This window comes from Talpa occidentalis, unplaced genomic scaffold, assembly GCF_014898055.3.
Source record: "Talpa occidentalis isolate TD23 unplaced genomic scaffold, MPIMG_talOcc4v2.1 talOcc4.13, whole genome shotgun sequence".
Taxonomy (NCBI): Eukaryota; Metazoa; Chordata; class Mammalia; order Eulipotyphla; family Talpidae; genus Talpa; species Talpa occidentalis.
The window spans coordinates 4,277,469-4,403,808 of NW_023601322.1; the positions used below are offsets into that span (position 1 = coordinate 4,277,469).

General features: G+C 45.8%; 1 protein-coding gene across 3 annotated transcripts; it reads left to right on the forward strand.

Annotated features, from left to right (window-relative positions):
* Positions 1 to 17,834: 17,834 nt before the first annotated feature.
* RTTN (rotatin) lies at positions 17,835 to 110,850 on the forward strand. Of its 3 annotated transcripts, none has more exons than XM_037508415.2 (49): positions 17,835 to 17,865; positions 18,067 to 18,254; positions 19,457 to 19,634; positions 21,624 to 21,713; positions 23,707 to 23,797; positions 25,111 to 25,225; positions 26,065 to 26,215; positions 28,013 to 28,178; positions 29,947 to 30,128; positions 32,334 to 32,449; positions 35,712 to 35,882; positions 40,858 to 41,070; positions 42,302 to 42,414; positions 43,688 to 43,814; positions 45,251 to 45,376; positions 45,969 to 46,085; positions 46,860 to 46,999; positions 48,730 to 48,901; positions 49,973 to 50,072; positions 50,651 to 50,739; positions 51,096 to 51,213; positions 52,731 to 52,827; positions 53,713 to 53,781; positions 54,683 to 54,871; positions 55,943 to 56,182; positions 57,093 to 57,237; positions 57,969 to 58,123; positions 60,162 to 60,381; positions 62,776 to 62,904; positions 63,342 to 63,452; positions 65,381 to 65,539; positions 66,723 to 66,794; positions 73,621 to 73,810; positions 75,269 to 75,360; positions 80,986 to 81,079; positions 85,149 to 85,344; positions 86,850 to 86,940; positions 90,170 to 90,323; positions 93,275 to 93,412; positions 94,451 to 94,668; positions 97,459 to 97,564; positions 98,361 to 98,458; positions 99,732 to 99,809; positions 102,014 to 102,140; positions 103,799 to 104,001; positions 106,569 to 106,836; positions 109,037 to 109,140; positions 109,533 to 109,602; positions 110,462 to 110,850. In XM_037508415.2, the coding sequence occupies exons 1-49, from the start codon at positions 17,835 to 17,837 to the stop codon at positions 110,545 to 110,547; spliced, it is 6,693 nt and encodes a 2,230-aa protein (XP_037364312.1). In that variant the 3' UTR covers positions 110,548 to 110,850. The 3 variants fall into 3 exon arrangements, with proteins under 3 accessions (XP_037364312.1, XP_037364313.1, XP_054549969.1); XM_037508416.2 differs by having other exon boundaries at positions 85,152 to 85,344; XM_054693994.1 differs by lacking the exons at positions 98,361 to 98,458; positions 99,732 to 99,809; positions 102,014 to 102,140; ... (3 more) ...; positions 109,533 to 109,602; positions 110,462 to 110,850 and adding an exon at positions 98,262 to 98,354.
* The last annotated feature ends 15,490 nt before the right edge of the window (positions 110,851 to 126,340 follow it).

Below are 126,340 nucleotides of genomic sequence, written 5' to 3' on the forward strand. Positions count from 1 at the left end.
CATAATCCTTTGGAAACTGCAGTGAGTAGATAATATTATTAATGACTAAGTTTTATAAAGTTGAAGTGATGTGGGTTAGCTCCTATGAGACTGAGCCAGGATGCAAACCCAGACCTGCCATGCTCAGAGGACAATATTCTCAATTACTCTGCTCTGCTGTGTAAGGGACTTTCTGTGTTTGCATGGCTAACTAGTAGAAGGGAGGGTGCCTCCCTGGTGGCCTAAGGATTAAGTCTCAGCATTATCACTGCTAGGGCCTGAGTTTGATCCCTACCCAGGGAGCTACCCACATGTGCAGCAGACATCTCCTGTCTTGCCCGCTTCTCCCCTCAGCAGTGGATTTCAGTAGATCCACGTGTTCAGCTCCCTACTCTGTCTGGTGAATCCTCTCACTCCCTGCACCTCTGGCCTGCACCCCAGTTCTTCTATACATGTGCGCGTGCGCACACACACACACACATACACACACACATACACACACACACATAAATAGAAGAACTAAACTTGCAATAAATAATGACTCTCACCTAAGTCATTGCTTCTTTTAATCACACAGTTCTGGGGGAGGGGGGTGGTTAATATGTTATTCTTGTGAAACTATTTTTGGTCATTACTTTAAAGATGCTGATATCTAGGCCCTTGCCTTCAGAGATTCCCATTTTTTTTTTTTTTTTTTTTTTTGCCTAAAACCAGGAGCAAACATTGGTATATTTCAAAAGCTGGCTGGGTGATTCTAACACACAGCCAGGCTCGGAAGCCACTGGTAGCATCAACCCCTGTTCCCTGTTCCAGGGAACAGCAGCCTGCACCCCATGGAGAAAACACAAGAGAGGTGCTCTGGAGGTCAGTCTTGTATTCAGTTACTGATCATCAGGAGGTTTGCCTTACCTGAAGATTGTGTGCAGGGAGTGACTGAGACCCGGCAGAGATTCAGGTGCCACTTCTTTGCTAGTCAGTGTTCTCCAGAGAAATAGAGCCAATAGGATCTCTTTCTCCTTCCTTCCTTTCTTCCATCCATCCATCCATCCATCCATCCATCCATCCATCCACCAATCTACCTACTTAAGTGTTCCTTCACCCCTCCCTCTAGCCACCCATCCATCTACCTATCCAGAGACTTATTACAGAAATTGGCACATGTGATTACAAAGCTTGAGAAGTCCCACCATCTGTCATCAGCAACTGAAGAACGGGAAAGCAGATAGTGTAAGTCGTAGTTCATCTAACCTGACAAAACTACCCTGCGTACAACCCAAATGCACCAGCCCTTTCCCTGGAAGAGGAAGTGAGGTCCTAGAGTGATGTTTAACTCCTGCCTATTTCCTATAAATGAAATATTATAGTGTAATTAATGTTACTTACATATTGAGATAAAGTCACTATAGCTTCTGCTCCATGTTAAGAGAATAAGAAAGGGAATAAAACAAAGGTATTTCTTAATATGCATAAATACGCAAACAAGTTAAGGAAATACGCAGAACAATTACAGCCCTCATTTCTGTACCAGGTCAGGTGGTCAATAGCTGGTGTTTATAACCTTCTTCAGTCAGTCTGTATTCCTTTTTGTGCTTGGTGGAGCAATGTAAACCTTCATTCCTGAAAGCTCCGGGTCATTACTAATCCTGCCTGGATTGGCTGTTGTGGTTTCCGTTGACCTTAGTCACCAGGCACATAATAGCAACCGCTGCCCCAAGGCATCTCCTGTCTTGCAGACGCTCTTCCTCCCTGCCTCCAATTTCCGTTTGGAAGGAGCATCCTCATTAGCGCCAGGTCCATCGCCCTGGCCAACACCTCAAGCCCCCTCTTTGCCTGCTGATTCAGAGCCATGAGGAAGCCAAAGGGATGGGCCACTGTCTCAGCTTCCAGTCAATGGGACCATTGTGTCCCCTGCTGGGGGTTCCCTCCCTCCAGAACTACCACCTCCAGGCCAGAGAGCTGAACATCTTAGGAACAGGAAGCAAAGGTTGCTCTTGAGTCACCTGAGCATTGCTGCTTCAAGTTCAAGAAACAATTCTGTTTAAATGCACCCCCTTACTTAAAATACACTTACTTAAAATATCAATGGAAAACCATTAATATGAATTGGTTCTTTATCTATCTATCTATCTATCAGAATTTTGTAAAAACAACAAAAAATGCTAATTATCTGGCCACCTTAACACAATAACTTAAAAAATATTTATGTTATAGTTTTTAATACTTACGTGGTTCATACAGTTTCTTACATTTTTGATTTTGATGATTCTGAAAACAAGCAATACATTTCACTTTCGTCCACTGGATTTTTCTATAGATAAACTATAATATGTTTGAAAAGTATTTTTCCATTCAATGAAAAAAGTATGTATTATGTTTCCAAGTGTCTGATTTTACTGTTTCCACCCACTAAAAAAAACATTCCATTGCTACTCACAAAATGTCACATTTCCCCCCAAAACACGGTTAGAGTGCCTGCGATAATCTTTTTCTTTTTTTAAAGTTCTTTGCTAAGGGTTAGAGAGTGAATATTATTATGCTGTAGACACGTGTCTTATCCTGCCTTGTAATGAAATTTTGACACAAGTAAACTTATTTTCAGTAACAAGGAAAGAAAGCAGCAAGTATTTTATTTGTTAAGCACAGTTCAGTCATAGGTGGATCTTTTGATACTGGGCAAGGAAAGGTAAGCAGGGCTGTTTCTTTTGCAATTAGAAGCCGGTTCCATTAAGCTTTCCTGGTGCCCAAGTGAGCAAACAATGTATTTGTTGAGACTCTCTGGTAATGACAGGTCCTCGCACCAAGCCATGCAATTGGAGTATTTGGAATCTATATTCTTTCAAGCTTGGTCAATATTTTGCTTTGTAATATAAGACTCTGCAAATTGTTCTAAAGAAATGTTACTGTGAAGCAGGGGCCTTTTAAAAAAGAATTACGTTAAAACTCTCTGCAAGGTTATTTTTTTGCATTTGTTTCTGGCTCCAATCGGAACCTCAGAGCCAGCCCAGCACCAACGTGTGAGTTTTCCATTGTCTGTGATTGAGGAATCCTCCATGCTTTTGTTTTAATAAGCTTTTAATTCCACATGGACTGTGGGCTCCACCACACCCCGGCAAGACACACCTTTTAAAAGTATGCAGGCAGCCCTGTCATTTTTTCCTTTTGTCAAACCTCACTACTGAAATAATGCTCTTGTGGTTTAAGCAATTAAATAAAGCCATAATGAATAAAGAATAATTTCTTGTTTATTTTAATGAAAGACCGGTTGTTGAAAATGACTGAGTGTTCCGATAGGAATTGAAACTTACCAAAGGGCTTCATTCATTTGCTGAACACACCCTTTGAAGACATTGTTATCTCAGATTCAATTTTGTTTCCTAACCAGTCTGAGTGATTTCAGGAGGCCAAATGGAAAGATTTACAAACTGAACTTTCAGAGTTTCACTCTCTCTTATCAGGATTTGCTAAATATCCTGCCCAATTGTTTCCCTAAGCAGAGCCAACAGGCAGCTGTTCTCTGCACACGGGAGGGTGCCCCAGGATTCACACCACCCCCCAATCTGCAGCAGCTTGTCCTCCTCCATTTAAGAATTCTTACCAACAGTCTTCAAACAAAGGCACGGACAAGAAACAACCCACATGCCCCCAGATGACTGGATCAAGAAGATGTGGTCCATACACACAATGGAATACTATCCAGCCACCAAAAAAGATAAACTCATGCCATTCACAGCAACATGGATGGAGCTGGAAGGAATGATGCTCAGTGAAATAAGCCAGAAGGAAAAAGAAAAATACCGGATGGTTTCACTCATAGCAGGAATATCGGGGAACCCAATAAGACATCAGTGTAAAAAAATAATAACAGTACTAAACAAAAACAGACAGGGGGACTGTGGTGATGGTGCACTGGTGCCTTGGTGGGGGAAATTCTATGGGGACTACACCTGAGGGGGGGAAGGCAAACATTGTTTAAAAATGAACAATGATATAAAATATAAATAAATAAATAAAGTCATGTCGGGATGCATTCCTGGTATGTACTGACATTGGGATGACCCTGATGGTTGGGTGGGGGCAAAAGAGAGCAATTAGTGATCAATTAAAAAACAATTATTTGCTTATGAAAACAATAATAGAGGAAAGACAAATACAGCTAACCGGTTGTGCAGAGCTCCTGCAGCAATCAAACTCCTGGGTGGCCTGAGAAGCAGCCTGCGAAGACACGCATGAGGTCAGCACCCACCTCAAGCCAATGTCAGACACCCATGGACGCCAAGCCGAGGTCCTGCAGCCCCCCGGGTTTGTGCAAAACCCTCCCAGGACTCTCACTCTGCAAAGTGGTAACTTCTACCCTCCTGGCCCCATGGGAGGAAGGTAGCCAGGACGCTCCAGACCAGTCCCACCTGCCCCCTCCAGACCAGTCTCCCAAGCCTTGCTCAAAGGTTCATATCCCTGCCTCCCCTTTCACTGCCAATCGAGTTGATTTCTGTATTTTCATAATGTGGATTCCCCTAATAAATTCTTATTGTGGTTAGATGCATTTACTTTGAGTCCTAAGTGAATCCTTTCTGCTCCAGTAGAAGGTAACCCTCTAGAGATCCCCAAACTGATAAAAAAACTATATTTTTCTGTAAGTGAGATATATTCACGAGGTTTCCTCTGACTCTGGATGACTGAGTTTTGCCAGGGTTTGCTCGTTAACCATACTCCTACTTTTCCCCATGATGCTAAGCTCTTTTGGGTTATTACTGCTACGTGTTACCTTTTTATTTTAACTAATTTTTCATGTACTTTTTTTATTTTTTAGGGATGGGAGATTTTGCAATTTGGTTTCCTTCCTCTGACTACACTTCCTTCTCAAACCCACCTGATTTAAATGGGATTAAGTGTTTCTTTTCCAAATCTGTGGATGATTGGCAGGGAAGATAACTTGAGAACTTTGGGGACCCTCATACCATACTTCCAAATTGTGGTGTCTGGCCCTTATGTTCTCTGGTGAGGGCATAAAAATTGCTTTAGAATCTTGTAACACACCACGTCTGGGCCCATCTGTAGGTTAGTCAAAGTCAAGGACAGGTAGTTAACAGCCATGACATGGTCTCATTCCTCTTCCATCATGGACATTGATCTTTGCCTCTGTTCCTACATGGACTTTCATGACAAGGATAGCGATAGGCATGGTACACGATGGGGTGGGAATCGAGGAGGAGAGAGTGGCCCCCCTTCATGTCATTCATGGGGGAAAACCAGCACCAATACAGGAGGAGGGAAGTGCTAAATGAGTGAAAACAAGTGAGCACACACCTGCTCTTCTGACACGCTGTGCAAAGGTGCACTAACATTAGTGGTTCTTCATCCACATGCCTAAAACCAGGCACCTGGTTTTAGTTCCAGCTCTGCCACTACCTGGGACTTGAGGAGTTACTTCTTGCTGGATCTTAGGTTTTCTTGCAAAACAGAGAAGACATTGGATTAGGTAATTTCCAAAGGTCTTTCACTCTAAACTTGCAAACTCTTCAAATCTCTTAGGGTCTCTGGCAGTCTGTACCAACCTTGCTAGCCCCCAATCCATTTTTGCCATTTCTCAACCCACCATGGGTGGGAAGTAACTTTGGTACCAACTCCCAAAGTGGTAGAAGAAACAATGTCTGCTGGGGTTGGGGCGGGGCAGAAGGTGCCTCTGTCTCAGAGGTGCAGTGGAATAAAAATGAACCCATGACCAAAAGATGGATAGTTGGGTTTCCCTGGTGGCGCAAGGGGTTACGCACAGCACTATGAAGTTGTCTGCAGCCTCTGCAGCACGAGTTCGATCCCCGGCCCATCAGGGAGCACCCACACGGTGCAGCAGACCTCTCTTGTCTAGCCTGCTACTCCCCTCTGCAGTGTATTTCAGTCAGTCTGCCTGTTCTGTTCCCCACTCTGTCTCTGGTGGATCCTCTCACCCCCCTCATCTCTGGCCTGTGCCCCAGCTCTTGTATGCATAAATAAATAAATCTTTTTTTTTTAAAGACGGACAGTAACCTAACAGGATTACATTTAATTGATGCCACTGGCAATAGCAAGTTCTTAAAAATTCCTAGATGTGGCAACCCCAACAACCAGAGTAATTAGTGTGACTAGATCCAAGCAGAAGAAAGCTTGTTTTCCCTCCTGCAGCACAGGCGTGTCACCAAGTAGAGCATGTCCTGGAACAGAGGACATGGCCCCTGATGGGCCTGGGCAACTGGAGGCTCCTTTCCTGGCTCCTGCTGTTACCACGTATCTCCCAAGCACCATTCACATGCGAGAGGCGCCACTCCAAGGACGAAGCCTTGAGATAGCAAAGTGCTGAGGCCATATGGGTGCATCCTTGATGGCACCTTAAGGTTCTGCTGGGGGTGGAGATGGACTCATCTTGGGTTGCCTGAGACAAGCCCAGCAAGCCGGTTCCCTTCTCCCTAACGCCCCCGCTCAGCTGCAGTCTGGGGGAGTCTGCCTGTCTGGGCCTCCTCAACCTCTGTCTACAGGGATCAGTTTGAAATGTCACCCAGGGACTCCTGAGGTTGTGAACCAGCAGCCTGGTGAACGCCATCTGCTGCACTCAATCAATGCTACAAACTGACTGAGACATTTTTGTTTGGTTTCATTTATCTGGAAGAGCACTTTACCTCCTCTAGAACCCAGAGTGTATTCTACTGACAGTGGCTGTGCATGTTGTGTAAACAGATAAGTTATCATAGTATGTTATGGGCACCTGCTCACAGGATGCAGAGACTAAATCAAACGAGTTATGGCAAGATTTGCAAATATTACATCTCATTTTGAAATCAGCGCCTTTCTCAAACCAATAATAAAGCAAAAGCAGGAATGCATTAAAAAAAGAATGCTCCTGAGCAATTGAGCTAAACATCCTAAATTTTATTGAATTCTAATTCCCATCAGGGCAGAGGCAATAACTTGTTTTTGTATCTTCTCCTAAGGATAGTTTGAATGGATACATGGGATAAAATGACTATTACTTTAGGGCCTCCCCAGTGGTGCAGCGGTTGAGCGCTGGGTTGCAAAGCTTCCCCCAGCCTCTGCAGCACCAGTTCGATCCCTGGCCACCGGGTGAGGGTCCCACATGGTGCGCAGACCTCTCCTGCTGCGCCTGCTGCTCCTCTCAGTAGTGTCCTCTGTCTGGCTGCCTGCTCTGGCTCTGGTGAATTCTCTCACCCTCCCGCGCTTCTGACTGTACCCAGTGCTTGTATAAATAAATAAATCTTTAAATATATGTATTTAGCATACAACGTTAATATCTAAGTTATGAATTTAAATAAAGATATAAAATATTTAACATTAGCATGTATCTTTCAAAAAATATTTTCACAAATAAACTATCTTTATTGTCATTAAAACTATATTCTTATAAAAACAGTACCTTTTGCTATTTAAGCAATATTTGCACATCCTGTTACCCCAGAGGTTTTTAATCACTATTATTTTAGTGAACAGATATGTTTAAGTATAGGGAGAATATGGTTTCTGATATCACTAGTATTAGTTTGACAACATTTTATAATAAGTAGACTATGCAGTTAATGGCTCACTGTGCCTGGTTCTATGTTTAGTTTTATTTTACCTTCAATAATATGATGCAAGCCTGTTTAAAGCTAAAACAGAGAAGATGCTAGCTCAACAAGTAGTGAGTTTTCTCCTAATTCTGTGCTCTCATTTAAATAGTACGATGTGTGATTTTCTATACCCAGACTGTGTTATGACAAGTTAGGCAGAGTGTACCAGGCCTCATTAACATTGCATATATCATATTAATTATTAAAACTTCAATATAGTCTTGAATTTCTAGTGATTTTCAAAAACAATTCAAGCTGTATATCTGTGATTAATGATATTGACGTAATTCCCTTGGTAGTTAAACAGAGCTTTGCTCTTCAGAAATAACTAAACATAATCAGTCTAATAATATACCTTGACTGGAGTGCATTTTGAATCATAGTTGAAGTATTTTAGTAGGAGGATGGGATTGAGGAAAGAATTTAAAGCCCAATTTATACCCCATGGGATCAAGATAAAAATTCACAGGGCAATTGAGAATGACCCTTTATAGATTTGCAGAAAATGGGGGGCAGAGTTACTAGAGTTTTAATGCTTAGAAATATCTTATTATATCCTAGCAGGAAGCATTGAATAAACCTTTCTGAAAGCCTGAAAGAAATATGGGTTTTAAATTAAACATTGGGGGAATAAAATATTGACCATTAGCTGATAATGCAGGATAATTTCTCCATTCAAGAGAAGAAAGACATGTTCCTCCTTTTGTGATCAGCTATTAGTCTTCTCCTAGACTATAATACCAGCTTATCACACCTAGAAATAAAGACTGACCCTCTTGGCTTCAGTCCACAATTAGCTCTGATGTCAGGGAGGAAGTGGCACCTGTGTTTTAGCAACAGCATATTCAGATTATCTCAAGACATTGGACATGTTTTTGCTAGTTCCTAAGTCCCGCGATGCCAAGCCATCTTCTCTGGTGGCCTCGCAGACATGGGTGCTGGGGCTTCATAAACCACATTTCCACCCCTAACTGACTTACCCTTTCTTGCTCCCAACCCCCTTTGTCTTGGCTAAACTATGTAAGGTGGTATCTGAAGCCACGTGTGTACAGGAGGTATACATGTTATTGCTAAACTTTTTCTTGGCTGGTGCCTATTTGATTGTTTGCCAGCCGAGAAGAACTGGAGGGGTAAGATGACTTCCTGTGCACTGGCGGAAGCTGGAGCGTATGCTGGGCTCCCTCCTGGCCCAGGAATGCCTTAGCTTCCTAGCTAATTAGCACAGACTCCTTGCTGCTAACTACTGACTCATGCTGGAAAGAATAAGCCCCTCGATTTAATTAGTTGACAATTCTAATCTACTGTAACTAACACTTGTTTTGAGCATTGTGTCACTTGGCCCAGCATTTTTGAGACTTACTGGAAGAGTGCACAGTTTTGAGTCAGAGTTCCTTCCTATGCTGAGCCTCTACAGCCCCTCACTGCTGGATCGAACTCTTCTGTTCTTTGGGATTGTGAGGTTTTCAGCTCAACCCACTGATGTGTGCTCATTAAACCCAGTTGTCTGCAGAGCACCTGTTTTCTGAGAAAGGCTCTTATTACTGAAACAGAGCTAGTTCTTGCCAAGGAGAGGGTTTACATTGCTTCGGCTGGCTGGATGCTTTATCAGACTGCCTGTTTGGTCTTTGTGCTAAGCCCAAATTTCTTCCTTCTTTTTTGTTCTGGGAATGACCTGCTGTGGCTTGCTCTCCATCCTCCCTCTTGGAAGCTGGGTCAAGCTGTGCCCAGCCCAGCGTCTAGATTCGCTGTGATCTGAGGACAATGGTTCTGGTTCCTGCTGCCCTCTCAGGGGAGTCATTTGGGTTCAAGGACATCCAAAAAGTTACAGTGGGCCCCTCCTCCTCCCCATCGCTGTCAGCAAATACTGTCCCCTTCCTCTGCTTCTATTCTGGTCGTCCCTCCCTCCCTCACTAAAGCACTCCCTTTGGAATCAGCAAAGACAGGCCAGCAGAGTCAGGTTCCTTTGTTCTCAGGACAGCTAGTTCCAGCAAAGCTCTCTTAAAAAAGGAAATACTCCCCCTGGGGAAGTCACCTGAAACCTACATGCCTCAGTGAAGAGGAGAAGCAGAATCTACTATAACTAACGCTGTGATCTGGGGCTTGAAGACACGTTTCTTCAAATCTCAGTTTCCACATCAGAAAAAGATAAGAGTGAACTAGATCTGTTTATTTTCTGCAGGAGGTAGAATGCTCTGGAAATCTGATGAAAGCAGAGAATTTCTCCTTCAAATAGTGCACACATGCAAATGGAACAAAAGGCAATACACAAGCAGGGTGTTGAGTGACTTTCTGAAGGTCCATGGCCTTGAGGTTAAAATAACAACCCTTGGTGGTGCAGGGTCAAAGACAGCGCGATCAAGCTACCACCAGCCACTACAGCATGAGTTAGGGTTACACAGGCCAGGAGCAACTCAAATTGCACAGCAGACCTCTCCTGTCTCCCCCTGTTCCCCTCAGCAGTGTGTTTCAGTGGATCTGCCTGTCCTGTTTCCTGCTCTGTCTCTGGTGAATCCTCTCACCCCCGCACCTCTGGTCTACACCCCAGCTCTTGTATGCATAAATAAATACATCTTTTAAAAAAGAAAAAAACAAACAAAAATAACAAGCAAGCAAGCAAAACCATAATCACAGTCTCTGATTTCATTTGATGTCACACATTCTGTGACTCCTCTTTCCCCATGCAGGTTCTTGGGCTGAGCTGAATGACCTTGGCACGAGTGTATCCCTCGTGCTTCACTTCTGTGTGACTTTGTCACATGTTTGCTTTCCCAATAGGTGACTGCACAGTGTAACTGTCAGGAGACGTTACAGGACCCCATCTCCAGCTGTTTCTTTTCTCTTGTGACATTTCTCTCTCCCTCTTAAATTATTTTTTTAACTGTGGTAAAATATACATAACACAAAGTTTACTACCTTACCCACGTTTAAGTGCACAGCTTAGTAGCAGAAGTATCTTCACATCCTTGTGCAACCATCCTCATTATCCATTTCCAGAGCCTTTTCATTTTCCCTCTAAACAGTAACTCCCCACCTCCCTATCCCCGGCGCCCGGCAACCAACCCCTACTTTCTGTCCTGTAAATTTGGCCACCTTGTAGAAGTGCAATCATAAAGTGATGTTACGTGTCAGACTTATTTTATTTATCACAATGTCCTCATCCACGTTGGATCATCCACATTGCAGCGGGGATCAGAATTTTATTCCTTTTTAAAGACTGAATAGTACTTCAGTGGATATATCATGGTATATATGAACCACATTATGTCTATCCATTCCTCTGACGAGAGGTATCTCATCTTGTTTCTGCAAGTTGGTTATTGTGAATTCTGCTCCTCTGAACAGTTAGGTACAAATATCTGTTTGAGCCACTACTTTCAACTCCTTTGGGTGTACCCCAAAGTGGAATTGCTGCATCCTATGTTAATTCAAAGTTTAATTTTTTTTTAAAGATTTATTTATTTATTTATTTATTTATACAAGCACTGGGTACAGTCAGAAGCGCGGGAGGGTGAGAGGATTCACCAGAGCCAGAGCGGGGAACAGAACAGGCAGAAGGACCGAAGTACACTGCTGAGGGGAGCAGCGGGCTGCAGGAGAGGTCTGCGCGCCTGCGGGACCCTCGCCGGCGGGGGGGATCGAACAGGCGCTGCAGAGGCTGCGGGCAGCTTTGCAACCCAGCGCTCAACCGCTGCGCCAACGGGGAGGCCCTCAAAGTTTGTTTTTTTGTGAAACTGCCACACTGTTTTCCGCAGCAGCTATTCCATTTTACAGTCCCCACAAAAGAGCACAAACATTCTAGTTTCTTCACAGCTTTTTCAACATTTGTTATTTTCTGTTTTTTTCAGTAGTAGCCATCCTAACAGGTATGAGATTGTATCTCATTGTGATTTTATTCTGAATTTCCCTCATGATTAGCAATATGGAACATCTTTTCATGAGCTTATTTGTCAGTTGTATTTCTTTTTTTTTTTAAAGATTTATTTATCTACTTATACAAGCACTGGGGTACAGTCAGAAGTGCAGGAGGGTGAGAGGATTCACCAGAGCCAGAGTGGGGAACAGAACAGGCAGACTGACGAAATACACTGCTGAGGGAGCAGCGGGTGAGACAGGAGAGGTCTGCACGCCATGTGGGACCCTCGCAGGCCGGCCGGGATCAAACCGGCGCTGCAGAGGCTGCAGACAGATTCACAGCACTGCCCTCAACCACCTGCGCCACCAGGGGAGGCCCAGTTGTATTTCTTCTTTGGAGAAATGTCTGTTCAAGTCCTTTCTCATGTGAAAAAAATGGAACTGTTACTATTATTGTATTTATGCTGCTGAAATTAAAATGAATCTTAAAAACAAGCATCAAAAGAGACTTGTCTACTGTTACTTAGAAATGATTGTCACCACCTAGCCTCCTACTGACTGACACAGCCACACTTAGAAGATTCTATGCATTTATCAGTTTTCCTAAACTATTTTCATTGACACCATTTCACAGGGTTATATTTGAATTAATATTTGGATTTCTATTATTAAAGAAATGTACCCCAAAAAATTATACCATGACACAGTGTTGAAACCAAAAGATAAAAATTTCACAGAATCTTGCTACATGTCAGGCAATGTAATAAAAAAATAGGAGAAACTGCCAAATCTTTCCATTGTTAGTAGGAATCCCCTAGAAAGTTATAAAATACTCAAAATAAATGGCAAAACACATGACAGGCCAAAACTTTTGGGACAAATCCTAAGTAGCATATAATGTTGGTTTATATCTTTGGCCACGTTTATGTGAAAGCAAGTGAGGATGACAACAGTCCTTGTCCTTTGAGGTAAACATGCGCTAGAACAACCCCTCGGACACAGAGGTGGAAAGGATAGGTCGAGGCTGTGTGCCTCTTTGCTGCCTGTGATGTCTGGAACTTCAGTGACAGAAACGAAAACTTCTGTCTCTATAAGCCACAAATCATCTGGTTTCCAGTAAAGCTTTTGAGCCCATGTCCTAACCACTAGTGGTTCACACCACACAAAAGATAAACCCCGTCTTGGTGAATTAGAAGCCTGCATAGAAAAGATCAAGACAGCACAGATAGAAGGTAAGGGAAATGTCTTCGAAACTCAGGGTGAAGAAGGTGTTTTCAATAAGACCCCCTACAAAGAGTCCTTAAAGAGAAAAACCAAGACTTCTAGATGAATGAAAGACACAATGGAATGTTAGGAGATAAGGTATTTTCCATATGCAAAACAGAAGATGGGTCAATATCTAGATCCACAAGAACTTTAGTCAGCTAACAGAAGGTCCACTGTATCTGTTATCAGTGTGCTGTTGTAACAGATGATCACAAACAGATAAATGATTTGCAAATATTTTCTCCCATTCTCAGGTTGTCTTCTTACTGTCTCTGTAGGATCCTGAGGAGCACAGAGGTTTTTACTTTTGTTTTTGACAAATTTTTGTTTTTGCTTCTGTTTTTAAAGTCAAGTCTATGAAACCATCGCCTAATTCACACTCATGAAGATTTCTCTCTTCTGAGAATTTTATAGTTTTAGCTCTTAGATTAAAAACATAAGTTTTTGATCCATTATGAGTTAAAGTTATATATGTTGTGAGGTGGGGGTCTACATTCATGCTAGTGCATGTATACATCTATCTGTCCCATTTGTTGAAAAGACTATTCTTTCCTCACTGAATTGTCTTGGCACATTGGCTGGTAGTCATTTATTTTATTTTTTACTATGCATTAATATCTGACACTCAATGTCACAATGAATATACTTGAAGGTAAATCTTTTTGCACATCTATGTTTATTTCCAGATGAGAGAAAGATTCCAGAAATCAAACTGAGAAGCTGTTTCTAAATATCATTAGACTTTGAACACAATTGCCAGCTTACAATTTAATATTTTAATGATTTAAATATTTTATTAAAAACACACATCAATCAGTTGGTCATCAATTAACCATAAATGTGAGTGATTATTTCTGGACTTTCAAGTCTAGAGCTCTTTTCTATATATCTGTCTTATGTCAGTAACCCACATTCTTAAATACTGTAACTTTGTAGTAAGTTTTGAAACTGGGAAGTGTAAGTTCTTCAATTTTGTCCCTTTTAAAGATTATTTTCACTGGTTTGATTCCCTTGGTTTCCATATTAATATAAGCCAGTAATACCCATTTTAAATATTTTCATATGGATGTTTGTTAATTTCTACCAGGAAAGCAGCTGAGTATTCATTAGTGATTGCTTTGAGTAGGTCGTACAATTTGGGAAGTATTGCCAATTCAACAATAAAAATCTTCTAATTCAAGATTTTCTAGGTCTTATTTAGTTTCTTTTTTTTTTTTTTAAGATTTATTTATTTATGCACACAAGAACTGGGGTACAGGGTAGAGGTGTGGGGGGTGAGAGGATTGAACAGAGACAGAATGGGGGAGCAGAACAGGTGGATCTACTGAAATACACTGCCAAGGGGAGCAGCGGGGAGACAGGAGAGGTCTGCTGCGCCATGTGGGTAGCTCCCTGGCCTGCTGGGGACCAAACTCATGCTGCAGAGGCGGATAGCTTCATAGTGCTGTGCTTAATCCCTTAAGCCACCAGGAGGCCCTTATTTAGTTTCTTTCAATTCTGTTTTGTAGATTACAGCGTAGAAGTTTTGCATTCGTTGTGTTAAGCTTATTCCTAAGTATTTAATTTTTTAATGCTATTGTAAATGAAAGTTTAAAAACCTAATATCATTTAATTTTTGGATTGTTTATTGCTATGTATAGAAATAGAATTGATTTTGTAACCTTGCTAACAGTTTTTTTGTGGATTCTTAGGATTTTCTGAATGTAAGGTCATGTGAACTGCAATCAGAAACAGAGTTACTTTTCCGTTCCTATATGGATGACTCTTCCCTCTTTTTCTTGCCTAATTACTCTGAATAAAATTTCTGTTACAATGTTGAACATAAATGGTGATAGCAGACATTTTTGTCTACTTTTCCACATCTACAACTAAGATGACTATTTATTGAAGTGTGCAAAGAAAGCAGGGTTCAAATGCAGGTCCTTCTGCCACTGGCAATGAACATGAATATTCCTCCTTTCAATCCTTCTACTTTAAAGTGGCATAAAATATTTATTAACTTTCTATTTTGGTTTTGGGAGGATAAATGAGAATTTGACAATCCCCTTACAGATTAAATATTATGTAAATTTGTAGGATAAAAACTGTGAGGCGTGATTAGGACAAATTCATAATTGGGAATGAAACCTCTGGCTGCAACAATTTTTCCTCCTTAAAGATCAGCATTATTAATAAATCATGATCTTTATTCTTAAGTAAGTCACGCTGGGGTCCAGGTGACATTCCTGGAAGACACAGAAAAGTCCTGCCTGCCTCAGGGGACCGTGAATAACCCTCCCATCTACTGGTTTGAACCCCTTTTGATTAGGAGTTCTGCTTGATTGTTCTTTTTATACCTTGTCTTCATAAATAAATTAGTATCCCAATTAATGTCAAAGTAGGTTGTAAAAGGATTTCCCCCTTGGGCCAATAATTTCCTTGCTTTGAAAAATGAGAAAAAAAAAAAGGGGTCAGAGCACTTTTTTTTTTCTGGAAATTTTGCCTGAATATGGCTACAGGATGGTTATAAGCTGTGAGCACATTCATGGGAAGCCTGGGTCACCAAGCAGCAGGGCCATTTCTGGGGTTCAGGGTCCCTCTGAGGAAGTGGGAGCCAACCTGGTGTTTATACTTGCAGGGGGTACTTGGATGTGGTGTAACATTGCATCTAATTCTTAGAAAGAGGAGCGTCTTGGTCTGCTTGGATTGCTAAAGCAAAATACCACGCACTGGGTGGTCTACAGACAAATTTATTTCTCACAGTCTGGAGCTGGAAAGACAAGAGCAACGTGCTGGCAGGCTCAGTGTTTGGGGAGAAGCTGTCCTTTCTCCTCAGTGATGGTCTGGTCCCTGTGTTCTCACAGGGCAGAAGAGGTAGGAGAACTCTCTTGATTCTTTATAGGAGGGTCCTCATCCCCTTTGTGAAGCCTCCACCCTCATGACCAAGGTGCCTCCTGCAGGCCCCACCTCTAAATACCCTTGCCCTGGGGACCGGGTTTCAACATATGAATTGGGGGTACAAACATTCAGTCTATAGCAAGGGGGTATCCCCAAATTTGGTAGCTGCTAGGGCAGTTATTATTTGCAGTAGTCACCTGTTAATGCTCAGTCCTGGGATATGTGTTTTCCTGAAATTATCTCTTTGTTTCCCAAATGGTAGAACCATTAGTATTAATTTCTACTTGGGAAAACTGAGGCTTAGAGGGTCTGGAGACATCCGGTTTTTTCCTCTCTACCTAAGGTTTTCCCCCTACCTAGTTTTTTGTTCATAGCACCCCTTTCCTTTGTATAAGTCTTCTGCCCAGTCCTTGTAACTCTGCTATAACATCCGGCCCTGCTGAGCTGATCGGGAATGTGAACTAATACCCTCAGATCAATGACAGTGCGAATGGGAATCTTAACAGGGACTTTACATCCAGGTGTTGAAAGGGAAGTTTTCTTTTTTTTCTTCTAGGGTCTTGACTTGGAAAAATGGAAGTTTGGGCCATAATCTTCTCTTCCACTGCAGTTTGGAGGAATCCTACCTGTAACATAAGTGGGTAAGACCAACACACCGAGACTGTCAAAGCCAAGAGATAGAGAATAAGAATATTGATATTTTGAATGTCTGATTCATTATTCTGCCTGTTATAAATCTATGCCTGTTTTACACCACTGCCATAGTTTGTTTAGCTTATATGGCTTGGAGCCAGATACTTTAAGTTAGTCAAGTAACAGAAATAAAAGGTATGGAATGCATATGCTCACAAAGGACAGACCTTCTGATCATAACCCTGAGCATTAAAATTCATGTCCTGAACTATGAAGAACAAACGTGCACATATTTTCCAAGGGGAAATACTTTATTTCATTTTCATTTCTTTAAGAATAAGTCACCATAGAGATTAACATAAAGTCTCAGGAGTGAAACTGAATATTTTCTGTGATTTGGGGTATGAATATCTTCACAGAATGTGGATGATCTGATAAAGTCTGAGACTGACTGCCAGTGGTTTCTGTGCAGACCAAGCAGTTGAAGAATGAGAATGAAGTGCAGCTCAGTGATTAGTCTGACCCGTGCCTTGTTTTTCAGAACAACTTGGCTCGGTTTCCCTGGCTGGGACAGGCTCACTTTGAATCCTCACCTCTGCAGACACTCTTATGTAGGAAGGGAATTCCTTACTCCATTTCTTTGCCTGGCAAACAAACTCCTACTTATCCTTCAAGACCCAGCCCAGAAGTCCCTCCTGTCTTTCCCTGCACACCCGGGACACACAGAGGCAGCAAGTCCCTGCAAATGGGGCAAAGAAACAAAGTCAGGTCCTCAACCAGCCACCTGTAGTCGATGGAATCTTGGGCCTCCAGGCACGAGAAGACTTGTCCTGACAGCCTTTCCCCAGGGAAACTGCAGTCTGGTGAGAGAAGATGTTCTCTAATATGCACACATTTTACTAATTTAATTTGCTGTGGCTATTCTTACCATTGCTTAGAATTTATTTTCGCTCTATTTGGCTTCATCGCAGTACAAAAAACCACCCTGGCAACATTCAAACACCAAGGACCCCTCCTCCTGGCCTCTCTCTGCAGCCCCTGCAGCTCAGCTGCCCCTCTCCTGCCTCTGCCCTCTGGGGGCTGCACTGGACCTGGGTGCAGGAGAGCGAGCCCTTTAGTAACAGGGGTGGGAAATCCTAACAAAACAAAAGAAAGTAAAACAGAACTCTGCATTCTAAGCGCCGACACTCCAGCAGCCCAGCATTGCGCGGCGCCAGAACCCAGCCACGCCGTCCAGGGGCGGCCTCTGCAGCCCGCGCTGCCGCCCGCGCTCCCCGCCGGAACTCCTGGCGCGCGGGCCTGGTGGCGCGCCCGGACTTCGCGAGGGAGCACCGCCGCGCCAAGACTACAACTCCCAAGGTGCACTGCGGCCAGAGCATTTTCTACCCTTGCCTCTTCGTTCCTTCCAGTCCTCACGACCAGGACTGATACCTAGGGACGGTGGGTCGCAATGACAGAGCGACTGTAAGCTTCTCTGGCGGCCCAGAGCCCGAATGCCGCTCCCTCTTGGCGTGGGGCGCTCCTTCGCTGCGGAACGCGCCGTCATGGGTCGGGTTTCCCGGGGGACAATGATGGCGAGCGGACGCTGTGGCGCGGCGGTTTAATTTTCCGCCGGCCGCGGCGCGGGCGGGCGCGATGGTCCCGCCGGGGCTCGTGAGGAAACTCGGTAACGCCCGGGCCGGCCCGCCGCGCCCCGAGGCCAGCCCAGCCCGCGAGCGCTCGCGCTGGCCCGGGCTGCCGGGGGCGGCGCCGGGACCCCCCGGCTTGGCGGCGGCCCGGGGCCCGGGGGGCGGGGGGTGGGGACCCCGAGGGTGGGGGCGGGGCGGGCGGGCTCTCGGGTCGGGGCCGACGCGCTGTCCCCCCACAGGCCACCCGCTGGCGGAGATCCGCGAGCGCGCGCTCCGGAGCATCCTCTGCAAGGAGGACCACGGCCTGGTGTGCGGCGCGGCGCTCGGCCGGGAGAGGCCGCTGCTGCTGCGCCTGCTGCGCTGGTTCACCTTCCCCGCCGCGCCCCTGCAGCGGGAGGCGCTGGGGCTGCTGCGCCGGCTGGTCCAGGTGGGCCCCCCGAACCCCGAGTCCCGCGTCCTGTGCTTGGGCAGGTGTTGAGAAACCCTCTGGGAACAGCCCTAGACCTCCACTTTCCGTCGATCGGGGTGCCCAGTGCGCACCCCCCTTGTGTCTTGCGGGGCACGTTGGGGTTCACAGAGTCCCCCCGCGCCCCGAGGGGAGGGAAGGGTCTGACTTTTGGTGCTGCTGAGTTCTGTGTGTTTGGACTTTGGGTTTTCTCTCTGCGGCTGATCCTGTTTTAACTTATGTTGTCATTTGCATCTTCATGTAAAATGTGGGTGCTGTTCTGTTTACAATAGCTCAGCTTTGGAAACAACCCAAATGCCCAAAAGTAGATGACTGGATCAAGAAGATGGGGTACATAGAGACAATGGAATATTACTCAGCAATCAAAAAAGATAAACACATGCAATTTGCAGCAACATGGATGGCGCTGGAAGGGATCATGCTCAGCGAAATAAGCCAGAAAGAAAAAGAAAAATACCGGAGGGTCTCACTCATAGCAGGAATCTAGAAAACCTAAATAAGGGACCAGGAAAAAGACTAATTATAATAAAGTAGAAATCAAAATCAACAAGCAACTAGGAACCAGACACACTATGCGGGGGCGGGGAAAGGAGGGATCAGGGTCAACATAAGGGGGTTGCAATTGTATGGGGAATATAAAAATAAAATTAAAAAGCATAAAAAAATAAAATGTGGGTGATATTGATTAAGCATAGTCTGAAACATGGCCTTAAAGTGTGTTTTCTTTCCTAAACACATCTGATTTTTCTTTTTCTCATTTTTTTTCTCATTTATGTTCCCCTGCCTAGCGCACGAGTTGTTAGTTGTCAAACTACAGATTTAACCTTTCAAAACTGTAAATCACTATTCATGTGTAGGGATGCATAATGCTTCGGCATCCTGTGCCTGATTGGAGGTAGGAGAGGTTAGGGTGAGTGTACACTTCTGAGGTTCAGTATCTGGTTTCCTCTCTCACAAGGATAATCAAATGTTTTATGCCTGTGTCTAAAAATCTATGTCAAATTAGTGGAAGTTCTTTACTTTGGGCTATAGCAACGCAAGCTTTAGTTTTTATGAAAGGAACATCTGGTATACCCAAACATAATTTTATGTTTTGATTGTTGTAAGATACAGCAGAGAGGTTTTGATATTTATAATTAAGCTCAAGGTTCTCCTCTCGTCAGTATCCTGCAGCAGTCCAGCATTTGCTTGATCTTGGCGCAGTTGAGTTCTTATCGAAACTTCGTTCTAATGTGGAGCCAAATCTGCAGGCTGAGATTGATGGCATTCTGGATGGGCTTTTTATTCTTCCTTCAGAAGTTCCTACACTGCCTTCTGCACCTCACCAAACCAATCAAACAGGTAACTGTTGGGAATCCATTTGATGCCTTTTGTTAAAACGGAAACATCTTGGTTCCAGTGGCTAATTTTAAGGAAAGAGACCTGAAACTAAACGCAAACTAACAAAATCCCCATCACCCACCTTTTCTGGTGTTAACTTACATGAGTTTGACCTTTTTCGTTCCTCTACTCTTATAAAGAGGGGGATGCATTTGTATTTATTCTATTTTGGCTCAAGAGGCCAGTCTTTTTGAGACTGGATGGACAGATTATTTCTTTAAACTGACATCTTTTCATTGAGCACTCATGATCACGTGTCAGACATTCTTCTAAAAGCTTTGCACTTGCATTTTTTTTTTCTTTAAAGATTTATTTATTTATGCATACAAGAGCTGGGGTACAGGCCAGAGATGCGGGAGGGGCGAGAGGATTCACCAGAGACAGAGCAGGGAACAGAACAGGCAGAGACTGAAGTACACTGCTGAGGGGAGCAGCGGGGAGACAGGAGAGGTCTGCTGCGCCATGTGTGTTGCTTTCTGGTCAGCCAGGGATGGAACTCGTGCTGAGAGGCTGCGATTGCTTCATAGTGCTTAACCCTTTGCACCACCAGGGAGACTCCTGAACTTGCATGTTTGGATTGTGTTCTTCTATAGGAGTATGATGGTATCTTCTCCAGCTATGATTTTGTAATGGCGTACAATTAAAGTGAGATAGAGCGAGTATTTTATAAGTTGCCTCACCCAGTTGTGTGGTGGTTAAAATGAGAACCCAAGACACTCTGAAGTCCTTAGTTGTGTGACTTTGGCGGAGGTAATTCGAAGGCTTTGGTTTCTCATCCCCAATTTGGGACAGTAAAAAAAAGCATCTTTCTTGCAGAATTGTTGTGAGGATTAAATGAGACAGTGCCTATGATGAGTTTGGCAGAGGGCCTGGCATATGTTCAACCAGAATTGTTAGCTGCTCTGTTGTGTTCTTATTGTTATTTGGTGCTCAGCGTGGTGTCTTGCTCGTGGAAGGCAACAACAGCAGCTGCCATTTATTGAGTTCTTGTGTGGTGATTTTTGTTTTTAAAGATTTATTTATTTATGCATACAAGAATGGGGGTGTAGGCCAGAGGGGCTGGAGGGAGGTGAGAGGATTCACCAGAGACAGAATGGGGAGTGGAACAGGCGGTCTACTGAAATCCACTGCTGAGGGGAGCAGTGGGGAGACAGGAGAGGTCTGCTGTGCCATGTGGGTAGCTCCCTGGCCAGGGGATCGAATTCATGCTGCAGTGTCTGTGGATAGCTTGATAGCGCTGAGACTTTATCTCCTGCACCCTCGTGTGATGAATTTTAATGATATGATTTGTAATTTCTAAGCCATAACAAACAAAGTAGGACCTTAAGTCATGAATGTTCAGTCTGTTTCTTGCTGAGAAATTTAGAAGTGTGGTCTAGGGTGAATTCTTAATTATCTAATGTATTAATGGGAGAACTTTTGGCATGAAAATTTCCAACAGAAAAATCATAAAACTTACTCTCAACTTTTTCTTCGAGCCCATTCTCATTGCTCCTGAGCTGCTAAATGTGTAGGTACGTGACACGGGATTGTCAAAGGTGTTGAAAGGTGGTGCTTTTGTTTTGCTTTTGATCACTTAAAAAAAGTTATTAATGAGGATTGGGTTGGTCCGGAGCTCTATAACTGGAGACAGTGGAGGGAGCAGAGATGAGGGTCCTTGAATAAGTGCTTTGTAACAGGCTCTTTATATCCACTGTGGATGTTTTTATTCGAACAGAAAGTGGTATTTACTTAACAGTAACAGAGAGGGAAAAAGAACCTCAGTTTGAAATAGATGCAGCAGTTATATCTTTCATCTCTTTAGCCAGACCAGACAGTTCAGAGAACAAAACAAACAACTGTTTTTCTAGTTGTAAAAGACACTCAAGAATGTAAGTGAAATTATAGAGAGTTAAGTTTTACTTTTCGTCAGTGAGGAACCAGTAATACAGTAATGCATTTTCTTTTCAGAATTACCACAACAGCCCGAAATGTTGACAGGGTACTTTCCTCAGGAGAAAAGTCATCTCCAGCAGCCGGAAGCACCTCCGCCCCCTCCAGGTGTGTATCTGTGGGAGTCGGTCCTGTTGGCCCTGTGAGCGGGGACCCCGGGCGCTTCTCGTCCCTGTGAGGACACGTCGTGGCTCAGCTGACGGTTTCAGCACCGGGCAGATTGTTTTGAGGGCCTGAATGCTTTGTTTTGGGGATGTAGAGTCTGCGGTAAACTGGTGTGTGTCTGAGGGACTGTCCTGCAGCCGGCGGTGCTGGGGGCAGTGGCGCTTGGTGCTGGCAAATGCCTGGCCTTTGTCAGGAGCTTGCCAGTGCCCTGTGCCCCAGACCATCCTTGCTCAGGACCACCTTAGTCTCTGGGCCCAGGGCCCCTGTATCCCTGTCTCCACACTTCTGACTCAGACCTTCTCCATGAAATCTCTCCAGGTCTTTTTGAACCTGGCCACGCAGGCCTGGCTCCGAGCTCTGCCGCCAGCGAGCCCTGCCGCCAGCGCGCTCTGCTGGCTTTAGCTTTTTTCCCGACACGCACCATGTTCTGAGCTTGTGCACGCAATTCTCTGTGTTTCCCTCCTTGTGAGCGTAGTGTAGCTGTGATCTCTGTGTTATACCCCGCGAGAGGAAGAAGGCCAGGCATGGGTAGACACGTGATGAATGAATGAACAAATCTGCAGTGCCACCTGGAGACGTCGTTTATTAGTATCCCTGTTCCACTGATCAGAACACCGAGGCTTTGAAAGGGTGACACCTCAGACCTAGGTGTTGTGACTGGGGTGAGCTGAGTAAGTCTGCACTTTGGTTTTATTGCATAGGTAGTTAAGGTGAAGAGGATGTGTCCTAGCGTGTATCTGCTGGTTTCAGCTCTTCAAATTCACTCTATTCAGCAGCCTTCTGTGTTTAAAAACTTCCTTAGAAACTCTTGGATCGAATAACAGCTGAAGAAAAACCAGAAAACTCCCTCCACTGTACAATACTTGACCTTCCCTTTCTGGAAAAGTTTTGTCAGATCTGTAGGGTGCTTAGGGTCGGAGACAGTAAATATCAATAGTTCTGTGGCTGAGCCAGCGGGGGTCGGGAAAGGGAGTGAGCACGCCAGGGTGGGGAGCGACGGGTGTTCGAGTGCAGCCCATGAGTGAGGGTCTGTGGGGTCTTCAGTGCAATGTGGCGATCTGTGGACCATGGCCTGCATCGATGGTCTGCAGATCAATGGTGTGGCTTATTTTGGATACTTCCCAGGTGTGCAGTGTAAGCATGTCCATCCCTCCACTCCCTGTCAGTTTTCCTTTAGAAAGTAAACCCTGCTTTATTTGGCACTTTTGAAGGAAGAAACTGCACTGTGCTAATAAATTTAATAATTCTGTTACCGGCCTTTAACTGTCCCCGGCTCTTTTTAGAGCATCTGGCGGAAAGACTCTTTGCCATTTGGAAGGGCTTAGGTAGCTACGACTTCTCAGTGTTGTCACCTTTACTGGTATGATATCAAATCTGTTGAAAAGAGAATTTGAATGGCAGTAGCTTAAAGTTGTGTTGGTTTCTCGGATTTCCTGTAATCTTGTTTGAGTGCTGATATTTGATCTCAACCTTCTGGTCTTCAAGTCAGCTTCAAAGAGGTGTCAACATCTAACACCACATAGGATATCTGAACAGGGCTATGTAAATATAGCATATGATTGTTTGTGTCACCTTTATTTTTTAAATTTAAACATTTCTTCCAAACACCAGTATCTTTTGTGTTCAATGTAATCTCTGTTCTGATCTGCACAGGGTAAAAAAGAAAGTTGAATTGAAACTCTAAATGCCATTCGGTATTGCTTTGTGTACAGTGTTCTTCAAATAATAATATATGAGTTATGTTTAACTTGTGAGGAGAGAGCTCGGTTACTTGTGAGGGAACAAATTGGCAACTAATCTTACTTTATATATTTCAGCTTATTGTACGATAGGACCTTTATTTGGAGACTTGTTATAAATGTGATGCTTCACTCTGAATGTGAATTGGTCCACCTTGGATTCTTTGATGCCTTAACTTTTCCTCTTCCATTGACAGCAAATCAGACTGTGAAATGTTTGAAGTTTTCCATGTTTCCCTGGCTGCCCCTGACCACGACTGACAGACACGTTCTCTCTTCCAATGAAAGGTATGGGGTGTGTGTCCCGTAGTTTGGCGCATCTGTGCATTTGCAGCAGGAAGAAGGGTACTCAGTGCTTGTGAGAGAGCGATGGGAATGTATAAATACTTCTCCTTTTTCAAATAGCAAGCCAGAAAATTCCTGTCCACCTTTCATTCGGCCCCACACCCCTCTTGTGCTGGACTCCCCTACCCCCTCGGTGACCGGAGTCTTCCTTCACTGACCAGATTCTCTGGCTGTTGCTTACGCCCTTGGCTAATGCAAGGAAAATTTAGACTTCTTTTCAGAAGATAATATATTTTAAAGCATGGACTCTTAAGAAAATCTGTATATGACTTTGAGAAGGTTGGGAACCACTGATCTAATCTCTGTAATGGATGTTGGTTGTTACCTCAACAGTAGATGGCTGATTTATAGACATCTGGAGGGCGTTCTCATGTCTAGAGTCAACTTCTTGCTGAAACTTTAATTTCAGTGAAAGAGTTGGCTTTTTTGGGTGAGAATCTGGAAAATACAGACCCACTTGCTAGGGTGAGGGCAGGTACAGTGGGTGGGTGGGGTTGAGGGGCTTGGTGGAGGCACAGCAGTCACCAGCAGGGTCTCTTGGCACTACGCACCAAAGGGGCTGAACACTGGTCCCCGAGTCAGCCACCAGGAGATGGTTGCTGTGCCTGCGCCGGGTGATGGCGGTAGGGGTGGAAGCTGCACTGAGAGAAGAGGTTTGGTTTCTTGGGGGGTGGTGGAGGAGACAGCTGCTCTCCCTAGGAGGGCAGATAAGGTCTGAGAAGTTGGGTGATGTCTTCTGTGTGGAATAAGTGGGGAGTTCAGGCCTCGTTCACCCAGCTAGGGAAGAAAAGTAGGAAATTGGAATTTAACTTTGATGGATTTTTAAAATTTAAATCTGCACTCTATTCATATCACAATTCTATTATAAATTTATAGTAAATAAAAATTAAGAAAATCTATCTTACAAATTTACTTCTGCTCTACTCTTCTGTCATTTCTTAGTCATTTAGCAGCTTTCATTGAATTTTGTGCCCTTTGACCTCAGTGATGTCACTTGTAGCACTTGGGATCATGGGTGGGGACCATGTAGTCCGCAGAGCAGATACAGTCACTGCAGTTCCCCTGCAGACACCGGCACATGGGTGAAGCCCCTGGCCAGAGTGGTTTAGGGATGAGGGATGAGGTCTGGGAGGACTTTGCGGGGCCGCATGTCTCAGCTGGCACCTGGAGGATGGGTTTGAGTCATTGGACCTGGGTTAAGTAGACTCTGGAGTCAGTAAACCTTCTGTGAGAATGACCACTGCCCTATTTTGTAGCTCTCTGAGAAGCAGCAACCACACTTTGATTTGGAACACCTGTGAACTGCTGAAGGACGTCATCATGCAAGATTTTCCTGCTGAGATTTTCCTTCAGAGGCCAAAGATTGTCCAGGTTCGCGTCCTCCGTGACCTTCAGATTTTGAAATCGGGAACTTTTTGTGATGAGCCCCATTTTGCAAAGTGGGAGCACTTGTGAAGGGCCTTTGCATGACTGTGCTCACCAGGTCGAGTGTCCTTTTATCTCAGCCCCGTCCCTAGCTTGTGGGGTCGTGGGGTTCTGGCAGGAGGGCCTCATGGGCACGGGCAGCGCCCGCCATTTGACCACTGATGTGCCTCGCCTGGGCCACCTCAGGGGAGACTCGCTCTGGAGATGGGCTCGGCAGCAGGCTCCCTTCTTGCCAGCAGCAGCGGCTTTGCTCTCGAGTGTGGTGTTTGAGGTGCTGTGCTGGCTGCTCTGCATGAGGAACACATGAGTGGCAGAGACAGGGCTTTGCTGCCTGGTCTGGTTGGCACCCAGGCTGGGCCTGTGGCACAACCACAGCATCTGGTGCCACCCTGACCTCACCGGGCACAGGCTGAGTGGACCCAGTGAGAGGTGGTGTTGACACAGCCTGTCACAGTGTTGAGTGACAGCAGAGGACACGCGGCTGATGGCTGATGCATGGCAGCGACCTAGTTACTGGAGGTGTGAGAGGCTGGCTGTGACTTCCAGAAGCCCCTGTGACTCCATGTCCCAAGCGGGTGCAGGGCCCCTGACCCTGCAGGCTCAAACCAGCCAGTCCCAGCCACTCTGCACCCACCTTACCACTCCCCGCTGCCCGGCTCCCTGAGTGAGGCCCGTGAAAGTCTACGCTTGCGTCTTTCCTTGATCACGGCGCGCAGGCAGCAGGCTCTCTCCTTCTCTGGGGTGGCGCTCGGCTCCCATGGTCAGCTTCCCCCTCTTCATTTCAGAGCCTGCTGTCTCTGTTGAAACTGGCCTTCGGAGGGAGCGGGAAGCACAGGCTGGCCTTGCAGTCCATGTCCTGCCTGCAGCAGCTGTGCGTGAGTCTGAGAAACAGGCTGAACTTCCACCGAGATCCAGGCTTCTTCTCCAGCAAGCGAGGTACTTGGGTCTGTCTGTCCCTCCGTCCTTCCGTTGCCCTATGCCCGGGCCCCTGTGTGTGCGTGTTCTGAGCGCAGCTCCCCACTCCTCCGGGCGATCAGAGGAGCATCTGGATAGCAAGCTGTGTGAGTGAGGGGCTGCTCAGAGCCCTGTCGTCTCAGGCTCTGTCTTGCGGATGAGAGACACTTGCAAGGTGCTCCTTTTCTTCTGAGCATCCTGCCTGGGCGTCAGGGACCAGGATTCTGAGCCCCGCTATTCATACAGAGCTATGGGTGTTTGAGCAGGATAAGATACATGTTGTGTGGGCAAGTCATTTGTTTAAAAAATACCCACTTATATTTTATGGAAACTGTTTTTATGCAACCTGTGATGTAGTCAGAGTATTATGATGGCAGTGCCAGACTTTTCAAGGAAAAAGCACCACCTGATGGTCAAAGAGAGCACAAGGCTGGCCTTTAAAGGCGGTATTTGCAGCTCAAGATTTCTGCGCTCTTCTATGACATGCATTAAATATTAAATCACAGCGATTTATCATCATGCTTCACAGCTGGCCCATATATATATATTTATGCTTTATTGTACCTCCATCTCAGGCTCAGCTTCCTCATTACCGTTCTTGAGAGAGAACTTGCTGCAAATGACTGATAACAGGGAGCTCCGGGCACCCCATATTTTATCAGAAAAAGAATTGTATGTTGGTAAAAATAATTGATTTCCCCGAAGACTTACTTATGTATAAAATAAAGTATTTATCACTAACTATGCACCAGCTGATATTCTAGTCTCTGAATGTTGAACACTGAACAGAGCAGATAAGGTCCCAGCTTTGTGGGCTTGTATTTTAGAAGGTTGGGGGCAGGTAATAAACAAGCAGACCCGTTGGTTCAGTGCTCAAAGGAAATAAAAGGGTGATAGCCGGGGGGTGGCCGGGGAAAAGGGTGCTCAGGGGCAGGGAGTGGGGCGCTGAGGGGGTGAGGGGAGAGCGGAGGAAGCCAGGCGCCGGAGGATTTTGGACCTTGTGGATCTTGGTGAAGATTTCACATTGTCTTTGCAGGGCTGTGAGAATCTCTTGGAGAATTTTTCTTTTTGCAAATACTTTTATCTAATTCTTAAAAAAAAATTATGATAAAATATATATATAAAATATATTATTATCACCATTTTTAAGTGTTTGGTTTGTGGCATTCATTACATTCATTCTGTCATGCAACCGTCGCCATTAGATATTTCCCCTGTCACTAGAAACAGTGCAACTGTCAGGCAGTTCTCCTCATCCCCTCCCCTCCTCAGAGATATGATTTACAAATACTCTCTCCCATTTGTAGGTTGTGACTTTCTTGATAATGTCTTTCGATGAGCAAAAGTTTTTAATTGTGACACGGTTCAGTTACATCTGTCCTCATGGTCGTGTGTCGGATCCCAGGTCGAGACCATCAACCCTGTGTTTCCCGCTATGAGCTTGATGGTGTGAATTTCCATACTTAGGAGGTTGATCCTCCTGGCTGTGGTTTGCAGTGGGGTTTCCCGGAGGGCTTCACGCAGGGAGGGCACAAGCTGCTGCTCTGCGTGTCTCTGATGCTACAAGTGAATAATGTGGGCCAGAAGGTTCCTCATTATCAGGTTAGTTAGACATAAGCCCAAATGTGCCAAGCAGATCCTTGCAGAAAAGATGACACTTCGCTTCCGGAAGCATTTCTTCTGTCTTAACTTTGCTCATGTGCTCGCGAAGAGTGACACGTGGGTGCTGGTGCTTGGTCTTCTCTCTGGACTAAGGGTTCATTCTGTTTATTTTTCCAGATACAGTTTCCCAGAATTCTTCTCTGTCTTACTGTCATGAAGTCAGAGTCGCTCATCCTTCCCAGAGCCCTTCCCCGGGGAGCAGCAGTCCCCGGCCTTCGGTGGTGGGGCGCACGGGCCAGCGCCCCAGAGGAGACGGGCAGGACTGGGACGCCGTGTCTTCCAGGTGACCCGACAAGCCCGGGAGAGAGAGAGAGAGTGTGTGTGTGTGGGGGGGGTGTGTGTGTGCGCACGCGCGTGCACATGTATGAGTGTGTTCACATCTCAGAGGGAGATCATTACTATTCCCTGTCTTCTTTTTGCAAACATTGCTGCCGGTGTCAGACGGCGTTAAACTAGCGACTTTCATGCTTTTTTGGCCACGAGTCACAGTAAGAAATAAACACACATTGTAGCTCAGTGCTCAGCACATGAAAAACACTCGGTATGTGTGCGCCTGTGTGTGCTTGTGCCTGTGTGTGTGGGTGTGTTGTCTGTGCATGTGTGTGCGCGCCTGTGTGTGCCCACACCTCTCTGATTCTGTTGAACTGTGCTTTCCCTGCTTTCTGTTTCACTGAGTTAAAGAATTCGGACCCACGACACTTTTTTACCAACACCAAATGGGACATGCTTTAGCTTAAAAGCGTAACTTTAAATGAAAGGTGCATCTTGACAATATCTTAAACTCCCCTTTGTAAGTCTAATCGTGACTTAAATGTGTCATTATTTACTGTTAAAGGGAGATCCCTGTAAGTGCAAGTCATGGTATCTTATTTGTTGTGTAAATACAGGTTTCTAACATGAGGTTTTCTTCAAGGGGCTGGCGTGGTATTCATGTTACCTCTCCGTTAGGCTGCTTGTGGCTGAGAAACATACTAGTCTCCTCCTCGGTGTCACTCTCACAAATGCCCAGTGAGATGAGCCCGTGTCTGTGGCTGGATTATTCTTTGGGGGCGCTGCTGGACTGCTGCGCCAGGGGCTCTGCTTGCTGCCCTAGTTCCCTGTCCTGGCGCCTCCCCGGGTTAGGGTTCGCCTTACTGTGCTCGTTTACTGAGATGCCTGCGTCCTGGAGAGGTCCAGACCTTACCCCAGTTTATCCAGTCAGGGAGCAAGGAGGTTCAAGTCTCGCTCCTGACCTCCCGGGGCCGCTGGTCCTGAGGGAAGAGCTTCCCCACGGCGCCTCTCCCAGCCTGCGCACAGCCTGGGCCTCTTCCATAGCTGGGGCGCTTGGGACCAGGAGCTGCAGAAATGACAAAACTCGTATTAAATTTCAGGAGTTTTACTTATCCAGGACTCTTACTGTATCTTTGCGACTCAGCTTCCATTGTGGGTAACATCAAAAGTCAGAATTTGTGAGGCTCTTCACAAATGGGAGGCCCAGGCCCTTCTATAGCCTGTACTGCCCTCCTGCCTCCCGTGAGAATGTACAAAGAAAAGCAATAAAGACGTCATGTTCCATTTTGGGTGCGTTTTCAAAAGCCATTATGTGATGTTGAATGTACTGAATAAAGTAATCAATTTCTCATCAAGCTTTTCTGTCATATTCTTCAGTTGCTCATGTTGGTTTATTTGGAGCATTTGGTGAAAATCACTGAAAATCTAGGAAATGACATCAACTACTTAGTTTTGCCTTTGTAAGTCGGTAACAGAGGACTTGGCTGCGAATGCGCCCACCTCCCTGTGGACGAGGGTGGTCCTCAGCACAGACTCCTGAGGACACATTGTAGAAAGTTGACACATTGTAGAACAGCAATCTGAAAAGCAAAATATGGGCCTATTTTTCATTTCACTGACAATAGGGGGACATCTTTATGGAACCCAGTCTCATAAATTTGTCAGGGTTTCCAGAGATCTGGTCGGAACTGATGCGGGGACAGCGGGCTGGGTCCAGCGTCCGCTCACATGGGCCGGGAACGCTGCTTGCTAGCGGAGGGCTGTCCTGTGGTCACTTACAGTGGAAGCAGCAGCCGCGCTCACGGGAATTCTCGGGCCTCTGTCCACTCACCGCTGGACCTGGCGCAGGTGGACCTGCCGGAGCTGGAGGCCGAGGACGCCCTGGAGCTGCAGTTCCAGCAGCTCAGCCTCCCCCAGTTCTGCGTCTGCGTCCTGGAGGCGGCTGTGCCGCTCCTAAGAACAGGTGAGCTGCTCCTCCGCACAGGCTTGCTTTTGCGTCACTCACGCTTGTCTGTCTGTCTGCTCGGGCTCTTCCTTTTGTTTGCCACCTTCTGTCTTAGGACAGTCAGGATCTATGTCTACTTACCTCTTGGGTTACAGAGTCCTAAAAACTGACTAGCGCGTCTGTTCTCTCTTCATCCACACGGACGCCACCGAGCACCTTTGCATAGAGCGAGCGGCCCCTGCTAGTTGTGCTTGTTGTCGCTCGGGCTTCCTCCTCCGTGCGGCTGTTGCAGATGTGAGCACCGCAAAAATAATGCAAGTGGGATGATTTCGAGGCGGGGGACCACAGGAGCTGACCAGAATAGACAGAGCTTTGGCGGCGCCCTCAGCTGCTCCCGCTCCCGCTCAGATCTCCCTCTTCCTGGGGCTGTGAAACGCACTCAAGACAAAAGTAAACCCCAAGCAGATTCTTACCTTTGCGGTCATAAATTTTTTCTTAAAAAACAAAACGAAAAATACCTCACGAAACCCAAACTTTCTGGAGTGACAGTCTCCCTCAGACGTGGTAGGTAAGTCTGCGAACTTGTGGTGAATACATGCCAGGAGGGAGTTCATTCCAGTGAGGAGGCGGAGAGCAGGAATAGGAGGCCAGCGGGCCCCGGGGGTCAAGCAGTGGTTGCTGTCTCGGGGTGCCCGCCCCGCTGTCCTGCTGGGTCCTGGGGGCTACCCCGTGCACACCTCACACCCGCCCCCGCCAGCCTTCCCCTATGCTGGCTGCTGCTTTTCCCCCTCTTACAGATCAGGAAACTAAGGTTTAGAAAGTTACTCAAAGCAAACAGCCAAGAGCAGAGGTTTGAACCAAGCCCACGTCCAGTGCCCCGCGGTATCGAGCCCCTCGCTTGGTGAAGAAAGATTTGGAAGCGGTGACGATCCCTTGAAATATAAGCGTTTTCTGTGGCTGGTAAACTTGTCAGGATAGAAATACAAGATAAATGAGTTTTTCCTTTTCTATTTTATGTTATTAGAGTAAAAAATTCACCACGCTAGTGGCTCTTGAAGTCTTGTGGCTAATTTTGGCCCACTTGGAAGGGGTGGGGCAGGTATCAGGTAGCGGGTGGGTACTTGGGAAGCATGAAAAACGTTTTTATCCTGAGGAAAGCGGTGTCCCTCGTTGCCCACTGCCTGCGGAACTGCTCCTGGGAGTTGGGGGTGCACATTAATTCATGGGCTAATGCTGGGAAATGAAGGAAGAACTGAACTTTGGCATCATCAAGTATATATGTTTGTCTGCCTGGTATTCTGAAAAGAACAGTTTTATATGTAATGATTTTGCATTTAACCTTTTTGTAATTTGCTGTAAAAAGTCAGATTGATAATTATGAAGCTCTATCTTGGTACATAAAGTTTTCTAAATGTTCTCTTGCCCTTTTGCGGTAACTTATTGCATGATTTGTCATCATTCAGTATCATACGAGACTTCTGAGAGAACTTGCTCCAGCTGCTCTAATGAAACAGTTTAGGCACTTGTGACCTGGCAGTTGGCTTTATTTTTATTCATTAGAACTTGACCTTTGCTGTGTGGGCCGGGGAAGTCTCGTTAGGAAGAGTTAGGGATCTCTCTGGGGGGGTCAGGGCGTCGTGGAATTTCTTGTTACTCTGTCTCTGGAGAAGAGATTGCTCTAGTGGGCCTCACTCTCACGGTGTCGTTTCTTTTGGAATTTTTTTAGTGTTTAAGGGAATATGGGATTGAGAACCTGTTTCACCAGCCCCAGCTTAGCTTCCCAGGCAGCTCCTCTGTGGGAAAATCCTAATTTATGATGAGGTGCAAGTAAGCCTTTTACTGCCAAGCAGGAGATAGCCGAAGGCATTCTCTACCTTCCCCGGGTGCTTGAGAGCACATGTAGCCTTGAGGCCTGTGAACCTGAAAATGATTTTGTCTGCCTCCCAACTGCTCTTCAGTCTCTGCGGCTCTCTTCTCGAGCTTCCTCCCCGCCCGCCTCTCGGCACGTTGGCTTTGCTGTGGTCACGTCATGTCGTGATCGGAATGAGAGGCGTCGATGGTAGCTGTAGATTGTGACGCCTTTTTTATCAATTCTAAAACCACCAAGAAAATAATGAAAGAAGAACTAGGAATTCAGGGCCGCAATTAACTGGAGGATCAGCCGTGGATATGCAGTTCGTGTCTGGACGTCCGCGCCCCTAACCCTCTCCCGTTTGCGCCTAGGGAGCAGGCAGATGGTCATTCGAGCCCTGGAGCTGCTCACAGAGGACCTGGTACTTATCGGTGAAGCGATTTCAGCAGATGTCTGGGATGACAGCAGCCTGTTTGCTATTGACATGGTGAGAATCAGTGTTTTCCGTGGGTTATGAACAGTAGTATTTTATTTTTATTTTGCTCTTTTTAAGCTGGTTTTCACTGTCTCATTATCTTGGAAAGTGTTCTTTCTTTAAGGCACAGGCTTGTTTGGCGTATACGCCGGCGTGGATTGCTTGCTTGCAGTGATGGAATGTGTGTGGAGAACAGGGCCAGGCCGTGGGGGGCCAATAGTCAGTGTGAGAGCCATGCCTTTGAGCGGCAGAACTAGGAAGTGTATGTATTTTTAAAAAATCCATGAGTTCAGATGACTTTTTGGTTTAACGTCTGTGTTCTGTTAGAGGCACAGTTGAGGTTTGGATACATGCATGTATGTATCTATGCTCCCGTGTGCATGCACACACATGTACCCTTTGGCATTTTGTTCTGCATACATGAGCTGGTAGTAAACATGCTGGTTTGTAACCTGTTATGTCTTCCTGGACTATATGAGTGAACATATTTTCATGCATATGTATGAAACTTTCTGCTCGAACTATAGATTTGGAGGATGGGTCAAGACCCCAAATGGTGGTAACAGGAAAGCTACCCTAAAATGCAATTCCACCAGATGATTAGAAGTAAAGTGAAGGGCAGAGACACGTCCAAAAATGCTGACAAAGAAAGCTAGGGCCAGATTTCATTTATTTATTTTTGAGGATTTATTTTTATTTGTTTACACATATAAGAACTGGGGTGTAGGCCAGAGGTGTGGGGAACCGAACAGGTGGAGCTACTGAAATCCACTGTTGAGGGGCGCAGCAGTGAGACAGGAGAGGTCTGCTGCGCCACATGGGTCAGCTCCCTGGCGGGGAATCGAACTCGTGCTGCAGTGGCAGCTGATAGCTTCATAGTGCTGAGACTTAACCCCTTGCACCACCAGGGAGACCCGGATAATGGTTCTTAATCTTCATTTTTCTTTAGTCCTTAAGGTTGTCATTATTTTGTAGCGCTGCTTTTAGAAGCCCTTCACCAATTGAAGTTTTCAGCAAGTTTTTCCTTAGAACTGTGAAAAATGTTTTATCAGTTGCTTCTTAAATTAAATTTTCTTGGCCAGAACATTTATCTGTAAAAGTTAGTCATTCACTTTTAACTTTTGGCTGCTGATGTTTTATGATTCAATGAATTATTTTTACTTTAAAGGTTAAATCTGTTGCACAAGTGCCAATTGGTATGTTAGAAATGTTAAATAAAGCAATGCTGCTTGGAATTGTCTTTGACTTACTTTTACTTGTTTAAAAGAAAAAATGCCTCCTAGGAAAAATCCTACTCCTTTGCCTACAGATAAATACAAACAATTAAGTAGAATTTCTAATGTTCCTGCTTTTGCCAAGTTTAAAAAGAAAGATAAAAGCGGTGTTTTTGTCGACTCATTAACGGAACAAAACAACAAATGTGTTGTTACTAATTCAGAAATTAAATGCCTGAGGATATATAACCGAGTCTCTAGATCTTTCCAATAGTGCTAACGGCAGTCATGTCTGGGACTCCATCACTCCATTTTTGTCAGCATAGTCAAAGACCCACCCCCGCCCCATTAACTATTTTTATTTCAATTGCTGTAAATAAAAATTTTTATTGGAATTATATTTTCATTGAACTCCAGTCGACTGCATTAAATATATTCACATTGTTGTGCAATCAACACCATGGTCTGTCTCCAAAATTTTTTCATCATTTCAAACTGGCACTCGGTGTCCACTGAACACTCACTCCTTTGCCCGCGCTCCTGGTAGCTACTATTCTGCTTCATTCCTTTACGAACGTGACCATGACCATTCCTGGCGCCTCGCGTAAGTCGAGTCACACACTCTGGGACTTTCTTTATCTGCCTTACTTTACTGAGCGTGCTCTCGAGGCGCATCCACCTTGTAGCCTGTGTCGGAATTTCATTCCTTTTAAAGACTGACTGCTATTTTGTTGTCTGCACATACTGCGTACTGTGTTTTGTCCATGGGTTGACACACACCTCTCTCTCTCTCTATCTCTCTCTCTCGGCTGTTGTGATCTGTGGATGTTGATGTACAATGTATGTTTGATTCCCCCACTCTGAGTCTTTTGAGTGGATCCCCGCAAGTCCGCTTGCCGGATCACGTGGTAAGTCTGTTTCATTTGCAAGGAGCTGCCGTGCTGGTTCCCCAGTGATTCCTGGGAAATTTCCTGTCCCCGCAGCGATGCGCCAGAGTTCCAGTCTCGCTCCAGTTTCTTGCCAACACTTGTGTTTGGTCGCAGCCGCTACAGTAACTTCATGAAGGGGTGTTCCATGTGGCTTTGCTCCTTTATGGGATTTGTATGGATCTCTTGCCTTTGGCTTTGTTTCCTGCATATTCATCCTTTAAAGAACATTTCTGACATGTTAGATTTCTGTCCTTAGCTGACAGGTTATTTACCATTATTATTTTTCATATATTTTCAGTGGAAGGTGGAGAGTGAAAACTTCTCTGAGTGTTTTTGTCCCCCTGACTTACTGATATCTTTTTACCCGCTCTCTGGGGAGAGGTGGGGAGGGTGTATTTGCTCTGTCTGGTTACGATTTGCAAATTAATCAGTAGTTACAGCTCTCTGTTCATTTTTATGCCGAACTTTTTGTCTTAACGCTAGAATTTCTATCTTAATAGTATAGGGTTGTCAGAAAAGTCATGACGTGTTTTTTCTGTTTTCTACGCAAAAATGCATCATGACTTCCCCGACAACCCAGTATGTTATCTAGAAATTGATAATGGCAGAACATTTTCCACTTGAAGCAATGTTATTCCCTGAAGGGTGTTTATATAATCTTACATTTGCGTATTGTTAAAATGTTTTGACTTTTCCTGTGTTGTTTCCTTGTAACTTTGGGATCAACTTTAAGGCCCTGATCCTATCTCTGGTACTATTGTGTTTATCCCCTACTCTTCTGCCCCATGTGCTGCACGGTCACCCCAGTTACAGCGCTTGATGGGAGATTTTCATGTCGGCGTTCAGATCTGAAACAGTGAAGCACTGGAACTAGGAGGAATTTATGGTTCATTAAACTTTTGCATATGTGTATTGTATTTGTTATTAGGACTGATCCTAGTTAATGCTTAGAAAGTGTTAATTTTTTCCCTTAAATCTGTTTGCTTATGATTCCTATTCTTTAAAAAGGATCTCAAGTAGGTTTTCGGTTATCCTTACAGAGGGGAAGCAGTTTTTGTTTTTGTCATTTAGTGAGTTGTCCTCTACGACGCTTGCACACTGGCCCTGAAAACCTTGTTTCCATGTTTGCAGAAAGAGAAGCTGCTCTCAGTGTTGGGGTCCCTTGGGGACACGCTGTGTCACCACAAGAGCGCTGGCAGCGTGGAGCTCCCCCCGGCCGTGCTCTTGCACCACAGAACGGCCTTCGTCAGCATCTCACTGTTCGCCGTCCGGCTGTTGCAGACGCTCCTCCCCGTTGAGAAGGTGAGGCAGGGAGTGGGCCCGGGGTGGCCAAGTGCCACTGAGACATGCTCCCTGTACAAGCCTCCAGGTCACTGCCTGGGTGCCCAGGCTGCGGGAGCTGGGGAAACCGGCAACTAGTTTTCAACTGTTTTGACAAATCATTTGATAGAAAAAGATACATTAATTTTGTAAAGATTTTTTTTCAGGTCATTTTTTTAAATGGTGGAATGACTTGTTTAGAAAAGTTCACAGGGCAACGCACTTTTCCTACGTGACTCTGTGTTTGAAAAGTGACCCCAAAGCACGAGGTGGAGTAGCAGCCTCCCCAAGGGCCCTTCCTGCCCACCCCCTTCCTGCAGCCTCTTCTTACTCTCTGTCACGACACATCTGTCTGTTTTTGAACTTTAAATAGTTGGAATTACAAAGTATGCACTTGCTCAAGATCGGTTTTCGAGATGTGTCTCTGTTGTTTATAGCAATCATTTGTCGGCCCTGCAAGGGTGTGGTTCCACTGTGGCTGTACTAAAGGTGTTTTTAATGGTCTTGAGTATTTCTTTAAGTCATCTTGCTGACTCTATTGTTATTTTTACTTATTTATTTATTTTAAAGATTTATTTATTTATTTATTTATTTATACAAGCACTGGGTACAGGCAGAAGCGCGGGAGGGTGAGAGAATTCACCAGAGCCAGAGCGGGGAGCAGAGCAGGCAGAAGGACCGAAGTACACTGCTGAGGGGAGCAGCGGGCGGCAGGAGAGGTCTGCGCGCCATGTGGGACCCTCGCTGGGCGGCCGGGGATCAAACCAGTGCTGCAGAGGCTGCGGGCAGCTTCGCAACCTAGCACTCAACCACTGCGCCACCGGGGAGGCCCCTCACTCTATTTTTAAATGGATGTTATGTCCCTCAACTTGAATGTTAGTGAAAAATATCAATAATCCATACACAGTGCTTTGCAGTGCAGTGTACTTCTTGAGGAAGGGCGGCGTAGCGTGCTTCAGGGAGGTGTGGGGCTTACTGAGGACTGAGTGACCGAAGATTCCACTGCAGATTTGGAAGTTGCTGCCTCTGAAGGACAGGCCCTCTGCCTTTTGTTGCCCTTTGTTACTAACCATTTGCCCCCTCCCTTTTTTTTTAAAAAGATTTATTTATTTATGCATATAAGACCTGGGGTATGGGCCAGAGGTATAGGGGGCGGGTGAGAGGATTCACCAGATACAGAGTGGGGAACAGAACAGGCGGATCCACTGAAATACACTGTGAGGTCTGCTGTGCCATGTGGGTAGCTCCCTGGCCGGGGATTGAACTCGTGCTGCAGAGGCTGTGGATAGCTTCATAGGTTGCGTCTTAACCCTTTGTGCCATCAGGGAGGCCCCCATTTGCTCTTTTTGCTCCCTAGAATTCTGCTGTGTGTATCTCTCAATGCCATTGTGTACTAACTCTTCCATATACAATGTGTTAGCAAGCAGGGCGTCTGGGAAACCCAGAGTGAAACATTACAGTTTAAATGTATTTTGCTTTAGGGAAATTACCTGTTAATTTTAATTTTTCATTGGTTGTTAGGTTTCTGAAGAAATTTTGTTTTGAAGAGTATTAATTTTTCAAGGAACAAGCATTATAAATCAAGGAATTCCAGTCATATAAGACTGGAGTGCATTTAAATACAATGTATATGAGTGTCTCACTCTATAGACAAATAGTATGTAACTGGAAAACTTGTGCTGCAGTAACTTGCTATCAAATATTACACATGCTCTCTCTAGGTGGGAGTATGATGGGCGAGTTATTTATCTTATAAATCATATCATCAGTTAATTGCCTTTTTGATTGTAGTTTTTTATTTTACCTATGTGTTTTTGGGGGCAGGAATTAATTATAATCGAAACTGATAATTTACTTTGCCTTGACTTAGTAAATTATTTGTCTTGACTTATTTTTAGCATTGGAATAGTTTAAAACCAAACTCATGCTTTTTTTTTTTTTTTTTGAAGATAACCATTTTAAATTTATTTTTGTTTTGAGGGCATATCAATATCTGTAAGTTTTGGTAGCTTTTCAAAATATGTAACTTGGAACTCTATAAAGCAGTAAATAAGATTGTTCAGGAGATTGTTATGAAGGCCTGGGCTTAGAGATGGTCATAGCTACTTGGATTGTTTAACCAGGAACTGTGGAATGAGGTCTAAATACAATTGCTATTCTGTTGTTAAAGTTCTTTGATTTCTGTGGAATGCTGCCCTCTGCCTGTGGCTAGACCACCTAAAATTGAAGTGGAATTTGGACTTGGAAATTTCTTACCTTCAGAGTCAGCTTTAAATGGTTGAGTTGCCACTTACCAAATCTGTAATTTAGAAGCTGGAAAATGATAATGTGGATCTAGGTAGAGATTTCTGGAATTGCAAAGTTTTGGCCCTTTTTGACAGGTTAAAATGGTGCAATCTCCGGACCTCCCTGGTAGTGCAGCGGGTTGGGCGCAGCGCTGTGAAGCTGTCCCCAGCCTCTGCAGCACGGGTTTGATTCCCGGCCGGCCAGGGAGATGCCCACATGGCATGGCAGACCTCTCCTGTCTTACCCACTGCTCCCCTCAGCACTGTCTTTGGTCCATCTGCCCATTCTGTTCCCTGCTCTGTCTCTGGTGAATCCGCTCACCCTCCGGCGCCTCTGACCTGTACCCCAGCTCTTGTATAAATAAATAAATCTTTTTAAAAAAATGACGCAATCTTCAGAAAGTGTCCTGTTGTGTAAAACAAATTGGTAAAAGAAATGAAGGTGGTTTCACTTGGGGAAGCAGCTGCGAAATAAGGGCTTTAGGTACTGACCCTGCTCTAGAAGCAGGAGCCCAGAGATTCTGGGGACCCCGTGGCTCTCAGTTAGCCAAGCTGACTGAGGGCGAGGAAGCATCTATACTGCAGCCCTGACTGTTTCAGCCAGGCTGTAGCATCTGACACCGCGGTAAAGCCGATGCTCCGGGTGGCACTTCCCCAGGAGCGATGCGCAGAGAGATCACCCAGAGATCTGGTTAATCAGATCTTGCCTGTTCTGAGCTGCTGGGTTTGGGGTGGGGCCAAACAAGCCCTTCGGCAGTACAGTGCCTTGGCTGTTCCCGGGCAAGGTTGAGAGAGAGCAGTGTTACCCCTCATACCCCCGCCCACACGAGGTGACATTGTCTATTCCTTATTTTATCTAATAGTGGTGATGGGCTTGCAGTGAGCTAGCTTCCTCTTTTTCCTGACTGATGAGTGGCCAGTGAATGTCCATGTGGGACGAGTGCCTGGTCCGGGGTGCACACGGGACCAGTCTGCTGCATGAGAGTTAAACTCGTGGTTTTACATGGTGCTTTGAGTTACTGAGATGTCAGAGTTTCAGATATATGTGTGCAGGGTGAAAATGTCAGAATTCCTCAGTGGTGGTGTGCAAAGAGGTGAGAGAGGAGATGAATAGTTACTGTGATATGCCAGACACTCTGCTCAGTGCTTATTCTTGCTTCAGCTGTTCCCATTTTTCATGCTTAGTAGCCTCAAAAGGTGATTCCTATAGTTTCTGAGGCTCATCTGATAACTTTATTTGATTTAAAAGCATTGTTTAGCTGATTCAGCTCTTAATCTTAGACTTTCAGGCAGTTAATGATAATCCTTACTATCGGTTATCCTTGAAATAAATCTGGAACAAACCTCTTGTCCAGACAGCGTTTCAGCCGTGAGCTCCGCCAGATGACTTTCTCTGAACATTGAACTTTTAATCCTTTCCGTTTTCTTGCTTGATGCATAGAATCCAATCATGAAGATAGAATCAGTTATTTAAAAAAAAAATCAAAAAAACTCAAGCCGTTCTTTCAGTTCCAAATCAATTGATTTCAGGTTATGAAGCATTCACTATTTCATTTGGGCCTGTGGATTTATACTCATTGTAAGGGACAGGAAATGACACAGGGCAGGTTTTCTGATCCCATGCAGACCGGGTAAAGGAGGAGTCAGAGTCCTCAGTGGGTTTTTGTAGGTCTTTTATTGGGGTTCACCAGGCATACGGCAGGCAAGGGTGCTGGGGGGCCGGGAGGCTGGCAGGCCTCCCAGCCCCCAGCAAATCCACACTCTGTCTGGGCTCACTGGCGTTCTCTACTTCTGCTTCTGCTTCTCTCTTGGCTTCTCTTCGGCTTCTCCTCGGCTTCATGTTGGCGTCCCCGTGACGCCGCCCCTAAAAGCCCAGTCTCAGCCCAGGTGAATCCCTTCTACCTATGCCCACCCCCTACTCCAGGTGCCGCCATCAGGCATGCGTTCAGGACCACAGGGATCCACCATCTATCCTGATGGCAGGAGGGCAGAAAAGCCTGACATTTTTCCTTACCTACACTCATTAAAGGACAGTCTTCTGTGAATGTTTACAACCATTTACAGTGTCATGTTGTCCCTTTCCCCTCAAATAAAACCAAATTCTGTTAAAATCCACCTATACCTGTATTTGATTAAGTGTTATCCAGTGTATATGTAGTTAATAAGCCCTGAGGTTTGTGTTTGGCTATGGTGGCAAGTGTTCTTACCCTTAGCACTTCATTTTTCTGGGGATTTGTGAACATGTGCATGAAATACTTTGAGAACAAGCCCTTGGGCCTAAACTTAAGCAGCAGGTGTGATAAACAAGGGACAGTGTGCAGCTAAAGGGACTAACTAATCTGCACACCGTCCCAGGTGTGCAGATAAAGGGACTAACTTATTTTCCAGGTTTTGGGAAACAGTTGATATTTGAGCTTGAGATTTTCTGGGCAGAGAAAAGTTACATTGAACAAAGCATAGAGATAGATGATGTATTGGGGAGTAGAATTTTGGGGGGAAACCATAGATTTTGTGGAAGAGAGCTACTAAAAGGGAAAGTTGACCTTCATAGATTATACTGCTCATCTTACACTGATAATTTGGTGAAACTATATTAAAATTAGTGTTTACCATGTTTCTCTAAGTAGGCGTCTTGACATTATTTTAAACTGTATTTTTTTAAATCCATCAAGGCAAGCCATACTTTACCGGAATCTATGTCAGCAGCACTGTTTCTGCTTTCTTTGGACATGCCTATTTCTTTGGACTATCCAAATATTCATGAAGCTGCTGTGGCCTATTTGGAACAGCTAAACTCCGAAAACTACAGCATCTATAAACGAACTGCAGAGACCGTATACTCCATTGAATGCACCTGTAACTTCCTGGCTGATGTTAGGAAGGAGGTAACAAGTTTTGTTAATGTCCCTTTATAAATCCCTTTAATAGAATGCCTTTGAAGTTTAGCCTGTACTTTTAGATTGATGGACATATAGCAGTTGGGTTTGTTAGAGTTGGGATATGTGATGACCGATTCAGTCAATCAAATAAAATTAAGGATGTGCCTTCTATGAAAGTGAAACTGAGACCTGAGAGTAATGTATGGTGTATATTCATGAGAGCAGTGGATTTTTTTAAAAAGCAGTAATTAGTACAAATATCTTTGTATTTTATAATGAGTTCATCTTTAGAGTTAGTCTGTATGAACAGAGCGGCAATTGACAGACCTATAAGGGCCATTGTAGTACTTACTTCTAGACTTTTTATTTTCCAATATTTTAGACTCTTAATATATCCTCACACAAAGCACCTGATTTAATTTATTATATAAGGTCATGCACTAGATTATTTATAAGGTGGTAGGATGACTTTAGGTATAATGTAGCTGTAATTATGTGTTGTTATTTATCCCTTTTAAAGATAGCAAATATTGGGCTATTCTTTACTATGTTAGCAGTGAAAGGATTAAGGAGTCTTTAAAACTCACAGGCATTGATTACAATAGTTCTTTACTGTCTGAAAATACCAGACTGGGTCCTGAAGAAGTTGGGGACAGAATTGTTGTTCCTCTCAACCCCTGCCTGGAGTCTGTCTGAACCTTATATTTATAATTCTCATTCCTTTCCCCACAGTTGTTCTTTCCTTTGTGTTACATGTGTCTTGATGCCTCTGGCTTTTGTCCTCCGTGATAGAATTTTCAAATTTCCACATCTCTGTGACGTTTTGTATGGTCAGTTAATCACACATGTGTCAACTGTCCTGTGCTCCTGAACCAGTCAGGGTGTTGTGGGGGAGGTGGGTCAGAGCTCCCGGCTGTGGCGCGGTCTCACAGCCCTAGGGGAGCGAGGACTCTGAACAAGGGGTCGAAGAACCAGGCCGCTTGACTGTGACCTTCAGTCTGCTCTGAGGCAAATAGTAAAAGTCTCCTGTGGCATTTAGCAGAGGATTTTCCCCACATTTTCTCTCAGAGGCTGACATTTTTAGTTTGTCTGTTGAGAAAGTGGGCTTAGGCAGTTATGAACAATCTCTGGGTCTCTGAATGATCTAGTTTCTTGGAGCTGCTTTGTTAGCTGTTGAGAATCTTATTGTACATGAACCTGACATTTACTGTTCCATTCTGCATTTTTTTTTTTTTAGGGGGAGAAGAATCTCTTAGAATTAGTGGAGCTGGCAGACCAAGTCTTGCTGAGCTTTTCCTATCATCAGCATTTTTCCATAATAAAGGACATCATCTGCATTTGCTCAAAGATGTAATATATTCTTTCTTAATTTGATTACGTTGTTGTAAGACATACTCTGTGTGTGTGTGTGTGTGTGTGCATGGGTGTGTGTGTGCACAGACAGATTTAGGAGCAATGAACGTGAAACTGGTTTTAAATCTTATTTTTTAGTTTAATTTGCTTTTATATGGGTCTGACATTTAAACTGTAATTGTAGAGCAATTTTAGGACAGTTAATTGTTTCGTTCAGAAGTAAATTTAAATGCTATGTCTATTACCAAAATGAGTTATCCTTAGATTTTTATTTACTTGTTTTGATGTCTATCCAAGCCAAGTGTTCAAGCATATTTTTTTAAAATTTATCTTTAATGTTTTCACTAATAAAACAGCCTCTTCATTGCTTTTGGAGAGAAAATTCCATGGTGATATATATATAAATTAAATATATTTATCTACTTATTAATTTATTTTTTACCTAACATAATTACTATTTTTTGTAAAATCTCTCTTTACAAAAACCAAGTATACGGTACAAAATTATTAACTATGCAATTAATTGTATCTCCACAATTTAATCAGCCTGTATAACTGAAGCTTTGTATTTTTTTACCAATATCCCCACATTTCCTCAACCCCTGGGCCCTGACAACCACCTTCTATTCTCTGTTTCTATGACTTTGATGTTTTTTAGCGTGCACATATAAGTGAGATCATGTAGTATTTGTGTCTGGTTTATGCCACTTAGTGTAATGTCCTCCAGGTTCATCCATCTTATCACATATCATAGAATTTCCTTTTTGAAGGCTGAATAATATTCCACGGTGCATATCTACCACATTTTCTTTATCCATTCATCCATGCGTGGACCCTTGCATTGCTTCCTTTTCTTAATCACTCTTGTAAATAATTCTGCAATGAAAATGAGAGGACAGCTGTCTCTCTGAGATACTTACTTCATTTCTTTTGTATATTTACCCAGAAATGGGATCACTGGATCCTATGGTAGTTCTATTTTTCAATTTTTTGAGGAATCTACATACTGTTTCCCATAGCAACTGTGTCAATTTACAGTCCAAATACTGATTTTTTTTTTTAAGGATAATTTGTTTTTATTGGTATTCTTTAAGACAGAATATCCTCTATCTTGAAAAAAGTGCTTGGGTAAATACTAATATTGAGTTAGTTAAATAAGACTCCAGGTGGGGGAGTTGTAGTGGGAAAAATTGCTTCCATTATGCTTTTCAATCTCTCATTTATTAGTTTATTTGCTTTATATGTCTGGGGTGTTTTACCATTTTACCAGCTGGAAATCTGCACAGGCCAGTCCTTTACTACAAGGGGAAAGTCAGAAGGTGTTTCTCCGTATGTTGTCTCACCCATTGCCACAAGTAAAAATTGAAACTTACCGCTGCTGTGTGGATATTGTTAAGGTGGGTTTTTGTTTTTGTAGGGAAGAACTGATAGTAGATTATCTTACTGTATCCCAAAATTAAATTATTTGACTTTTGGGATATAAAGATTATTATAAAAATAGATGGTGATTTTAGTTGACTCCAGAAACTTGTATTATTAAATATTAACTATTTCGATATTGAAAAGACCCTGGTACATACATATTGGAAAAAATATATTCCTGCTTACTCTTGAAAATACCCTCTGTATTTTACACTCTTACAAGTACTAGCTACATATTATAAATGTCTGCATTTTGCAATTTTTACTTCTGATCATTTTTTATTCAGAGAAATATTAATATTATAGTTATAACTGAGGTTTCTTTCCTTTTTCTTCTCTCTTTATTCTTCCAAGATAGCTACTTTATTTATAAACTTGGTGTTTTCTTGCCTTGCATGTGTTTTCTGTGTTTTTAGTGTACATACATATCTTTATAAATCATCTATATGTGCTATTGTTTTGTCTGTTTAAAAAAAGTCTATAATTTCACGCTGTGTTTTCATACTGTTTTTGCTGCCTAGTCATTTCATTTCATAGTATCACCTAGTTCATTCATCTTAACTGCTTTTTAATTTTGAATGTGATTCTTTTTATTTATTGGTAGATATTTAAGTTTGGTCTTTTTACTGAAATAAAATTCTCAGTATTTTCGGTGAAAGAATGTGACTGATGGTACATGAGTTTGCTAATGACTTAATTTTGCCCTCCTAAATTGATTTCACCTCACTTCAGTCTAAAGACACATGTTTGCCTTCATTTCTGGGTAATTCTCAGTCATCATTTCTCTTCTCTTTGCTGTTCTCTCCACATGGAACTCATATTAGGTCTTTGTTACACCTTACTTTATCTTTTGTGCTTTTTTAACCTTTTAATCCCTCTTTCATATTTCCCATGTCTTTTTCATTTGGTTTGGATGAAATTACTCTGCTCTCATCCAGTACATGGATTCGTTCAGCTGTGGCAAAATGTACATAGCACGGAATTTACCACTCCACCAGTTTGTTGGTGTGTGGGTCTGTGCTGTTTAGTCCATCCACACTGTTGTTGCCATTATCCATTTCCAGAGCTGCTTCCTCGTCCCAATTGGAATTCTAGTCACATTCCACAATAAGTCCCTAGCCCAATACGACTAAATCTGTTCTAGTTTTTCTGCCTGTTAACTAACAGCTATTATTTTTGTTCATTCTTTTTTTTTTTTTTTTGGACAATAACAATCCTACTTTCATTTGATTGCTTTTAATTTATTCATCAAAAATAGTTAGGTAAGAGATTTTTTTATCTCTACAAAGTAAAATAAAAGTTTCTTTGCGGTGAAAAATAAAATTGAAATTGAATTATTAATACAAGAAAGAGGAATCTTTTGGAAAAATCAGTGTCACCAAGTTTTAAAGTCCTTTGTTTTACTTGGCAGGAATGTCTGGGTATCCATAATGTCACTAAGCCCGTGTCTTCACTCTGCACTGGAATTCATTTCTTGCTTCATCCAAAAGTCTTATATGAAATCTCTGCTTTTGGCGTTCAAGAGCCCAAAAGTGAGGTATGGCATGTTAAAAGTAAATGCAAAAGACTACTGTGGTGCTTTAACTTGTAAGCAAGGAAGGCCAAGGTCATAGTCATAGTCTAATATAACTGGACAGCACGGTGAGAAACTGAAAGGAACTTAGCTACCACGTGGGGTTCAGTGACGTGTCAAGTAAAATGATGCTGAAGAACATGTGAGGGTCACAACACGGGGCGTGCGCCTTGTCCCAGCACCTGAGGCACAGAGAACTACACGGTTGTTACAGTAAGCAAGTTATTGCCTTAGAAATTTTTATTCAATGGAAAAGTATACCTTAAAGGTTAAAAAAAAGAAAGGGAAATTGCCAAGGGAGGAAGACTGGCTGAGACAGAGCAGAAGGCCACGGTCGCATCCTGGACACGCCCCGCCTCACCTGAGCGCGGAAGCCGCCAGGGTCTGGCCGGTTGGTCCTTGGATGGGAGAATCGAGTAGAGGTTGATGCTGCAGGACTGTGGCATTGGAAGGAAGAGTTGCTCGGTGCAGCGCCTTGCCAGGCCCATCAAAGCCCAGGCTCAGGGTGCTGGTGAGCGGTTCACCACACTGGAGGTCGCCCTGTCTGCCCCTGCAGGTGAGCACAGCTGCCAGGGCCATTCTGCTGCACCTGCTGCAGGGACGTCTGGTGATGGCAGCGCCGACCTGGAGCAAGTTCATTGAGTCTGTTTGCCCTGTCCTCGCCGTGCTCCAGGTATGCGGCGCCATTCCCTGCCACCACACTGTCGGTCTCTGTGCTGAATGTACACGCGCAGACAGCAGAACTTCTTACGTGGTGTGAGAGGAAGAAGGGGGAGCCGCCATGGAGGGGAGTGGGCGGCTGGCATGTTTCTGACAGAGGGTTAAGCCAGGAGAGCTAATTCACGTGCACTTGATGTGGCTGGGTGGGCCGGCGTTTAGCGCTGGCGTGAGAGCTAGAACCCAGCCCGACTCAGGCCTGCAGGCAGAGGTTGCAGCACTCCACACCTCCTGTCCCTGGGGACAGCCCTGTCAGCAGTCTCTCTGGGCGCTGAGGGGAGTGGGCGGCCAGGCCCCTGCCCCCCGTGGATGAGGAGTGGAGCTGGGGACACCATCAGGGGTCAGTCCTCTCAGGAACGGGAGGCTAGGCCTCGGCCCTGGCCATCATTCGGTCCGTGCAGGTGTCTGTCCACTCCAGCTTCGTGCCATGGGGACAGGTCTATAGATCTGGGGAGGGGCTCCTCTCAGGTGGGTGGCGCTACTGCAATCTTGGAAAATAGGAAAAAAAATAGATGAAATCTTCTCCTGAAGCTTAAGAAATGTTATTACATTTTATGTAGCTTTTGTAGGCTTCGTGCCTCATGTAGGTTATTTGGAAAAGTGCCTCTTTAGCTGAGTGAAAGAAGCGTATGAGTCCCTTCACAGGCCAAGGCAATTCTTACTTTCAAGTTGCAAAGCTAAGCGCTTGGTACAGTGCAAGCAGTGACCGCTCTCTCTCTGGCCTCGGTAGGGCTGTGCCGACATGGAGGACCCCTTGGGTCACTCTATTCTCCTTCTGAGCAAAGAGAGGACCGAGGATGGCGAGTGGATCCTGCCTGGCACCACCCGGGTGAAGGCCCTGCTGCGGCTCCTGCTGGTGAAGAAGCTGTCGTAAGTGACCCCCAGCTCCCCCAGCCACCGGCCCCTTCTCTCTGAGACTCTTTTGCCCTTTGGGTAATGGCAGCGGCTTATTGATGAATAGGTGGTTAGACTGAAAACCCAGGGAAGGTGGCAATAACCGAGATTCAGAGAAGGAGGGACATGAAGAGCCTGTGAGTGCCGTGTGAGCAGTGTCAAGGCGTGGGCTGAGGGGGGTCAGGTGTCCCGGCCCCCACTTGCTCTCCTGTCGCCCCAGCAGCTTCAGTAGTGTGCCAGGGTGCTCCTCCCCCCGCCCCCAATAACACAGTAGAAGGTAATTCCTGTTCAGCTTTGCAGGCCCACAGACTCCAGGTAACAGACACTTGTGTCAGCCAGGATTTTCCAGAGCCTTCAAGCGCCTCTCCTCGGCGCCGGGGCAAGGCCAAACCCCTGTCTGGGGAAGGCAGTTCTCTGTTACATAGAATTAAACACGATTCAGATGACATTTTGGTTTTCCATTATTTGATGAATTCTAGCCCATCCCTGCAGTCCATGCTCTCCCTGTAGACAGGATCCCTGCCCACTGGCTCATCTTCTCTGCTTCAGAGTGTCATGGCGCCCCTTGGACAGGAAGGGGCGCCAGGTGTAGTTGTTGAAAGAAATAGCGTAGAGGGACGCCCGGACATGGCCCCCGACCGCAGCTGCCGGATGGCAAATCCCCTGGCTGCGCTGGGGCCCACTCCAACACCCCTGGCTCTGGAGGAGATGGTGCTGTTGGACGGACAGACGCAGGACAGCCTCGCCTAGGGTGGCTGCTCTGAGCTTTTGGGAGGGAGCAGCAAACGGGGAGGGAGAACACGCGCCCATTCTCATACCTCTTTGAGTGAATATTAGTCCTCCAAGCTGGTGTAAGGTTACCACACCCAGTTCCTGCTCTCTCTTGGGCTTGGCCCGTGTGCCTGAGACCGTAGTCGGTGTGGACATAGCTGCTCAGGCCGTAGCCGCGCGGCCAACAGTCGGCGTGTGGTGGGGAAGAGGCCTTGTCACGTGTGCTTGGGAGCAGTCACAGTGGCTCTGAGTCGGTACGTGGGGACCCAGCAGGTGGCCCCGACCTGGCGGAGGTGGGGAGGCCCCCCAAGCGTGTATTTATGAGCAGCAGTACAAACCAGGCCACCCGAGGCAGACCTGGCCTGGCCTCCTTGTGGCTCCCAGCCTGGCAGGAGCGGTGGCTGCAGGGAGGCGCAGAGGCCCCGCTCACTGCCCTTTCTTGAACTCTCCTCCTCCCATGCCTTAAACCAGTCCAAATAAGACATTATTTTGGTGGGATGCAGAAGCATCTGCACTGTCCTATTTGAGAGGACGCTGTCTGGCCCTGAGGGAGGGTTTCGCACATCGTCACGACGATAAGTTCGGCTCCCGGGTGCGGCTTCATCGCAGACGCTGCTCTGGGGTCTGCGGAGTCTCTGGGGCTCGGGTCGGTCCCTAGGCTCAGAGTTAGGTCTTAGAGGTTTGATTTGCCGTCCATCTGCTCATTTGTTAATTGTTGATAATTCTTTAGTTCTGATGTTTGTCAATATAAAGTTAGAAGAATAATTTCAATTATAAACTAAGTATTTTAATAGGAAATTAAGTGTCATTATTAGTCATATAAGAATCAGCATGGCTAATCATTGTGCTGATAGTGATTCTTTGTGATTCTCGGCAGCAGCTTTGTGGGCATCTGTAGATGATGGGATGTTGACTTAAATACTTTGTTCCTCCAGGGTCCGCTCACTGGCGCTGAAGCTCCTCGTCTGTCACCTCACCAGGGAAGAAGGGACTGAGGCCAAGCGTCCTCTCCTAGACGCCAGACTTCTCTCCAGAGTTACCAGTTTGTTTATTGTGAAGAAACCCATTGAACTCAAGTTGGATGACAGACAGGACCTGGTCATCAAGGTGACTGTACCTTTTGTGCTGGTTCTTGGGTACATGGGTGTATTTCAGTTGATTCACTGTGTGTTGCTCCCCCAAAAGGGAGAGAAGAGGGGGCTCCAAGCCTGGTGAGTCACGGCCACTTCAAATTGTATTCAGACTTCACCTGGCGTCTGGATGGAGTTGTTTATTCAACAAACATTTCTTGAGCTCAACTGTATGCCAGAAATTGTGTTCCTTTGCATTTGGGACATCTTTGGAAATGCAAAGTAATGGGTGTATCTTAAATACAACAAAGGCTGATTTGATGGACAGAAATGTGTAATGACTCAAAATCAAATGTCCCCGGCATCACTCGGGAATTCTTGTTCTTCTGATGGAAACAGCTATTAGTAGCACAAAGGAAAAGTTCCCAAGACAAAAGTTTTTAGCTTCTTCATTACAACAGGCAAAAAATAGTCCTCCAGGAGGTACAAACGGTTACTCAGAAACGCTTGAGATCTTGTCGTTAATCCCAGTTCTGAATCTTTGGCTCCTTTGGTTCCTTCCAAGGTGCTGTCCCCTCCCTGACTTGACCACGAGCCTCCGTCACCCTGCCCGATGCAGATGCAGGGTCAGATTAAGAAGGCCGCCCCCTACCATCCTTCTTTGCAGAACCATCATGGGGTACTGGACAGCATCCGCAGGCCGTCTGCTCCCGGGGTCCCCAACAGGGAGGAAGGGGAGAGGCCCGCGGGATTCCAGCTGGTGGCTTCTGGGGGCAGCAGAACCCTGAGTCGCATGCCCGAGCTGTCGTCCCAGGGCAGTCTGTGCACCGTGTGGAGATGTTCTTAAGGCGGCTGACGGGCTGTGAAGAACTTCCAGCGAAAATACACGTTATGAAGAGAGGCTTCTTTGACACGACGGCCTTTGATTTAGAGCCTAAGGTCCTCCCGGACCCAGCACATCTAACAGATTTGCACTCTTGCAGGTTTATGTGTAACCTGGCAGTCACTTAAGTAAATTTTTTTAGCTTTCGCTTTGATGGTATGAGTGATAAAATTCTGTTGGAGAATTAAAAGTAGATGAAAAATAACTTTTTTTGTTTGTTTTCAGTTGGAGACTGTTGAAAAGCTGTATGAAATCTTTACCTCAGACGATACTGATCTTGTTTTGAGAAAGTCGGCCGCAGAGCAGCTGGCTGTGATCATGCAAGGTAATTTCTGTCCAGGGAAGTGATTTGCTGTACTGCTCGAGGAATGGAAGCCTGGTGTTTTTGTTCTGTCTTACAACTTCAAGATAAGAATGGTTTTTGAAATTTTAACCTTGGTTAAAAACAACTAAGGGTGCGTGAGCGGGAGCCCTGTGGCCAGTGGAGTCAGGCGCACTCACTGTCCTGATCTTTACTGCCAAGCCCTTCTTTGTAAAACCACCACCTTACAAGGCGTGTTTCCACGTCAGCTTGTGGGGAGCTCTGAGCCTTTGGGAAAGGGAGCGCTGTGGGGAAACAGCACAGATAAAATAACCCTTCGTGTCTGTATACTTTAAACTCTAGTGCTTTTCAGTGTCTGACCTAGTTTATTTATTCTCTTTTAATCGTTTTTTTATTTACACAAGATGTCCTTGTTAGGTAAAAGTTTTCAAATTGTTCAGATGTGTATAAAGTCAAAAGTTCAAAGGTTCATCCTATAATTACCATCGTCGGGGTAATTATTTTTAACAGATTGAAAGTCAGTGTTTTTAAAACTACAGAAAACGTTCTTTAACTTTTGCTAACTTTTTTTTTGTCTGCAGATATTAAAATGCATGCTATGGTGAAAAAGTTAGGCTTGACTGACAAGATAATTGAGTATTTACGTGACTGTGTGGGTCAGGATGGCGAGGTGAGATGTGTGTCTATAAGTTTTACAGACTGGCGTTCGTATTTGTCAGAGCTGAAATCTGATGAGTTCTTGGAGTTTGAGTCCTGAGTGACACCCATTACCATATTCATTGTTTTAATTTCTAAAAGTGAGGCCTCTGTAAAGGAGAACTCATCTTGAGTGTTCTATAGGTTGTGCAGGCAGAAGTATAGGCAAGGCTTATTTTCAGTGGGAAAAAAGTTTCATATATTTATATGCATTTTAATTTTGTTCAGTTTTGATGAAACAGTTTAAAATTTGGAGTAAGATGATATTGTGGTGTTTTTTTCCTTCACTTAAATCCATGAAAGTGAAATGATCATATTCCCCTCCTGCAGGTCACAGAGTGCCTGGTGCCGCCGAGCCTCACGCTTCTGAGGAAGGTTCTCTGTGCCGACCCGGCCACGCGTGTCTCCCTGGCCCAGCAGGCCTCCCTCCTGACCCTGCTCCTCAGAGGTGAGGAAGATGCGGTCTGCTCCCAATGAGGCCAGTCTTAAGCCGTGTTTATTCTTTAACTGTAGGTGACATTTACTCTGCATTTTACTGACAGAATCATAAAGTTTATTGGTGAATATGCCATGGAACAGCCCCACCACAGAGGCTGATGGACACTTTTGTGCAGACTTCCTCAGTGTCCCGAGCAGGCCTCAGAGCCCAGACAGGCCAGCTTCTGTCTCCTCGCCCTTGAGCTGCTCGTGCCTTTAGGTCCTGAGCCTGTGGTGCGATGCCTGCTTGTGTCGTTAGCTGGGGATAAGAGCGGAGACCCCATCCATCCACGAGGAGTGGGAGCTAGGCCTTCCTGAGTGGCTCTCTGCACGAATTATTACACTTTTCATAGTGCGTTTTTTTTTTTTTTTAAATCACGCTTGAATTTGGTTGTAATTTGGTGATTGGTTTAGATGGAAAAGTCCAAGGTATTTTGTTCTCTTTTTCTCTCTTCTGACTGTTCTCAAAAAGGTTTGGTTAAATTTTGTGCTATTTTCTTTCCTAGAGGCTTAGGGCACTGCTGTGAATAATCTACAAGAGGCGTCTTGAGCAAATGTCTCAATTTGCTGTACCTTGTCAGTTAGCGTGCATGGAGGAGTTAAATGACACTTGTGTTCAAAATACCATCAGAATACAGCCTAGAACACACTCATTTAACTGTAGCATTTTCTTTTCTTATAATGGCTTTTGCTCACCAAGTGAAGAGCACACTCTATTTAATAGCATTGGTAGAAGGCCAAACCAGGTAAACTTCTAAATCAACTCATTGTGTTCAAGCTCTTAAAATTTTGAATAGAGGAGGCGTTCAGTTCGAGGGGGCTGACTACCTGAGGGTGTGTTTGAGACGGTGGTAAGTTAGGATGACTGGCCTTGGCATGGGTCTGGAATGAGGGGAAATGATGGGACGAGGCAGGGCTAGTGGTTCGTGCAGGGTGTGATGGGCAACGGTCAGCGGCGAGAAACGACTGAAGATGGTCAAACAGGAGGATTGTGTGTTTCAGAAAGATTGTTCCATCCACAGCGAGGAGAGTAAATCAGAGGCACTATAATTAAATTTCAGATGATTGGCTTTGAGTTAGAAGTCTTATGTCATCACAGACTCCTATCCAGTACGTCAGGGTTAGAAATTCACTTAGAAATCACTGATTACTAGAGAGACTTAGCAACTTGGCCACGATCATAACTGATAATGGCAGAAGCAGAAGAATGCAGACAAAGATAAGGATCTTTGTCGATTTGTTTTTGTTTGAAATAATCACAACATAGAGATCCTTATTGTAAGGTTTCAAACAAAACGGAACTATACAAAACACAAAATTGAAAGTTTTTCTTTATTTTCGCTCTCTTTTTCAATTTCCTAAGGAAGAATGTGGCCAGCGTCGTTGGGCATACACCACCTGAAAGGGCCTTTGCTATGTACACATGCTGGAGTTCATTCTCTCCAGGAGCAAAAATATTTCATAGTTACACTTCTTTTTACTTCTCAGTTTCCTTGATATTTCATGAAGACTGTACAGTTGTGACTGAAGTTGGAGCATTATTTTGTCTCCTGCTATTTGATGAAGTGTCAAGAATGGAAATGTGGTGAGCTGCAAGGACGTTCGAGCTTTTATTCTAAGTGGTTGTGTAAGGTCCGTACGATCTGGCAGTGGGGCGATTCCCTACTCAAGAGGCTCCTACTTGCTGTGGTGGGCCTCGTGGTGAGGGTTTGTGGGTGAGGGTTTGTAGTATCAAAAAGCCTGTGGGCTCAAAAAGTCACCTTGGAATTTATTTTTGAACATTGCTAAGTATGAAATTTAAAAATTGCTGCAGTAATTTTCATCATTAATACATTGTTTGCTACATACTTTCAATTTGGCATTTTTTTTCTTAAATATTTTATTTAAAAATTCCTTTGGGAAGATATCTAGGATGGTAATACCTGATGAACACAGACCTGAGCTGGGTCAGTGGGAGAGGGCAGAGCCCGCCCGTGGGGGCAGTGTGTGCTTGGTGTGAATTCCTGGTTGTGTGCCCTCCCCAGGAAAAGCAGGGTCATTTTTTATAAGAACATCCAGATGGCAGCAAACATGTTACAGCTAAACTACATGATAGAACCAGCTGCAGCTCTTTTTAAAAATTGTATCATACTCAAAAAAAAAAAAAAAATTGTATCATACTCTTATTTTGGTAAATTATTTTTCCTGGTTTTTCATAGAGTAATGGGCACATGTCACAGTATATGTTTAAGGTGTATGTCCTGACAGTTTGATTTACGTAAGTTGTGAAATGATCACAACAGCTAACGTATTCTCATCGAGCTACAATAAAAAGAAGGAAAAGAAGAAAAGTAAAAAGGGAAATGTTTTCTCCTTGTGATGAGACCCAATTGCAGATGTTGATTAGAGTTTCCAAGCAGGGAAGCAAGGTATTTGCTAGAGGAACTGTTGTCCAGTCCCTTATCACTCTTCTTTTTCTTTTATGATCTAGGGCTGTTAATCCTTCAAGTAAACCGTCTTCACCATCCTCCTTCAGTTTGCCTGTTTCAGTTTATAGAAGGTAAAAGTTTTTATTTCTTTGATTTTCTTGAAGAGTGAAATATTGTTGCAGAAATGGAAACAAACATCTATAATTGGTCACAGTTTTCATTCAGCATGTAAATCACATGACCATGCTCTCTGCTTCTACAGTGGTGCTATTTGGATGCTGTTTGGGTGTGTTCAGCTCTGCAGGAATGTTGGACGACCGTGCAGTGAACCCCTGACACCACTCAGTCTAAATCCATCAGCTGTTAACACGGGGCCTGTCTTTTCCTCCTCTCTCACCCTCTCTGTCTCCATGTATTTATTTATATGTATTTTTTTCCCTTGACCCATTTGAAAATAAGTTCCAGGCATAAGTTACTCTCCTCCTACTTACTTCATCATGTGTCCCTTTAAATGAGGACAGTTTCCTACATAACCACCGTATTACCCGTGATCGCATCTAAGCCCATTGAAAATAATTGTGGAGTATGATCAATTATACCCCGAATATCTTTTATAGATTTTTTTTTCTAAATGCAGGATTCAATCAATGGCATGAATTGCATTTGGTTTTCATGTCTCTCTAGAGTTTTTAAAATAAATAATTTTTATAGGAGTAGGAGAGTGTACAGACCATAAGGGTGGAGAGCCGGTGAGTTTTTCCAAGTGAACACACTGTGGGACTAACATGGCGATCAGGGTGCAGAATATACCTCGCTTGTCAGGACCCCGTCACGCCCCTCGCTGCCCTCCACTCCCTCTTGGACACCACCTCCATCACCTCGGTTTTAGTTTGTTACTCTACATTATTTTTGTGGGCATTTCCACCCTATTTGTAGAGTATGTTCTTTTATTTGGCCTCATCTGTGGTTCTTCCCTTCGAGTGGCGTTGGAGAACATGAAGGTGAGTACTTGCTTGTCTGCATGTTCTCCAGGTATCACCTGCCGGTGCGCGTGCTCGGCCACCATGCTGTGAGCCCTTACTCCATCGTCCTGCCCCTGTCTGCTGACCGCCTGGCCTTGAAGCCGGTCTCGGATATGCTGCGGATAGCTTGGAACCTGTCGTGGTATCACGGGAGCGATAACCTGCTCAAGCAGATGAACTCTGAGACCAAAACCCAAGAGTAAGCTGTTGGTTTCGTTGCGAAGGCATTCACAGTAGACTAGTTATAATTAATGACTTAAGGTTTTATTTTTCGTTTAGGTCAGTAGCTTTTTTCACTGAAAACATCATTTTCCTCCTTCACCGCATATAAGTTCTGTTTTGTTTTAAAGGTGACGAGTGCCCATTACTTTAAAAAAAACCAACTAGCGGACAAGGATATTTAAATCAAAAGCAGCATGCTCTGCGCTGTTTCAGAGATTATTTCAAGTTTGGTTAGTTAATAGTTGGAATCACCAGGAAAAGCGCGTTGGAGGGGAGTGAGCGCCACAAGGGCGTGTGACTGGATGGGGCTGTCTGTGTGACTGGGGGGGCATTGCCCCCCTCCATCTGTCCCCTGGCCTTACTCTCCCTCTGTGCCCGTGTCCTGTTTCCTCTTTCCCGCTTCCCGCCATTCAGCACCCTCCCCTCTGTTAACCAGTATATTTTTCAATCTAAGTTATTTGCGATGCGTTTTGCCAGTACGTGCGCCCCGGTTATTTATATTCTCCACAGAGAAGCGAAACCATCAGTGTCTTTCGCTTTCTGACTCGTTTCACCAGCGTCATCACCTCCAAGACTATCCATTTTGTCCCAGAAGGCGCTCAGGTTGATGCCATGCCTTGGCCGGCGTGGCTAATGCTGCTGTGAACGAAGGAGGCACGAATCCGTGTCCGGGTTCTCATGTCCTCTGGGTGAGGGCCCGGGGGGTCCCCACTGTTAGGTTTTTAAGCATCTCCGTACCAGTTCCCCTCAGGGCTGCGCCGCTCACGTTCCCTCCAGCAGTGGGTGAGGGCTCCTTAGAATATTACTAATACCCGAACTCTCAGACTTTCTTATTTGAATGAAAACTATTTCTGTAAGCAAGAAAATGTCCACGTGACCACCCAGTAGACTGGGGAAAAGACTGTTTTTTTTTTTTTTCCCCAGCTGTGCTTTAGTCTTTAAGAAAAATGAGGTAGAAGAGAATTTGGGGGAGAAAGTTAATAATAAAAGTAAATGTGGGCTTTTGTTGAAGAAGCTTTCGGTTGTTCTGCTTCTCCTCCGTCTTTAGGTTTCTCGACACCCTGAGGTTGTCCGCCGAGGATGCGCTTGCCCTGCAGGTGACACACAGGGCCGCCGGGCTGGGGGACTGCCTCCGCGCCATCGTCCAGGCTGCAGCCCACAGGGACGTGCGGGCGGCGGTCACCAGGATGAGCTTCTATCTGCTGAATGACAGGCTCTCTGCCAAGAGTGGCGCCGGCCCGTATGGGGCTCCCTTGGAGTCTTTGGCTTGGCACACGGCACTCGGCAGGTCAGCTGAGCTCGAGCCCGCAGGCTCAGAGGCCTGGGTTTCATTGTCTGTGGGTTCCTCTCCAGGCCTTTGGCGACAAGAGCATGTCCCCTCACTGCTGCAGTCAAGAGAGAAAGTTGTAGAAAGACAGACCCCAGGCTTTTTATTGTCTGTAATAATAACAAAAAAAGAAAAAAAAATTAATGTCTCTGCTTTTGGGAGAAATTATCAATACACCAGTTTTCAAAATAACCTATCGAAGGAGATTTTAATTTGTTATCTCACAAAAGTAAATGATTAGGATAAGACGTGATGAACAACCCGCCCCTCCCAGAGGTGCGTTGAGACCCCACAGATGGGTTAATAGGTCTGGTACCTGCAGTGAGCTGTTTCATTTTGTTTTGTTCTTAGGTAAATTATCTCATGTTTCTATTTATTTGGAATTTCATGAAGGATTTGCCACTCGAAGGTCCCTTGGTAGTTACTGGGGAGGCTGTAGCTGTAAGTGTAACAGTGTAAACGGAAGCAGAGGACTGCATTTGTAAGTCGGCAGCCATGAGCAGTCTTACACTTCAGTCTTCTGCGACTGAATATAGAGTGTGTAACGTTCTTAATAAATATGAAGTGTGTCACTTGGTTGTTAAACATCAAGTGTGTAGTTTTGTGAAATGCGGTGGCGGGGCTTAGAGGAGTTTCGGAGGCTCAAGCTCCTGCCTGTGGTTGGCTTCTGCTATTGGGGCGTGTGCTTGAACCAGCCAGGACGGCCCATGATGGCGCTAGGGTTGCAGCTCAGGATTTTGGAGACTTGGTTGTTAAAACCATTCTTAAAAATTAAAATTATATAAATTTGCAATAAGCTAAATTATGAACAATAGAGGTAATGATTACACAAAAGAGCTAGAAACCATGATTATTGTCTTCTCAAGTGTAGGTTTTTACAAGTGCTTCCTGCTTGCACTGAAGATGAGAAACTGCTGATAGATATCATACATTTTTTAAATAAGTTGTTGAAGGACTGGAGAAGAAATTCATCAGTAGAACTCCTAAACTGGCTTCTAGAATTACTTCTTAGACAAGTAAGTTTAAGTTATTTGGATTTTAGCTTTGATGAATGAATGATTTGTAAAAGTCACTCAAACTGTGTTACGGGAAAGCTGATGTGCGCGTGGCCTGTGCTGAGCGGGCCTGGATGTTCCGGAGGCCTCGGCGACGCGACCTTCCTGTGGTGACAGGACTATGCGCATCAGTTGAGTCTGAAATGAGCGGGACCTTCAGCCTCAGCGTCTGTATCCGAGCTGCCTGCTGCAGCTGTTTCTCAGTGGCTCTCTTGAGGCGGGAGGCTGCTGGGGCACGCGGAGAGGCAGGCAGCAAAGCCAGGTGGAGACGGTGAGGTTGCTGAGACGGGAGGGTGGGAGGGGTGAGTTCCGCGTGCTCAGGCTTCAGCGTAAGCCTCTAGTAGTATTTCCTTCCAGTCCCCAACGCTCTCAACTTCTTGTAGCCAGCTGTGTTCTAAGAAGCTTGCCAAGAACCCACAAAGCTACTTCTCTACCACGTGTTGGCCTTTTTGTTTGCCAGAGCCACATAGTTTCCTTAGACTTGCTTTCCTTTTGTTGAGGTAACTCATGAAGCACCTCTGGAATTCAGAACAACTCTGCTAATGCATAGAGACCCACACTAGCTACTCACTAGGCCATATAATATATCTCAGTTAATCCAGAATATGGTTAGCAAGAAAAAAACTTTTAAAGAAACAACATCCACCTCAGTCAGAGAGTAACTATATTTTTTTATGATTCTTATTTTCTAGAGTCCAAACCCACTTTTAGATCTTCTGGTTCCAACAGAGTCCCAGGCCCGGGAAGAAGCTGATGACGTCGGGACTGCGGTCAGGCAGCAGCTGCAGAAGGAGCTGATGGGGCTCTTCAGCACCCTGCTGCTGGGCTGCAGGGCTGTCACTGACAGGTACCACATGTCTTGAGAGGTGGGGGCCTGCACGTGGGACCTGGGTTGCTTTTGTATTCCAAAGAATTTTGCTTTTCACTTCTTTCACCTTAGAAGGATGGACTGCAGGGGTAATGAGCCAGGTGGTGTGCATGCCCCTGTTTCAGTGGCTTCTCGGTGCAGCCCGGTGGTGGCTCCACACACAGAGTCTCTGTGCTTTGGCTCTGGTTCCTGGTCCTCTCTTGACTTCCACACGTGTGCCTGAGTTCTGTGACTTTTTCATTCACTTTCAGATTGGTGGGTTTCAAATGTGTCTCTTTAGATGTGACTTTTAGAAATTTTTAAAATTCACTCTAATCCTTTTTAAGTATATACTGGAGAGGTTTTTGTTCTCTTCACAATAGAACGCATGGTTGTTCAACATGTGGTTAAATCCCAGAGATCAGCCCTACCCCAGATCGTGGGATGAATGGGCAAGCAATTTTTATGAGAAATCATCATCTACTTCACTCTTATTAGCTCTTTTATACTAATGTTTGGTATAAAATCACAAATGAAGAAAATTGTTACCTAGAAAACATCTCCCATAATTAAGAGAAAAATGTTAATAGAAACAGAGCCACAGATGTCAAATGTGACAAGCACTTTAGAACTACCATTATAATACTATTTTAAATAATAAATATCATAGATATTAGTTGAAAAGATGGGCAACATTGATAAAAATATGGATAATATTGGGTTTTTGGAAAAGTCATCATATATTTTTTCTTTGAAAAACAGAAAAATCGTGTCATGACTTTTTTGACAACCCAACATCTGGTAGAGAAATGGATACTACTAAAATACAAATTCTACAACTGAGAAATAAAAGTTCTAAAGTGAAGAACTCAGTGTATGGACTTAACAGCAGACTAGACACAGTAGAAGAGAAGATCAGTGAATCTGGAAAACAAATGAGTAGAGATTTCACTGCAGAGGGTCCGCTGGGAGCTTTCTGAGGCGCCACCTGATCTGATGTGGTGGCAGGTGCATGTTTACATCCATTCAAGCCATGGTGGAGTGTGTACATCGGCTTGTGGATTGCATCACACAGAAAGTGTACCTCAACATCGTACTGAGAGCAGCAACAAACTAAACCAAGGGTAGAGTCTGTGCAGTTGGACCTGTGAGAATCTCCTTGGGGCTTCTAAAATACTAGCATCAGTAGCTCAAGAATCTGAAAACTGAGTAGTCGTACACAGAGCTCCCTGCAGATGGTCTTGGGCTAGGCTTTGAAAAACAACAGTGTGGGTTCTGTCCTTGAGTTTTGCTATTAAAGGAAGGACTGAGTGTGGCGTCACTTAGGTGTGTTGGTCGTGAGCAGGTTAAAATTTTTGTTTGTTTTGAATGGGAGAGAATTAGACATGCTTATAGGTTTTGGGCATGTGTCCATTTTAAAGGGTAATTAGGGTGAGAAGAGGAAGAATATGGGGCGTCGGAATAGAGAAGAGAGCAATAGTGAAGCAGAGCAGGACATATGAAAAGAGTAGGAAAGTGACGGGAAGGTAAGACACACTGAGGAGAGACAGCTGAATGAACAGTGTTAAAAGAATGTAGGGTAAAGGGATATGGGGCAAGGTAGGTAAGTGTTTAGGTGTGAGAGAAGGATATTGAGGGAGTTAACATCTGATCATTTCATTTCTCTTTATGAAATGAAAGGCAAGGCCGTTGGTCTTGCTACAAGGGCTACCGAGTGATTAAAAGTGCAAGCTTATCAAACTCATTTTAAGTTTGCACTTAATTTTTCATTCCCACTTTTTGTCCTGTTATCACGCAGCAACACTTTTATTTTCCAATGTCATTGTTCCTGGTATTTGACATCCTATTCCCCAGGTGGGAGTTGAGCTGTATTTTCCTTGAGACATCTTGTTTCGAGATGGATCTTTTTCACCGTTTCCCTGGTTCCTATTTTTCTGAAACAGCAAATTGTTGGGGATTCTCTCCCCCCAATAAGCAGGCCCTTTCATCTGCCCGTCACTTGTTCTGTGGGTGACTTTCTTCTCTTCTGCTTATACAGGAAGTGCTTGGAACTCCTCCATGTTTTCCAAACGCAGCTGGCCTTGAGGCTGCTGCAGTGCCTGAGGGTCACGGATGCACCTCACTTCTATGGGCTGCCGTCCCTAGAGAGGACCTTGCGGGGCATGGCCCAGCTCACGGCCGAGCCGGGCTGGAGCACGCACTCTCCACTCACAAAGCCGCTCGAAATCTGTACAAAGTACTTGTCAGGTCTCCTTGAAGTAAGTGAAAACCAATGATTACAGCAGCCACAATAACCCCTTCTGCCCCCAAATGATAGCTGGTTACTATTTTTGGGTCGTTTTCTGACTGTGGGCCAGGCCCTAAGGTAAGTGCATCATGTAGATTAATGGAGATTATGCAATATTTGAGTTATGATATGAGTCATCGTAAGGTAAATGTTTTAATTATTTTATCAGCGAATGTGTAAGAGCTGTATTCTGAGCACACTCATTGTCAAGAAAAACAAACTCAGTCTTATGTTTAAGTCCCTTCCTTACAATATTTTGATTATTTGCTTATATTGTTTAACCTTTTTATATGTGAATCATAACACAGAGGCAAAAAATTCACAAACATGAATACCTTTAGCTAACATTTAAGGCGGAGTCTTCATTGCTTTGTCTTTTTCACTTTTGTCAAATACACATATTTAGCTCTCGTTACGTTCTGTGTGTGACCATAACTCTACCCCACGTACTCTGCTGTGCCATGCCTGGTCATTCTCTGCTCATTACAGTCTTGGGAAGATGTGCTGGCTCAGAGCAGCGCTGCTGCTGCAGGTCCGAGGGTAGTGTGGCCCGGCCTGTGTGTGCGCGCGGGCGGGTCGCTGCTGAGCTGCAGCTGCTGAAGTCTCAGTGCAATGTCCTGAATATAATTCAATCTAAAGTACTTAATTTATGGCATTATTTATAATACGATATAGAAATATTAGCTCGATAAACCTTTTGGCACACATCTCTTTAAGATGCTTTTTATCTGTTTTAGATCAGGGCTATATAAGTGGTAATTGAAGAAGTTAAGTGTTCCACTGTTTATATTTAGAGATTATCAAAAATGCTTTTGTTTTTCAAATTGTGTTCAAGGAGAAACTTCAGCTTATACCTGTGTTTCAAATCTGAAATTAAAATGAGCTTTTTGTGGTATTAGAGAGCGAAAAGGCCTAGTTCTAGGTAAGGTGTCAAGGCCGACATCTTCTAACTTCAGTTTTGTTTGAGGTAATGAAAAGCAGCACAGTTTATTAAGTTAGAAATAGATACAAAGTTTTATAACGTTCAACACCTACCAAAAAAAAAAAACCCTGGTTAATCTTACTGGGAATAAGCAGAAGAGCACAAGTCACCTTCATACACCATCTGGGGAAGTAAATCTTTGTCTTCATGTTAAATGGTAGGGAAACAGTTCAAAGAAATTTGTCATGTTAGAGAATGTAGGGGTGTCTTATTTTATCTTAATTAGTTGGTTTTAAAGAGTTTTTTATTTTACTACCAAATACATTTATTTTTTAAAGAATAATTTAGTAAGACTCAAATGAATGGGTAGCGACACAGGGCCTGCTGGCCCCAGAGACCTGCTTCATGTTCCTCACTAATGAAAGGAGCTTGCTCTTAGAATGGGGTCATATTTCAGTATCTGATACTTGTCTCTGCCCTTTGGAATTTGAATGCACGTATTTGCTTTCCATGGTTGACAATGAGACTTTTAAACTCCTCATGATTCATTATGATAGGTAAATAAACTATGGTGATTAATGCTCAAGCCGGATACACATATGATTCCAGGGACCTGACCAGCAGGTCTCGGCTTGTCCCTCCTAAGCTGACAGTGAAACCACCACTCAGGTGTTGGGTACTCTGCCTCCCCTGGCTGACAGGGAGGTAACATGGGTTTGGCCATTCAAGCTTCTTATTTCTAAGATTGTACTTTAAGGTTTTAAACTTTTAATTATGAAAAATGTCAAGCATCAACATACTTGTTTTATATTGCTAGCAATTTCTAAGTATACTTTTTGACAAGTTACTTATAAACTTTGACTGAATTACTCCGACACTTGAAGAAAGTCATGACCATGTGCCAGATCACAGACACCTCCAGGGAAGATGCTGCACCTTATTTGTGCAAAGGGAGAAAATTTTAAGCAATAAGAAAATATTCTGTCTTATTGCGGTAAAATGCACACAACATAAAATTTTCCATCTTAGCTTTTTTTTTTTAAAGATTTATTTATTTATTTATTTATTTATACAAGCACTGGGTACAGTCAGAAGCGCGGGAGGGTGAGAGAATTCACCAGAGCCAGAGTGGGGCGCAGAGCAGGCAGAAGGACCGAAGTACACTGCTGAGGGGAGCAGCGGGCGGCAGGAGAGGTCTGCACGCCATGCGGGACCCTCCTCCAGTGCCGGGGAGCAGCCGGGGATCGAACCAGCACTGCAGAGGCTGCGGGCAGCTTTGCAACCCAGCGCTCAACCGCTGCGCCACTGGGGAGGCCCTTAGCTTTTTTTAAATGTATAAGCTAAGAATATAGTACGTACCTCTGTGGGCAGGTTCGGCGTAGACAAGAGTAGAAGGTGACGCTGCTGTCACTGGTCACGTGGTCGTTGACACTTGTTTTCCAGGTCATCACCTCCTTCTACGTGGAGCGTGGTGGGAACGCCATGTCCTTCATGGGGAAAGGGGTCACGAAGAGCACCGTCCTCTGCCTGCTCCACTTGTCCCATGAGATGATGGCCCAGGCCCAGAGCTCGGTGAGCGCATGAGCAGCCTCCTGTCTTGGGAACACTTGTAGGGAAGGAATGTTCGGGCCTCTACATTTGTGATGGGAAAATGTCTCTGCCCTTTTCTTCTTAGAAGACAAAAGTGGTTTTGATTAAGCTAGTCCTTAGGGGTTATGTTTCACACACATCTGATTATTGGAAATTGATTTTGATTGAGATCTGCCTGTACCGGAGAACTCTGATTCACTAAATTGTGGGGAAAACAGCTGTTCTGAAGAAAAATTTTCGGATTAAACTTCTTAAGGGGAAGCTGAGGTTTTCGTCTGTCTTGTTTTGCTCACTAATGAATTAAAACCAAGGCTTAAGTACATTTTAAATGGCTTTTGATTTTTTTAAATTCGGAGTGATTTAAAGCGGTTTTGTTCTTAGAAGCCTGCCTAACGTCTCTCTGCCCCTTTTCACTCCAGGAGTGGATGTCACTGTGGTTCCTGCCTCTGGGCGGTCATGGTGACGAGCGGGCGCCGGCTCAGCAGGGACTGACTTGGCTGATTCCACTGTGGGTGGATCGAGACCCGGAGGTCAGTGCGGGGAGCGAAGAGAGGCAGAGTCCTTTGTGTCTAGATGCAAAACGATGAAATGAATTTATATGCACCAACTTCTCAAAGTGAGCTGATTGCAGTGACTGGGCCTTAAGCCTGTGTCCTCCCGTCCTGGCCGGCTTGGGCTGCTGTAACAGACCGCGGCTGGGGCCTGCGCCGGCAGCGCTGGGGCGGAAAGCCGGGTCGAGGGGCAGGAGGCCGGGTCCGGGGAGGACTCTGGCTTTCGGATGCTACCTGTGCGCCTGAGGCTGGCCCTCTCTTCCATCTCTTATGAGACCACCAAGCCCAGATGCCCTCACTTCGTCTTTTAATGACCCCCTAAGAGCCTCTCCTTACTGTCACGTTGTGAGCCAGGCCTCACCAGGTGAATGTCCACGAACATAGTCACGTTCATTGTGCCCCTCCTTCAGTCGGATGCATTAGAAGACAGGTTGAAAATAGAAAAAGGAAGGCCTGTAGGACCCAGGCCTGTAGGACCTAGGCCCGTAGGACCCACCACTTTTAGAAAGAACAGTAAAGACTTGTTGGAGAAGCCTGGCCGTTTCCAGCTAGTTTAGAAGGTGAGTGAGTGACATTTAATAGAACAGAATCATCACAGTGCAGAAGTTTCATACTGATGAATTTTGCACTTTTAATCTACTACCCTGCTTTTTTAGAAGAACTCTTTGTGGGGGGGAGATTGACACACAGGCGGCACGTGTTGGCATAGCTCGATGGCGTCCAGCTCCTGCGGGGTGGGCTCGTACCGTCATGTACAGAGGCTCCCCCCGCCTCCTCCCTGCCCGTGTGCGTCTGTGCTTAGAACACTTAACAGATGCGCCCGCTTCACAGTTTTCATTATAACGCAGTACTGTTGATTAGCTCGAGGTAATAGCCACTCATTCCAACCAAGAAATGGTTCTGTCCTATGCTAAACACCCCGACCTGTAGAAGTAGTGTTTGATCCGACTCTGGACGGCACCGTCTTCAGACTCAGCGTGGGGGGCTTGCTTGATCACATTCTAGCCCCACCGCTGGCACTGCTGCCGGCACCCATTGGCAACATCCCATTGGGTCGGGGGACTGTGACAGACACATCATACCATGTCAGTCTTACCTGAAAGGCGTTTATTTTTATTTTATTTTATTTTTTTAAGATTTATTTATTTATATATACAAGAACCAGGGTATAGGCCAGATGTGTTGGGGATAGGAAGATTCACTAGAGACAGAGCGGGGAACAGAACAGGCAGACTTACTGAAATCCACTGCTGAGGGGAGCAGCGGGCAAGTCAGGAGAGGTCTGCTGCGCCACATGGGTAGCTTCCTGGCCGGGGATCGAACTCGTGCTGCAGAGGCTGCAGATAGCTTCATAGGTTGCATCTTAACCCCTTGCGCCACCAGGGAGGCCCAAGGCTTTTATTTTAAAATAATTTTGGGGAAAATAATAAATGCCTTACAAAAAATAATTTTTTTAAATAAATGATTTTAGAAAGAACATCTCAAAAGTTAAAACCATTTATTGGGGAAAATACACTAAAAAATTAAGGAAAAACAAGATAGTAGTTTTAGCCTCTATAAAAATGAGGACTAAATAGGGTGCATGTTCATAAAAATATGTGAGTATCCTATGTGTTCCCTAGGAAAAAAACTTGTGGACGCTAATATTTATTCCTGGTTATACTTAACTTTGATTTTTTTGGTGATATTTTCTTGCATTTAACTTTTCTATATTGTTTTCTTGAGTCATGGAATCAGAATTTTTATTGATTCATAAGGTTATAGAGCACTTCCTTTGGAAGTGTCTTTTATAACTTAGCACAGTCAAGACTGTCATAAAATTATGATTTTTATATATCAGAAAACTTAAGAATTCTTGTTACAAAACCAGTGTCTTTGATTTGACAACTTTTTCTTCATTTGCTCAGGTGAGATTTACTTCCCTGGGATTAGGGTCGGCACTCACCACTCTGGAAAGTGGCTGTGTGGTTTTGGCGAACAGTTGTCAGAACATTTCTGGAGGGCTGTGGGGCACCGTGGTGAACATTCTCCTGGACCACTCGGAGTGCAGCCTGGTGCGCCGCGAGGTGGGTGCTCCCCCCAACCCCCGTCCATCGGTGGCCCTGCGAGCCATACCCTCTCCCTGCTCAGCTCGGGACTGACCGCTCACCGGTGTCTCTGCTGCCTGCAGACAGCCTACAGGAGATGGCAATAGAAAGCAAAAACAGTTTGAATTCCCTGTAAAAACTGAAGTTTTCTAGTCTGGTAAGATCAAAGCAGAAGTCGGTTTAGTTTATCATCTCCCTCTTTTTTTCTTAATGCATTGACAAGCAGATCACATAAAAAATTACTTGTATATTACCCAAGCATTATGGGCCTCCACTGCTCCTAAAAGTTTAATTAAGACAAGGGGTTGTCAAAACACTGAAATATTTATCATATTATGTGTAAGAGGAAAAGTAAACCCTATTTGAATTCTTTCAAAATAGTTTGTGGTTTTCTTTCATTCCTGTTTTTGTCAAAGTGATGATTGAAGCAAATAGTTTTTAAAACAGTAATCAACTAGAGTTTAGAGATTGTAAAGAAGCGTGCAGCTACTGGGTCTACCACTAACCAGTTTCCAGTTCCCAAATCCAAAGGCTGTGGTTTTCTTGTTATTTCCTTTTTAATGGCAGCGTGTGAGCTTGCGGCTTCCTCTGGATTTACCATATTTAGAGATTATCTGTTGACTTCAGTTAAGATGAAGTTGAAACCTCACTCTTTAGAGCTGCTCTGTTGCCCTCGTGTTCTCCAGTTCCATGATCAGCTTTCATTGAATAATCAGAGTTCATATTAGTAGGATTGTTTGATTTGGTCATCTTCACAACCTAGAGAGTGAAGTGGGACATTTGCGGTTTCTATTTCTAGTTAGCAGTTTGTATCTGAGGAGTTTGTAGGACAGAGAGAGGGACAAAGATGGGAGTGTGTGTGTGCGTGAGATCTGTGAGGGCATAATAGAAACAAGAAAATATAGTTCTTAAATGCTACCATATCTGTTATTTTTTTAGATTTTTTTTTTGAAAACCAAAAGTCTGAAATAGGAAAATATATATTTCCTGATGAAGTCATTTCATCTGTTGTTAAGCCATCTCCTTACAAAAAATTCCCACGCAGAGTGACCTCTTAGTGTGGCTGTTGATCATCGCTGTGTTTTTGTTATTAAAATGCAGTCTATTGGTTATTTCACAGATGACAGCAAGGTGGCAGTATTGACTTTTTTTTTAATTTCAGGCTGCATTTATTCTTCAGAATCTCCTTGTAATTCCAATGCCTTCGGAAATTATAAAGGATTATACTTGGCAGGTGAGTGACTTTAAACAGTTATCAGCCTGCTAGAAACTCGAAACTTGAGGTTAACTGATGATAAAATTTCCGCATATATATTTCATTGATGATGAATGTTTTTATAGTTACATCTGCTTTGTCATTAACATTTTTCTTTGGGGAAGCTAATGTACAGTTTGGGTTTTACTTGATCTTTGGTTTCTACTGGATTATTTGATTTTCAAGTTGAGAAGAGCAAATCAGTAAATAGTACACCGACCTGTTTTATAGCCTTCTGCTCTAGGTGATTTGGAGGGCACCGGGGTGCTCTCGCTGTGGGGTGAGCTGTGCCCTTTGTCCTTAAGTCCTCCTGTGTGTGGTGTATTTACCACACTGTACAGCCCTCGGGATCCAGGACAAATCTGGTTTCTTTGTACATTTCCACTAAGCTGCTTGGGGTGGGGAACTGAGTCACGTGAGGAGCGGGCATCCCGGCAGGCTGTTACCTGACACGGGATCCCAGCGGCTGGCGAGAACGATCCCTTTGAACTCTGGGAAGGCTCACTGCTCCCAACTTGACAAAGCCAGGTTAACTCTGCCAATTATTGAAAATCCCAGGCCACTTGACAGTTTCTCTGATTTCCTTTTTGATCTTGGTTGCTTATTTAACAGTCTGTGCGGTAACAAAACCATAGGAGACAAAACCGAAGGGAGTAGACAGGATGAACACTCATATGAATAATGTAGGAGTTTTGATGTGTTAGCCAGTAAATGGATTTCAAAACATGTGCTGGTTTTGGCTCAAATACAAAGCATTTCCACTCTCATTGTTAAATTAGTGACACTTAACTCTGCTATGTGCTTGATGTACTGGCAGTGGATTTTTTTTTATTATTGAAATAAGTATAAAGGTAAAAGTAATAAGATTTCTAGCTTCTGTTAAAGCCTTTAGGATGTTGTAATAGGGAACCATGTGTGGAAGTTGAGATTTTTCTCTTTCGAATTAAGTAGTGGGCAGTTCCATTTGTTGCATGACATGTTAACTGCAGCTTGTTGGTTTAGTGATTTTCTAGCTCTTTGTCGTGGAATGGATTATCTACTAAAAATTGAAAATAGTGGACCTCCCTGGTGGCACAAGGGGTTAAGATGCAACCTATGAAGCTATCTGCAGCTGCTGTAGCAAGAGTTCCATCCCCGGCCAGGGAGCTACCCACATGGCGCAGCAGACCTCTCCTGTCTCCCTGCTACTCCCCTCAGCCGTGTACTTTGGTCAATCTGCCTGTTTTGTTCCCCACTCTGTCCCTGGTGAACCCTCTCACCACCCACCCCCCACACCTCTGACCTGTACCCCAGCTCTTCTATGCATAAATAAATAAATCTTTAAAAAAAAATTGAAAATAGAGGTTTAGGTAAGTTTTTGGAATTTTCTACCTTACCTAAGTTGGCTAATAGCAAGTAAGTTCAAGAATTACTCTAATCCCAAAAGTATGTGATCTTGAAATGGTTGCTAATCTTGAAGAAAATTAGAAAAATAAGGACAGTCTCATGTATCCCTTTTTTAAAATCTCTTTGGTTATTATTATTTTTATTGTTCTTAAGTGTCCTCACGTAGCAGTATTACTAGCTGACAACCTAGTCTTTGTTCTCCAATTTTAAAAATGTTCGGGGGCGGGGGGCTCTACCCCTCAAGGCGGATGGAGCTGCTCTGAAGGAGGAGACAGCCCTTCAGTACCGATGGGGGGTTCTTATATATACGTTGTGGCCTTTGCTAGTTTATTGCAGCCAGAAAGAAGCCTCTGTCTCGCCAGTCTTCTAAAATTAAAATGCTCTTGGTCAAATGATAAAGACGCTTGCACAACACAGCGTTCACTTACTCGTCTCCGTGTACTTTTCAGGATTGGAAGACATAGCCAGAGCTCGCACCAAGGTCTAGGGTAACCTGCTACTCCCCTCAGCCGTGTACTTTGGTCAATATTTTGTTTTGGTCGAGGTAGGCGCTTGATGCCGTTTACAGAGACAATAGCTTGTATGACTTTGCGTTTTGTTTTGCTGCCCCTGCAGGTACCACTTTGCCTCCTGGGCCCCCTCAGTGCTGGCTGTGCCCTGCCCCCCAGCACCCCACCCCCAACCCCCAGGGCCTTGTCTTTGCCACTCTGGTGTGCTTGTGCTTCTGCGTGGAGACAATATGCGCTAACATACGCTCACTTATTGTATATGCTGCTTTCATATTTGTTGTGATAATCATCCAGGCATCTTTCCCGCTTGAGCTGTTTCGCCACGAGCCATGTGAGCTGATTTCACGGAGCCCTGGGTGCTCGGGTCAGGGCGGCAGTGTCGTCCCACATGCAGTTAAGGATTCTTATGGAATTAGGCTCATTTTCTCAATCTCTGATTGCACTATAATTTTTAAATTTTCAAAAGTATCAAGATGGTTCTTCTTGAAAGTATTGTCTATTCCTCCTAAATGTAGTTTTCATCTTGCCTATAGTTCCCCTTGAGCCATGGTGGGTACATTAGAGCTGTGCAATTCGGAGCAAAAAAAAATATGTTTTTAAATTAATATTATAGCTTATTGCATCTTTGAAACTTTTCAAATTTATTGGCATGTTTAACGACAGTCAATTTGCTGTTTGCAAATTTATTTGAATGGTACCTGGTGATTTGAAAGTTCCCTTTCTTTGCTCTCTGTCCTTCTGGGCCCCCCTGGCACTGCCACAGATGGTATGGCAGCCCCAGTGCTCACCTGAGGGCAAGGCTGGTAAAGATATAGACATCCTGTGACAGCAATTAGGCCGGGCTTCTCTCCCCACTTTGCCAGAAGACAGCCCCATCAATTACGATGGATCCATGGAGCGGAGCTTAGAGCCGCATGAGAGGCTTCATTGTTCTGGCCCAGGCACCATTAGTCATCTCTGGAAAGGCTGAGTCAGACCAGCCTTCACGCATATGCTGGGCTTGGCCGCGTTGCTGAAGTCAAGTTCTATTGATGACGTGCCATTGTCACTAGGAGAAGCTCTGGTATTTGGAGACTGGGGATTTGGACTTAATGCTCAGTTCCAATAAATCAAGCAAAAAGTAAATACTGGTTAGAGGCTATGTCCATATTCCAGATCGTGCGGTCTTCCTTGCGAAGTTCAAAATATTTTGAATGAGTTACTGGGATTTTATAAGTAGTTGTTCCTTCAGGTAATAAATATATAAGGTTAAAAAGCTAAGTAGGATAATAATGAAATTCACTACCCCTCCTTTCACAGAGGCACATTTGCCTCCTATATCGTGATGCTAGTTCTGCAGGTCGTGTCCTTTGTATCTCGAACATACTGTGTTCGCAATGTCTGTTCCTTTCCTGTGTTGACGTGTCAGACTTAGTTCGTTTACACAGTCTCCTGCCGATGTCGTCCTGTCTCTGCTCCGAGCCTCTCCCCTGGTCACTGACGCGGGTGTGTCCTGGCCCCGCTGGAAAGGGGGAGCTGTGGCTGCAGTGTGCCTGGCCTTCCTGTCCTTCATGTCTCCTCCTGGCTTCTGCTGCCCTCCTCTGCCTGTTTTGTCTTTAATTTTGCTTTACGAAGGTTGATTATTACATTTAAATTCTCTTCTCAGACTCAGTTCATCTGTAAGCTGGTTGTAAAAATTGAAAATCAGTAATTCACTCCAGAGCCACTGACCGTACCGGGTTCCGCTTCCTTCCCTCTGCCTCTCGGGCCCTGCCCGCTGGAGGCAAGACGCCTTCCCGGTACCTGTGCAGGCGTGTACGTGTGTGTGATGTAAAGCATTGACGTGGGTGTTGTTTTTTTCCCCTTGGAATTGCTGCTTCCCCCTTGCATCATGAATCTAGTTGTGTTTCAGGGTTTGTAAGCTTCTGGTCATCCTTCCTCTTCGCTTGACCCCTTCCTCGTGGTCACCCTCCGGCCAGCGCGTGTGACCCCTTCCTGCGCTCTTACATACTTGAAGATGTATTTCAGTGGCCTGGATGGCCATCTGGGTGGTGAGCGGACATCAGGTTGAGATCATTCCCCTTAATCTCGCCCCACAGTCCTCTAGCGCTGTGACCTGATGACAAGCTGCATGTCCTGCACGACTTCTTGATGTTTATTTTCTTAGTCTTTTTGTATTCATTAATTATTGCTTTTGTTTTCCTTGCTATTGTGTCACGTCCCCAAAGACACCCCTGAAGCCTGGGTCATGGAGAGTTTTCCTGTGCTTTTATGTATTTTATGGTCTTATGTCCATAAGCCATCACCTCACTTGCCCCTAGTTTCTGTGTGTGGGGTGGGAGTGTTCCTCTCTCAGTGTTCTACACGTGACTGTCAGTTTCCCCAGCACCATTTGTTGAAGAGACTTTCCTTCTTGCTTGTATATTCTGGGCTCCTTGGTCTAAAGTTAACTGTCCATATAAGTATGGGTGTATTTTGGGGTCTCAGTTCTCTTTCATTGGCCTGTGTGTCTGTTTCTGTTCTGGTATATTTTTTTTTTTTGAAGATTTATTTATTTATGCATAGAAGAACTGGAGTACAGGCCAGAGATGTGGGGATAAGAGGATTCACCGAGACAGAGTGGAGAACAGAACAGGCAGAATGACTGAAATACACTGCTGTGGGGAGCAGCGGGGAGACAGGAGAGGTCTGCCGCTCCATGTGGGTATCTCTCTGGCCGGCCGGGGATCCAACTCGTGTTGTAGAGGCTGCGGTCTGCCTCTTAGTGTGGTGCTTAACCCCTTGCGCCACCAGGAGGCCCTGTTCTGGTATTTTGATGCCCTGTACTGTAGTTTGAAGTCTGGGAGCTTGATTTCTCCATCTCTCTCCTTTTTGTCAAAATTACTTTAGCTTCTCAGGGTCTTTTGTTTTTCGATATAAATTTCAATAACATTTGCTCAATTTCTTTGAAAAATTCCTCTGAAACATCGATAGTGGTAGCATTGACTGTTTATCACTTTGGTCAAAACGGACATTTTTACAATATTAATTCTTGCAATCCATGAGCATAGAATGTCTTTCCACTTCCTTGTGTCTTCTCTTTCTTTTGACGATGTCTTATGGTTTTCATTGAGCAGGTCTATTAAGTTTATGCCTAGGTATTTATTACTTTTCAAATGCTACTGTAAATGGGGTTGTTTTCCTGATTTTTTTTTTTCTTCTAGTTCATCATTTGTATACAGGAATGCAACACATTTTTTAGGTTGATTTTGGAGGCCTGCTACGATGGGTCTCTTCCAGGGCTTCTAATAAAGTATTTTAAAGTTGTTCTGGGCATTGTTATGAAATGCATTTAGAAAAATAGTGTTGCTCTTTCGCTTAATTTTATTTTGTTGATTTATTTGGCTTTTGTTGGGTAGTTGGAGGGAAGCTAGTATCCTTGGTTGAATTATTTATAATTCTCATCTTGGTTGTTAATTACTTCCTAGAATTACTATAATGAGGGCTTTCGTTTGTGATGGTAAGCAACTGCTGTGCTGCTCCTGTGTGTTTGACTTGTTCATACACTTAAGAATGTAAAAAGTTGCTTGGGACATAGACGTTTTGAAGCTCTGAACGTTCAGATGTAGTTCAGGATGAGTTACTTTATTCTGAAACGATTCAGTTATTTCTTGCATGGCAGGGGCCCACTGCCCGGGCCATAAGCCACGCCTGAGGAGCGGGAGCTGTCTGCTCTCTCCTGCTCCGTCTAGACTCTGATTTCAGGGGACAGCAGTGACCGTCATGTGCTGACTGCTCATCAGCTAGTGTTGTACCTCATTAACTTTGTAAATTGCTCTGTTTATGAAGATTAAGCTCAGTGTTGGGTAGGTTTATTAGAATACCACAATAACCAATTTATAACCATAAAAGCTATTTACTATTGAAGTAAGAGTTTCAATTATAAAGGTAATAGCCTTAAAAAAGGAGGGTTAATGGAAGTTTATCATTTATATTATGTCAATAACATAAATTGTTCTTGCACCTTTAACTCGTGAATCACTGTATCTTCCCGGATAGTGAACTTTAACCTCCACATCTCTAGGTGAGGGGAGGGGAGCGCAAAGGCTCACAGACACGGTTCCCACAGGTCGGATGAACATCGCCTGTGTCTTGGCCGTGTCTTCCTGTGGGCCCTTAGAGTTCTGTTTTCCGACTTTTGTTTTTCTCTCTGTTGTGGGCTGTTTTAAAGTCTTAACTTTATTGATCATCACTTTCTGGAAAATGGAAGTACTTATAAACTAATGATGGGATTATTTGCAAACTTTAAAACCACAGCTGAGTGTTTGACTTTTGCAACTGGATGTTCCAGGGGAAAAAGTGTGTGGCAGTGGGAAGACTACTTGGGGGAAAAGTGCAAAGAGGTTCAAATTGTGTAATGGCAGGTACTCCTCAGCCTCCTGGCTGTGTGGACAGGTGTGTGCGTGTGTGTGCACTCTTGTGCCTGTGCGCGCGTACTTTTCCCTTCTCAGGGTTAGCGCCATGAGAAGTAATGTAGCAAGATGCTGCCATGGATATTAAGGAACCTTTTCATTGTCGCTGGCATATTGATAAGCACAGTAATTATTGGACCATGTTATTTCAGATATTTTAATACATATTTCTTCCTGTGTAGGTTGAAAAATAACTTTTTTTGGTTTTGCGGCTCAAGTGTGTGTACCATTTCATAGAGACATTTTAAACTAAGAGCCCCCTCAGGGGAGACCAGAGCCAGCTGCTGCCTGCAGAGACCTGGAGAGCTTTGAAATGCTTGGCCCTGGGCCGGGCTGCCTGACTGTGGGGAGGCGGAGGCAGGCCGGAGGAGCCCGGGCACCCGGGAGCCACGTGTTTCATTGAGAGGGGATCTCAGCGGGTGGGTCCTCTTCATAAATGATGTCATGAGCTGAATGTCGTTCCCCTCCCTTTTCCTTCAGGGCCCCTGTGTCCACGACGAGGACTCGGGCCTGTCGCTCACCGGGAAGCCCGCTCTTCAGGCTCTGCTGTATCACTGCCGTTTCTATGATCATTTGAGTCAGATGATTAAACATTGCTACCGGGGGCGGTATGTGTTTCACTGGAATTCTTCAGCTCTTGATGGGGCTTCAGAAGGCAGTGACATCAGTGGTAACTACAATACGTTTATATTTATATTTTTATAGTAGGTAGCATTTTTAAACTTTTAAAACCTATTGTGTTTGTTACAAAGTATTTGGAAAATGATAAGTACGGGGGTGGGGTGGGGCGGGGTGGGGAACACTCATGCTCCCTGCTCGAAACCCTCTCTCTAAGGTGGGGTCTGTTTGCCTCCAGTCTTCTTTCTTGTAAAGCTTTTGTTTGTTTTACGTAATTGTGTTTATATCTTATGTACATTTTTGTGCTGCCTCCTTTCACTAAACATTGCCTAAGCGTTTTTCTGGGTTATAAATTCTTCATGGAAACCATTTTTGACATCTTATTAATGTTTCATAAGTTGTTTCCTGCCCTTCAGTGGAGTTAATAGAGTTTTTTCCCCTCAATGTCATATACTTTTTGGAAAGTTCTTCCTAGACAATCAAGAATGAGCTCTTTTCTTACTAAATTTTCTGATTTGTTCTGTTAATGTGTTGAAAAGCTGTTCGTGGTATATTATGGTATTATAAGTGTTGCTATTATAATAAGATATTATCAAACTATCTTTTTTTTCTCATTTTAGATTCTCTTGGATTTCATAAGATTTTAATACATTTAAGCATGTACTAAATTATGACTCACCATAACAAATAATAATAATAAAAATGTGTTTTAAAATTGACTTTTAAAAATTTGAGTTTTAAAAAAGCATTTTTAAAGTAATTGCCAGTTTCATATAGAAAAGGTACGAGAATAGCACCAAGGATTCTCAGATGTTGACATGCATTGTCTTTGCCCCTTCACGCCATGTGCATGTATAGACCTGTAAAAATAAAATTTATATGTATGCATATATGTATATGCATGTATATATATGTGTACACATGCATGCATTACACATATGCGTTACTGATTTCTGAGCCAGATATGAATTTCACTTCTGAATCTTCACACGAAAGACTTAAATGTAAATTCCTAGTTCACTTTTCTCCTTACTTCTTGGTGGAATTAAGGGAAAAGTGAGATCTGATGAAGTCATTTAACAATCTGCTAGGACAGTGGATTTCTCTGAATCAGCGCTACTCAAGGCCTCTGAGCTGGCCGCGTTGTCGCTGTGGGCTAGTAAGGAGTGTGGTGGTGGCCCTGGCCCTGCAGGGGAGAAGAACCCCAGGTGTTGGGACCCAGGAGACTGTTTCACAAGCTCTTCATGATTTTTAAGCACATGGAAGTTTGGGAGCTGCTCTGGATAAAAATTGTGCTAGATTAAGCTAAAGCAAAGTCAATTGGTTTATGTATTTTTATATCATTTATTTTCAAATTCGTGTTTCATATGTATACCTTAATTAAGAACAATACAAATTGGGCAGACTTCCTCCCTTGGCTCTTGATTGCTGTCCCATAGTGAGCATTCTCCCTGCCTATTGGTACATTGCCCAGGAAGCTACTCACGTGCCCACTTTCCTGTTGTGGCAGGTTTAGATGACTCATTCAAGTTCTGGAGAGCTCCATCCAGGATGTCCACTCAAGATCGGGATACCAGTTCTCTCTCTACTTCGGAAACAATGGTACCCCCAAACATTGCTTGCATGCTTCATTTCAAATCTGAAAAAATTGCAATGTGCCTAGTGAAGAGAGAAGAATGGATATAAGAGATAGAAGATTATGATGTTAATACCTAGCATTTAAGCTTGATCTTCCACCTTTTTTGATAGAACCAGTAGCACAAACGTTTAAAAGTATCTATCAGTCGTAGGAGAAAGCAGATTCTATATGATTAGTAATGATTGATGACCTTGAAATTTTTCTCAAGGGCAAGGTCATTTGGAAAATGTTGACTCATTCAAATGATCCCAGTGTGGTGCTGATAGATTTTTAAACCCATTTCTAAACATTTGCATCAAATAGAAGCTCGTCTTGAGTATGCTTGCGTCCCTTCTTTCATTCATCAATTGCTTTATTCTGAGAAGTTTGAGACACTTTTTTTTTATTGAGGTAACGTTGGTTTACTATACTGTGGATCATTTAGGGGAATAGGTTCATACCTCCTCAAGTGTGTCACCCCCCCCACCCCAACACCGAGGCACCCACGGTCCTTTACCATAGACCATCCACCCCCCGCACCCTACCAACACCACTTTGCTCCCACCCTAACACTGTGACTGATGCTGCGGTCACTTGTTTCCAAATAGGTAAACTAACTTATCGTCAACAGGAAAACATCATCTTAACTTGTCAAATGTTCTTAGAACTATTGTGTGTCATTAAAAACTACTGGGTTGGCACTCCTGCTTCCCGGGGCAGAGGTAATATGAGAATAAACAATTATATGGGCATTAATGAGACTTATCTCTCACAGTTCTCAAGAGAATGATATATTTTGCTATGGTTTTAAGTGTCTAGTCTTGTTTTTTTCTTGACTGGCTGGTTTGTGTTAAGTGCTAAATTGAAACTTTGTTTGGAAAAGTAGAAGAATTATCCCAGTTCCACTAGATGTCATGCTCCCCAAGAGAAAGCATGCATCTTTGTCTCAACAAGAGAATGATTTGATTAATGAAAAAGGAAGTTGTATCACTTGGTCATTTGTTCACATAAGGGCAGCGCTAGTATGTGCTTAATGGTGATTCTTTTTAGGTTATTGTGTTTGCTAAGAGGTCTGTAGACCTTTAAATCTGTACTTCCTTCCATTCTTTGCCCGTAGCAGGAACTCAGTAATTGCTCTGATTAACTCTGAGTTATCTTAGCTGTTTGGTAGGTACCGAGTTATATTCATCTTCTGCAAGAAGACAAATACAAAAGCAAAAGCAGATCTTACTTTTGCAGTTCCCTATTTTATAGCCACATACAGATCTTACAGAGTAGGCTAGTAGATTTTCCAAGTAGACTTTGGAAATGTGTTATCTATTGTAATCATGATTAGGAAGCACCTTTATTAATGTAAAAGTCTTTACTTTTTTTTGTGTTTGGAAGTCACACAGAATTCTAGAAATATATACCAATGAAATATGTTTCTTTTTATAAGTAATTCTTATATATAGTCATATGTAAGATTTATTTCTTGTAGTTTCTCAAAGGTTAACATTATCTTTAAAGTAGAAATTTTAAAGTAAACTCTTGTTTTATTTTTTGGATTCCAAGTAGAAGAGTTTGGGTGTTAGTGACTTTTACTCAGCAAATTAGTGACTTGGTTCAGTGGAGCAGTTGACTCCATTGACAACTATCATGTTTCCCTTGCCATGCCAGAAATACCCTCTATCTTCGCCCCAAAAGGAGAAAAATCCTGGAGCGTTCATTCATTAAACTCTTTATCACTTTAAAACTAAGCTGGCCGTACCCAGAGCCACTAATACTTACTCAAGTACAAGAAAATGTTGAAATTCTAAATTGAGGTTTGAGTGGCTATAAATCTTACTTAATAAGCTTATCTGGTTATTTGCATCATTATTTTGTGTATCTCCTAGAATTGAGAGGAAAAATGCAATTTGTTTATTGACTTCTTTGTTTTGCATGTTGTCTAGAAAGACAACATGGGAAGCGCCATCTTTGATTTGGGTTCTAACATCCAGTGGCTGTTGCTCGGTCATTATCCTCTCTGTGCTGTTAATGCTGCATCGGGGACTTTGATGGTGCTGGCTAATGGATATTAGTTCGGTTGTTTGGCAAGCTGTGTAAGAACTGGGACTTGTATGTTTTGAAATTACAGCGTGAGGAGTGTCATTGTCATCTTGGGGGCTTTGCCCTTGTAAATAAATGCCTCTTCAGAGATGGCTTCCCTCCAACTCACAGGCTCCTTCCCTGGAGTGGGGGAGCCAGGCATTAGTTGTTTTTTCCTCCTGAAATCAAATTTCTCGTTTTCAGAAGTATTCAAATTGGCACATTACCAGTGTGCGAGGACAGATTTATCACCAAAGTTTGGTCTCTCTGCCCTTCTAAGCAGAACTGTGTCTGTGTCTTTATCTGTTTTATCCGTTATCAAATGAAGGAAATGTGTTTAATTTCCTTTGTGAAATATGTGATTCTTTTCAGTTTTTTAGAGCACCAGTTTAAGGAAAACTGATTTTGCTTTTGTTTAAGTCTGTTTAAATGTTTAAAGAGAAATTTTACTAGTGAGTCTCAATATTCTTAAAAAAACTGAAAGTCACTCTTACCGTGACGGTTTTACAAGAAGCAGCAGCTAAAGACAAGGCGTGGAAAACGGTCTTGTTTGTGGCCACAGTGTGGTAACTGGCAGAGTGTGCTGGGCGCTGGCCCCAGGCTGCTGACCATGAGATCAGATTCCTCCGCTGCCAGGCAGGATGCGGTCAGGGCTGTGGTAGGTGGGGGTCAGGGTGCAGTGAGGTTGTGTTGAGGCCGATGAGGTGGGAAGTGATTTTGTGTAAGAAATGACAGTTGAAATTGACTTCAAAAGATGAATCCCTTCTCTCTCATAAATACTCAGACATTCGCAAAGAGCTGAAAAGATAATCAAGTACATCTTAGGGCTCAATACCCATTTGTAAGAGTTGAAAGTCTCGTTGAGAACATAAAGAAGAATTAGAAAATAATTGAATGTCAAATTTTGTATTGTTTTGTATTGAAAACACTAGATATTCGGAGGATGCATGAGGTGGTTTGGCGTGTGGGAATGAAGGCTGAAGTTTGATTAGCAGTGGAGTCAGATAGGGGATAGTCAGAAGAGCTGAGTCCATTTTGGGATTTGAAGGGGAGGAAGCTGTAAGAGCTATAATGGTATGAAGATACGTCAGCAGATGTATGAAGATGACATGAAACATTACGATTAACACTAGAGAGGTATGTGTTGACGTTTGTTTGGTGCTAGTTGAAAGCTACTAAATAAAGACTAGACCAAGGGCAGCTAAGGCAGGGAAGGTTCTCAGAGGCAAAGTTTTTAGAAGGAAAATAGCTTTGCCGTAGGGATCAGTAAGAGGGGTGTGCATACCTCCAGTAAGCTGACCCCAAGAAAACCTGGGGAGACAACAGTTTGCATGATGGTGGAGAGAGAGAAGTATATTCTTTGTTGAAGCAAACTTCTACTACCCATGGATTCTCCAGCATCAGAGAATCTGTGTATCTTAGTGAGAAGGAACACACACGTGAGAACTTAGCTTCTAAGTGTTGGTAACGTAGGCGCTGTCTGTTGTCCAATGAAGAGCGACAAGTCTTATTTGTTTTTGGTAAAAAAAAATGCATATCGATTCTGTTAATAAAATTAAGATATAAGATATTGGTATTAATACACATTAGTTTTTCTAATATAATAATTTTTAATAAGTGACATTAGATGAGTACAGTGGCAGGTGAAAGTAAAAATATTCTGTCTGCCTACCATGTACTGTCTTACAAATATTTAAAAATCACTAGAAAGGGTAAATAATACTTAATTTTTTTCCCTGTATTTTAAACTCACTTTCATGGCTTTGAAATTTTCCAAACTAGGATACTCTACCCGTGATTACTACCAAGTGCAAACATTCAAAAAACTGACAAAAATTTTCAACTAGATTTCAGCGCTTTTTATTAAGCAGGAAACTCTAATGGAAACGTGTAAAGTATTGTTTGGGTCTTACATTTACACAAAAACACATTTTCTTAATTTCGGTAATAAGAGGGTTTTTATGCGATGCGTTTTGGCGCGTGGAGTCGGCTTCCTGGCCCTCAGCCCGCTGAGGAGCCCCCGGCTCGCGGGTGGCTGCCATGTCCCCACGGCAGGGGGTGGCCGTGCCAGTCCCCGTTGTTTTGGGGTGGTGGCCCTTTCAGAAATGAAGAGAGTGCCCTAGACGCTAACAGAGGGTGGCATCGGACAAGCTCTGGAAACGTGTTGAACTGAATGCAGGAGTCACAGGCCCCTGACTGTCAGGAGCTTCTGGAGGCTGACAGGCTGTTCCTGCAGTGCTGTTTTCCTCAGCTTTGTGTCTGTCTTTTCCTTTTTGTATTGTGCACAATTTATTCGAAACACAAATCTTTACAATATATACAATTGAATTGATTGAAACTGGCTAGAACTAATGTTCGCAGGGGAAGCTTGCAGAAGCATTTCTGCTCTCGGGCATATAGACAAAGGCCTCATTTACAAGAACGAACTCATAGCACCCAGAGTCCCTTCGAGACTTTTCCTCCTGATATTTTGCCTTGTTTTATGAATGTTGAGTAAGTTTGTACACTATCTTTTTCATGTCCCAAATCCTCATTTCTTCCTCCAGTTTCTTAATTTTTTAAAAAACCAAGTGATCTATTTAGGCACCAATACTGCTTTTGATTTAGGAGGATGGAGGGTATAATAAAATCATTGTGACAATTAAAATCTCCAAGTCCTAAACTAACTTTCAAAAAATTTAAAGTATCCAGTGAACTCTTATGCTTCCCTAAGCCAGAATACAAAGGAAATAGTGGGACACTGGTGCATTTTGCTTCAATGACATTTTTTTTTCTTTAATTCAAAATGTACTTTGATATGGTAAATGACTTTGCTGTTGTCTTCTGTTTCAAAGGGAATCTCCTAAAATTGCCACTGCTTACTTTCTAATAAAGCATGATTTTGAAAGCTATGTTAGTTATCCAGTCTATTGATAAAGAAAAGCTTGCGTTAGGTATTTAATTTTATAAGCAAAATTGAGTCTGTTTTAGGTCAGTGACTGTCAGTAGCATCAATCTGGCCACATTAACAGGATCCTGTGCCTTCTATCATGCCAGTAAGGTGATAAGGCTAGAAGTATATATAGTTCAAGGAAAACTCAGTTTTATTTTTCTTATCATAAAGGGAATGTAAATGGAAAACCTCAGAATGTGGATAATGTGGCTGATGTGAAAGGGAGGGAGGAGTCTAGGTTGTGGTGTTGCATGAGGCCAGTGAAATGACGAGAATACATTTGAGTCAAAAAAGTAAGTTTTAACCTGTTAGCACTTGGGCAATAAGAGAGACTAGGACTTAATGGTACCTTAAAGTCCTAAATAGGCTTCAAATCAAAACTTGGCTGTTTTGAGTTATGACTTGCGTAAACTCTAGCAGGTCTTAGAAGAAGTAGAAAATGCAATTTAAAAAACGGTAATAACTCTCAAGATAGGGAATGTTTTCCAATTATACCGACTAGTATAATTTTGTTAGATAAACGCTCTTGTTTAACGACACCCTGTGTGTTTATTGCTGCTGCTTCCTCTCGGGCTGTAGCATTAACGCCCTCTCTGCTGGTCTGTAGGTGACACCTTCGTCAGGGAGCGTGGGATTTCAGCCCCTTGTGCCCTCGGCGACGCTTCCGCCCGAAGCCGCACACGACCACTTTGTGACTCAAGGTATGCTTTTAGGAAGACATTCTGCTTTCAGAAAGCGAAGTGACAAGTCGGTCCAGACAGATATTTTGAAAGTAAATGTCTAGATAAGAATTAAGCAAGTCACAGAACAAAGTGTCTAAGAGTGAAATGAAATGTCGCAGAACATGACAGAACAAATTATAATAAATATATCAGAAATTAACAAAAAAAATATCCTCAACTGAAAACGGGCAGTTGGCCATCACGAGGGCAGTGTGGTTGCTGTCGGCGTCCTTCCTACTTTAGCTGAGATACCTGGAGTTTGAATTGGGGAACTGATGGGTATTTGGTTAATTTAATGTTTCTTCCTCTTTTGGCAAAACACAGTTACCACAGTGAAAGTCAAGAGAATCTGGTCACAAGTCACTTTCAAAGGCTGTGCTTCTATTTTAGAGCACACAGAATATATTGCATTTTTATTAGAAATGTGGGATGAGTAGCCTGGGATTTATTTTTATTAATGGCAATGTATAAACTTTACTCTTTATATTTAGAACTTGCTTCCAGCTCTATTATGCTTCAAACTTTGTATATTTTAAAGGATTCAACTTAGTTCTTGTTTATTCTAGAAAGTATGTAGCTTTAAATTCCTAACCTAAAAAGAAGGTAATTTGAACATAGAAGTAGAAGCAGAGAAAATGCTTTCTAAAATTCAGAAATATTTGTTTAATAAGACTTTACTCTGAATTGTAGTTGTTCCATCGCTCGCTAAACAATGTTCTATTTTGGTTTTACTTATTTAATTTATTTTCTGTAATTATACTTATTGAGGTAAAGCTGGTTTATGTCACCGGATTTGTTTTAGGGGCTATAGACTTAAACCTCGGCAAATGTACGTTCTCACACCCTGCTGACCACCAAAGCCACAGTCATCCTTCCCCGGGCTCCACTGCCTCCGCCCCCCACCCTCCCGCTCTCCCTTCCTCCTCCATTTGGCAGTCAGGTGTCAGGGGTTGGCTATGGGTTTGGTTTTGTTTAACTGTTGGTTTTATTTGTCTGTATTCCACGGATTTGTTTTTCTCCTTCTGACTTATTTCCCTTAGTGTCATCCTCTCCATTTCCATCCACGTAGCTGCGAACGGCAAGAGCTCTTTTTTTCTGAACAGCTCATTAGCATTCCATCAGATAGCTAGATCACGTGTATGCCTGGGGGTCCTGTGCTTTTGTCTACCGTGTACCAGCAGGTGCCAGAAGTGGATCTAGTTCTGGTTGTCTCCCCAAGGCCGGCGCAGAGAAAGCTGCTGGGCAGGCCCTATGCACTGTGGCCTCCTGCAGTTTCTTCCTAGGCGCTGGAGGTCCCTGGGGTTCTGGGGAAGGAGGGCGGGGCACATTGACTTTTCATAATTTATGTTAACAGTAAATAAAAGTGTTTAATTGTAGAAAATGCTCGTTGGATCATCGTAACAAAAGGAGCAAGCCCAGATTGTCGAAATAACTCAGGACAAAGCTTTGAATAAAATTTCATAATGAATTTCATGAACATTTATCCCTGAAAGTGTGTTAAATTGCTCTTTTTCAAACAGCTTGATTGAGAGTATGTGCGTTTCATTTGTTATTTTGCTTGCATTAATGTTGATTTGGATTCGTGTTGTTTCCAAGGATTGCACTTAGCCTCTGCATTCATGCTTGGTGTTACTGGCTCACACAAATTACTTTCCTGTGTGTATTTGACATAACTTTTTAATCCTTTTCGTTGAAGCCTCCAACAAATCTTTGAAGCTTTAAATGTATACATTGTCAATGAACTTCAAGGCAGACAGTTTTTCTTTTGTGGTTGTTAGATATCTTCCTGAATTCCATCTCTTTAAAACAGTAAAAGGTAAGATATGATTTTTTGTGTGATAATGGGATTTTAGTTCCCTCAGCTGGAACATCTATCACAATCTTCCAGAGAAGCTGATTAGCCCTTTTACTGCTTGTTCTGTTAATTCCTGATTAGCCTGGGAATTATCATGCCCCAGAGTGATTTGGAGTAGGATGACATCTTTTAGATGAGAAAAATTTTCTTCTGCAACTTCTCATTTTTAAATTTACCTTCTAAGTTTTGTAAAAATAAAGATTCTTGAGTATTATTAGAAAACATCAGGGCATCTCATTATCTAGAAGCCCACCTTAGATATACAGGGTTGAAAGGAACCATTAAAAATAAAAATGTCAATGTTAGTATATTCAGTACTGCAAATATAAATAGCTGTGATAATCTCCAGATAAAATTTAAAAAATTATTAATATACTGAATGACCTTAAATTCTTTAAATGCTATCTCCTTCACACATTTTATTGCTGTTCTTCTGTATGCTTTCCCTAAAAATGCCAGACATATAATACATACTTTGTGATTATTTTAAATTTTCCCTTACAACCATCTGAACTAGGCCTCCCCGGTGGCGCAACCGGTTGAGCGCCGTGCTGTGAAGCTGTCCATAGCCTCTGCAGTGTGGGTTCGATTCCTGGCCAGGGAGCTGACCCACATGACACAGCAGGCCTTTCCTGTCTCCCTGCTGCTCCTCTCAGCAGTGTTTTTGGTCATCTGTCTGCCTGTTCTGCTCCCCCTCTGTCTCTGGTGAATTCTCTTACCCTCCGGTGCCTCTGGCCTGTACCCCAGTTCTTGTATAAATAAATAAATCTTAAAAAAAAAAAATCTGAACTATTTCTGTGAAATTACCTAAATTTAATTCTTCCAACTTTGATTTAAAATACCAAATCTCTCTTGACAATATGTATGTCTGTCTGCTCTAGGGAAAGCTAATTCAGTATATAGTTGACATGTGTTTTCATTCATGTTGCCAATTTGTTTTGTAAAGTTAAGCAGCACATTTATTGCTTTGGTCTCTTTTTTCCCCCAAATTTTAGAATAAGACATGGAATAAAATTTGGAAAAAAGTGTCCCTCCTATAATGTCACACCTCATCAGGAAATCTGAGGAATAGCAGTGATTACGAGGTAGCCGACACTGCCCTTTATTCCTGTGTCTTTTATATCACACCCATGGTGGTTGCTGATTTCATTTTCTTCATTCCACAAATGAGGAAAAGATATTCAGGATAGAAATGATGAGAATTTGACCTCAGGAATTTGAAAAGGTGCTGGTATTGTGGGGGGGAGGGGAGGAAGTAGAGTAAAAGCCACTTAATATAATAAAACATTGTTACAAGGAATAGAAGAGATTTAAAACTCTTTATATATACAAACTACAGCATAAAATTAAAATGGAAATGAAGAATATAGATCAGTAAAAAAAATAAGAAAAACATTCTTGAAGTAAACAAAAGTGTAGACATTGAAGTGTGTTTTCTTAACAAGATAGAACGTATTACCTTCTTCAAGTCAGCATCTTCCTCAGTAGGGCAGCGTTAGAAAGTTCTCCCTCACATCCGCGACTGTTCAACATGTACTGTAGGTAATAAGTGGGAGACATCAGTGAGAGGTACAGGATTAAAGAAGTAAAACTGTCTCTGTTTGCATAAGATGGTGAACTTGAAATCTTCAGAGAATTAAAGATGAAACTAATCTGAACAGTGGAATGCAGTAATATAGCATGGTCTAAAGCGAATGTACAGAAATTAATCTTTTTTTTTAAGACTGATTTATTTATTTATACAAGCACTGGGTACAGTCAGAAGCGCGGGAGGGTGAGAGAATTCACCAGAGTCAGAGCGGTGAGCAGAGCAGGCAGAAGGACCGAAGTACACTGCTGAGGGGAGCAGCGGGCGGCAGGAGAGGTCTGCGTGCGATGTGGGACCCTCCTCCAGTGGCCGGGGAGCAGCCGGGGATCGAACCGGTGCTGCAGGGGCTGCGGGCAGCTTCGCAACCTGGCGCTCAACCGCTGCGCCACCGGAGAGGCCCCAGAAATTAATCTTTATATGGACATAGGAGCAAATGGAAATTATAACGACAGAGAAAACTACCATTTACAACTGAAGCAGCCGAATTCCTCAATCATCCCTCTTTGGCGTTTTAAACAACTTTGCTTTGATTGTCAGGAGCACAGACATTGTCCCTGGCCGCAGGTACACAGAGCGGCGACGACTGTCATGCTTCTTGTCCACAGCAGGTCAGCACGAGGCTGCGTCACCCCGGCTCCCGCACGACTCCTCCCTGTCGGTCCCTCTGCCCCAACCGTGCGTGCTTGTCACCCCCACGCTCCTGTCCGCCATCTGCAGCCTCTTAGACAGCCTCTTGGCCGTGACTCCAGGAGACACTGCAAGTGCCTTTCGACACGCTGGCCTCCTGGAGCTGCTGTGCAGGTGGGGGAGCTGGAGGTGGGTGGCGGGGCCGGTCTGCACAGCCTGTCAGGTCGTGGGGGGCTCCCGTGTACTGGCGTGTCTCCGCTCTTTGTGGGCTCAGTGCACTGGAGGGTTGGGCTTTTGCCAGAATTGTCTGGAAGGTTTCTATCTGAGATCTACTAATGCACTCATATTGCTTTATGTTCGCTGTTAAAGACCCCACCCCCCAAATCCTGACTTTTTCTAAATTCAGAGGTATGAACCTCCTTTGTCCTCCCCCACACTTGAGGAGCAGCCGCTCCCCTTGGTCACGCTCAGCAGTAAAGGCGCTGGGGATTTGGCATCGTTATGTCATATTATTACTCGTAGCAGAATAACAGCCATGGGTTGAAAAATCATTTTTTAAAAATCCTTGGGGTTATTTAGTGATGGAAGACTAAACTTCTTATTAGGAAGTATTACAGAATGCAGGGAAGTCATGATTTGGTTCTTTGACCTAATAGTACATGACTTTTTCTGATTTCCTTGTGGGTGGCCCAGTACAGCGCACAAGACCTTAGCCCTTGAGTGGAGTCAACTTAGGTTCTAATTATAGTTCGCACACTGTGGCGTCGCCGCCGGGGGAGGAACTTCCGTCTCTGCAGTGTCACCCGCACCCCTGTGTCGAGGCTGGTGCGAGGGTTAAGCGTGGGGTGTCTAGAGCTTGTCTCTCCTCCCCCGGCCTCCAGCCCCGCAGCCAGCATGCCGGCTCCTGTGACCGCAGGCTCATCCTTGTGTGTGCCTTTGGACCTCCGGGGAGATGTCTTCCTCCTCTTTGCAAAGCACGGTGCTTGCTTTCTCTTGGGGTATTAGTGAGCGTCTAGGAAGAAAGAGGGTGTCCGTGTTTCGCGTACCGCCGCGGCGCCGCCCCTGTGCCGTTATTGGCAAGTGGCGTCTGTGTGCCGCCTTCCCCCGGCTACCTGCTCCCTGGAGCTGGAGAGGGGACTGCTGGTGGGGGGGCGGGAGCAACTGCCCCAAGGGGGCTTCTGGAAAGTGCTTGCCTCTTGAGAAGGAGAGTCGGGTCCCTGGGGCCCCAGGCTCAGGGTGGGGCACTCCTGCGGCCCAGCTCATATTTCCGTGCCTGGTTTTTATTTCCCCCTGTTTTGTTTTGCATTAGATTGTCTTTTACTTTCTAACTGGGAGCATACTTCCCAGCATTTTTTCCCCTCTTCTAAATAGGAATGCAGTCACCCAGGCCCTCTCCTTGATTGCTTTCCTGCTAAGAGGGTTTCATTATATTTTATTCTGCCTTTGAGAAGGTCTCATTAGATACTTTTTCTCCAGAGTTCTTTGCTTCCCACGTTTATTGGTAAGATCTTCCCCTGTGTTTGCAAAGACTGTAGGACTCAGTCTTACAAACATCTCTTTACTTATAAAAATCACTTCTCTTGAGTTCCAGTCAGGGTTACCTTCAGCCTCAAATTCTGATGTATTCATCTTTCATGCACGCGTCTGAGCGTCTAAAGGTCTTGTTCTGTTTCTCACAGTCTTGCAGACGCCGCCCTCGTAGAGACCTGCGTCCAGGAGCTCAGGGCCCCGCCGCCTTCGTCGCCGCCCGCGGAGCACGCACAGGCCCAGGTGCGCCCGTTGCCTCCTGTCTCATGTCCATGTATGTCTGCGTCTTGTGCTCCATGCGGAGCAGGTGCCAGGCCCGGGGCAGGTGCCAAGCCTGGGAGTCTCTCAGGGCGAGCTTGGGAGGGTGAGGGCGTTTGAAGTCGGTCGCTTCACATTTTCATCTGGGGGATCTTTGCAAAGAGCAGTGGGATTTGCAGTCCTAGATTCTTCCCCCGATTCCATCATTAGCCAGTTGCAAAGGTTCAGTCTGGGTATCTTGTTGCGCCACGTTCAGGAAAGGGCGTGTGGTGTTGCCCACCGCCAGGACTTCCGTGACTTTGGCCTCTGCCTGTCATTTTCACCTAAATACTGCTAAAATGCTTATGACAAGGTGATGTATATATATTTTTTTAATTCTTTTTTTTTTTTTTAAAGATTTATTTATTTATTTATACAAGCACTGGGCACAGTCAGAAGCGCGGGAGGGTGAGAGAATTCACCAGAGCCAGAGCGGGGAGCAGAGCAGGCAGAAGGACCGAAGTACACTGCTGAGGGGAGCAGCGGGCGGCAGGAGAGGTCTGCACGCCATGCGGGACCCTCCTCCTGTGGCCGGGGAGCAGCCGGGGATCGAACCGGCGCTGCAGAGGCTGCGGGCAGCTTCGCAACCCAGCGCTCACCCACTGCGCCACCTGGGAGGCCCAGTGATGTATATTTTTAAAACCCAATCTCATATATTACTTTTGATCCTTCACAGATGTTTATTATTTTCACGCTTTTGTCTATAGCAAGAGTCTGTGTATCGAGTATGCTAACACTTCTCTGTGTAGCCGTTGGCCACGGAAATGTTTTCTCAAAACCAGATTTTAAGCCGGGTTACGGGCTTACTTGGGGTGACACTTGCACTGCAGGCTTACTTGGGGTGGACTAGACCGGCCGCCCCTGCCTTGTGGTGCCTTCCCTGGGCTCCCGAGCAGGACAGCCTGGGCCAGCTGGGAGACTGAGCTGCCCCATCCTGCAGCACAGTGACCGTCGCCTCCGTTTATCTGTTCGTCCAACCTGACGGTTTCGTTGTGCCGGCATCATCCCTAGGGAAATAGAGCAGAGGCCCTTGGGAGCCAAATGTCGAGCAAATCCACAGGTCTGAGGAGCTCTTAGAGGGACACCTAAGAAGAAAAAGCAGAAAAACTAAAGATAGGTGGTGATGCCAGAGTGTGGGGCAGGGCCTTCCAGACAGTGACACGTGACCTGCAGTGAGAAGCTGGTCCTGTGGGGTGTCCCTGGGCCCTGAGACCTGGTGTCTGAGATTGGGCCCTGGGGAGGGGGGTCGAGGAGGGCTCTGCTGTTCATGTGCCTTCGTGGCCCGAGCGCCCAGCACGGCACCTGCCCCTTGGGGTGCCCATTCCTTTCATGTGGAGTGAGTGATTAATAATGGTAACATTCATTTAGGGGGCACTTTAATTAATTTATGGAAACCTCACAACCTGAGATACCGTAAGGAAGGTGCCTGGAGCCTGAAGAGCCAAGGGCCTCACCTGGCAGCGGATCCCCCTCACACTCCCCTGCCTCGCAGACCGGGGGCCTCTGGCTGTCTGTCCTCATGCCAAATCATTCATCCATTCCAGAAGAATCCTGCAGCGTCTTCCCTGCCAGTTTCCGCTCCAGGTCTGGGGTAGATCCAGGAGCAAAGCAGCAGCCCCGTACAGCTGGGGTCTGTGTCCCAGTGGCAGGAGACAGAGGAGCCGCCTGAGATGTAAAATAAGTTACCAGATGGTGCAAAGGGCTTGAGGCCGGGTGGAGGCTGTCAGCAGGGCAGAGAGGGCCAGAGAAGGCCTCTGGCGGGAGGAGGCGCGGGGAGGCCGGGCTGAGCCCGTGGTGGGAGTCGTGTGCCCGAGGGCCGGTACAGGCTTGCTCCCCGGTCTGTCCTGTTGAAGAAAGAGTTTCCTATGTAAGAAGAGAGTGACTTTATGAGCTACTATATTAACATTTTATTAAATCTTAAGTATGGTAATTTACGAAAGGTCCCTTAGCGATTCAGGTTTTCCCTCTGATGCTGCTTTTGAGCTCTCACCTTCCCTGCTTTATCCATTTCTGTTAACACTTCAGGTGGCCTGAGGTCAGACTTGCTATGACTTCAGTGGTGTAGAATGTGAAAGGATCAGAAAAGACAACAGCAATAAGGAAATTAAATTTCACAAACTGCTTGCTTTTTACTGCAGAGTTACCTGGATTTTTGTACAGATTAAATAAAGGGAGGCCCTCTTCTTCAGGAAGCGTGGGGCGGGAGAACTCTCTGGAAAGTCTGAGGTCATGTGCAGCTCCACAGATGCAGCTAGTCCTTCCCTGTCAGAGCAGAATAAGGTGGAGGAAAGAAGTGTTTGGATTTGCGTGTATGTGTGCGTGTGTGTGTGCATGTGTGTGCACGTGCATGTGTGTGCATGTGTGTGCGTGTGTGTGTGTACTTGTGTGTGTGTGCAGATTGAAGGGGAGGTCTCAGGATGACTGCACATCATTAGTAGGACGGTCTCTTTGCCTGGGAATGATGGTTATGAGACGTCACAGGTTATTCTTCAGTTGCTACATACCAGAGAATTATTTTTTTTGAAGTGCATTTGCCATTAATACGATAGTATTATTAAGCAACATTCCAGAGATGGTTTTATTGGTAATACTGGGAAAGATTTATTTTTCCTTTTATAATTAAGAATAGAATTTTTATACTGAAGGATAGCTGAGGACAAAAGCAGAACACATTTGCTTTTTATTTGCAGCAATAATTAGGCTCTTAGACTGCCTTTCCCCAAGCCCTGGTTGTACACTTTGAAGAGGATTTTGTAATCTTTCTTTCTTTCTTTAGGAAATTGGAGGCTTTATGGCTTTAGAATGCCCCCTCTGCATCTTCCAGAATATTGAGTCCACAATTTAGCTATGTACAAAATATAAAGGTTTACTTTCTTTAATTTTAACTCAAAATTTAGCTTTGAAAGTGTGTGCTTTATTTGAATGTCTTTTTATAGTTGACAGTGGTAAAGAGGCCATTTCTGCCATGCTTATAATATGAGAAAATAATTCTTGGCTGTGCATTCATTTCAGGTCTTTAAAAGTTACAATTAATATTTTATTAGTTTTTTATTAATTTATGTTACAAAGAAGTGACTTAGAGTAACTCACAGACAAGTGCGTTACCTCATCACTGAGGTGGGCTTTGGTGCGGCCCGTGCTGTTTCACGTTACCTGTTACCTCCCTTTTCCTCAGGCGTCCTTTCTCCTGGAGTACGTGGCCTCTTTGTCCAGGCTCCTGCAGTCCTGTTTACTGGTAGATCCCGACCTCGTGGTTCAGGACACTCTTTTGACACCTCTCATCGCAAACATCGTTGGTGTCCTCACCATATGCACCAACGGACTTGTGGGTAAGCCTCATTGTTTTAGTTCAGGGTGGAAGTAAGTAGTGTTGTGGGGGGAATTCCGCATTCTGCGCCAGATACTCATGTCCAGGTTCCGTTTTGGGGTTTCTTTGCCAGTACTTTGGGTGAACCGTGTAATGCATTTGCTAGTTGGGAAGTGGCCCCAGGAGACCATCAGAGGCCAGTGCAGTGCTGAGGGCCACCTTCCCCTGGCTGTGGTGAGATGAGAGCTCAGTTCTTCATGTGACGTCAGAAATGGCGCTGAGCTTATGGCGGAGCCAAATGGTCTATAGTAACTCACTCGCTATAATAGTATTTAGCAAGTCTAGCATATAATGTCACAAATTTCCTAAGATTCTAAATTAGTGGACAATATACTGTGACGAAATTTGAATTAGTGCTCAGTAGTAGAGAGAATTAAACCAATACAGGCGTTTATAAAATTAAAATACAATTGTCAAAGATAGTGTATAATGAACTAAGTACTAATTTGGTCTTCTCTGCCTCTCAATTCATTGTTATTTAGTACTTTGAGTTTTATAGATTTGCGTGCTTTCAGGCCTGGTGAGAGAATGGTTTTATGATGCTGGCGAGCCCCAAGCTCAGGGGCCTCACCCACATAATGTGGTGCCAGCCCTAGAGGAGCAGTGAGTTCTCTCTGGAAGTTCTACACGTCACAGTGATGACCTAGTTGTGCTTGTTAATAGGTCAGAGTGTGCACTGTCCACCAGGCTGATTCTGTCCCCCAAAGGGCAAAAACCTGATTCTGGGGGGAAAACGAATCTTAGCCCTTACATTGATTTGTGGGTCTCTAGTGCTCACCTCTATTCAACAAAATCTTATTCCTGAGCTTTTAATTTTTTGGGTTAATTTGTTGGCCTTTGCAACCTGGACAACTCACAGAAAATGCACAGGAAATGCGAACAGTCTGCCCGACGTGTGGCAGGGAACGGCCCCCTGAGGCCTTTAGTTGGGGCTTCACTCCACAGGCACCGGGCACAGGGCCTGGCATCCTGTCCGGGCTGCCACTGGCTGCCTCGTGGGCTTTGTTTTTTATGGTTCTCTTGCTCTTGTGTGTGACGTGGACTTTGAAAATTAAATAAGAGCTGTATATATTTTATTACTTAATTACATAAGTTGTTTAGCCTGTCATTAATTGTGTCAAGCGCTGAAAAGTGAAGGATGCCATTGTGTCTGACATGAATGTGTGTCTGGCAGCTGGTTCCGTTAGGAGTGATTTTCTCAAGTCTAACAAAAGTTAAAAGTTCACTAAAAATATATTTTAAGAAACTACGTTTTTTCCTGAGAAAATAACAATTATGAATGATTATATAAAAAATGTTTTCTATGTATTTATAGGATTTGCTTATTTTATATATAATTTTATAGATCTTAATTTAGATAAGTAAACTAAATTAAAAGTTGTTCAGCAAGTATAGTTAAAAAGTTGAGTTAAATGTGAGTACCTTTTTAACCTCAACTGAAGTGCTTTATGTAGCCACATTAAATCTGTACAGAATAAAATCAGCAAGTTTTGTACTTCTTTTCGTATGTGAAGTACAGATACATGACAGCACAAAGCTGCTCGAGAGGGTCAAGAAAACAGGAGAAACTTGCCTTTTTTTCAAAATCTCTATTATTATTTATTGAGGTTATGTTGGTTTACAAAACTGTATAGGATTCAGAGGTACAGGTTCAGCCCCCCCCCAGAGGTGTCACCACAACACACCCACCCGCCACGGTGCCATGATCCTCCTGCACAGGCCGCCCTCCCTCTTCTCCCATCCCGCCCGCCCGTTCCGGAAGCCTCAGCCTGTAGTTAAATTTCCAGGGAGTGTTTTGTTCCTTAATATTCCGTGTATGTGTGGAGTCATGTGGCATTTGTCTTTCCTTCAGGCTTATTTCACTTAGCCTAGTGCACCCATGTTTTCGCAGATAGCAAGATTTCATTTTTTTTTTAACAGCAGAGTCATGCTCCATTGTGTATCTATATCTCGTATCTTCCTAATCCCGCCTTGTGTGTGTAGATATCATATCTTCCTAATCCCCCGTTGTGTGTATATATATTATATATTCCTAACCCACCCCTTGTGTGTGTATATGTCATATCTTCCTAATCCACCCCTTGTGTGTGTATATATATCATCTCTTCCTAATCCACCCGCCTGCCCATGGGCACTTGGCTTGTTTCTGTAGCTTGGCTGTTGTGAACAGTGCTGCAGTGAGCACGGGAGCGCACATTTCCCTTCAAACTAGTGTTTGTATTCTTTGGGTGGCTGCCTAGGAGTGGGATTGCTTGATCTGTCAGGTAGATCCATTTTTAATATTTTGAGAAACCTCCATCTTGTTTTCTGTAGGGACCGGGCCAATCTGCCTTCCCATAGGGTATGGGGCTCCTTCTCCTCCATGGTCTCGCCGGCACTTGCTGTTTCTGGTCTTCCTGACACGGGTGTTCTCACCGCTGTGAGGTGGTGTCACACCGTGGCTTTGATTTGCATTTCCCTGATGCTCAGCGGTTTTCTCACGGGCCTGTTTGCCATTTCCGAGTCCTCTCTGGAGAAATGCCCATTTAGCTCTTCCGCCCAGGTTTTGATTGGGTTTTCTCTTTGTTGACTTGTTTTTTGTAGAAATTTCACTTTTATTAAAGTAGCACAATGACACATTTTTACAAGGTGTCCTTTCTGTAGTTCAGAAGTGATCACTTACGGATAGATTTGCCACGCTTTCTGACTGTTGTTGATAGACCTTAGTAAGAGAGGATGTGAGAGTATGTATTTGGGTGTAGGAGGCTAGAGAGAGATCTTTAAGAAGCAATGAGAAAGACCTTTTGGATCTTGCTGAATTGCATTTGTCTTCATTTAATAAGGGTGTAATGAAGTGACTGGCAAGTTTTGTATCATGAAAGTTTCTTTTTTTCTTTATGTTAATAACTTGAAATGTTTTGATTAATTTTACAGATGTAGAGTTAATATCGGCTTTTCATCACACGTGGACACATTTATTTAACTTTCTGGCCACACTCCTGAGGAAGGCCGGGATTACCTCCCTCCCCTCTATCACGATGGGGCTGGCCAAGCACTGGACCGCTGTGATTGGTAAGAAGAGATGCACATTGGACCTGCTTCTTTGGGCTTTCGGCTAATAAAAATTAAGAGAGTCATTTGCAGTTATATATATATATATTATGTGTGTGTGTGTGTGTGTATTATATACTCAAATAATAAGTAATTTTGGCATGACATACGAGAGATAGCTTGCTTTGAGAAATTTGCAGTGCTTTTCAGGAGCATAAAAAGTGCATTTTTGAAAAATTGAAATACATTTCAAGACACTATAAAAACCAGACAAGAAAAACCTGTGGTGTTATGAGGATATATATTTATAATACAGGTTTATAAAAGAATGGGCTAGATTTTCTTGTGTTGGTGTAAAACCAGCCTCTTTCCTGACACGGGCACCGTCACTGGGTCAGTCTGCACGTGGAAAGCCCTGCCCAACCGCGACAGGGACTGTTAAAGTACAAGCTGGGTCTTATCTCAGGGCACAGGATTTTCTCACAGCACAGGAAGTATACAGAGTATACAGCAGCGAACTATTCTTATAAGACATTCCCTTATAGTAGTTGCATAGCAGAAGACGCAAATGATCAGTTGATTAAATTTAGCATAGCAAGAAGCCTTTTTTATAAAAATATTTATAAACAACATTAACGCTACCTTTTTTTAACACCCAGTTTCAGTGTGTTCCAAGTTGAGTTCTTTTAAGTTTCTCAGTTATCACTAATTCAGTTCACTTGTATTTTTCACATCTTAAGTTAGCATTTCATTCTTTGCTTTGATGTGTGAATCTTCCTGTAACGGGGCTGGTAGTTTGCAGGTAAGATTTATGGGGAAGGAGAGTACTGCAAGGTGGCAGTGCAGTGAGGGTGCTGGCTAGCTCCCTGCAGACCAGCAGAGCAACCCCACAGCCCCGGAGAGAAAAGCTAATTATCAGCATACACGACAGTAGCACCCGCCCCACTGAACGGGAGGGGAACCCTAATGAGCTCTGCTAATGGCTCAGTGCACCCCACGAGTCGGGGCATGGCTGCGGTGCAGCGCCCCCTGACCTAGACGCTCACCGCCTTCTTTCAGACCTGCTGTGCCAGTGCGTGGGCTTGTCCAGTGCCAACCCGGCGCTCTGTGCTGCCAGCCTGCAGTTCCTCGCTGTTCTCTTGACCCAAGAAGCAAAAAGGCAGCTCCAGGATAGAGACAGAACTCACTTAGGCCCCAGCCTCACGGTGGCTTCCCTTCTTGATAAAACTCAGGAAAATCAGCCGTCTCTGGAACGACTTAATGAAGTAATTCTTCAGGTATGTGATTTTTTTTAAACTTTGGTTATTGTTTAGGTGAATTAACTTTAGTTTTTGTCTTGCAAAGAAGTTTTCGATTGTTTGTATTAAAAAGTAATTAATGCTCATTCTGTTTCAGTAATGTATAAAGGTAAAGTAACCGTGCGGCCGCTCTAGTCCCATCCGGGATGTTTTCTTTTATGAATATGATATGAAAGTTTCTTTAATGAATATGATATAAAAATTTTAAATGAAATACCAGTCATCTCTAAGTCTATCGGTTTGTCAAAAGAATGTGGCATAAGAGGACCAAATGGGTCTGCCAGGAGTGCAGGTGTCATTCATAATTTATTTCATTTTAAAGACACGTTTACATGTCTGAGAATACATTCACCTGAATGACATTTGATTTATGTACGTGTTCACAAATTTAACGTGGTTCTAGAGGTCTGCAGGCTAGGTGGCAAATATGTGAGAAAACTGCCTTTTTCCGAGCTGTGCTGCTTATTTTCTTTTATCAACTTACTTCGTTCATCAAGAAAATATCCTGAAATCACTATTGTTATTTTATAAAAAGATGAACAAAAATAAACACACAAAGTGTTTCTGAAGCTGCCCAAATGTTTTTTACAAATAGTAATATTACTAAATTGATCTGTAAAGAATTTCTCGACAGTTGTGTCTGTGGCTTTGGCCTTCCACTGAGAGGTGGAGAAGCCGCGTCCCTGCACACCTGCACTGGTTGCTGTGCCCGCCAGCCTCATCCCGCCAGGGCGGTTCCCGCCTGCCCGCCTGTGAGGGTGAGGGTTTGGGGTGTTTGCCTCTTGTCTGCTGTGAGCAGAGGGTCGCACAGTCTTTCTGGGGCAACTGCTTGAGGTTTCACTGCCTGGGTGGAGTTAGACTTGGGCTGAGGCTTGGACCTGGCAGGCATTAATGTGCCCACTGAGGCTTTATTGAGTGATTTTCTCTTGGGGAAAGGGTGTGGCTCTTGTGGATTTGTCTTCTTCAGGGATTTAAATGGCTTGGGTTTCCTTCCCTCAGTGAGGGCAGTGCCCATCGGCAGGAAGGCCCAGCAGCCCTGGGCCTCGGACACAGTCTCCACTGGGGTCCTGCAGCCCGTCGAGCTGGCCACATCCGGGCCTTGTATGTCCTGGCCTTTCCTCCTGTGCGTTCGTGTTGCTGTGACTCCTAATAAATAGGCGTCCGGGTCAGCATGTGGACCAGATGAAACTCACGTGCTCAGGGAAGACTCTGTGCCTGGGAATGTGTTAAGTTCACCTTGCTCTGAATTTTCCCTGATACTTTGTAATGTTAGTCATTATACAAGTTGTTGTTTGTGAGGTTTGGCTGCTACCTGCTTGGCCAAGGAAATGAGACACCTGGAGCTGCAGGGCGTGTCCACAACTTCCTCCCCACTGGCCAGTTTTCCTCTCCATTTCTTCCAGATTGCAAAAGAGACAAAATGTCCTGTGTGGCTATGGCTTATCCCACTACACTCGCCCATGCGAGCTGCCAGAACACAGCCAGCGTCAGTGCCTCGGGTCAATCACACACGTCCTTACTGCCCGTCCCGTGGGCCAGGCTGGTGCCAGGCAGTGTGTGAGCACAATCAGCTCAGTCTCCGACTGACCAGAGGGAGCAGGGTTTTAGAATTGATGCCCTTCTGTCCATCTGTCTGTCTGTCTGTCTACCTGCATGTATACATGTACATATATACCCACATAATATATGGATATAAATATACTTGAAATTCACCTCCAACCACATCAGATGTGTGATGCTGCCATCATATTTGAGGAGCCGTGTTTTGCTTTGGTGCTCAGTGAACAGTAAAACTCATAGTGAATCTGCTCAGGAAGCCCGTATCCCAGAGACACTGCCGGGCTCGCTGACGCTGCATGTTCAGAAGAAAGCCACGTGCCTTAGCCCAGCAGACACAGGTCACTCCACGCACAGATGGAGTGAGACCTAAAGGGAAGTGTAACAACTAAATAGATGACACTGAGTCGTCTTGTGTCCCTTCCACCCGTGGTTCACTGAAAGACACGGTTCCCCGCTCTGTGTCTTCTTGATGGGCTTTTCCCCCTCCGCACAGTGCTTCGTCTGGTAGTTGTGTTAGACGTGCTAGTGGCTTTATGGGTACGCCTGCTGGACTGAAGACTGCTGCGGCAGGTCTGCGCACCATGTGGGATGGCCCAGTGTTTACGCTTGCGCCAAGGCCCTACTTCCTTTTTTTTAAATAAGAGGATTTGCTACTGTGTATTCTCTGCTTTGTCATCTTGTAATTGCTTAGAAATTCGAATGTGTAAAGGAAATAGACCAAAATATTAGCATTTTCAAAATTATAAATGAGTTTTCATTTATGAGCCAGAAAAAGAGAGAATCTCTTTTGAAAGACGTGACTTGTGAGAGTCCACTTACCGTGGACGTGGAAGATGGAAAGAGCCAGCTCATCCGGGGGCCGCAGGGGGGCCTGTGTCTCAGGGAGGAGGTGCACCGGGTGACTCCTCGCTCCTCTCCAGTTTTCCAGGGCCCTGTAAGTACGTGCGTGGACTTGCCATGTGTTAGACCTGAATATACTTTATCCTTTAGAGGAGGTTTGAGTGTGATTGTTGGACATTTTCATCTTAAATTTCTGGTACTGTCTCATCCTCTTAGAGCATTCACAGATCTTAATGATTTATCACATTCCAGCGAATTCCTTGGAATAGTTGTCACCTAGCAAGACCTGTTCAGTAGAACATGTATTTTCCTCCCAGCAGTTTTGTTCCACATTGTCTGTCTTCACAGTTTGATCTATGTTCTTTGCAGTGCTATGAAGTAAAATCCTCCAAAGACACCCTGAAGAGAGTGGCTGCGAACGCGCTGCTGTCCCTCCTGGCCGTGAGCAGGCAGGCTCAGAAGCTCGCTCTCCAAGGTGAGCCGCTGGGCGGCGGTGGGTTATGTACTCTACTGCCTGTGCCCCTAATTCTTCTTTGGACTCAAAATGCAAAGAACTTATAATCTCGGTGCAACTAAAAGAAATAGTTTTTTTTTTTTCCCATATGGAAACATGCATTAATATTTTTAAAAATAGGATAGAACGATTGTGCATATTTATACGTTATTTTGTACATGATCGTCTTTAAAAAGATTATGCGTTGGGGTAGATTATTTTTTAGGGCAATGATTCTTCCTCTAGAGAACCTATATCTAAATACTAGAGAAGCCTGAAAAGGAGCACACCACTCAGTTTCATAATAATTAAGCATTAGTAACCATAAGCACATATTGCGTATCTGAAAAAAAAAAAAAAAACAAAAACCCACATAGTCTGGATAGTAATCACAGCATTGTTAGGGGAGTCTGAATTTTCTTACATGTTTCCCCTGCAGAGTGCTATAATTTCTCATCTGCAATCAGGAGACACAGGTCTTAGGGTTGAGAGAGAATAACAGCAACATCAAGTTCATTAATTTTAATTATGATTCACTGCTAAGACCAATTACGCCTCCAACTGCACGACGCATTTGGGGCATGTCAGACTAAGTTGAAACCAAGCGGGCTTTAGCGTCTCAGCGCTCGCTCTTTTCCCTCTGATTCATTCATCTGTCACTGAAAACACTGCGGTGAAGGTGGGCAGAAGTAGAGGTGCTTTTCTTTGCGAACTGGAGTGTGCGTGTGGCTTGGGTCCGTCTGGAAGTGGTCTGTCCCTGTGCCTGTGGGTTTTCCAGCCTCCCTGATCGACACCTGCCTGGCGCAGATGAAGCACATTAGCGCCCAGCTGAACCTTGACTCCCTGAGGCCTGGGCGAGCAGCCCTGAAGAGAAAGGTGAGCGGGTTGGGACCCCAGGGGTGGCGGGGGCCCTCGCCCCGTGGCCTCGTGCTTCAAATTGACCCCTGAGTTTGGTGGAAATGGGTGGTTTAGAGGCTACAGCCAGAAGCGTTAATGGGATTTCTACATTGGCAGGTTTGAGAGATTGTGTGTGTGTGTGTGTGTGTGTGTGTGTGTGTGTGGGGCATAGTTCCCATGTGAAGATCTTTTTTTTTTCCAATAAAATTTTACTGATTGGCCATTCATTTGTAAAAATAGATCCTTTCGGGAGTAGCTTCACACCTCGACGTGTGTGTTCCTCCCTCACCCTCCACCAAAGGCCAATACAGTCTCTCACCCTTCCCACCCTCCCTGGCCCTCCCGCTGGCAACCATGGTCTTCAGACTCCAGCAGCCATTTTTATTGTGTTTTGCCAGTTTGTTTCTCTTTGGCTATTTACATTCCACAATGAGAGAAACTGCACGGTGACTGTCTTTCGCTTCTGACTCATGTCACTTAGTATAAATGCCTCAAGGTCCATCCGTATTGGCCCCAAAGTCACCGTTTGATCTTCTCAATAACCGAGTAGTAGTCCATTGAGTATATAAACCATCATTTCTTTACCCAGTCACCTGCCAGTATTTAGGGCGACTCCATGTCTCAGCTATGGTGAATCACGCTCCTGTGAGCGTAGGGGTGCGTGAAACATCGCCGATTTGCCTTTTTGTACTATTCAGATAAATACCCAGGCTTGGTGTTCCTGGGCTACGGGGAATTTCCATTTTCAGTCCAGGAAACCTCCGCACCATTCCAGAGATGCCGCCCCAGGCGTGTCCCCTCTGCGTGGACAGGCTCCTCGTTGTCCACATCCTCACCGGCACTTGTTTCTGGTCTTTTCTGGGCCATTCTCACAGGGTGAGGTGGCACCTCACTGCGGCTTTGATTTGCATTTCCCAGATGATAAGTGACATTGATCTTTAAATGCCAATATGGTGGAAAACCAGTCTGTGGTTTATCCATCACTTTACTGAGTGGGTTGTGGAGCCCACACTGCACCTTGGCATCCCCACCCCCCTCTCTCATCCCCCACCCCCCCACCCCCACCCCCCCCTCGTGCTCAAAAGAACAACAGCCTTTCTTGCCGTGTGGTACCTCGTGGAGACCAGGAGCTGTCAAGGTCTGGGAAGGCCTGGCGGCCGCGTGGTACCATCACTGAGGGAGAGGGAGCCGCTGAATTTCAAAAGTGGACGAGGATCGTGTTGCCATTTTCAGCTCCTCTTTTGTTTCACAGGAGGATGGTTTTACTAAAGAGTTAAGCACTGCCATGCAGCTCCTGAGAAACTGTCTTTATCAAAATGGAGACTGTAAGGTCAGTAGAGCTGCTGCTCAAAATCTCGATAGCCTTGCGGCCAATAAACAGTTTTTATGTGAGATACCAGGGGAGGGAAGTGGAAATCGTCTGGATTTTACTTTTTTAGACCTGGAGTTGACCGGTCTGTAAACTCCGTGTTAATCTTCAGCGCTGGGGGCCTTTCTTGTTTATGTCCGTCTCTTCACTTCAGCTTTGGCAGGAAACTTTGGCTTCAGGCAGGTCCAGCACCTCGGGGCTCCTCTGTCCATCTCAGCTGTTTGCTGGCCAGGCTGGGATGACTCGCGTGTGTGGCTTAGAAGGCGGGTGTTTTCAGCGGCAGGGGTCGGGCTCTGGGGCGGCTGAGCGCAGGCGTCTGAGCGGAAGGAAGGGTCCGTGGCTGCTCCCCCGTGGGGGTGCCCGCAGCTCCTGCCCGCCGGCCCTGTCCACCCCGCAACCTCCCCCAGCCCTGCCCGGTGGTCACGCCAGCCAGGGAACCGCGGAGGTGTGCACCGGGGCGGGAGGCCCGCGCCGTCGGTTAAAGCACCGCGTCCCGGCTGTTCCCAGGGCTGAGGTCTCTGACGCTTTGATTTGCCTGTCATAGTGAAACCACACTTTTGAAGCATGAGTTTTCACACAGAAATACTGTGGAAAATGTGTAAGACAGAGATAAATGATAGAAACTGCCTTTTTAATTTTTTTTTTTTTTGGTTCTCTTTGATAAAACTGGAAAAATGTACTAAATCTGAGACATGAACATCTTAAACATCATGTATTCCTTAAGCCGTGTCTAATAATTTGTTCAAGACACGTCACTGACAATCTGTACTTTCAGTGAAATTTGCTGGGAAATAAGTGTTTCACACTTCATTGACATCCCAAGTTTTTTTTAACTCAAAAGCGGCTGGTTGTTTAAAATTTGTGATTGTTTATGCTAAATACTATCCCTGTGGCTGGATGCAGTTACTACTCACAGGTGAGTAGTAACCCAGGGAATGTTCTGGAACACTTTCCAGGGGGGATCTGCCTGTCGAGATGCCTGAGAGGCCAGCCCTGTGCTGGTGGCAGGTGCAGCCCGCACAGCTGTCTCAGCAGTCTCCCAGCGGGCGCGGCCCTGTGCGGCCCTGCGTGGCGCAGTGGGGAGTGAATTGGAGAATGTTGCTCTTGCTCTTGAGCACATGTGCCCCGCGGGGCGGAGCTTCTGGCTGCTCGTCCTGCCCCAGCTCACCTGAGCAGTCTGGCATCATCACCCTTGGCTATTTTTCGCTGAGTGGTGCGTCACGGAGTGGCCCCCTCCACCCCAGGGTCCATGGGTGTGCAGCGTGAAGGAAGGGGTGTCCCGTGTCTGTTGGGTGCGGGAACCGTGCAGGGCGAGGCCGGGGCAGGGGACTGGTATTCCAGGCAAGAGGCGATGAGGCCCCAGACACGGTGTCAGGAAAGGGGCCGGGGCTGGTGTAGATGCAAGATGCTGAGGAGAAAGAGGGGGATGTGGATGGTGTCCAACGCCAGCGTGTGCGGCCGAGCAGAGCTGGGCAGGAGGCCTGAGGCCCGGCCTGTGCCGCAGCCCCTCCTGGTGTCTCTGGGGCGTCGGGGGAGCTGGCCCTGGTAAGTGGGTTCTCTGGTCTGGGACTCTGGGCGGCGCTGCAGGCTGGGGTTCCAGGAGTTAGTACCGCGTGTAGCCCCCGTGATCGGGGAAACTTCCAAAGGGAGGATGTAGTGCCAGCTGCGGCCGCGTCCTTGGCAGCTGTGGCTGTGCAAGAGAAGGCAGAGAGCGATGGGAAGGGAGCGCCGGGGAGGGCCTAGAGGTGACCCAGGCTGCGTGGAGTGAGGAGCAGCGCCTGGAAGAGGAGGCGCAGGCGCTGCGGGGGGGGCAGGGGACAGCTGACGGTGCCGTCTGGGCAGCAGCCCTCAGGACGGAAATGGAGGCGAACGGAAGGTCGAGCCCGAGCTGGGGAGGTGGCTGCTGCCACACGTGCTCTCCAGGCTCTACTGAAGGGTGGTGTTGACACCACCAGGCGTCCCGTGGTAAGGCATGTCAGTGTGTTTGTTGCACCGTGAGGTCAACCAAATAGAAACTGAAGTGAACGGACGGGGCCTAGTTATGGAGGAGACAAGTGGTGAGGAAGGCTGGATCCGCAGAGGGTGGAGCTCCCGGGCAGGGGACGGGTTGGGTCTGTGCTCTGGTCCCCGCGCCCAGCGCTGCCCTTGCTCCCACCTTCCCGCAGGAAGCCGCGCTTGAGGCTCACCTCGTGCCTGTCCTGCACGGCCTCTGGCCTTGGCTTTTGATGGACGACTCCCTGATGCAGGCCGCCTTGCAGCTCCTGTGCGTCTACACGGCCAACTTCCCGAACGGTAAGCAGAGACCAGGCCGCCTTTGGACAGTGCGCAAAAATGCTGATTTGAGGCAAAGATTTGAAGTGGCCTAGAAAAACGAAGAGTGTCTTGAAGTGTTCCTCCTGCTTACTGGGAGTGTCTGGTTAAAGGCAAGCTCCCTGGTGGCTGTGCAGGAGCAGGCGGGTGTTTATCGAGCCTGCGTTTGGGCGTGGAGGCATCTGACAGGTCGGAGGCAGAAAGGGAAATCGGCCCAATCACGTGGCAGAGGGAAAGTGAACTTCTTGGGGAACAGAGAAAGGAAAAGCTGAGGCATCTGGTCTTAACCCAGAAAGGGGAGGCCTCTGGGCGTCTGGAGCAGGAGACAGCACGGGTCCCAGATGCGGGGGGCCTGGTGGCGGCCTGGCTGTTGGGTGCCCTGGTCTTTCCCTCATTTGAGGACGTTATCGAGAGTGTACGCTGGGCCTGTGCGGGAGTGGAGACGGCAGGGGTGACCTGAGGGAGCCGAGGCTATCTGGGAGGAGGGGAAGCAGCCCCGGGCGGCAGGAGACTGCGGAGGTGCTGGTTTCCGGTTTGACCTGCAGCTCGTCAACTTAAGGCCCAACTAGCCAGCAGGCTCCTGTGCTGCCCCGAGCAGCAGTCAGCAGCCCAGCCACCGGGTTCTGCAAATAAAAGATTTTCAGAGAAAAGGACAGAACTCAGGACCACTCGGAGCCCTCCTGGCACTGCCCTGGCCCACAAAGCCCCTGTTGCCCCCGCAGCACCTGGCCTCTTGGGGGGCGTCCGTTCTCCTGCCCCCGCAAGCCAGTCTCTGGCCGCGGAGCCTGAGGACGCAGACTTCGGCTCCCGAGCCCTGGGCTCTCAGGGTCACAGTGCGGGCGTCTGTGCTTCTGCCTGACGTCACCGCCTCCCCAGCTCACCCCTTGCCTGTTGCTCGACAACGAGCAAAGGACACCTGTGTCCTAGCAGCAGTCTTGGAATGAGTCTGTGTTACCTTCATGCTGAGAATTGATGTAAATGTTAGAATACTGGTCAGATCACCAAATCGAGGACAAAATTCTTTTATCCTATCTGGTTTGTTTCCAAGCAAAATTGCATCATTTAGTAACAGTTTTCCTAAGAGTCACGGGGGCCATGGTGTTTGCACACTGCTGCCCGCAGGAGTCCAGGACCGGACACCGCGTTTATTTGTGTTCCCTTCCCTTCTTACGGAATGTGCCAGCGCTTGGGAGCTGCGGGCCGAGCGAGCTGGGCACTGAGCGCTCTGACCCGCCCTCCCCTGGGGCACGGCTGGTGTGCGCTGCCCCTGCCTGGGAGTATCGGACTCTCATTTTGTTTTCCTCCGGGAAATGAAGGTCTTAGGCTAAGTTATCTTCCATTCCTAAAATTCTGTTCTACACAAGCCCCTATTTGTGGCTGTCTTCTTGAGGAACTGTTAAAACCCGTTCTGCTTACTTTAGTCCTTCAGCATAAATCCTGTGTTGGAAATGCCTTCGAGATCATTAGGCCCCTAATGAGAGCAGTAGCTCCAGCAGGTGGACTGTGGGCACAACACGAGCCCTCACTGCTACCCTCAGCGCACAGGTTAATGGCCAAGTCACTTGGTAGATGCTTTGCAGTTCAGGATTTTTAAAAACGGACAGTGAAACAGAGGCATTGGGTGGGGGTTTTGCTTGAAGGTTGCAGTTCTGTCTGCTGGTCGAGTTCTGGACAACATCCCGTCCATGCCGCCTCCCGGGGGCCCCCCGGCAGCTCGCTGATGCAGAGCGTCCTCAAGTTGGCCTCCCAGATGTCCCTCGAGAACAGCACCGTCCAGCAGATGGTCTTCACGTTTCTTTCAAACCTGGCCCTGTCTCATGACTGTAAAGGAGTCATTCAAAAGGTAAGCACTTCGCCTCTCGTCACGCAGAGAGTCACCCAGTATGAGTGAAAGTCTAGAACTGAATCTGTAGGATTAATTTGACTGCAAGACATTTTATTTTAAAGGATTGTAAAAGGATTAAGGGGTTCGCTTTGTTTAAGCCAGTTGAGGGCGATACATGAGAAGTGACAGAAGCTAGAATATGATCGCACTGTTTCCTCTTAGTTTATCTTCTTAGCTTTTGGATTATATTTTATCTCTCTCTCAAAAATGAGGGTTTTAGAAAGACAGCTGTCTCACATGTGTATGAGATCATAAGAGTAATTTATTTGATCTTTAAAACAGACCAAATTGAGCAGTGACAATTCAGATTGTCAGGGTGGTTTATGAAATCACACCCCCCCCCGCCCCCCGCCCCTGAACTAGACCTGACTCTGGCAGAATAGAACTAGAACTGTCCTCAGGGGCACCAGTTCTGGAACTTCTTCTTTTTGATTTTAATTGAGGTATTTTAAAAGGGATCGAATGAATTAAACAAATTCTAGTACAGGTGTCCGGTCACTCTGTATTTGATGGGTATGAACAGGATCCCTAACCTGGAGGCCCCCTTCAATTTGAGTCTCCAGAACTAGCACGTGGTAACATGAGTGCTTCTGCGTCTCTTACCCGAAGGCCAAGCCAAGGGCAGAAGTTGGCAGCATGGCTAAGAATTGGGTCTCCTTATCTTCCACTGCGTCACCTCCCAGGCCCTCCCCCACTTTGAGTGTAGTCTCCAGATAAACAGCAGCCTGGCTAAGGAAGGCCGTCCCGGGGCACACTGCAGCCAGCGCCCGCAGGCTCACGAGTGTCACTGTTAGTTTTCAGGGGCTTTGAGAGCCAGTGGGTGTCGCGGCGATGGTGTCAGGACGGCAGCCGTGGGGGGCCACGCCCTGTAAATGGCCCGCAGACCGGCGCCCTCACTCCCCCGAGGCAGCTGTGTGCTGGCCGTCCCGTGGGGCTGGCCACCTGCTCGGGCAGCGGTCGCCATGCTCCCACGAGCGGTGTACAGACCGGCCGTGCTCCCTGCGTCTTCTTGGGAGCACCTCGGCGGGAACCCCAGTGGGACCAACACTGATCTTGGGCTGGCAGGACTCTGAGCTGGAGACTCCTTCTGGTACGCCTCGGCGTGTTCATTTTGAGAATTGTTAGGTTCAACAAAACCAGCTCTCCGGCGCCGTCACGTCTCACTCTGGGGTTCTGTGCTGTGTGATGCTGGCGGGGTCAGATGCCGCTTGGGGCCAACTCCTGGCGTGGCTTTCCTTGGGCGCCTGCCCCAGCGGTGGGGGAGGCAGCCCCCACTGGCGGCTCTGCCTTCTCCCGCATCTGTGGTCGTGAGCAGACAGGCCGCACGCACAGCCCACCCGCAGGACGCCCCGCGCCTCCTGCCCGCCGTGGGGAGAAGTCCACCCTCCGGGGTCTTGGCGGAAAGAGGACGCCCCGTCACACCAGCAACTCATACCCTGCCAAGGCCTCTGCCGCCTGCAAGGCCCCAGTGCTCCTGCGGCCCGTGTGGGGAGCGTGTGGGGAGCGAGGGGGGAGCAGGAGGAACTTTAACTGGGAGGTGGGGAGGAGCTGGGAGAGCGCCAGGGCAGAGGGGAGCTTACAGTTTACTGGTTGCCTGGGTGACGTCTGCTGTTTCTCCTCTTCTTAGAGTCCTTTTGCATAAGTGTTAAGGTTATTATATAGATTCAAGCCCACATCTTGAATTAGGGCCAAGAGAGCCCAGGAAATAAGCCTGAGGAGATCATGGAACAAAGACGAGATATTCTGGGCGGTCAGGACGGCGAAGTGTTAACACTTCTGCGCCCTGACCCACCCACCTGGGGTTCCCTCTGTACCCCACTGCCTGGGATCCTACTCCGTGGGGAACTTCAAGACTTTTCCCTTTGTTTGCCTCTCTTCTAGCTAGGGATTGAGTGGGCTTTCCATAATGGAAGGGGTTTTATGGAAGCTCGAAATGACTTCAGCGTTTCAAGTGGCAGCTTTCTTTTCTGCAAGTTTCTGTAAGTTGATTAGAATGACCCGTAGCCATAAGAAACCATGTGCAGCTGGGATAACATGAATATAAGGTGTAGCCACATTTTTCTTCTTTTAACACGGTGACCCCAGTGATTCCGATATCCTCACTACCAGAGTTGTTAATTGGTATCCAGACTGATTGGGGGTTTGTTTCTTTTTCCTCCCCATAGGATAGCTTTTAATGAGTAGCAAAATTGCCAGAAGGCAGACAGAAAGAGAAAACTCAAGAGGCCTGAAATAAATCCCCAAACTGAATTATCAATCCTAAATAATTGCGTTCACTATAGTTTATCCGAATCATGAAAGAATTAGTACAAATTAAAATTTGATCACTATTTTGTTCTCTAACTCTTAACTCTTTCACTTATACCTGGAAATAATGTAGATGGGTATTTGGAAGGAATTGGGAGGAGGGAGAAATTAAAGTTGGGGAAAAGAAGAGCAGAATCCCAGCTAATTGGTCTCCAAGGGACTGGGAAAATAATGAAAAGACTCAAGAAGAAAATAATATTCTCTCTCTTTGCCCTCAGAGTAACTTCTTGCAGAACTTCCTGTCTCTATCACTGCCGAAAGGAGGAAATAAGCATCTCAGTCACCTGAGTGTCCTTTGGCTGAAGTTGCTCCTGAGCATGTCCTTCGCGGAAGACGGGCAGCAGGCCATCCTGCGGCTGGACGGCGGCCTGGACCTGCTCACAGAGATGAGCAGGTTCAAGCCCAGGAGCGGCCCTCCCTTGCCTCTTCTGATCTTCCATAATATTTGCTTCAGCCCTGCTAACAAGCCCAAGATCCTGGCTAATGGTAAGTATTCGTATTACAGGCCACGCAAATGCGTATCTATTTATACATGTGGTTATTAAAATACAAAATGGTTCTATAAATAATTTGCCAGGCAGTTATTAGGTGCCCACCGTGTTCACGAGGTCGCTGTAGGAGGCTCCATCCTCAGAAGAGACTGGGAGGCCTCAAGGACCTCGGGGCTCTGGGCTGACGGGTGAGGTCGTGACACACAGGCTGGATGCAGAGGTGGGAACCTGCGGCTGGCCGGCTACTCCCTGCCCCCCGCCCCCCGTAGTCTCTCTGACTCCTCGCTGCTCTGCTTTCTGAGCGGAAGCCGGCCGGTGCGGGGAGCCTTTGCAGACCCTTCTGCGAGGTTGTGATCCCCACACCCTTCTTTCCGTCGTCTTCTCCTCCTTCCAGGCTGTTTTTTTGTTGTGTCCAGGGAGGTAAGAGGTGCAGAGAAAGCTCCTGGGCTCAAGGACAGTCTCCAGCACTGTGGGCTTGGCTTTTTGCCCAGGGATGCCAAGGATTGGGGGCGGGAGTCAAGACCTCGAATCTCCTGGGCCTTCCTGTCCTTATCAAGCTCCCAAGAACCAGCTCCTCCCAAGAACCAGCCTGAGAGGAGAAGGCTGGGTCAGAGCTAAGCTGGTCCCCAAAAAGAAGAGGAAAAAAAGTGTGAGAATGGACACCACAGCCAGCCCTCCGTCCTGCCCCCAGAGTACTCACTCTATGGCCTGAGAGGCCGTGGTCTGGGTTTGAGCTGAACCTCCATGGCCAGGCCCTTCAGGTGCTTGGCAGTAGCAAACTGCCGCTCTGATGGACGCAGGACAGGCTCACACGAGGCCTTGGGGAACCTCCACCAAAAATTTGTCAAAAGCGTCCACCAATACACAGTAAAAGATGACCAGGAACATACGGGAAAACAGAACATGACTGAGAACCGGCGGGGGGGATGTCCCAGCTAACCTTCTGACTATATACTACAATAATGAGATGCAGATTTTCAAATAACTTTATATTATTTTTAGATAAATAAATGACAAGCCTGAAAATATATGTAGAGAGCAGGAGAGTGAAAAATTGAAGGATTTTATTCAGAAACCAGACAGATTCTAGAATCATTGTCCAGTATGGTGATCAGCTGCATGTAACTATTTTAATGTAAATCACTTGAAATGCTGTTTCCATTTGCGTTAGCTGCTGTGACCCCGGGCTCCCTTAGGAGCCCACCTGTAACTGTTTCTGTCATTGCGGGATGTCCTTGTAGCAGCACTATTTTAGAGCTTCGTCACTACGATGAAAAACTCAGTGTACGTGTGTGGCTGTCAACAAGTCAGGGGAGCAGAGGACAGAATTAGAAATTAGAAGATAGATCAGAAGAGTAATATCCGGAATACAGCACGGAAAGCTAAACGGACCAGAGAGGATTAAGGAATAAAATGTTTAAGTGACAGAGCAGATACTTTGAGATAATCTGCTGTATGTTTATTTAGCCCTGGCTTTAATTTTATTTCACTTTTTATTATGTAAAATTTCAATCATATAAAAATTCAGTGAAGCCCCGTATATTATAATTACTGTTTAATTGAAGTCCTAGATGGAGAGAAAAGAGGAAATATTTGAAGAGGTGATGACTCAAAATGTTGAGAATTGTTTTAAGACACGAATCCACAGATTCACCAGACTCAGTTAATTCTAAAGCAGATACATCAGAATACATCCACATGTCCTAGTGAATCTGCTGAAAACTAAAGAAAAAAAATTAAAATGGATACTTCCCCCGATAGAGGTAACTGAGGAACATTTATTCAAGAAAAAATAAAAATCAGAAAATCTCATAACCTTGCAATATTTTGAATTAGTCAAAAATCCAGCCATATAGTGTCCCTCAGTGGGACACCACTTCAGCAGGCAGCGAGGCCACACAGACACAGACTCCTGCCGAGAGCGGACAGGAAGGAAAGCGGCGCGCGTCCCGCAAGGCTAACACACCTTAGAGTGTGGTAAGGACAGGGTGTCGGGAGAATGCTTAACCCCCAGCTCCCGGGGGCCCGACATGGATGCCGATGACAGTCAATAAATAGAAATTGTATTTGTAGAAGTGGATGCGTTTTAAATTCCCCAGTGGCGCCGACTGTGTATTCCGACGGGGCCTGACCAGTCCCGGAGCGGGTGCAGCGTGATGCCCAGACTGAACGTTTTAAAATGTGTTTGTTACTAGAAAAAGTCATCGGCGTGCTCGCCGCCTCCCTGGAGAGTGAGAGTCGGGACGTGCAGCGGGTCGGAGCGGCCGCGCTCTGGGCGCTGAGTCACAATTACCCCAAGGTCAGTGGCTCAGGGGGTCCCTCTGGGGGTGGGCAAGCCCGACGCCCCAGGGTCGCCGAGGAGGGCCAGCCCGGGAGGCGCCCCGCGGTGGTGACCTTGCCGACCGGAGTCCCGGTTCAGAGGTGCCCCTTTGCGTTCTCCCCATTAACGCATGAACTTGCCATGTTCAGGTGGGGGTCGGGGAAGAAAGATACGGGGGTCAGCTGGGGAAGGGTGTGGGCGGGGTGCTGGCACAACTGATGTATAACAGGAGATCTTCCAGCTGCCTCACAGGTTTTCTGAAATTCTGTTAGCTCCTGCAGTCCGTGACAGAGCACAGGGGGCACTGTGGTGCCCCCCTGCTTAACCCGGAGACTGAATCTAACCGATAGATCTTTCTGCGTTATCTCCAGGCAAAAACAACTTTGAAAAATCCATTAATAAAAAGAAGAGTGGATGAAGCTTATTCCTTAGTGAAGAACAGTAAGTTTCTTTAAGAGATTCGGGTCACCCTTAGACGCTGGACAGGGTTGGGGCCGTCACAGTCACAGCGCAGACGCAGTTTTACGCACGCACGTTTCACTCTGATGTTCGAGGAGCTTTTCTGTTGAAGGTTTGGAAAACATGCCAGTATTTGGTCCTTTCTCTTCACTGTAGCATTTTTCAAATACTACAGTGTTCAGACAGATGATGATTCAGAGATACGGCGCTTCTTAGACACGTCTGTGATCTTCCTACAAGTCATTTTTTTTTTTCCCCCTCGGAATTCCTTTGCCAAGGGCTGCGGCCGTGTGCACGTGTGTTCTTAGGTGGTAGGAACTCAGCCCAATTAGAATTGACCTTGAACAGAAAACTGATCTGACATCAGGGAGCTGAATCGCAGTCGTCCAGGAGTCGCTGGGCCCAGTGCCCTTGTCCGCTGGCCCGGGAGGTGGCCGTGTCGCGCGGCTGCCGGCTTCTCAGAGCCACTGCCCCGGGACAGACCGCGTCTGTCCCGCCCTGTGCTAGAACAGCTGCTTGTTGATTTGTGTTTTTATTGTGTGATTTTTTCATTTGTGGTTTGGGCTTTGGGGGTCTTGTCTTGCTTCTGTGACCCTGAGTTTCCAGAGGTCACGGGATCCCTCAGGGAGAGGTTGTTTTTATTCTCTGGCTAAATCATTGGTAAAAAATAGGAATTCTGTACCTCTTAATTTTTTGAAAAAGTCAACCTCATAATGCGAGTGCATCGAGAGCTTAAATAGAACTTTGGATATAAATCCTATCCGTGTGTGTGTGTCCACCCTTACGTGTCCTGCCCAATTTAATAAACTTACTCTCCCCTGTTCTTATTTTTCTACCTCAGCTTTCTCAAACTCAGAAGAAACCCCTCTAAATGCCTATTATTTGCAATGTCTTGAAAACCTGGCCCAGCTCCTCAACTCTTCATGAGCCTATGCGGGCCTGGCCCTGCAGCTGGTGGCCACAGGAGGGTGCCCGGTGCACCCAATCTCGGTGGCAGCTGTTTCCTAGACAGGCTTGTTCCTGCGGGTGTGGACCCCTCCCTGCAAGGAGAACCGGAACGGGGGTGTCCCCACCCCCCGCCCCTTCGGACTGCTCTCCGTCGGTAAGAGCCGCCGATGGGAAGATGGTGAAGACACGGAAAGCTCCAGGAACACAGAAGTTCTTACCTTTATCTATGCAATTTGTTTTGTAAAAATTCTATTTAACAGTTATTTAATAAAACATTTTTAGAAACTGAAAATTGACGACTAATTGCTGCTTGTAGACTTTTCGGGCTCATGAATATAAATGTTAGGAATTGAAAGAAGGCGTTGTTTTCTGAAGTTCTATTTTAAAAAATGTTTTACATGAACTGGGGCTCTTGTCAACACAAATCCTTATTTTTCAAACCTTTATAGTGTCCGGGTGAAGGAAAACTCCCGTGTTTTTGTGAAGAGCGTCTTTCTGTAACTTTTAGTGACATTAGCTCCTCTCTCTACAACTGGTAAATCTGTCACTTTTCATAATTCTCACCTTCTAACTTCTGAAATGCTGGGTGGTGAGGACGGAGGGTGAGTGTGGTCATTCAGACCTGGGTTCAAATTCTAGCTCAGCCAGAGCGCCCTGAAAAGCACTTGGGGAGCAAGCTGTGGGCGCCGCGGCCCGCTCCCCGCCCAGCTGTGGTTCTGAACGTGGAACTGAAAATCAGCTTGAGTACTCATCGCTTTCAGCAGTTCCCCCAACTCTTGGAAGATAATTGTGTCTAAGAAAAGAAACATAAAAGCTGCAATAGGTGTGTGGGGGTGTATACATGTGCACACACACACACTCACGTTCCAAGTGATGAGTTACGGTTAAATAGAACAAAGTTAGCTTCTTATTAAGCACCATTAGCAATGCGATGTTCCTTAAGCTGAAAGTAGAGGACAAAATACACGCCACGTGTGGCTGCAGCATAGACGCGTGGACCGTGGGGAGTCACTGGGCGGAAGTCTGGGGGATGGAGGCGGGAGGCTGAAAACGCCCTGGGCGGCGGACGTTCCTCTGAAGCGGTGACCGTGCCGACGTCCTGAAAGATCCTCCAGTTCTCAGAGCCGGAGGCTCAGGACTTACTTCTCCTCTTCCTGGTTTCCTATCACCCGTGCCATTGCTTGGAATGCCGTGGTCACGCCCCGTGGTGAGTAATGACCTGGATTTCTCTGTGCCGCCATCTGAAGAGCGCCCCAGGGCGTGGGTGCGGGCCTCAGAACGTTTATTGCTGAATCCATCTTCCTCTAAAGCCAGCTGCTTGCTGGGCTGGAGGTGAATACATGCGGCTGCGAGGTGGCGTGTGTCTGTGGCTGCTAAGTGTTAAGTTGAGACTGGAACAAAATGACACTGATAAGCCTGAGGCGTTAGCCACTGTGCTACTCGGCTTTTTTTTTTTTTTTTTTTTTTTTTTTGCATTGACATTCCTGTCTTTGTGTTTGGATCTTACAGATAACTTCCATTTTCCTACAAAAATTAGGTGTCTTCAGGGCTCCGATTATTTCCTTTACATTCCATGATGATTTGACACAGCAGGGAGGCCTCTGCCTGGCTCTCTGGCATCAGGAAGAACTGCAGTTGATTCCCCACCCCCCCCCAACTCCCCCTGCAGCTTGAGGTAGCACCAGAGGGGGGTTTAGCCCAGTGGTCAGAACCACTCAGGGACGCCCCCGCTGGAGCCTGGAAAGATACGGCCTGGGAAGAGGAGAGAGGCCACAGCTTCAGGAAAGGGCGGTCTGCTGGGGCCCCAGACCCTGTGTCTTCACAGCCATGCAGGGAAGTTGTGAGCAGAAGGTCCCTGAGTTGGCGCTTGCTATTTCAGCAGCTCTCCGGGGGGGCTCTGCCCTGGGGACTCACCGGCATCCCCATCTCCTGGGGTGCTTCTGGAAAAGCAGAGTCGTGGACCCGCTGAAACAGACCGAGGCCTGTTTCCAGAATTGTTGGCAAGCTCCCCGGGGGGCTGCCAGCTCACACCATTTGAGAACCCCTGGTGGAGCGCCCTGATTGTGCACTAAGCTGCCTGGAGCCTGCAAACATCTCTCGGCTGCTTACTGATGGGGCCAGGACTAGAATCTGGGCGTCTGGAAGGCGGGTCAAGTGTCCTCCAATCACGCCGCTCTCCATCTGGGACTGGCCTGGGCTCCCGGTCCCCAAGCCCTCTCCGTGCTGGGTCAGCGTGTCCGGGCTCTGAGGACGCGGCCTTGCTGGTGCGACAGGCAGACCCAGGAGCTGAGGCCGGGGTCTGAGACCACTAGCTGTTGCAGGGAGGAGGCAGCGCTGGTTTTGCAATCAGCAAACACTCAGGGTAAGCGGCCACCCTAGCGAGTGCCCTTCCCTGGGTGGGCCCGATGGTGTCCTGGAAAGAAGGGGGTGAAGTGTGCGCGTTTCCCTACAGAGCCTCGGTTTTCCCCTGCAGTGTTTACTCCTCATCAGCCCCTGAGTGTTTGCAGCTGCCCTCTCCTCCGTGGCCTGAGATCGGCTTCTCCACGCATGATGTTCCCCAAGTTTGGCGGCTCACTTGATGCCATCGCCAGGGAGCCAGTGGCCTCGGGGAGCGAGAGCCAGGCGGACCCAGCACAGCATTAGGGCTTCTTCAATAAGGAAAGGGAGGAACAGAAGCGTCTCGCCTTTGGTGCCCTCCGTGTTCTCGGCCCAAACCACCTCACTCTGGAAGCGCAGCAGCGGCTCCCGCGGCCATCAGGGCCTTGTGCCTCCGGTGCCGCATCCAGGGACAGGAGGCCGACTCGGCCTAAGGAGAAGAGCCCACCGGGGCCCCTGGGGAGCTGGCCCCGCAGCGCTCACTGTCCCGGGTCGGCGCAGGGCTGCGTGTCGTCGAATTGGGTCCTTCACTGGGGCGGACACTCTGCTTTGGCACAAATAACACCCAATGCTCGGGACAGCTTCCAGTTTCAGTTTCTGGAAGTGGAGCAAAAACCAAGACATTAAACCCCAACCTCTTCCAGATTTTTTTTTTTTTTTTTACCATTTTACCAGGAATTCCTCCAGATTTCTACTATTTCTAACTTTCCATTGCAATTAACTTGCACACTGGAGTCAACGGCATGTTGTAAGTGGCTCCTTCTTATTAATTCTCTGTAAAGCTTTCAACTCAATTCTTATTAAAACAATTGCACGTCATCTCACTTCTGTCATTAATATTAACCAAGTCCTTTCAGGAACAAGTCTGCGTGCACGGATGGTTTGGGGTCAGGTACAGCCAGGTCTGGGTCAGCCTCTGCTGGGGCAGGGAGTTATTGGGAGATGAGAGAATTGTTTTATCTTTGCAAGTCTGATCTGGTGGCCAATGGAGAAGTTATACTACACTGTGAGCTTTTAAGCACTTTTAAGATTTCTTGAAACTTTGAACTTCCTCTTGTTGGTCTTTGTGGTGAATCCTTGCCCGGCTTCCTGGCTTAAGAACCCAAAATCACCCGGGCTGGAGGGTGTGGACTGCTCGGGTGCCAGCGAGCATCCTCTCGCTTGCTCATCCACCCCTTTCTTGTCCTGCCTCTTCTATAAGTTCCTTCCACCCCTCTGCCTCTCCCCTGAACATTTCCATTTCTGCCTATTTTAAAAGGCCAACCTCAAATGTCACCTCTCCCATGAAGCTGGGTCAGATTCCCCAGCTGGGAGGAAGCTCTCTACTCTGAGTTTCAACAGCACATTTGTTTTTTTTTTAAGTTCTTGTGTCACTTTTCCATCCCCTGGGGCGGCTGCTGAGCCACCCACAATTCTGTTCCCACCTGACTTCTGCGCTGGTCACCCTCTGCTCTCACGGTGCCTGTCCCAAAGCAGATGCACATTTATTTGAATGAATGAATGAATGAATGACTGTGGGAATCCTTTGTTCGTAACAGCTTTGCAATGTCACAATGTCAGGCTTCCATTGTGTTGACTTTGTCAAAAGATGCACGACCATGTGTGTACGGGCAACAGACCGGGAAATAAAAAAGGAAAGCAACAACAACAACAAAAAAAACACGGCTCAGAAACACCTAAAGATCTTAGATTTTTTTAGTTCAGTAGAGAAAGAGAATAAAGCCAGAATCTTAGGGATGACTTGAAAATATACCAGCCTCGCCCTGAACTAACACAGTCGTATCAGCTGGGATGATCTGCTGCTGACAAGGGGCCTCACTTGGGATATTCTTTTGGGGGAGGCAGTGAATAGGGACCAGCTTTTTAAAAGGAGAAACTGGGGCCTCTCCGGTGGCGCAGGTGGTTGAGCGCAGCACTGTGAAGCTGTCCGCAGCCTCTGCAGCACGGGTTCGATTTCCAGCTGGCCGGGGAGCTACCCACATGGCGCAGCAGACCTCTCCTGTCTCCCCGCTTCTCCTGCCTCCCCGCTGCTCCCCTCAGCAGTGTATTTTGGTCTATCTGCCTGTTCTGCTCCCTGCTGTCTCTGGTGAATCCTCTCACCCCATCTCTGGCCTGTACCCCAGCTCTTGTATGCATAAATAAATAAATCTTTAAAAATTATTTTAAAAAATTAAAAAAAAAATAAAAGGAGAAACTGAATAATGAATCCCTATGAGCTTCGGCCCAAGCCGCATGGATAAAACCCGCTGGGTGGGCACAGGCAGGGGGAGATGCAGCCCCTCCCAGTCAGGCTGAGCCCCGGTTGGCGGGGGGCTCTCTGGGACCCCCACCTGAAATCAACAGGGCTGCACCGAGAGGATGGGCAGAGCCGGTGCCGTCAGACTTCATAAGTGGGGGATGCCCGTTGCGGGGTGCTGTGGCCACGGGGACTGGCATCTGCTCTGGATTCACTCACTTCTTCACGCTTTCTCCTCACCCGCGGGTGGCAGCTCACAGGCCCGCCGGTGAGAGAAGGACGAGACACCGCCTGTGCAGCCTTTCTGAAGTCTGACCCGAACCAGAAAGCTTTAAGGTCACAGTGACTGATTCAGAACCGGCAGATCCAAAGCACATCATGTTGGCTCTGGGTGTTGTCCAGTTTCGAAATGGTTAATGGTGCAGAGCTTGATTCACCAAGACGCTGAAGTCTCAGGACTGCTGAGCCCACCCCCCAAATTCCCCCCTGGACAGCGAGGGAGGGTGGTGGGAGGCAGCACTCCTGAGTCTCAGACGGCCGGGCCTGCTGTGTGGATGGGCGGTGGGTCTCTCATCAGAGGCAGGAGGCGCCCAGCAGGGGATGTCTTGGTCTGCGCCCGCCGCTGCCAGCCACTGCTGGGGAGCAGTGCCGTCCCGGCCACTTGCGGGTCCAGGGGTGCTTGTGAGCAACATCAGGGCAGCAACACAGAACTGCAGGCCCCTGTGGAGCTCAGAACCCAGACACGTGGCCTCCAGGTCCTCTCCTGAGGCTTTTCTCCCTGGGGCAGCCGTAACCCCGCCAAGATCCAGGAAACCTAGGAACAGCCCACGGCTGAGCTGATGGATGTAGCAGAGCCGGGCCCGCAGGGAAGGGAGAGACACATTTCCTCTCTGTTCACACGGAGGTCTGCCTTTGGCCCAGAACCAGCCAGGAAAGCTGCCTCGGCACATTTCAAAGAGTCGTTAGATCAAGAACTCTTATCTTTATGTAATTAAGTTAAACTTTGAAAACAAAAAGATCAATATCTTGTATATTTGGAAATCAAAAGATACTTCTAAATAACCCACAAGATCAAAGAGAAGCCTCGGTGGAAATGTACTGAACGTAATAAAACTCAGAGAGACTTGCAGATGCAGCTAAAGTGAAAGCTGCTTCGCTCTTTGTCCTCGAGAGAATTTTGACTTTAAACATGTCTGAAATAAGATCTCACAAATGAACGAGCCAAAGGTGTATCTTAGTAAGTCAGAAAAAGACAATAAACCTACCTTACATCGAAGAGATAATTTAAGGAAAAAAACGAACAGAAATTAATAAAAGAAATAATAACAGAATTAATAACAGAATTAATAAAAGAAAAAATAAAATTGAAGATATTACAATTTAGAAAATCAACCAAGAAAAAAACCAGTTCTTTGAAAAAAGATAGCAGGAGACAATTTTTGGCCAAAAAATGATGACCAGAAAAAGCAAAAAGGACACAAACACAGTAGTGGATGCCAGGGGACGTGTCTCCTGTCTCGTCAGGACGCGCGGCGCAGGGTGAGAACGAGCCCTCCGACTCCGAGTGGGTGAACCCAGGTGCAGCCCCCTTGCCAGGGTCGGCTCCTGTTTATTTCGAGTCGGCGGAAGGGACGATCAAAGGAGCAGGGAGGCGTCGCGGCTGTGACTGGGGCATGAGGGAGTCAGGGGAGGCCTCGGGGTTTTGCTAATCTGAGCCTAAGATCTGCTGTTGTTCTCAGCGAGTCTAGTCCTCGCCCAGCACTTTTACCCTGCGAGGTTCCTTGTCTTCAACTTCTCTGTTCGTGCTCTGGGTCAAGGGCACAGAAACGTCAAGTCAAGGACACAGAAACGTCAAGTCAAGGACACAGAAACGTCAAGTCAAGGACACAGAAACGTCAAGTCAAGGACACAGAAACGTCAAGTCAAGGACACAGAAACGTCCAAGTCCCACAGACACCGAAGGGCGGGCGAGGTTGCAAGTTGTCCTGATGTGGTGTCGCCCGTCTCAGCTCTGACACCTGCTGCAGAACACTTTCCTGCGGTCCCCCCAGGGGGTGCCTTAGAGTCGTGGCGAGATTTGAGGCCTCATTGGCTTCGCTGTGGCCCGACCTATTTGGTTGGGCATTTGCCCATGGGGGTGATTTGGGTGTTTTACTGGGAAAAATATCCTCTCTTCTCTCCGCACACTCGTCCTGTCAGCGATTTTTCACAGAGTCGGCTTTGCCTTTGTGTGCACGGATGACCACATCCCTTTAAAGCATGTGTGCAAGTTTGGGGACCTCAAGGGTGCTCCTCAGCGGCCTGCAAACAGGAGAACATGGGGTGGTTGGTGTGGGGAGAACCATGTGGGAGGAAGTGGGCTGTTGTCAGGCCCCAGTTTCGCGTGGGTGGTGACTCTGGGTGTTGATCACAGCGTTGTAAGTGTTCAGTGGCTGACCCAGATTGTCACGTGGGAGGCCACGCCAGGAATGCTTGATGACCCCAGGTGTGTGCTGACACCTCTGTGCCCCCGAGGTCTGCAAAAGGAAAAAACAATATGGCTGGTAACTGGAAATAGAAATCTCAAGGACACAAGTGTAATTCATGTAAGTAGCACTGTAGGCTAGCTACAGGAAAAATGCAATTATTTCTGATGGGGTCGGGGGGTGGGGTGCTGGTTCTGTTATTTTGACCTTAAGATACTCTGGTGCCATGATGCACAGAGAAAAACAGCGCCAGGGAAAGCGCTTTCCAAACGCTGGGTCCCCGGCGCTCAGTCTTCTGTATCTGACTCCGTGGTCCTCGGTGGGGGTGAAATGACCGACTTTACCCGCAGGCAGCAGACTTTGCACAGCTGTTTCAGATTTCGAGTCTGCGCAGATGGCTTGGCTCGCTTGTCTGCTGGAGCAAGGAGGGCTCCCTCCCCGGACGTTTCACAGTCTGTCCACGTGGCCAGGAAGATCGCCCTGGAGTGAACTTTTCAGTGCTCAGCTCCAGTCAGGTTTCCCAGAGTGGCTTCACTGCCTGCATTATACTGTGTGGAGAGGAAGTGGGGTGTGTGCTCAGGAATTAGAGACGAATACGCTAAGCCTCTGGTTCAGTGGATCAGGTATCACCAGGTAGTGAGTGGGAAGCCTGAGTTCTCAGGGGGCTTTGCAGCTTGCAGGAAGAACTAACAAATTTAGGCTCTCGACAAGCCTTCTGAGCACCAGCAAAAGGAATTCTGCAGGCTTGATGTTCTCATGCTTTTTATGTAAAGACGCACCCCGAGCCTCCCTCCTCAGGATTCCACTGGATTTGGGGTGTGATCAAATCACGGATCAGGGGTGATTGACGTTCCCCAGCTCCTCACCTCTCCCCAGAAACCAGGGACTGGAGTTACGTTTACTAACACAATGTCGAGTGTCCTGGAGGCCCTGATCCTGATCTGGTGGGCCAAGGAGCAAAGCTGGAGTCACAGGCTCCATCTTGAATGCAGGAACCTGTCACCTGAAGATGTAAGTCAGTCTCTTCAGATAAAGAGGCTCTAGCAATGGGCACCAGGCTTTGCAGCTCTGCGCGGCGTTCTTCTAAGGAAGAGGTTAAATCCTGCCTGGCCTTCCTCTAGTGTCAGCACATCTTTAGAGCAGGACAATTTGGAACCAGAAGTCACAATTATCAAGAGTAATTTTTAATGTCATGGCTCACTGTTCCTACCTATACAGACTCAATTCAAACTTAGGTTGGCTGGAACAGCTCTCACAGAGTAAGATCCGTCAGGCTGCTTCCTGCTTCGAATCCTAACTTTGATTATCTGGTAAACTCTTTGTCTAAATATCACTGAGACTTTATTTTTCCGTTAACACTTTAACTTCACAAGAGACACCTGTGTCACTCACACCACTCAGGGCCTTCTCGGGGATTTGGAGCTGTCAGGAGCTGTGCATGAAGGGCAAATACATATTCAAGGGCCTGGGTTTGTGGTGAGATTTGAAATGATCCCGAAAGCAGACGTTCTCTTTTCCTTTGTCAACTATAAAAGTCGTCACTTGGAATATTTTATTTCATCGATTTTGTAAAATCAATTCCTTCAGTTTAGTTTTCCAGCTTTCCAATGTGAGCTGGCTGGGGAGAGTTCCCATATCACCAGTGCACAGAACAAGACTCGAGGGTGTTGACTCATTGGGCTTGCAGGTCTCTTGGTATAGGACCCACCTGAAGACTGCTGTGGTCTCCTGCCCCACGGACACGCTAACAGTGTGGGGATAAGGCATTAGTTCAAGCAGGACTTGGCAGCAAACTGAGAAATGAACTGGTAGAATAAAAAAGATGGAAGTTGTCTATTTTTAGAAAGATTCCTATTGCCAATTAAAATTTTATATATATACAATAATTCAATATTTTACTTCTTTAACATTTCTTGTATTACATGTACACATTTATTATTTTTTTAAATTGATGTATAATTGATTTGTAACATATATTAGTTTTAGGAGCACAACATTGATTCAATATTTGTATATATTGTAAAACGGTCACCGCAGTCTAGCTACCATCTGTTAAGTGCCAGCATTTTTTTTAATTGAAAGAAATGTTTAAAAGCCTTTGACCTGCTGTCATTACTTAGCAAATACTCCTAAGACAGTAAACATACCTGGCATCCTTGTTTCAGGGCAACCCCACAGGAAGCGGGGTGTCCTGGCTGGGAGTCCTCACCTACAGGCTTAAGAACACAGGAGCCAGCTCAAAAGCAGACACGCAACATGGTTTATTTATGGGGAAGAGCGGAGGGGGAAGAGAAAGTAAGAGAAAGAGAGAGACTAACTGGCCAGCACATGGCTGGGTGCCATCTGTCCTTCAGCAGCACCATCTGATCAGGGTACAAGCCAGAAAAACAAGAAGCAGCCCCCACTGTCTTCACTTCTTTAATGTCAACTTGGTCGCTGAACTCAGCCCCTAGTTGCCAGCAGCAACCCTATTCAGGAAGCCACTTCATGGCAGGCTGGAGTTGTAGTTTCTGAGATCTTGGTGGCATGTATGTGGGGTCTGAGTGCAGAAAGCTCCACCTTAGCTATGACGCCCACTGGCTGGAGTTTGCTCCTCACTGTTCCTCTAATGCCCTGAGGATCATTGTAGAAAATCTCAGAAAATAAATGCTATGTCCTTCCTAGCCTGCATGCACGTCCCAGGCTGAGGCAGGAGTTAACTCAACGCACACTGAACACTGTGGTCCAGACCTGGGCTGCCCGGGTGTGAGGCACATAGCTCCTGGCTAAGCAGCTCACAGACATGGCACACCTGGATTGCCAGGTAACGTGGCGAAAATTCAGCAACACGTTCAGATAGTCCCGTGGGTGAGGCTCTAACTTGCCTGGGTCTCAGTCACTAGTGCTGGCAACGTCACTGGTGGCGGAGTTAGTGTTGATCACAGCGAGCTTCTTAAAACCAGCTCAGCCCATGGTTGCATTTGGGTTGCTTCTGACATTAGAGAAGCAACAACATCTGAACTTAGGTTGAGACACAAGCCATGGAAGGTATAAGATAACTTGAATCCCAAAGACAAATAACGAATGAGAAACACTTTGGTCTGGAGGGACTTGCAATTTGTGGAACTGGCCCCAGTGTCTCCTGCCGGGGGCAGGAGAAATTCCAGACTTGCCCAAAATAAACACACATTTGTTGCAGAAAGAGGCTCTGCCACCCAATGGCACAGAAGCTAAAACCCAGTCATCAGCTTTTAAAAAAAGAGCCAGTTGAAGGTACAGTTATCTGGCAGGAGATGCTTCTGTGAGGATGGGGCTTTGCACAGGCTTGTGGGGAACAAACACGGACAACACTAGTTGGCAGGGCCTGTTCCGGTCTCTCTGCTGACTCATGGTGTGACCGAATGTGGGTGCAGAGCTGAGCAGCCCCGGCGCGGGCATCTTGTCCATGTCACTATGAGTCAGCATTTCCTTTGCAGCCTCTTGGGCTATTTTTCAGCCTGGGCAATGGGCCCCTCCGAGGCCACAAATACTCTTCTGGCTCTGCCCTCTGAACAACACCCGTCAACTCATGAAAAACCAGGATGATTTTCCCTGGTTTAAAATGGGTGGGGGCATTGCTGTCCCATGTTGCCAGACCATTCTGCTGTTCTTGCAAGATAAGCAGCAAGAGGAAATGAGCAGCATGACCACCATGGTCACACACACACACACACACACACACACACGGATGATGGGCAAATATAGCCATTTAGAGAACATACCAGAGACACAGAGAGACTGAGACAAGCCCACATAGACGCCCTCAGTCAGACACCCACATAGACACCTCAGCCCACATAGACACCAGGTGCTGCCTGGTCCCTGATTACACCAGGGGGCTGGGCGGCTCCTGTCTGAGGCTCCACATGGCTCTGCCCTACTGTGTGCAGGCTGCCCGGGTCATGGACCCCGTCCTTGTGCTCTGGACCCTGGTTGCACCGGCAGCGAGAATGTCCACTGGTTCCACAAGCCGAGCATTCACGGTCCGCAAGTAATTACAAATGCTCAACCGGCCTCATTCCCTGGAAAATTCGCACAGGGTGGCACTGTTCTCTGTGCTCAGACAAGAGCCACTGATTTCCTTTCCTCTGCTTCTTTTATTGGGTGAGAGGTTTGGTGCTATCTGATTCAGTGTGTACCTGTGTGCAGGTGCGTCTTGGAGCTTTATGGTGCTCCCCAGCTTACAGGGTGGCTCCGTTCTTATTATTGACTAGCCAGCCCTCCATTTTATAGAAAGAGGCATAGAAGGCATTAGAAGGCATTTGTAACAAGGTCTGTGTTTCACTTTTACTTCCACTTGACTGTAAACCAGCTCTCGTTTCTGAGAACTTGAACCCACTGTGAGATCTGCCTTCTGAATTTCAGGGACCCTTTAGAATTGTGGGGTTTGGGGTTTGGGTTACTGTGATGTTTGGTTTAGTTTTACTTTAAACATTGTACCGTGCTCTCTCCTCCATGATGTCACGTCACCTCCTTGATGTCAGTAACTGCCTCCACAGGGAGGACCGCATCCACCTGGCTGACCTCATCCCAAAGCAATTAGTTAATCCAGCGGGAAAATGGGTTTATTCAGAAACAAACCACAGAGAGGTAGCCCTCTCGGTTTTTTTTTAGTATCCTGTTATATGCCTGTAGAGGGATTTATTCACTTAGTTTTGTAATAGGGGCTGAAGCCAGGGGCTGTTACAGGTGGCGCCCCTTGGAGGCGGGAGCAGGTAAGGATGGGTAGCCCTGGGCAGAAAATGAACAAAGTATGGGTGGGCTGGAGACTCGATAAGAAATATAAGGCCCAAAATAGATGACTGGATCAAGAAGATGTGGTCCATATATACCATGGAATATTACTCAGCCATCAAAAAAAGATAAACTCATGCAGTTTGCAGCAACATGAATGGAGCTGGAAGGGATCATGCTCAGCGAAATAAGCCAGAAAGAAAAAGAAAAATACCGGATGGTCTCACTCCCAGCAGGAATCTAGAAAACCTCAAGAAGGGACCAGGAAAAAGACTAATCAATACAAAGTAAAAATCAAAATCAACAAGCAACTATAAACCAGAGACACACTACAGGGTGGGGAGGAGACAGTAGGCTCAAAACAAGGGGGGGTGGGTGGGGGTTGTATGGGGACTATAACCGAGATGAAAATGCATCCACTGTGCAAAAATGAAAAATGATGTAAAAATATATAAAGTTAAAAAAAAATTTTTAAAAAAAGGAAGACATATAAGGGCCTGCAGAAGCAGCCCCCAGGAATCAGCGTTCGGGATTCAGCGCGTTCAGCTCTTTAGCATTTCTGGGGTCAGCGATTTCTGCCCCCACCACGCTGACCTTCGAGAAGGCTGGTGCAGACTCTGAAGAACGGGGCGAGGCTTCCAGCAGCCAAGCTCAGAGAGATGTCCGGAGACTTTGCAAGAAGCCGAGTGACTGAAACTGTTGCTGTTTTGCTGCTGCTGCTGCCGCCTGGCCTGGAAAGCGAAGCCTCCGAGCGGGCACCTTGTGGAGCTGTGAGTGTGGCCGTTGGCCGGGTTGCTTGGCCGCTGCAGCTGCCATCTTGTGTCCCTGTCTGGGGCGGAGTGGGGCCTCCCAGCAGCTCTGAGAGCACAGCCCGGTGCTCCTCCTCTGTCTTCACGAGTTGGATCCAGCTGCCATGTGGCCAGATCCTGGTTGCAGGGTGACCCGTCTTGGGGCAAGGCCTTTGCTGGGGTGGAGCGCCCCGTCCTGGGGGCAGAAGACGCGTCCTGGTCGCTGGCGTTTAGGGCTTTCAAGCCCTGGACACCGCTGCAGGGGAGGTCCACGGCCACGTGTGGCCTCAGCAACTCTTTGTTTTCCCTGGTTTGTCAAATAAATCCCACTGTTGTCCTCTGAAACCCAGGGGTCCTGCAGGTGCGCACGCGGGTGACCAGGAGAGTATTTGGGCATGTCCTGGGCCCCTTCAGTGCCCCTGGCTGGCCTGGCTCAGTGTCTCACGGGTGTGAGGCTGTCCCCAGGGTTTTGCTGCTATAAATAATGCCGCAGTCGGGAGCTCCGTGGCTGCGTGGTTTCTCACTTGTCGAGCAAAGTGTTAGCTCAGGGTAAGTGCCACTGTGGTCCTGCCGGCTCTTTGCAAGTTCCTTTGAGCGGGCATGGCCTTGAGCTCCCCCATGCCACCTTTCCCGGAGCCTGTGGGGCGCCTTAGCTGTGGCCCGGGCTCTCGGGCTGCCACAGACCGTGAGGGAAGCGGCCCCTCCACCTCGTGTGTCTCCCATGCTGAGGGCTGCGCGGGCTCACCAGCCCCAGAGGAGGCCCATGGCAATGTCAGGTCCCAGGGGCTGAGAGAAGGGCCGGCTGGGAGAACAGCAGGGAGCTCGGAGCCGTGGATGTGGACGTGGACGTGCAATGTGGAGGCTCATCAGAGCCACCGCGGCCCAAGGGTGCAGGGCGTCCTGGGCGCTTGGAAAACACAAACCCAAAGGGAGCTCGTTGGCTCCGTGTGGCACCAAGGTCAGGCCTCCCGGCCCGAATGAGCTGCTCTGACTTCATGTACCGCTGCCTTCCTGGAGCTGACCCCAGCGGTGGCTTTTTCCTCCTCAGAATCAAGCACATTCCGGTCTCGCTCTTCTCTGCTCACTTCGCTCAGAACCTGCCGGCCTGCGCAGGCCTCAGGGAGGCTGTGGGGGGCTGTGAGCCACCTGTGGCAGGTTGGACGAGCTCTGACGGCAGCGCCATTGATCCATGACATAATGATGCACCCTTTTTTCATTGAACCTTCTTTTCTGATTGTCAAAATAACTCATTTTCCTATGAAATTGGTAAAACTAAAGCGATTCATAAATGAAAAGATAAAGATGGCTCTTTGTGCACCATCCATTACAGGGTGGCATCATTTTAATCCATTTAATCCCTCTCAGCGTAGGGAAAAATACTCATGTGTTAAAAAAGAAATTACCCCTTTAGCAAGTGAAACCCTGCTCCTTCTAGGGAAAAAGAAAATACACTCATGTTCAACCCCCTAAGACAATTTTGAATATTTCTTCCTTGTCTTTTCATTCTATGCATATCTTTAAATGTTGGCATTGCTAGCCCTTTGCAGTATCCCTTTAGTGACCACATACTATTTCATGCAGTGTGTGTGTGTGTGTGTGTGTGTGTGTGTGAGAGAGAGAGAGAGAGAGAGAGAGAAACATTTATGGGATGAATTGATAAGTAGCTTTCTTGAAATTTAAAATAAATCTAGACAAATAGTGCCACACACTCTATTGGTTGTTCACAGCAGAATTTGCTAAGCAAGTATCCATAGCGTGAAGGTTTTTTTAGAGGTGCCAACTTGGAGCAGGAGAACTACAGAGGAGAAGCAACAGAGCTGACACAGCAGGAGAGAGAAATCTTCCTGCAAGCAGAGGAGCAAATTCATAGCAGAAATGACTTCTCCACTCCTTTCTGTGATGGACTCAGCAAAGAACCAGAATAGTTTTCTCTATTTCCCCCCAAATCTTTCACACACAGAAAACAAGAAAGATTTAAGAGGGTTGGCTGCTACCTGAAAGTGCAGAATGTCAGGCTAAGATTTGGTTACATGCTTCTTAAATTTGGTTCAAGAAGCAGGAATCACCCGCATTTAATACGTAAACCTTTGCTAGCCTCGCCGACCTGCAGGATGAGACGGAGCAAGACAAGAGGAAATGCCAGCCTGGGCCAGTAGGGAAGAAAACCAAACCCTCACTGCAGTTTGCAAGCAGGGTGCTGTCTTCTCCCCCTGCCCTAGCCGAGGGTGACCCCGCCTCCCAGTGCAGCCTGGTCCAGTGCAGGGGTTCTAACTCCCCAAAACCCACATTAAATACCCTTCTTGATGGTGCCTGAGAGGCGAATCAGTCCCCGGCTCCCGCTCCTGCAGGAGGTTCTGGCCGAGAGGCTGCACTGCCGAGCTGTAAAAGGGAAGGTATGTTATTGCCTTCTCTTTTTTAATCGGAATTTTTATTGAGATAATTGTAGCTTCACATGCAGTTATAAGTAATGATACAGAGAAGCCCCATATATTCTTTACCCCGTGTCCCCCAGCGGGCACTTCGCACAAACTAAAGAACGATCTCACCACCGGAATATTAAACATCGGTACAAGCCGCCTACATGATTCAGCTTTTTCAGGATTTACTTGTATTCGTGCGTGTGTGTGTTCAGGTTCGATACGGTAAGCCATGCAAGATGCAGAAGCGTATTGTATCCAGGAAACAAAAGTGGCGTTCACTGTATTCAGACATGTCTGATTTCCCTCCTGGGTGGGTTTTGGTATCGCTCGTGGGGTCAGGACCCTCCCACTGATCACCCTCCGTGTGGCCCATGGTAACCACAGCCTCTTCTTTCAGGCATCACCTTCCCCGGGACGCCCTCATGAATCCATGGACCCTCCAGTCTGTTCTCAGATTTCTCAGTTTCTTACACTTTGTCATTGCAAGACTGTTATATAAATGGGTGCATTTTGGGGGTGACTTTTTAAAACCCAAGCACTGTTCCCTGCAGGGTCATGCAGGTCTTGGCAGGTATCAGAGGGAGGATCCCTTCAATTCGAGTGGCCTTCCGCGGCAGCGCTGCCCCAGCCACCTGTGTCTTCTGCTTTATTTGGAGTGATTGTAGATGGTTTTGTTTTTGTTTTTAACTTCAGTTTCCATATGTTCACTGGCAACATAGGGACAGGGATTGGTTT

Coding starts and splice junctions, on each gene's coding strand:
- RTTN (XM_037508415.2), top strand. CDS start 17,835: ATGGTCCCGCCGGGGCTCGTGAGGAAACTCG. Junction 42,415..43,687: donor ATCTGCATTTGCTCAAAGAT/GTAATATATTCT, acceptor CCATTTTACCAG/CTGGAAATCTGCACAGGCCA. Junction 93,413..94,450: donor GCACTGGACCGCTGTGATTG/GTAAGAAGAGAT, acceptor GCCTTCTTTCAG/ACCTGCTGTGCCAGTGCGTG.